The 121896-nt window shown below is 49.1% G+C and overlaps 1 protein-coding gene and 1 non-coding gene across 3 annotated transcripts; both read right to left on the bottom strand.

Moving 5' to 3' along the window:
* Window positions 1–6605: 6605 nt before the first annotated feature.
* Window positions 6606–104039, bottom strand: SH3PXD2B (SH3 and PX domains 2B). 2 transcript variants are annotated; one of them, XM_088023674.1, is made up of 14 exons: window positions 103965–104039; window positions 73308–73388; window positions 62490–62565; window positions 56215–56291; window positions 44036–44127; window positions 40090–40115; window positions 31910–32044; window positions 27266–27370; window positions 25620–25703; window positions 22817–22934; window positions 19866–20092; window positions 17835–17884; window positions 16945–17070; window positions 6606–9300 (listed from the first exon to the last, which is right to left on the bottom strand). In XM_088023674.1, exons 1-14 carry the CDS (start codon window positions 104037–104039, stop codon window positions 7756–7758), a joined length of 2817 nt encoding a protein of 938 aa, XP_087879800.1. In that variant the 3' UTR covers window positions 6606–7755. The 2 variants fall into 2 exon arrangements, with proteins under 2 accessions (XP_087879800.1, XP_027958559.1); XM_028102758.2 differs by lacking the exon at window positions 25620–25703.
* On the bottom strand, window positions 73057–73160 carry LOC148164384 (U6 spliceosomal RNA). The gene has a single exon (XR_015768270.1). It is a non-coding gene; the product is annotated as a U6 spliceosomal RNA (small nuclear RNA).
* Window positions 104040–121896: the final 17857 nt, after the last annotated feature.

Raw genomic sequence — 121896 nt, 5'->3', positions numbered from 1 at the left:
CCGATCACTAAAGGAGAACTTGTTCATGAGGTAGAAAACAAATTACATTCCTTCAGGCTATTTTCTGAAGTTTCCTGCATGGGGCAATTTCGCTATGCGGAAGCCCATTCAGATCGCTTCAGTAAGACCAACAGCCAGTAGGCACCCTTGCCATTCATGAGGAGCTCCCCATTCAAGGAAGTATTTTGTACTGGCGATGCTGTGAATGTTAGCTTTGGAGCCTGGGTTGCAGTGAGGGGCAGGGTCGCAGCTGGAGTCAAGGTGAGGAATCAGCTAAGGATGGTGGCTCAGACAGAATTCAAGGGAGAGTTGAATTGTAGACTTTGACATTTTCCAGAGTTGGTGACATGAAACACTGCTCCTGCTAGATGATCTGTGAATGGTTTCACCATCAAGTCTGTTTGAGGAACCCACTATAAAAACCCACCTCTCAGACGTTCACACTGCATGTTACTATGTGAAGCTTTGAGATGTCCGGTGTGTCCACAGAACACTTATTCTGGAAAAGCTGAATGGGGGTGGATTATAAATTTGGAAGCTGTGATCATCTATTAAGGTCACAGGCTTTGGAGTTAGAAATTCAAGTTCATTCTCTTATTAGCTGTGACTATAGATAAACTTAATCTCTCAGACTATTAATTTCCATCCATAAAACAGGCATAACAATTCCTACCTAGAAGAACTGTAGCAAAGGTTCAAGAGATAGTATCTATAAGGTACCCAGTCGATAGTTTATATTCAATGGAAGTTAGACCTTTTCCCTTTATAATTATAGAGTTAGGTGTTTGGAAGGGGATGAATTTTTTGAGTAAGAGTTTGAATCCAGGAACTAATTGTATCAGAATGAGATATGTACTTTGATTAGCATTTGGGCGGTGACATAGTATGGGATAAATGAGTCAGCTTTAGGACCAGACACTATGAGCTGGCTCTGTGACACTTTGGTGTGGTGCTTTCACCTTTCTGAAATGTATGTAGTGCCTTCATACATAAAATGCAGATATCTACCTTATAGATCATTTTGAGGATGAAATAGAAGTGTATGTAGCCTGGAACACAGTAAATGCTCAGAAAAATAACGGTGACATTGTTAATAATAGTATATGAGGCACCATATTTAAAAAAACAGACTTTATTTATTTGAGAGAGTGAGTGAGAGGAATAGAGAGCACAAGCGGGGGACAGCGGCAGGCAGGGGGAGAAGCAGACTCCCCCCTGAGCCGGGAGCCCAACGTGGGGCTCAATCCCATGACCTGGGGACCTAAGCCGAAGGCAGACACTTAACCGACTAAGCCACCCAGGCATCCCATATAAAGTGCCATTTTGAACACTTAGACATGCCAGGAAGTGTGCTGAGTCTGGCCATTTCTCAAAAGTGGAGTATGGAGACCACTTCTTCACAACGTAGTTTTAAAGGATGCAGGTTTTTGCCGATTCCGACTTTCAGGGGTTGCAGCCCAGGAGCGTGGACTTCGTCAAGCTCCCTGCTAAGTTGTATGGTCACTAAAATTTGAGAACCATTGATTGGGAGGCACAGGTTACAAGACAGTGAGGAACCACAGCTGGACCAGATGGATACTAACTAGAGAAGTGATGGACATTAAACATCTTTTTTTTTTAAAGATTTTTTTTATTTATTTATTGAGAGAGAGAGAGAGAATGGTAGAGAGAGAGCATGAGAAGGAGGAAGGTCAGAGGGAGAAGCAGACTCCCTGCTGAGCAGGGAGCCTGATGCGGGACTCGATCCCGGGACCCCAGGATCATGACCTGAGCCGAAGGCAGTCGCTTAACCAACTGAGTCACCCAGGCACCCGAGAAGTGATGGACATTAAACACCCTGGGTTTGGAGAAGAGTGGCCCCACGACCTGAGTCTCGGACACACACATTTACCGTGTCGCCTTAGAGGGTCATGGTAAGGAGAGTGGCAGGGAACGTGTGTGAAGGTGTGTGCGTGTGACAGTTGGATTGCATTTGGCCTGGCATTTCTGAAGCAGTATAAAGGGAATGGCGAATGTGCCAGTTCCAACTGAGACCTGAAGGCAATGGGTAAGCAGCCCCTGAGAGTAAGTCAGGTTTGGTTCCTGACCGTGGTCCAGTCCCCATCCCATCCCATCCCATCCCATCCATGAGGGGAGGGTCAGGGGCCCTGCATGCCTGCTCCAGGAATCCCAGGGCGAGACCTCCCAGGGAGCCATTCCCAGTTGCATTCTTATGAATGACCACAGTTAGTCTGGAAGATTTGGGGAGAAAATGCTCCCGGGGCGGGGGGCGATGGTTGAAGCACAATATGATTTTTCCTTCTTAGGGGAACAGAGATTAATACAGGAATGACCATTATTCTGATGCAAGGTCGGTCAGAAGGTCATTGCATTCTTTGAAAGGAAAGGGAGGAGGAATACTGAATGTAAATTTCCCCTTTTTGATGTTCTTCTGTCCGGGGCTCTGCTGGTTCTGTTCTCTCCCTAGGCAGGTGGGCGGTGGTATCATTTTGTTTAATGATTCACCTGAGGCCAAGGAGGCTCCACATTGGGTGTTGGTTTGGCCTTGCCTCTGCCCTTGGGAAAGTAGTAACACATGCCCTCTACCTCCCAGGAGCGGATGGCTCGAGCAGTCCCTGCAGCCCAAACGTGGCTGCCCCCCTTGGCTTCCACCACAGGCTCTTGGCCCAGCAGCAGGCAACCCCAGTGAGAGGTACAAGATATCTTACAGTTTTCCATCTTTAGGCACAGGGCTGAGAATATGTGGGAGATACCCAGTGAATACAGGGATGCTTTCCCTTAGTTTCTGGACACTGTCATTCAAAGAATCAAGATGCACTAGGACCCAGACAGAGGAGTCACCCTTACTGTCCAAACAGCTCACCCAGGTTTCTGTTCTTTGACCCCCAAACTCGAGTCCAAGATGCCCGGGCACAAAGCTATGAGCCTCTTCTTTAGCCAAATGAAATCCACAGACACTGCATCTTCACAATGAAGCTTGAAACCAGTCAAGCATTTTTATTAAAAAAAAAAAAAAAAGAAGAGAAAGTCTAACGGTATATAGTCTATACATGCTAGAGCTAATTGTTCGCCACCCCACCCCCCTCATATTATATAGCCTCATGTAGTTTTGTGTGTTAACAGGAAACAAAAAACACCGCCAGAATTTCAGTCTGCCAAGAGGGGATGGGGAGTGTTGTGATATTCAGGGATCTCCAGCATCACTCTATGAGCAGACATGAGGTGGCGGGGCTGGCAGAGCCCCACTGTTCCTGGAGGGATGCACGAAATGGCCCTAGTGACTTGGTGGTGCTCGGAAGCGGGAAATGTGGGGACAGCTAAGGTGACCATGGTTTATCATCTCCCCTGTACGAGCGAAAGGGGTACTATTAACAGTTAGATGGGCACAAAGGCATAGACAGGCACACACAGGGGAAAGCTACGGACGCCTTAGCTATGTCAGAATTGCTTATTGCTGTAACAAGCCTGGTGGGGGGGGGCACCTCCTTTTGGACATTTATAGCAGGCCTGAAAGTGAAGGCTACTCGGTGTGGCACTGGGTGTGGCCTCTTCAAGGACAACAGAAGTTGTTGTCACTTGTCCTGACTGGCGCTGAGAGCCTACTTTGGAGTAGAGGATGGAGACAGGAAGGAAAGGGAATGCTGACGCATGACAAGGGTAGCACCAGAAACCAGACATTACCCCACGGAGCTGGATGTTCGAGTCTGTGGGAAGGGTCCCCAGCAGGGGTTCCAGGAGCAGGTGAAGACCGAGGAGCCTCTGGGTTTTAGCTCTGCAACTCCGGGACCGTCACAGGCTGTGGTCTGTCTAAATGTCAGAACCTCAGCCAAGTTAGAAGCAATTCCTCCAGGCTGACGGAGGGCATCCGACACCCTCAGGCCTCAATGTGAGCCAGTTTTCCACTCCTCTAGGCCACAAGGTTTGACATTAGGTCTTCTTTGGTCTATCGTATGGTATGGTTGGTTTGCAGCAAAAGCTCTGATGGGCCCGGACAACCAAGGCGGAGGGACAAGACTGCCAGGCATGGCTCAGGCTGTTATGTGCCCACTGCCACAGCCCAAAGAGAAGGGCGAGACCTCCCAGGGAGCATCCCGACCCAACCCTTAGAGACTTGGGCACAATGAAAGGATGGCAGCCAAGCCACAAATGTTCCTGTTCTTGGTGACGTCGAGTTACCAGCTATCGGAGGACAGGAGCAACTTCTTTTTTATCCCACTCAGTGCTTTGTACTTGATGCAGGCTGTAGCAATACTAGACTGCCCATGCCTCAGCCTCAGGACCTTCCAAAACGTGGGGAGATTCGGCACCTGTCCTTTCCTGTGGCAAGGTTGTTTTCCTACACTCCACCTGGTAACGAGATCCCCAGTGGACTCAGAAATGTTTTAAGGCCAAGAACTTTGCCGAAGAAATTGGTGACGTGGGGAGGCCTTGTGGTGGAGGCTTAGTGACTACTGGAAACTCGCTAAGGGCTCTAGCAATTCCTCAGTGAGGTAGGGCATTAAAAGTGGTTTAAGTTGGAGCCCAGCTCCCCCGCCTCAGCCTGGGACAATGACATAAACCCACCAAATGGCAGAGATTTTGAGTGAAACATTTTGCGAAGGCCTCTTTTGCCAAGTGGTGATCCTAAAACTCAGATTTTCCAAAGATTTAGCCACACTATAAGCTATGATTTTTACATGCCCGCCTTTAGGGCTGGCATTTGGTCTGTGACCTACTGCCCTGGGTGATCATGGGGTGAAGGGAGTAGAAACCTAAATTATGAGGGAGGGTCCCCTGCTTCCCTGGAAATGCCATGCACATTTTGCTGCCGTTGGCAGAGGTACAGTCATGGGCACCGGGGAGAAGGCACCCCTGGATTCAAGTCTCAGCGTGGTCATGATTTGGATGAAACTGGACATGTGACTTCACCCTGTGAACCTCAACTTTCTCCCCACAGCTCAGCGCTGATCCTATGCACCTCATAGGGTTGTCGTGAGGGTTAAGTTAGAGGAGGGAGTTGAAGCACCAGGGACCTGCCTGGAGCTTGGCATGGGAGTTATAACTGTAGTCTGGGACATTTTTCTGTGGGCGTAACCTCAGGGGAGTTTTGCATAGCCTCCATCAGTTGCTCACAGGATGGCGGCCACAGGGCTAGATGCTGTAAAGCTAAGTCGTCAGGCAAGGACAGCCAGGGAGAGCCACTGGCCACCAGACACCCCCCACTTCCGGTTGCCCGTGCAAGTGCCCACCACTGTGGCACACGGAGCCCGAGAGGAGTCCTCAGGCCATGGATGTGTCCTGAGCAAAGAACGGTGAACAGAGAGGAATGTGGCTTCAGTATCTTCAGTTCACATCAGAATAACAATAATAATAATAAAAAAATAAAAACGCAAGTTCTTTCGTTTGCAGGAACACTTCTGCCCACAGAACGGTGGAACCAGTCTATTCCCACCCAGCTGACCTTCAGGAGGAGGGAACGAGGCCAAAGATAAACTCTTTGCGTGGAAGCAGCAAACAAAAACCATAGTTCACAGGCAGGCAGGGAGCCACATGGATCCTGGTCTACCCAGCGCCTAGCACGTGGTAGGCGCTCACAAAATACTTGAAAAGGTCACAGAAAGCAGAGAGTGAATCAGAAAAAAAAAAAAAAAAGGCTGAGTTCTGTCTTTTGAAGTGTAGTCAAATCCTGCATAACAGCTTCATAAAGGCTGTTTAAGCCAAAGTGGGTCAAAAACTCTGGAAAACGTTATGGGCTTCCTTCCAAGTGAGGGGACCTCGAAGACGTGGGTGGCCCTCTTCCAGCCTCCCTTCTTCCCCTGGCTGCCATCCTCCCCCACGGTTCTGGGCACAGGGCCAAGGGGCAAGTGGGCACTGCCAGAAGCACCTCAGGGCCCTGCACCCAAGATCCCCGGGGATGGGGTTCACAGACTGACTGAAGGAAGGAATAAAGGTGCTACTGTGAGTCAGAGAACACTCCTTCTCCTGTAGAAGCATCCAGAGTCCATGTGGCCATGGGGAGAGAGGAGAGCAGAAGAGGGCTGTTTGCACCGAAATCTTTGGCACTGCAGGTGGACAGTGGGCGTCCCCGGGAAAGCTGGTCCTGTGGTTCCCCAGAGCATCCCAGTAGATGGACACTGAATTGGAGATCTCTGAGCTGGATCCTCTTCTGCAGGGCAGGGTGGGATGAAGAGGGGTTGTGCCCTCTCACCCGCCAGGCAGCCTGGCCCACGGGCAAGAACTCTGGGCTGGGAGCCAGAAACCCTGGGTCCCGATTCTAATTCTGCAGTGTCGCTGTGCCTCTGCGTGCCTCGGTGAACCGTATCTGTCCAGACGGAAGGGAGAGGACAGACAGGGAGAGGGCACGCACAAAAAGGAAAGAGAGGAACGTACTCTATGAACACCAGAGAGGAGCAGAAGCAGCAGCAGTCTGCCTGTGGCCATCCAGCTGCTGGTCCTTGAGCCATCAGGGCCCCTCGAGGCTGGCATGGGAGACCACCTCAGCTCCACAGGCTTTATCCCCCAGAGGGGGCACTTACACAGCAGCAGGAAACGAGGCCCTGTGGCAACCGCCAGAGCTCTGGGCAAACTCCACCCCCCCGCCCCCGCCACCCTGCCCGGCCATGGAGGAGGAGCTGTGGAGGGTGCGGGGCACCCCTCAGTGTAGGCTGCAGTGGGTTGGAGGGATGGTGGCTACGGCAGCAGCCACTAACGCCCCTTCACCCACACCGCAAGCAAGCCACTTGGCCACCTGCTCCTGGCAGTCAGCGTCTTCCTTTCCCTGCCTGGTTAGCCTCCTACTGGGGGGAGGGCACAGGCATGGAAGTCAGGCCAGCTCAAGTCCTCTTTCCCCTTCTTCCTAGCTAGTGTGCCCTTGGGCACAGAGTCCGAGGTTCTCTGTCCATCAAACAGGTGCAATATCCCAAGAGAGGATTGATGTGAGGGTTAAAACAAGAGTGTCAAGTGCCCAGGAAAGTCTGGCACCTGTCAGCTACTCAGCAAAAGGGTGCTCACAAGGCGCGTGGATTGTGAATGGCTCCTTTCAAACAAACCTGGGAGATTCTTGTTCGACGGAGACAAAAGTGAAATGGCCCAAGGTGGGGTGGAGATTCCTATTTTAAAAAGCCCTGCGTGGGGAAAGTGAAGCATGCTGGGGCTGGAAGCACCCCTTTAGGATCTGTCAGGGTCCCAAGGCAGAAGATGGGAGGCAGAATGGCTCAGTGGACCTTCAGGCCCACTCCTGCGGCAGCTGCATCTGGTTGAACCTGAGAGGCTCATGGTCCCAGAGCCTCGAGGAGGACAGCTCTCTGGGACTGGCAATGGAGCCAACTGCCAGGGCATGGAGTTCTTTCTGGTACCAAGCATTTTGGACACGGAGTAAATAAAGTCCCTGGACTTTTAGAAACACGGAGAAGTTGGAGCCAGCTGTCACAGACTGGGTGGGGTACCAGCGAGGCTGTTTCTGCAGTTTCCAGACAATGGTTCTGGTCTTGGAGGCCTTGGAGAGTAAGTGTCTCGCGGCTAGGTGGCCTACAATGCCACCAGCCTGAAAGGCAGGGATGCTGGCTTGGAGAGGAAGCAGGGGGTGGGGCCTCTGAGCCTCCAGGGCATGCCGTGGTGGGAGGGACTCCTCTCCACCCAAGGGAGGGAAGAAACCACAGTACCCCAGAGTCTTCCTTCCTTTGAAGCTGCGTGAAGGATGATAAATTAAGAGGCATATTAAATACGTGGGTAAAGCCAGCAGGGATTCGCGGGACCGCCAGGCAGGGAAGGAGGCGGCTACGGCTTCTTTTTGAGATAGTTGGAAGGAATCCACCCTTCCCAGGAAGGGGCCCCGCTCAGGACCTGGCAGAACCACCAGCCACTGCTGTTCTTTTCCCGGACCTCGAACACCGTCCCCTCCTGGAAGCTGCTGGTATCCCCGTCTCCTTCAAAGTTGGCCACCGCCACGTATAAAGAATCCTTCGGGCCATCAGCGTTGGGGATGGGGCTTGCAGCTACTTTCTCCCTGTTTTCTCCAATCTTGCCCACCATCCGTGGTCCCAGACCACCTTTGCCTCGTGTGTCATCTTGGACGCCTGAGGAGTTGGAAAGAAAAGGTTTGGCCTTAGGAGGGACCAGCAGGGCCCGGCCTGGGGCAGGAGCTGCCTTGCCTTCACTGGCTTCCCGCTGTGGCCCTCTGACCTCTGGGAGGGGCCTGGAGGATGAGGAGGTTTTCTTGGGGGGGGGTGGTCTCCGGGGCAGGACCACAGGTCTCTGCGGAGGAGCCTCCTGGAGAGGGGCGGGCACACTCTTAGGCACAGGATCTGTGGTCTTGGCTGGCCTTGGAGGGGCTCTGCAGGACATCTCCTTTGGGCTGAGCCCATCCTGTTTGCCCGTCCTGTCGTGGGTGTGGCCAGGCCCATCACCTGGGAGGAAACTCCGGCTGAAGGCCACATCTTGGCCCCCGGCAGCCTGGTGGCTGCTCTCTCCATCCAGTAAGGGCTTCTCTTGGGACTTGGCAGGCCTCAGCTTGCTCCTGAGGTTGCAGATGTCCACTTGATCTTCACCCTGAGGTGGCTCTGTCCTGGGGGAAGGAGCCGGTTTGGGCCTAACCTGAGGTTTGGACTTCAAGAAGGGATTTTGGGGAATAACTTCTGTCTTCTCCTCTGATGGGTCAGCTTTGGATTTGGAGATGGGTCGGAGGTTGGGCTTCTTCACCTCCTTGGCCAATACCTTGTGGCCACACTCCAGCCCCATCTCATTTTTCAGCTGGAACAACTTGCTTTTGTCAGGTTTGGGCTCTGGTCTCCTGCTGTCCCGGGCTGGGGGGGTGTGTTTAGCTGGAATCATTGGCAAAATCATGCCCGGAGGTTTGGGTGAGGAGCCCCTGAGCTGCTCCATCCTCTGCCGCTCCCTCTCCTGCAGCTCCCCTTCTGACTTGATGATGGATTCTTTACGGGGAGGGAGGCTGGGCTTCTCCTCCAGGTCGGGGCTTGAGATCTCTTCGTAGCCGGCACATGAGGACATGTCGGAAGAGGCCTTCCTCAGGGCCTCCTTGCCACCCTTCCACTCTTTGGACCACGGCATCCCGGAGTCCATAACGCCGTGTGGTGCATCGGGCAGGGGCCGGGAGGGGCCGATGGCCTCGCTGCCCGTGTTGTTCTCCATGGCTGCTGCATCCCCCGGATGGAGCTGGGTCACCTCGTTGGGCAATGGAGCCAGAAAGTTGGGTCTTGAGGCATTGCTGGTCTTCTTATACTTGTCAATGAAGGTTGCTGGGGCCCATCCTTCCTTATCTTCAATCTGAATGTACCACCAGCCGCTCAAGTTCTTCTCGATCACCTGGAGCGGGGAGGACAGAGGAGAGCACTCAGTAGGTAAGGTCTCAGGGCCAGTCAACCAGAAGACTCTGGGAGAACCCACAGGGAACTGAAATCTAGAAGCAGGGATTTTTCACTCAGCAGGTTCCCAGACAATGGCTGGGATGGACCAACTATGGAGACTTTACTGTGCATCAGAAGCATCTTACACGCGGGTAGGTTTTTGTCTAATTTTGGATATCCCCCGAAGCAGTCCCGGAGACACGGACCTGGGTACAGGTCATTAATTTGAGAGGGGATTTTAAGAAGCGCAAGTAAGGAAATGGGAAAAGAGAGAGCCAATTATGAGGTCATTGTTCTGGGCCACTGGGACTTAATCAGCCAGGGACCCTTTGAGACCACGCAGACTCATCCCAACTGGGGGATGGGGCCGTTTACCTCCTGATTCCTAGTCCCCGGCCCCCCTGGGGCATTAATCCCCCTGGCCTTTCTGGGCAGGTGCCTTCAGGCAGGTGGAGGAGATGGGAGGCTCTCAGACACAGGGACCCGTGTGCAGCTGCAGGTCAACTCGGTTGGGTCGGGACACAGGGCAGGCCACCAGCAGTGTCTGCTATGTTTCTAAAGAAGTACAAGGCAAAGTCCACATAGCCAAAGCTAGCCTTGATCGCGGCTCTTTCCGTTGAGCACCAGATGACGCAGTTGGCTGGTGTTTAGAGGCCACACAGTACCAAAAATGCATACCCTTAAACACGGGAATCACATTCAGCTCGTGTTTAGATAGAGGGGAATCCCTGTTGATGAGGGCAAAAGGAACTTTCATCTTATCTCCTTCTCCCTCTGGGATATACACCCACTGAATGGAACAGTGGGCGGAGTCACCCACGAAATTTAAGGTCTCATGTTTCCCGTCTCCTCTTTGTTCAGTACTGTACAGCTGAGTTGCCTGAAAGGTGTGTCTGTCACATGTTACGGGCTGAACTATGTCCCCTTCAAATTCATATGTTGAAGCCCTAACTCCCGTATCTTAGAATGTGACTGTATGTGGAGAAAGAACCTTTCCAGAGGTAATTAAATCAAAATGAGGTCATCTGGGTGGGCCCTGAGCTAACATGACTGGTGTGCTCTTAAGAGGAGATTAGGACCCAGAGAACATTCAGAATGAGGGATGACCACGTGTGAACACAGCAAGAAGGCAGCTGCCTCTAAGCCAAGGCCAGAGGCCTCTCAAGAAAACAAACCTGCCGCCACTTTGACCTTGGACTTCCAGCCTCCAAAACTGTGAGGAAATAAATCTGTTGTTTAAACCGCCCAGCCAACGCCATTTTGTCACGGCAGCTGGAGCAAATACACCGCGATTCCCTGTGGGCCCCATGCCTACGAGGTCTGATGAAGGCTTGCAACCGCCTTATGAGATGGGGATTATCATCCCATTTTCCAGATGCAGAACTGAGCCTCAGGACAACTGAGGAACTGGTAGAGGGTCATGTGGAAGGTTAACGGTGGAGGTGGGGGTCAAAGGCCTTTACCACTCCTCGACCATGCCCGGGCAAGGGGACCTGCCGGGGGAGGAGCCGTGCTTGAGGTGGGGAAGTGCAGGGGGCGAAGGGGGCCTCGGGTGAGGTCCTGCCACTGCCCCCCTCCGCCCCGCCCAGCCCAGCCTGAGAGGAGTGGCAGCCACAGACCCGGTGCAGGAAGCAGAGGCTGAGCTCTGGGGCCTGCAACCTGGGTTCTAGTCCTGGCTCCACCTTTTGTTGCCTGCATGGCCCTGCATAAAACGCGTGCCTGAGATTCCACAGCCCGAGATGGGGAGGCTGGTGAGAACAGTAACACCCACTTGCTGGATTTTCACGATGACCACATAAGCTAATGCAGACAACAGCCCTTGATACATGCTGAAAGGTAAATGTTCCCTATTATTAAATTACAGGGCGGATCACTGACAAGGCAGGATGCATGTGACAGGTGTATGCTTAATGTGTCCCACTGGTTTCCCAGAAAGGGTACTGATAAATGCAAGCCCTTTATGTGACGTCACCCCACACTCGGTAGCTCTGGTAACAATGTGATTCTGGGCATGTAAGTTACTGTTGGCAGAGCCACAAGTTCAACTCTGGGTATGTGAGAAAATGAAAATAGGACAATAATCACAGGGAAATATATGAATGGGGATTTGCTAAACTTACACTGTATGCAAATACTACGGCAGAAGCTCTAAACAAACATTTGTGTTTTTTTTTTTTTTTAAGATTTTATTTATTTATTTGACAGAGAGAGACACAGCGAGAGAGGGAACACAAGCAGGGGGAGTGGGAGAGGGAGAAGCAGACTTCCCGCAGAGCAGGGAGCCCGATGCGGGGCTCGATCCCAGCACCCTGGGATCATGACCCAAGCCGAAGGCAGACACTTAATGACTAAGCCACCCAGGCGCCCCAACATTTGTGTTCTTGATCACGATTTATGGGCATTTTCATTTACTAGAGAGAAGCCAAGAACTATTATGAATAAAAGCAAATGCCCAATCATAAGAATGGAGGGGAAGGAAAAGAGCCTGGGCTTTAAAACCACAGAGACCTGGGTTCAAATTCCAGCTCCACAGCTTACTAGCTATAGAACCCTTGGCAATGGGCTTTGTCTCAGGTACATCTGTAAAATGGGCTAAAGATATCAACCTCTTGGGACTTCTGTGAATACTAGTTTCTCAAGTAGGTACGGTACCTGGCACACAGGGTATCTATACCAGCATCATCATCGTTATCATCAACACATGTCTTGACCATACATAGACCAGGTAGGGAACTAAGATGCTCCCAGTAGCTCCACTGCGAGACCACAGTGGCCCCATTAATGAACTCTGAAGGTTATGATGACACTGAAATGAACCAGGAATCAAAAGTGGAAAAAAGGAAAATTTAGCAAGTACAGAATTGCTCATGAGAGAATACTTGGTAAAGCCAAAATCTTTATTTTTATTATTTTTTAAAGATTTTATTTATTTTTATTTATCTGACACACAGACAGAGATAGTGAGAGAGAGAGCATAAGCAGGGGGGAGCGGCAGGCAGGCAGAGGGAGAGGGAGAAGCAAGCTCTCTGCTGAGCAAGAAAGACCGATGCAGGGCTCGATCCCAGGACCCTGGGATCAAGACCGATGCAGGGCTCGATCCCAGGACCCTGGGATCATGGCCTGAGCCGAAAGCAGCTGCTTAACCGACTGAGCCACCCAGGTGCCCTGGTAAAGCCAACAATTTTGGTGGCAACTACGTCCCACTTGGGTCCCTCAAGCTACCACCGGCAGAGCCATAGGCTGACATCATGGAACAATCAGCAAAGAAGTTTCAAGGTTCCAGTTAAAAGAACGCTGGGTATGTGAGCTTTTTTATTGGATTAGCTTTAGCAAAGAGAGATAAGATAAAGTCAGAAATAAAAAAGGGGGGGGCGCCTGGGTGGCTCAGTTGGTTAAGCGACTGCCTTCGGCTCAGATCATGATCCTGGAGTCCCGGGATCGAGTCCCACATCGGGCTCCCTGCTCAGCGCGGGGTCTGCTTCTCCCTCTGACCCTCTTCCCTCTCGTGCTCTCTGTCTCTCATTCTCTCTCTCTCAAATAAATAAATAAAATCTTTAAAAAAAAAAAAGAAAAAAGGGGATTGATTCTAGTTGAAATGGGGGTGGGGCCAGGAGGGAGACTCCCAACACCCCCAGAAAGCCCCAAGGACCCATGAACTCCCTGCTGCATGCAGACTCAGCCCTCCGCTTCAGCGCATTGTCCACGACATCCTGAGCTGCCCTTGGCTGATTTCAGAACATTCTGAGCCAGGGAGTGGTGGTGCCTATCGGCATATGTTCAAATTGCCAGCATGCTTGGAACAACAGTGTGTGTTTGTACAAAATGCTTAAAGGACAAGGTAGTTTTATCATGTTTTTCAGTGCTCTGAGGAAAAAAAAAAGTAAACCCTTATACTATGCAAGTTGGACTTCTGGTTTCAACGTGAGAGATGGAGTGAATAGCAGCTTCCCTTTTATCCAACAAATCCAGGGAAGTAAATGAATACAAAGCCCAGCTCAGAAGGAGGAGGTGGGGTGGGGTATGTTAGTGGACCAGGACTTGTGAGCACTCACAGATGGACGGAAGCAGCAGAGGGAGGCTATGTGGCCCAGGACCGCTGCAGGGGTACCTGCTACAAAAGGTGGAGGAGGGCTGAGGTCCCCCAGACTTCAAGGTGGTGGAACTTGGGTATAGGGAGGTGCAGGAGCAAGTGACAGGGAGTGAACTGACATACCATGGCAGAGGCAGCCAGGCTGGGTGACCTCTCATGTCCCTTATCCCATTCTTATAGGGCAGGCAGAAGAAAAATGGTGATTGCTCACAAGTGCATGCAGTGAATGTGGGAGCTTGGATCAGAGACGCCCAGCACCATTCAGTGGCTGGCTCAGAAGCCCCCCACCTGGCACTGAAACCCCTGGCAGGTGTCCAGCCCCTTGTGTACATGCCCCAGCTGGGCCGCCTGACTGCTGCCTCGTCTTGCGCAGCCCAAGGTGGGTACTAACGCCATGAGAAGAACTTAAATAAACACCCACGCTGCGGCAAAGGACGTACAACTGAGAAAAGAGGTAATGGACCATAATAATAGGACCTTAAATTCAACATACTTAGTACCCTTAGAGAGGTATGGAAGGGCGTCGCATTCATAAAAGAACAGGCTATGCTGAAACAAGAACAGGCGACCCGGAAGAGGAATTGGTAAGAGCTCTCGGACATGGAAACTACGATTGCTGAGGTAAAATCAGTGACGAACCGAACTGTTAAAGAGCCGATGAATGAGCTAGAAGGTGAGGCAGAATGCTCCAGGAATGCAGCACAAAGGCACGAAGATGGAGAATGCGAAAGAAAAGTTAAGAGACGTGGAGAGTAGGGCCAGGAGGTCGCACAGCTGTGTAATCATAACTGCCCCCGGGAGGAAAGAATAAAGAGAGCGACGGGACACAACTCTGGGAAGATCTCCTGAGGTCTAGATCAAAGAGGCCCACCACGTGCTGAGCGGGATAGAAAGAGACACACTTTACTGAAATTCCATCCTATTAAAGATAGTGAGGAACTCCTGAGAAAACAGGAGAAAGGACAGATACCGAACAAGACAACAAGCATTAGGTAGGTAGTAGCTTCTGACCAGTAGCACCAGACGTGAGAAGAGAACAGAGCACTCTGTTCAAAGTGCCAAGGGAAGAGGACTTTCAATTTGGAAGACAAAACCCAAAACATCACTGAAGAAGGAGGGGAAAACCACACTCACTTCTTATGATGTCAAGAAAGCACGTACAGGGGGCGCCTGGGGGGCTCAGTCATTAAGCGTCTGCCTTCGGCTCAGGTCATGATCCCGGGGTCCTGGGATCGAGCCCCACATGGGGCTCCTTGCTCCGCCCGGAGCCTGCTTCTCCCTCTCCCTCTGCCCCTCCCCTCTATTTGTGCTTTCTTCCTCTCTCTCTCTCAAATAAATAAAATCTTAAAAAAAAGAAAAAGAAAGAAAGAAAGAAAGAAAGAAAGAAAAAGCAAGCAAGCATGTACAGAAGTGAGGGACTGTCTTCAACTAAAGACTGAGATATATGGCCCCAGAGAAGCCATAACAGGGCAGGGCAGGGAAACCAATGTGAATCAGGGGAGGCTTCACAGAAGAAGCACGGATTTGAAGAATAAGTTGGATTTTGAGATGCCAAGTTCAATTCAAAAAATGACCTTGAGTGCCTTCTATGGGAAGGCAGGTGGAGCGCTAGGAGCTGGGTTAAAGCAAGGTCATTCCTGGTAGAGACAGTAAAAGAGCTGGGGAAGGGCCAGCTTGACCAGTGGGGATCGCAGAAAAGCAACGGGAACAGACTTTGTTTGGAGGAAGGTCTTAGAGGTGAAAAGATATTAAGGAGAAGTCACATGTTTCATGTGAGACTTGGACGTATAAGTTTTACGGCAGCAAAATGGGGGACCTGGGCATAGAATGATGTTGTAGCACAAGCAAGATGCCTTGTGAGTTCTCTGTGTAGATTTGAAGTTGGGAGGGTCAGGATGGAAAAAAGAAAGGGCAGGAGAAACACCCTTTTAGAACTTTGTGGGTATTTCTGCTTTCCCCTCAGTCTATCTACATAGATCGGGATTTACATTTTATAAAAATTAGTTTGAGAGACTTTAGCTCAAGCTCTTTAAATGTCCCTGCAGACAGCCCTCCTTCAATGGTTTGAAAGACACTTGGCTTGAGGACAAGCTTCTGGAGAGGCCAGGGCAGAATCAATGGTGCTGAGGCCCAGGATACACCTTTAGGAAACTACCTTCTGCTGAGCTGACTGGGCAGCCGGCCCAGGGCACGATGGGAAAGAGGGCATGATGGGCAAGAGAGAGAGGCAGGAGGTGTCAGGGCTGGAGGGAAAACAGTGGGTGCTTTGCAGATCTCTTAGAGAGTGATTAAAGACCCTCAGGGCATACCACACTTATGCGCTGATAACAGTCATCCATTTACTCCTTATTTCCTTCAATCACCCCAACATTCATTCCTACAGCAACGGTTTACTGAGCACCTACTGTGGACCAGCCCCGATGCTAGGGCTCTGGGCAAGAACGAAGAAGACACTTGCTCGCCTTCTGAGTGTTAAGCAGGAGGCTAGTGGGCAGACAAATTTTCATCAGTTCAACAATATTTCCTCCAAGCACCGTGCTAGCTGTAAGGACACAAGAGTAGAAAAACAGATATGGTCTCTACCCTCCTGGAGTTCCCAAATGTCCAGGAGATCAATAACAATAGGATGTTAACACTCCTGGTTCAAATCTGGAGACAGACATGGGTTCAAACGGCTCTGCCACGTTTTAGCTGTGTGATTCTGGACAGCACCTTTCTTCCTGAGCCAAAGCTTCCTCATCTGAAAAATGGGGATTGTTAATGGTCCTGCCTCGCAAGAGTAAAAGATTAAGAGAGAGGCTGTAGGTGAAGTGCTCAGTTCAGTGCCTGGCAGTTAGTGCTCCACCCTTACTTGCAGGCTCTCCAGGAAACACGGGCAGGAGCCTCTAACTCCATGAGGAAAGAAAAGAAATGGAAGGCGAGAAAGGATTTGTGCTGGCCTTTGTGCAGGAATGGAGCAGACTAGCAAAGGAGTGGGAAGAAAAGGAGAGAGAGAAGCAAGAAGGGAAGTAGGTGGTGATAAAAACAGAATACGAGGCAGTCACAAAAGATCCCACGGTGTATGATTCCACTTATATGAAATGTCCACAACAGGCAAAGCTATATAGAGAGAAGGCAGATTAGTGGTTGCCTAGGGCTAGGGGCAGGGGGCGGGGAGGGACTGAGGGGAAACAGGGAGTGACAGTAAATGTGTACAGGGTTTCTTTTTTGGGCGATGAAAATGTTCTAACACTGAATGTGGTGATGGCTGCACAACTCCGTAAATATGCCAGAAACCATTGGATTGTATAATTTAAACCCAGCAAATTGTATAGTGTGAATTATACCTCAGTAAAGCTGTCATAAAGAATGGAAGGAAAGAAGGAAGCAAAGAAGGAAGCAAGGAAGGAAGGAAGGAAGGAAGGAAGGAAGGAAGGAAGAAGTAGGAGGTGAGAAGAGAGAAACGAGAGAAGCAGGAGGTGGTGCCACAGCTGAAGAGTCACAAGTAGTCAAAGGGATACCAGGTCCACTCACCTCGACCTTCAGACCTGCCTGGAAGCTGATGCCATCAGGGATGGTTGTCTGGAATTCAGCAATGGTGTAATACTCTTCCTCCACCTGGGGTGGAATGGGAGGCTTGGGCAGGTTGAGACCACGAGGCTGGCACAATTAAACACAGTGCTAAGTCCAGGGTAAATCCGTTACCATTGGCTGAAGGGGGGAGGCACTAAGGGACTGGGGCACACAATCACCCTTGAAGGGTGCTGCTGGACCCATTTGGATTCTAAGGGACAAAACACAGAGGACCACTCAGATCATCATCTCCTAGATGGGTCACTGGCCCACCACCTACGGAGCGAGGAGAAACATGGGACATTTACTGACAATCATGAAAATCTGAGGCGGGACAATAGTCTCTGAACTCAAGAGGCAGCGAGGGTTGTGGAAAGAACACAGATTTGCAGGTCAGACCCATCCTGGTCCAACCCATTTCCAGGGTTGGAAATACTGCTTATGTGTGCTGTGCGCCTTTGGGCAAATCACTTTCCTTCTGGAACCTCAGTTTTGTCTTCTGTAGAATGGGGATTTACCTGGTGGGTCACTATAAGCATTCAATAAGTTAATGTCTTGAAGCACCCACCCAGTACATTGCAGGGCACCCAACTGATGCTTAATAAATGGTGAGCTCAGGAAGCAGAGAGCACGTCTGAGACCTAACTGTCCCAAAGCCATAGATAGGTAACTTGCTTCCCCCGCCCTGGGACCCTAGCCTTTCCCCTGGGGCTGGGACCAGTGCTTGTACAGCCTGCTTCATGAGGCAGCTGTGTGGAGAGGCAAGAGAGCATCTCTGGAAAGAGCATGGTGGTTGTGAGGGGCCCGTTTCAGGTCAAGGGCTGGCTTCCCGGCAGCAATGGTCCACTTACTATGGTCATATCCCGGCGAGGAGGTGGTCTCTGCCTCATCTTGGGTGATCCTGTAGAGAGATGAGATCTTATTGCACACAGGTGCAGAATTCTACAGATGCAGTCCTGAGGGAGACACCAGGAAAGACCCGTTCTGTCCTGCAGAGGATCAGGCATCACGCTCCGGGCTGGTATTAGTGAGCCCCTGAGACCCTTCTCGTGGGAAGGAACAGCCTGACCGGGAAGGGGCTGCTCAGACTTGGCTCAGGACCCTCGGGACTGCCCATGCGCCGAGCCATGAGAAGCTTTCCACGGAGGCCGAAAAGCGCAGGCTTCAGTATAACCCGGGGGCTGGCTTGCCACCAGTCATCTGACTCTGACCCACAGGCCCCATCTGTAGAAGGGGGATAATGCTGGCCCCCCAGGGGCAGCGCAGAGATGAAAGTCAACAGTACGTACCAGGCGCTTGGCACCTGGAGGGCGTGCAATATTAAACAGACTGAGGACACCGGGGCTTTTTGCTCTGGAATTGGGCTGCCTTCGCTCAGGGTCTCAGCGTCAAGAGGATGACAGCAGTGGTCCAGGCTCCTGGCTCAAGGCAGAGCATGTGTCACCCCATGAGCTGGCTCAGCACGAGTCCACACAGACGGCTAGTTTAGCAGCTGGGACGTGGAGAGGACTGCTAATCTCTCAAATACCCATCTCCTCTGTCTTCTGTTAGAATTCAATAGCAACAGAGTTTTAGCCAGACACTTAGCTGCTACAAAAAGGCTGCAGTTCTCAGACTCCCTTGCAGCTAGGTATTGCCCTGTGACTCAGTTCTGGCCAGTGGGATGTGACAGAGGGCAAAGTGTGTACCTCTCCTTCCCCCTGCCTTTTTCATTGGCTGGACGAGTGGGGCACCATCTTGGACTAGAAAGATGAGGGCAACACAAGATAGACAGCATGTAACAAGACTCTTGACTCATGGAGCTTCCATAGCAGCCCTGGACATGGAGCTGGACCACTTTGTGAGAAAGAAACAAACACCTAAATTATTTGAGCCCCTGTTATTGGGTGTGTGTGTGCGGAAGGGGGAGGGGGAGAATCTTTGCTTGAGCATCTGAACCTATATCCTCACGAAGATGTGGGGTTTCAGAGTCTCATTTGCTCTAGTGTTAATGGGAATCCCCCTGGGCTCTTGTCCATGAGAGAACCACAGAAAGCAGGGGCTGGCCAGAACTCCCCCCACCATGGCATGTCAGTGTTTTCTTCTGAGAAATCAGCTGAGCAGAGGACTAAGAAATTCTTGAGTTTCAAGAATTCACTGACTTCTAGCAGTTTTCTGAGCCACTGTAAATAGCTGGAGAAGCCTAGCAGAAGCCTAGCCAGGGGGAAGGCAGGGGACTTTCCCAGCAGTTGGCACCCCCCCCTGCCCCCAGCACAACCAACCAGGACAGGGCTACATGCCTGAGGCTGGGGTCCTGTGCAGGTCACAGACAATAATAAGGAGGCCTACTCTTAGGTGTGTTGGGAACATTAAACAGAAACATATACATGGGAGGCTATGGAAAGGAAGACGGGTGAAGAACTGTGGTTAGAGTAAATCAACACAAGGTCAACTTCTTCTGGCTCAGAAGTGAGGCCATGCAGAGAGGGCACAGGCACTGGAGTCACGAGGGCCTGGGTTCAAGTCCCAGCCCCACCGTTTACTAGCTGGGTGGCCCTGGGACAACCCACCTAATGTCTCTGGGTCCTAATCTGTAAAACAAAAGTAATTTAGTCCCTCAAAAGTCATTACAAGGAGCCAATGAGACGAATTATAAGATTCCCGACACACAGTAGGACTTGAGAAACAGTAGCTCTCTCGATCACCATGAGATGGTGGAAAAACCATGGTGTAGATTAAGCTACCTAGGATTTCCTGTCTACAGGATGTGGGGCAGCAGGGCTGTTGTGAGGATGAGGGACAACATGTGAGGAGCTCTGAGCATGGAGCCTGGCACGTAGTAGGCACGCAGCCCCCCAAGCACGAGCTTGGTGGGGTTGCAGGGGCAGGGGGTGATCACTCACTCTGCTTGATGTCGCTGTCAGGCACCGGGCGGCCTTCAAATCGGCCGTCCCTCTGGTTGTTGAGCAGCTCCCTATCCCGGCCCACCGAGCTCTGCTGCCGGGAAACTCCGTCCAGGTCGGGGACGCCGGTGTGGGCTGAGGAGCCAGGGCCCAGCTTCGGGGGTAAGGGCTCCCCACTGTTCTTCTTCAGGTAGGAGGCTGGGGCCCAGCCCTCTCGGCCCTGGTACCTGGGAGGAGAAAGGATGCTGGGGAGGCTGCTCGGTCAGGCCCCTGGGAAGAAGCTGGGCTTCACGTCCCAGATGGCAGAAGCGATGGGCCAGAAGCTGGCACACCCCTTGCTGCCCTCAGCTTGGCATTCAAGGCCTTTCCAACCTGGCCTCTGCCGGCCTCCCAGCCTCATCTCTCACAGCAACCTCCATGTCCTTCCCACCCTATAAGGCTTGTAGTCTCCCAAATGCACCACCATCTTTCACTTCCCCAGCCTCCGCTCTTGGAAACCCTGTGTCAGGAAAGCCCCTTCCCACTCTCCTCCCTGCTCTTCTTTCCCAGCTCTGCTTAATGTCATTTCCTTTCTCAAGCCTTTCCTGAACCTCACAGGAACGAAGCCCTCCCTCCACAGTGCTGCCCTGCCTCCCGCACACACCACCACCCCAGCACCTATGACACACGGCGACACTTGGCTACGTGGTTCTGTCTCCCCAGTATGAACACACACGCCTGGGGCAGAGATGGTACTTGATCGATCTCTGTGTGGCGAGAGCCTCGGGGCCAGTGAACGGAACGAAGAAATAAAAGGACAAATGGACAATCTGCCCACGGGCCTGGCAAAGGCGAGCAGCCATAAAGCACCTGCTACGCTCGCTGTTCTGTTACTGTCACTGCAGCAATGACAATGATGACAATGATAACTGGCACTTAGTGGGCACCTCCTGTGTGCCAGTCTGTTCCAACCACTTTATAGCTGTGGACATATTTCATCCATCCAACCCTGAGAGGCGGCAGAAATGGATTCAGACCTAGTCTCTGCTCCTAACCTCTGCGTGTGGCTACCTCTTCCCAGCAGCCCCAGCTTCTGGCACAAAGCCTGGCACGGGCAGGGCGGGCTCCGGTCACATGGGTTAACAAGTAGATTAAACGTGTTCCCTTCAGAGGGGAACGAAGCCAGTCAGGGTCTGGTTGCAGGGCTTGCTAAGAATCAGCTGGCGGTCCCTGAACTGCACAGAGACCGAAACCCTGACAGACAGCTCACTGAATTCCAAAGGAACTCAATGAGTGAGATGATCACTTAATTCTCTGCACAACGGAGCTCAGTTTAACAGCATGGCTGGAGGGGTCAATCTGGACCAGAGGAGTGCTGGAGTCCACTCGCACCAGCTCGGGACAGTCAACTGTGTCCATCTCTTCCAAACCCCACAGTTACAGACATTGCACGGATGGCCTGAAATCACCTGATGGGAGTATTTACACCTATAGAAATTGGCAAACACCACAACTCAAGGGCAGCATTCCCTTGGAGAACTGGATGTTAACTATTTACAAGCATGCCACTGGTCTGACCCACAAAACAGGTGCGTGCCCACGCCTTTGGGGACAGTTAAATAGACCTAAATGACTAGAGATGACATATGGCAAGGCCAAATCTCTTGTCAGGAATCACTTTAAGAACTAAATGGCACTGTGTTTCGATGACAAAAAGGTCCTTTATAACTGGAAGCCAATTTCTAGGAGAGAGAAATCTGCAGAATTTGATGTCTTTCAATCTTAAAATACCCTCTGAGAGGAAGTACATCTTGTCCTCGCTGAAAAACGTCACGCCACATCCGACCCAGGCCCCTGTCAGTACCAAACAGCTGACTGTCTGAGGTCGCAAAGCCGTAAGCACAGCAACACACACAGAAGTGAGTGGCTCTGGGTGAGAAAGGTTCTAGTTTAAATCCGTGCTCTGTCTCTTTCCAGCTTCAGCTGAACCTTCAGATGATGGCACGCCTCACTGACATCGTACCGCAACCTCACGAGGGACCCGGTGAAACCACTCCTGCTTCAAACCTCAGTTCCTCAGCAGCCCCTCTCAGGAAGCCTTCCTGACCCCTGGGCTGAGGAGCCCCTCTTCTGTGCTCCAGATCCCCACACATGACCACCCTGCCCCGTAACTGAGCCTGATTTCTGTGCCTCTGCTGTGAACGACTGTGTCTTTCTCATTGTCGACTCCCCAACTCCCAGAATAGGGCTTGGCCCGGAACACATTCTTGGTGTGTGTGTGTTGAGTGAATGAACGAAGTGCCACAGGCTTGGCCCCCTATGAGTGGCCCTAATGCCCTGCCTCACATCGCTGCACAGACAACCAGGTCCCAGGGACCTCAGACTTCTTTCCTTGCCCTAATTTCTTGTGGCCACAGCCGCCTACTAAGGTGACCAAGGAGGGGTGCCCAGGACTTTCATTACCAAAATTGGGAAAGTGCCAGGCAGGCCAGAATGAGTTGGTCACCCTACATAATCATGGGGTGCTGATTCTTCACGTGGGTAAAAGAGCTGTGACAGAGAGCTTGAAAGCCAGTCTCCTGCTTTTACTATTGGATTCTGAGATGAGGACACATGATCAGCTCGAGGATGAGTTACAGTCCCTGTGGTGTTATGCATCGTACTGGTCTCAGAGTAGGGCTGGGGTGGGAAATCGTCCACATAGGGCAGCACAGCTTCTCCTTATGAGAAACACGTGGAGGTAGAAACCAGTCTTGCTCAACGGGGTTACTGCCATCTATGTGTTTGGAGGTTTTGCTTATTATGGAATTTTAGAGAAGGATCTGGATAGGCAGCGAGGCCAAAGGGCACTGAGGAGAAGCATCCTTTTATGGCTCAGGTGAAAACCTTACCCCATCCATCTGCAATCACATACAGACCTCTGGGTACCCAGAGACCGTGTGACCTGAAACCCACCCAGCTGCAGCAGGTACCTGATCTTCCACCAGCCTTCCAGGTTTTTCTGGATGACCTCCACCACGGCCCCTCTCTCTAGATTCATTTCATCCTGGTCGCGAGCTGTATACGGGTAGATGACTGTGTACTTCTCCTCTGTGGGAACAAAGGGATGCTGGGTTAAGTCAAGGACCGTGAGAGTCCTGAGATGCTGATGGCCAAGGCTATGATCCAAGAGATGCCTTGCCCATCAGAGGGAAGGATTTCCTCCAGAAATTTCTGGGGACCCTCTAGACCCTCATTTGGGTCTGGATGACCCCGGGCAAGCATGAACAGGATGCAGGACAAAGGTCAGGTCCCAATCCTTCTGAAATCCCTCAGTGTCACGCATTCATCCTCACCTTCCTCAAAGCTGTGCTTCAAGGTCACCTTCCTGGACCTTGCTTTATGCAGTATTCAGACCCATGGCATCCTCAACCCCCTTACCTAGGTTTATTTCTCCCCCATACCAGGAATTGCCTTCTAACACAGCATATGATTTACTTATTTATTGCATTTTGTGTCTGTGTTCCTTGCTAGAATATAAATGCCATGAAGGTAGGGATTTTTGTCTGTCTCATTCATTCCTCTGTCTCTAGCACTGGGCATGGCACCAGGAATACTGTGTAACTGTTTAGTTAATTAGTCAATGTTTAGTAAAATGGAGGACCTGGTGAGAGCCACCTTGCTCATGCCAGAGGGGGTTAACTCTTCTGTGGCTCTTCCACAGCTCCTGCTGGTGGAGGGGTCAGGGATGAGCTGGATTTTTGGCAGCAGATAGTTTCAGGCTGAAATCACTATCAAGGGGGTGACAGCAAGTAACTTTCTTTCTTTTTAAAAATTTTTAAAAGATTTTATTAATTTATTTGAGAGAGAGTAAGAAAGAGAGAGAGAGAGAATGAGCAGGGGGAGGGAGAAGCAGACTCCCCGCTGAGCAGGGAGCCTGACATGGGGCTTCATCCCAGCACTCCAGGATCATGACCTGAGCCGAAGGCAGACTCTTAGCCGACTGAGCCACCCAGGCGCCCCATCTTTCCTTTTTTTTTTAATTTTTAAAGCAATTTTTGTTACCTAGCTGATAACTGATCTTGGTTTTTCGTTAATTATTTTCAAGCCCCTGGATCCAACCATGCCTGAAGCTTCAATTTTATTTTGAATGTTTCGGGTTTTTTTTTTATTGAGGTGTAATTGACATTTAACACTGTCTCAGTTCTAAGGGTGCACATCATGATTTTATATATAAACACACACACATATATACATATACACACATGGTAAAATCACTGCCTGCTTCAATTTTCATTAACGTAACTGGGGTGCCTTCCACCTCACTCTCTGTGGTTCCCCACTCTTTCCCCTCCAAGCCACGGGACTGCTGCTCAGGCTCTGCTGGGAGACTGCTCATTGTCACACTCCGGCAGGGTCCTCGCGAGAACGAGAGAAGAGCTTCTGTGCTCCACCCTGTCAGCAGTCACTGCTGAGACAGAACGGATGCGTGTCCCAGCAGACACGGGCAAGGAGAGGAAAGGGCTTTCCTGTTTTGGTTACATTCCAGCCCCCAGGGAGTGACTGAGCCAGCTGTGGGCTGTGGGTGTTGACGGCAGGTCTCTCTTTGGGAAAACACCACAGGCTGCCTGTGGCCTGTCCAACTGGTGTCGAGGGAGGCGGCAGACACACGGGGAGTTTATTTATTGATTGATCTAGCCCACTGACCTGCTCTGTGGGGGCTGAGCTGACTCGAGTTACACAGATCCCATGTACAGCAGAGCTGTGACCCTCACTCATGGTGGCTGCAGTGTGGGGTGTGGGAGCTGTGAGGGTGCAGGGGAGTCATTCAAGCCCGCAGATGCACAGCAGTTCTATTTGGTTGGGGGGGAAGGGGTGCTGCCTGGGTCCTAGACTAAATATAGGCAGTCCTGTGGGCCCTGGACTCCCGTGGGGCCCGATCCTTCAGCTGAATTACACAGGGAGAGGCTCTGGCATCCGGACAGTCTCCCTGGGCTCCATGAAACACTCAGCGATCCTTAACAAAGCTCAAGGTGGGAGACCATGCAGACTGCTGGCAGGTGCCTGCTGACCCAGCCTGCTTTGCATCTGTCTGCTCTTCCTCTGCTGGTGCTACCAGCCTCTGTCCACACAGTCTGGGTAAGGTCGACCTCACCACTGCCTGGGGGAGGGGGAGCACACATGACCCTGCCCTGGCCAAAGTGCTATATTCCCCTGGCCACTGTGATGGGTTCAGGGACAGCATGTGACCCAGGCAGGTCAGTCAGCCCCAGTCCTAGGCCTTGTGTTGAAGAAGCACTTCCTTGGGTGGGTATCCCTGAAACCCTGAAAGGTACCTGGAACTGTTGTCACAAGAAAACAGTATCAGCAAGGCAGACTGCAGAGCAGAGGTGGGGAGAGTGAGTCCCAGGTCCCGGCAACGTTTTGAAGCCCCCGGATCCAGCCATGCTTGTAGTTAGTCCTTCCCCAGACTTTTCAGGGATGAGTTAGTACACTTTCCTTTTTGCTTAGGACAGTCTGACATGGCTTTCTTTCCCTTATAATGTGTCTGATGACAGAAACAGGTCACTGGCTCAGCATTAGAGAGGCCCCAGGCATTATTTTTTAACCTGGGAAACTTTAGAGCCCCAGGCTGAGAAAGACTGCCCAGACCTACATGCCAACACGCACAGGGTACAGACAAGGTCAGTTTCTCACATGCAACAGGCAAGGGCAGTCCCCGAGCAGGAAGGTACATGCAGATGCAAGGACCCGGCTCCAAACACCGACCAGGGAAGAAAACCCCAAGGTAGGCACCTTGACGCCAGCTGATGGCATACAAGTCCCCCAGAGTCCGGCGGCGGCCCACGGGCCGGGGCAAAGACCAGTACCTCCACGAAACTGGACAGGCAGCATGTGGAGGTGAAGGGCAGAAGGCAGAGGTGAGGAGAAGGCACTTCCAGTGTCTGGAGGCAAAGGGGACACCAAGCACGTGGTCCCATTTAGGAGTAATTATTTCGGAGCCTATGCCAAGCCCCAGGTGTCTTAAAAGGACCAAGTTCTTGGGTATTAACCTTGGACTTGGGTGCAGAGGCCACAAGTGGACATAATTCTATTCCTAGCGTGACTTACAAAGAGGCACTAAGAGAAGCCCTTGTGTCGGGGGGAAGAAAAATGTACAGACTTAGGAAAATGTGGTCTCTCTCCTATCTTCTAGCTGTGTGACCCCAGGCAGGTGTCTCTACCTCTCTGGGCCTGTCTCCTTATCTGTAAAATGGGGTTAATCATCAATCCCTTACAGAGGGATGCCCGTAATGCTCATCATTAACTGTCAAAGGGAGCTACAGTTTCAATGCAGTATATCACAACCCCTGAATCTGAGTTGATTCTTTTAGTTGGCCCAGCCCCTAGTGCCTGGAGGGCCCCACAAAACTGAGCAAACCAACAGACGTTTTACTCTGACAGGTGTGGCCCTCATAACACTAAACGCAAAGCCATATATACATTTGTTTGTTAACCTTTGAGCACAGAAATATCCCCCTTCTTCTCACCCTCTTTCCTGATAAGCACAGAAAGTGGTTTTGTGCTTTCCCCCAAACAGTCAGCTAAAAGCCCCAAATGCTCAACCCTGGGTAAGGCATAGCTATATATTAACTGTTCCTGGTTATTTGTTGTTTCAGCTTCTTTGGCAAATGCTTTGCATATGGAATCTCATTTAACTAAGAAAAAAAAAAATCCCATGATATAGACATCATCATTTCCATTTTTAGAGGAGGGGGCTAAGTAGGGACAGGTTAAGCCGCTGGCCCTACTCAGCCCACAATGGTGCAGCTGATTCACATTCAGGTCTGTCTGGCTCTCAAAACCTTCTGTTCATTAGCTAAGATGAACTCGTCCTCTGGTTTCAGGAATGCTCCTAGTGGGGAAATCGGGAGTCAGTTGGGTGGTAGTATTTCTGGCTTTGCAGGAACCACCCTTCGGGACACCTGGCGGGTACGTTCTCCTAGAAACGGAAGTGTGTGTGGGTAAGTGGATAGGGCTGGCCCTAATCCTGATGCCCGGTTCGAGTCATTGAGAAAGCACAGATGTTTATAGAAAGCTTCAGTTGTCTTGCAAATGAGCTGGTAGGAGCCCCAGCATCCTGGCCATCAGAATAGTTCAGGGGAAGAATAGTGAGGTGCTGACGGTGATCAGGCTGGGGCCCTCCTGGGGTCCCATGGAGGTGTTAGGGCCCCAGCTCTGGCCAGGCTCACCTGAGTTGGCTCCCAAAAGCCCCTAAGAAAGGGCAGGCTTGCCGTCAGCCCCAACCCCACGGCCTGGCTTCATGTCCTAAGCCAGCGAGCCACTGAAACTTGGGGGCAGAGGCTGAAGAGCAGGGACGGGCTGGGTAAGGAGGTCCCTACATGGGTGATGGGACCAGCACAGGTCTCTCCAGCAAGCGCAAGGCTCCAGCTCCTTCCTACCTTCTTCGGGCTGTAGGGAAAACTCATCCTGCATACCGTCCTGCCCTTCCAGGCAGGTTGCGGGGACCCAGCCTTGCTCTTCGGCAGTGCTGACGAACCACCAACCTGGGAAAAAGAGAGCAGACTGAGGTTAGTTGGGTTAGGTGTGAAGTCTGGGGGGTCGGAACACAGTAACATGTTCAGCCACTACATAAGTCAACGCTCAGGGTAGGGCGAGAAAGTCGCCATTTTATTGTGGAACACAGCTCCCCGTGTTAACTGCTCAGGGCTGCCTAACAAGAAACCCACTCCTGAGTCTGGGACAGGGGACAGAAAGGTCGTCCTGAATGACCAGAGTAAAGAACGTAGCTATCTGCACTAAGGTATGCAAGGCACTAACCATTTTACTTGCACTATTTTGTCTAATTTTCACATTATCATCCCCATGGCACAGATGAGGAAACCTAGGCTCTAAGAAGTGAGTAGACTTGTCCAAGTTCACACGGCTTAGGCAAGAGCTGCTAGGTACACCCAGGGCTGTCTGATGCTGAAGCCACTGTTCTAATGACTTGGCCGAGACACTGATTGTGCATTTGCTCACGTCAGGGTCAATCTGGCTGCAGTATAACTGCCTGAGAGGCCTCTCACCCAGACCCACAGGTCCTCCTTCTTTAGAGAAAGAGCTTGTACCCTGTGGTGGGCAGAATCATGACTCGCCAAAGATGTCCATGTCCTAACTCTCAGAACCTGTGAATATGGTAAATTACATGGCACAGAGGAATTCAGGCTGCAGGCGGTAGGATTAAGGTCGCAAAGCAGCCAAACTAAAATAGGGGCCTATCTGGGATGATCTGGGTGGGCCCCATGTAATTACAGGGAGGGCAGAATAAGAGTCGGGGGAGACGCGGCTGCAGAGGAGACAAGAAAGGGGCAGCACGGCTCTGAAGATGGAGGCAGGGACTGTGAGCCAAGGGATGGGGTGGCCTCTAGACACTGGAAAAGGCAAAGAAGCAGATCCTCTCCACAAGCTGCAGATGGGAACTCAGCCTTGCCAACCCCTTGATTTTAGCCTAGTGGGCCCCATTTTGGACTTCTGACCTACGGAACTGTAGGATAATTATGTTGTTGAAGCCACCAAGTTTGTGGTAATTGGGCACAACGGCAAAGGTAAATTAACACATGGCCCAAATGGCTCTGCACAACATAAATGGAAAAACAGGATCTGGGGGCACCTGGGTGGCTCAGTTGGTTGAGCATCCGACTCTTGGTTTTGGCTTGGGTTATGATCTCAGGGTCCTGGGATGGAGCCCCACACTGGGCTCCACACTCAGTGGGGAGTCTGCTTGGGATTCTCTCTTTCTTTCTCCCTCTGCCACTCCCCCTGCTCACATGCATGCTCTCTCTAAAATAAATAAATCTTAAAAAAAAAAAAAAGGAAAAAGAAAAACAGGATTTGTTCCCCAAGGTCACACAGCTCCAAGCCCTGGACACCCCAAAAAAGAAGAGAAGGAAGGGGCAGACTACTGAGCAGCCTTCCTGGTCTTACAGGGAGGCCTTTGCTTTTGAACTCCCTGAGGTGGAAGTCAGCTGCTTTAATCAACTGGACACTCCTTTTAAAATATAAGTTTTGGGAGGGCACCTGGGTGGCTCAGTCCGTTAAGCATCTGATTCTTGGTTTTGGCTTAGGACATGATCTCAGGGTCGTGGGATCGAGCCCTGCATTGGGCTCCATGCTTGGAAGGGAGTCTGCTTGGGATTTTCTCTCTCCCTCTCCCTCTGCTCCCCCCCCCCAACTCTCTCTCTCAATAAATAAACAGATCTTAAAAAAAAATAAAAAACAAAATACAAGTTTTGGTGCCTGGGAACTGTGTGTGTGTGTGTGTGTGTGTGTGTGTGTGTGTGAATGGGGTGGACAAATCCAGAAACTAGAAGGTATGTCATATGTCTTCCTAAGAACTCTTATTTGTAGGTATTTGTGTGGGGGTTAAGCAAACTGTCACAATAGAACAACAATGACAGCAAGGTGCGCCAGATTGGGTCAGCGCTTCACATCTGCTACTGATGGGCTGGATCCTCACACTAGCCCTGGAGCGGCATGTGACTGCCCCAGTCTCCAGATGAGGAAGCCGAGGCTCAGAGAGAGGTCACAAGGAAAGCGCCAGAGCCAGGATTCAGTCCTAGGCAGTCCTAGCCTCAAAGTCTCAGCTCTCAACCATCTGCCCTAATCCCTCCTTGTTGCTAGGGGGAGAGTAAATTGCCATGGCCAGTCTGGAGGCAGGTCATTTGGCAGTATCTTAAAATTCAAAATATGTGTACCTGTTGTTCTGCACTATGTCTCATATCTAACCTAAAGAAACACTCACCAGTGTGCATGCATATACTGTTCACGGGAGAGAAAAACATGGTTTATTCAGATCAAATAGTATGCAGATGTTGAAGGAATAAGAAGAGCTAAATGTTGACTAAAAAGCAGGTTGCAGATCAAAATATAACAGAATGATACCACTGGGGTTAAAAAAAACTACAAAATTATATCAACACAGGCAAAATATGGTGTGTGCATAGGGTTCTGTATCTACACATGTGCACACGTGTAGACACACAGACCACATACAAACACGTGTATACATGCATATGCATGAAGACACACACATACATATATGTGTATGTGTTTATTCAATTATCAAGAAGGATTCATAGTAAACTGATAGAAGGTCTATCTGGGGTTTGGAAAGCGGGCTAAGGTTGAATGAAGCCAGGGGACAGAACGGATTTTAACTTCATCATTAATGTTTTAAGAAGAATGTGTCCACATATTACTTGGGTCAGTAAAATATAATTAAAAATAAATGTTGCCAGTTTGTTGGCCACTGGAAGATGGGACCTTCTGCGGGCCCCATTTCCTCCATTGCCTCTGGACATACCAGGCTTCTCCTCAGCAAGCCCATCCTAGCTCCTACTCTTCTCCCGGCAATGTGTTCTTCCTGACTTCAGGCACACAGGCTGCTGGGGGGCAGGTAGGGGCTGCCTTCCTTAGTCCCTGCGGGGCATGCTAGCCACACCCATGATCTGCATATACTCATTCCCAATAATTAGATCATCTGCATATACTCATTCCCAGGAATTAGAGAGTCACATGGCCTTGGAGCCAGCTGGAACCGTTTGGAATTCTAGCTCTGTAACTTGTCGTGAGATCTTGGGTGAGTAAGCACGGTACTTGGAGTCTTGTTTCTTCAGCTGTGATGCGGGGATGGCAGTTCCTATATTAATTAAAGAATTTGGTTGGGTAATGCTGATCTCATGACTAATGGTAACATGATCCAGATGCTGCTGCAAACATAGTCTTTCCTATTTGTTGGCCCATAACTAGCCACTGGGGTGTCACAGAGATTGGCCTGCTAATGATATTATTAGGCAATGTCACATTTTAGGCACAACGAAGCCAGTGGGTTTATGTCACTTTTTCCTGGAGAGAATCTGCTTATCCCCCTACTCCTTGCTCTTTGCCTTCAGTGGTGCCAATGGTTGCTTTGTGGCTAAGGAAGGCAAGAGGAAAGGAAACCCACATTCTTGAGTGCCTACGGTGTGCCGGGCCTAGGTGTCGGCACACTCTAGGTAGCATCTCATTTGATTCTTGTAACAGTTCTTTGAAGTAAAAGCTTTCTCTATTTTCTATTTTTTTAAAGATTTTATTTATTTATTTGACAGAGAGAGAGAGAGACAGCAAGAGCAGGAAAACAAGCAGGAGGAGTGGGAGAGGGAGAAGCAGGCTTCCCGCCGAGCAGGGAGCCCAGTGCAAGTCCCGATGCGGGGCCCGATCCCAGGACCCTGGGATCATGACCTGAGCCGAAGGCAGATGCTTAATGACTGAGCCACCCAGGCGCCCCCCCCTCCCGTTTTTTTTCTTTGGAAGATTTATTTATTTATTTTTGAGGGAGGGGGGTGGAGGGGTGGAGGGAGAGGGAGAAACAGTCCCAAGCAGACTCAGGGCTGATTGCGGAGCCTGACACAGGGCTTGATCCTATGACCCCCCCCCGAGATCGTTATCTGAGCCAAAACCAAGAGTCGGACACTCAACCGACTGCACAACCAGGTGCCTTGAAGCTTTTTCTATTTTGCATATAAGAGAATGGATGGCCAGAGAGAAGCAGCAAGCTGGACTGTGTGAAATGCAGAGTTCAGATGGAAACTCAGGCTAAGTGTCTGATCATACCACCTTCTGTCCCAGACCTGGCCAGTGTACATGACCAGGGGTCCTTGTGATGACAGGTGGGCTGAGGAGACAGGTGATGTGTCCATCCCACCATAGCCTACAACTGATGGAGCCTTCACGAAGACTCCCATGGTAACCAAAAGCAAATTTCCAGTGGAATGCTGGACTCCATGTCTCCAAGTGCTTTGAAACCAGAAGACACGTTCATGAAAAGCGACCCTCAGAATAACTCAGTAACAACTGATCCAACAGGATGCTGGTGAGTTGTGACCAAGTGCGGTATTTGAGCCCTGTGATCAAACAGAGGTAGTTTTCTAAGAGGGTATCAGCTGGATCAGGGGAAACTGCCCAGCTCAGGTCAGCCACTGCAGTTTCTGTGTTTCCAAATATCTCCCGTCCTAGGGGCTTGGTGACAGTGTAGGGCAGGGAGGGAGGTGGCTTGGTTCCTCTACCTGACTCGTTCTTCTCGATGATGTCCACCACCTGCCCCACGCTGAGGCTGATCTCTGAGCTCTCCTGCTTCTGGTAGTCTGCCACCACCACATACTGCTCCAGGACCATGGGGTCCACCGAGGTCAGGTCACCCCCTGTGGATATAAAACCTTATCAGATGTCACCTCTAGCCACCACCCCACACGTGAAGGAGCAGGAGCCCGGGGAGTACGGTGGGTCAGGAGAACACTTCAAAGACAGAAAGAAGCTATTATAGGACTTATCTCACCTCATCTATTCATTATTTTCTTAATTTGCTCATCCAACCACCAAAATCTATCAAGTGCCTCTTCAATGCAGACACTGTGTGAGCCACTGGGGATTCAGAGTTGGTCAAGATTATGGTACCTGCCCTGAAGAAGCTGACGGCCTAGTGGGAAAGTGCATTCACTTTGTCCATCTTCCCTTCCATCCATTCATCCCTCTGCCATTCTTCATCCACCCACCGTCCACCCATCCATCCATCCAAAAATCACTCATCTGTGAATTCATGAAGTCACCAGTGATATTCCAGACACTCTATTAGGTGCTGGGGGGGACTAAAGTGAATGAAACAGATATGATTCCCAGTCTCAAGTAACTTCATCTAGTTGGGGAGACAGACACATGAACAGATCTATATAATCATAAGAATACAGGATAATATAAGTATTGGTTTTTGACAGCTGCATTGCTGGAGACAACCTAGGATGCTGGACCAAGAATGATAGGGAAAGGGGATGTCACATTCCATGGGGTGGTCAGCAAGACCTCCCTAAGGAGGGGACCTGAGTAGGAGACATGAGAGAATGGGGAAAGAATGATGCAGGCAGACTCTCAGACCGGAAGGGGCCTGGAAGGAGGCCAGGGGGCTGAGCCCAGTGAGCGAGGAGAGCAGTCCTATATGAGGACACACAGCTGGGCATGGGTCAGAACAGACAGGTAAGAAGTCTGGATTTTTTTTTTAACCCTCAAGGAGAAAGCCACTAAAGGCCTTTAAGAGGGAATGACAAGTGCAGATTTACATCCTTAGAAAGATAATTCTGGCTGCCACATGGAGCGTGGATTAGAGGCTGGCAAGAAAGAAAGCAGGCGACCAGATGGGAGGGCACGGGTTCGTCAGGCAGGAGACGATGGTGGCTTTGGACCAGGGTAGTGGCAGCGGGAAGAGAAAGGCGTGGGCAGGTGCTCCAGGAGAGGCTGTTTCCACGGGATGCGGTGTGGACGTTGCCCTCTGGAGTTCTGTGGTCCCGGCTGAGTAGTAAGACATACCTGATTAATAAAGGAAGATATCCTACAATATGGGTGATGTGAAGGGACATCTGAGTTCAGAGACTCCGAAGAGAAGGGAACAGCCCTTTGAGGACAGCAGACGGAATGGGACGGGAGGGCGGCCTGACATTTGTGGCCACAGGGCCCTGGTTTTGTGAAAGTCCCGATTCACAGTATTTCTTCCTACTGTTTCCATAAACAACTGAAATATCCAGGAAATCCCACATTTCTGTGTCCAAACACACCCAGTAATGGAGTGGCGTGCAAGGGCCAGCTTCACCCTGAGGCAATTTTGCGCACCCCTTCCCAGCTCTATTGGGTGACGCCTTGCCGGTAGCTTGAAACTGGCCACAGCGGGAGTATTGACACCACGGATACTGGCAAATGCTACAAAGCAGGGCTCTTGATCAGAAAGCTGGTTGTGAAGTTATTCGCCAGCATGCCAGTGCACCCCAGCCTCTGGCGTCCAGAAGCAGAACAAAAGCCCTTTGTTAGAACCATGTGCTCTGAATCTCCGATGTGGAAAACCAGAATAGGCCACTGTAGCAGGATGAAGTGTCACCGAGTCTTGGCTCTTCGCAGCTGAGGATAACAGAGGGAAACAGGAGCCAGGGCAGGGCCCAGGGCTACCCTGGGTGCAGAAAGCATAGGAAGAGAGAAAGAGAGCAAAGAAGAGAGACGGAGACGTAGACCGAAGGTTTGGGAGCAGGTCGGGAGGGAAGGAGCCTCGCATGAACGCCCATCACAGGCTACACATCATACATAAACTATGTCAACACAACCACCCTGGAAGGCGGGTACAGCCACCCTTTAAAAGACAAGAAAAGAGAGGCTCCAAGACATCAAGTGACCTGCCTCGGGTCCCACAGCTGGATGGTGACAAAGTGGGACTTGAACCAGGTCCCCCTGACTCAGAGGCTTTCCAGTGTGGTGGGGGCACAGTGCAGGTAGGTAAGGAAAGAAAAGACGCTAGGGGAGGAAGGGTGGTCTGAGGCCTGTTTGCTTTCCTTCCCTGTGGGTCCCCACGAGAACCCCCCGGGACCAGTCAGGCTGGGTCTGATTTCCTTGCGTCTCTCTGGGCTATCTTCTCTCCTCCTCCAGCACCTCCCCCAAGGTCAGGCTGCAGGGCTAACTTCCTCCTGGTCTCCAGCACGACAGTGCACCCCAGCCAGCCCAGCCACTCGAGCCGTTCGGGAGTAGCCTTTGAGCAGGCTGGTTACTGCCCCTCCTGCTGCCCCCATGAGATCGGAAGCTCCTGACAGCGGAAGTGTCCACGGTGTCCTGAACCGACGGGCACTGTGCCCACAGAGGTCCCATCACGTGAGGGAGCGTAGGCAGACGCTGGCTTGCTGGAGGCTCCTGGCCCCTGCGAGCTGGGGACAATCTCCCCAGGGGATGCAATAGGTAGAGACCAGAGTCTATAGCTTTCATCCCAGGATACAGCCTGCCTTAGGGATCACAACGCCAGGAATGCAGCTACCCGTCTAATCTGGCGCTCAGGTGGGTTGTCTCCAGGCAACTGTGCTTCCCTGTCTCTCAACCTGACAGAAAGAACTGGAGAGACAGGAGAAAAGCAGCCACTACACAGTCAGGTGAATTCGCAGAGATGTGCCCAGGTCTTCCCCGCAGGAGGTCAGGGGGCTGGGAGGGTCAGGGAGAGGCTGTGCTCCTGCTTGGGGGTTCTCTGCTGCCACCTGGAGGCAGGTCACCCAGCCACGGGTCTGATGCGGGTGGACCTTCTTTATAGCACCCCGTCACCTGACTTCTCTCCCCTCCTCACGGAGCCCCATGCTCTGCACCAGGGTCTGAGTGAGGATTCTTTGGGATGGTGGTGGCGGGGAAACGACATGTGTAACTGGTCTCTGTCCTGCCCCTCTGGTCTGTCCTCCATACTGCAGAGTGCTCCCTCCAAAAATGCTACTCTGACCCTGCCGCTCACTGCTCAGCACCTGGTATGGCTCCCCACTGCCCTAAGGTTCTCTACAGCTTGGACTCTGCTGGCCTTTATGGTCTTGTCTTTCGGCTACCTTACCCCCGGTGTACCTATAAAACCGGAAAGCGTGAAGGTGCCTTTGCATAGGCTGTTCACTCTGCTCGGGATGCCTTCTCCTCTCCCCTGCATTCACATGGGGACCACCTAATCTTAGCCTCCTAACTGGTCTCCTGCCCCAGCCCTGACTGCCACAATCTGTTCTTGACACAGCAGCTACAGTGATCCTTTCCAAAGATGTGTAAGATCGTGTTCCTCAAAGGTCACGACCCTGCAATGGCCTCTACCTCAATCAGGAAAAGCCCAGTGGCCTACGGGGCCCTGCCCAATCCCTCTGGTCATTTCTTCTGCACGCTCCCCAATATGGCACAGGTAATTGCATGGTTTAGGTTCCTGCTCCAGGGGCATCTCATCAACGAGAACTTCTCTGACCACCTTGCACTGCCTCACCTGGTTTTTTTTTTTAAGATTCACATATGTTTAATATATATAAAGGCAAGAAAAGGACAGTCCCGAATTCAAGAGCAACTTTGTGTATAATTTATATGGCGGGGTTGAGTGCCTCATCTAGTTTTATTTCACCACAGTGTTTGAAAAAAATCACAGATTCTGTGTATTTACTTGTTTCCTTGTTGTCTGTCTTTCCACTCTAGAACATAAGCCCCATGAGTGCAGGGACTCAGGCTCCTGTTTACTGTTGGATTCCCTATCCAAAGGCTCACGGGCCCATGGTCTGTTTTGGTATAAGGGGAGTTCGGAAAGATTTTTTTTTTTAAGGTGGGCGCCACGCTGGGCGTGGAGCCCAGTGTGGGGCTTGAACTCAGGACCCTGAGATTAAGAGTTGGATGCCTAACTGACTGAGCCACCCAGGCACTCCAGGAAAGCTTTTGTATTTTTAAAGGGTTGTAAAGGAGAATGAGAGGAAGAGGAAAAATTATTATTGACAGGGCCTGTATGTGGCCTGCAAACACTGAAATTTTACTATCCAGCCCACTAGAGAAAAAGTTTGCCAACCCCTGGCCTAGAATGTGGATGGCACCTACTAGGCTCAATAAATATCTGAAGGAAAAAAATGAATATTCTAAAACTCACCTTTAAAGGACTTCTTACCCCAGAAATAAATTTAAATGCTTTCCTTTAGAGCACTTGCAATATTTTATTTTGTTTACCATCTATTTTTTCTACCAGACTGTAAGAATACTTCTCACATCTTATTTACCTTTGCATTCCCTAGAGGCTTAGAGCACTGTCAGGCATACAGTAGGTACTTAATAAACATTTAATCAATAACTGTGTCTGTCTTGTTCTCTCAGCACTTAGCACAGACACTCAATGGATATTTGTGGAGTGAATCAACAAAGGGAAAATTCTAGAAACTCTTCTGCTTTGCATGGCTCCAGGCCTCCTCCTAAGAGCACACAATGCTAACAGTTAAAGCAGGTACCTGTCCATCTCATGGGCAACCAAAGATGACTCCTTCTTGCCTCTAGGCAGGGACAGAGCTTTGATGGAGTCAGGGTCAAGTCTGGTTACTCGGTCCAGAAAGCTCATCGTTGCCACTCAGTCTGAACAACTGATGGTGGTACATTTGTACCACATCCAGTTTTCAGGATTCTGATCAATGGACTGATCTACTCATTTCTGCACCAACTCTCCCAACCAGGCTGCCAAGGGGGTTTGGGAGAATGAAGAGCAGTGACAGAATCAGAAAATCACGGGACTCACTGCAAATGAGACACCAATGCAGGCAATGCGGAGGTCAGGGAGCAAGGTTTAGGACTCTGGGCTAGTTCGAGCAGATCTGCTATTGAGCACAGGGCTCGGGGCCGCACTTCCTCAAAGACTCGCTAGGGGCCACGTCTGTGTCCGACCTCTCCATGTTCTTCTAAGACAACAGCTTTTTACAGAAAAGTTCCTGCCCTTAAGTGGTTTGGAAGAGAGTGCTTGGGGCTGCTTTCCCAGCACCAGTTCTTCTGCCTTCATTTTACCCAGAGCACGCAGTTTATGAAAACATCATTCGTTTGACCAGGATTCTCAAACTAGGCTTCAGGCCAGTTAGGCGCTAGGTGGAGACACCTACTGGTGGACAGTGATATTGCGCCCAAGCTCTATCATGCATAGTAATAGCAATACCTGGAAGTTGACGCAGGTAGCTAAGCACTAGGAGCTGCAAGCTTGATATCTAAGTATTCCTATGTAAGGAACGTCATCCTTGTGGTCCAGCAGGAATAAGAGAACAAACCGGTCAGCAGAGAGATTTGACAGTGGAAGGGTGATTTTAATACTGAGGAAGCGCTATAAAATATTCTCAAGAGGTACAGTGCCTGAGGTACCATAGAACCTTCTAACTGGCATGTTTTTATTCATGATGACATGTCTTGAATTTTAAAGATAACTGCATGGACTGCATTTTGTCCCTCCAAAATTCATATGCTGAAGCCTTAACTCTCACAGGATGGCATTTGGAGGTGGGCCTCTGAGAGGTAATTAGGTTCAGATGAGGTCATGAGGGTGAGGCCCCCATGATGGGGACAGTGCCCTTACTAGAAGAGACACCAGAGAGCTTGTTCTTGCTCTTTCTCTGCCATAGGAGGACACAGTGAGAAGGCAGCAGTCTAGAAGCCAGGAAGAGGGCTCTTGGCAGAACCTGATGGTGCTGGCACCTTGATCTCTGACTTCCAGGCTCTGTACTTGTGAGGAAGTAAGTTTCTGTTGTTTAAGCCACTCATTCAATAGTATTTTCGTTATGGCAGCTCAAGCCAGACTAATATAGTGAGTAATGATAAAGTGGGATTTTCTTTCCAGAAATTCACTATACTGCCAGTCTTGCTGAAAGCCAGTAAATTAGAGAATACTGAAATAAGTAAAGGGTAGAAAAATCAAGAAGAAAGGTGCTCTTTAAATAATCAGATGACCTCTTAAATTTGGTGGGAGGACTTTTTCCTGCTGGGTGAGCAAAAGTTGAGCCCCCATTAGCCCAAGTCTGCAGGAGCCAGCCAGCTGGCCATGACTGGCAAATTCTGGAGACCAATGAGCTTTCTCCAATTCAGAGTTCTGGCACAGAAATCTCAGGGTTTGGGCTGTCAACCTTAAATCCCTTTTACAGTCAATCAAGAAGGCCAGTTCTCACATAAAGGAAGTGTTCAAAGGTCAGATAAGAAAATAAGGCTAATTCCAGCATGGGCCTTTAGCCTGAATGAAGAAAGATGCTATTTTCCATCCAGCTGAACTATAAATAAATCCATCCCCCATCATTGCAGGTGAATGATGTAATAGTCGTCACCACAAATTAGAACCTCTTCTCTTTTCCAGACCAGTCCCCTCATCAAGCCTGTTCTGACTGGACACTTTGGTTTTTGCAAACCAGAGCTGTCTCTTTCCTCTTCTCCTTTAGCCGTTCCCTCCAGGAATGTCTCTGCACACTCAAAGCCAGAAACTCTGTGACCTGCCCAAGAGTGGCTGTGCCTCTTTTCCTCTCTGTTCTTTTCTAAGAAACATATCATTATGCTCAGAGCTCAAGGACCATTTGCAGCTTTAACAGGATGCCATAGCCCCGGCCAGTACCTATAAAACCCGAAAGTGGAGCTGTAAACAGACTGGTTGGGAAAAGGAGGGCGTTCATTCCAGACGCCAGACCTTGAGGGAAAGAGACCCAGCTCCTCCCCACTCTTCCTTGCTAGAATGGCTGGGGCCCTATAAAGCTGACCAGAGGCCTTGTACCCAGGGGGCCGTAAAGGGACCAGAGGCATTGAATTTGGACAGGGATGCCCATGTGCTTTGAATTAATGGTAGCAGTATAGAGACAGCAGGAAACATGTAGCACTTAAAATATGCCAGGCATTGTTCTAAGTGCTTTGTACATATTACTATAAATCCTATAATAATCCTCCAAGACAGATTACTATTATTATCCCCATTTTACAGATGAGAGAACTGAGGGCCATGAGAGGAGGCATGCTTTTTCACATCCAGGATCTCTGCTTGGCCCCTCTTTCCCTACATCATTATCAATGCCCTCAATCTTCCCGGAGTCCTAGATGCATATAAGAACTTAGAGTTCTGGAAGCTCTGAAGACCACGCTGGCTCCAGGTGTGGGGGTTGCGGGCAGGGGACTTTGCAGATGTGGGGTGGGGGCGGATAATCCTGGGGTGCTGGAAGGAAAGGTCAGACTGTTGTGAATCTAAAGTTGTCAACCCCAGGCCTGCAAAGACTGAGTCATTCCTTTGTGCATACCCGAATCCCCACCTTCTCTTTCTCCATCATTGCTCTAGAGAGAAGAGCTGTGCGTTCCAGGGTGGACAGGGAGGCTGGGAAGGGAGGGCACTGATGCTCGGGAGAAGGGAGCGAGCGCCAGAGGTGCTGGAAAGAGTGGCCGTTACTGCCCAGAACAGTGGCTGACTAAGGGAAGCACAGAGGCTGGGCCTCCCACTTGTACACCTCTCCTCAAACCCAACCGCCCTTCGCTCTGTGGAAAGCTCCTGCTCACTCTTCAAGACCCAGTGTCTCTTCTTTTTTGACCCCTTCCAACACCTGGGAAGAATGCTCTCAGCTGTGAGGCACCACATTCCTCTGTCCACAGCAGAGCAGAGGTACCTAACCCTCTACGTCTGGTCAGGGGGTGTCAGGCTCCCCCACTCCTCTGAGGCATTCTCAGGGAAAGACAGCAGGTCTTATCCAGGCTGTACCTTTTTGGTATAGGATGCAACAACCTCCAATTCTTTTTCTGGGAAACAGGCTGGAATATCAACCAATCAACCAAGCATCCGTCCATCCATCCATCCATCCATCCACCCAGTCACATGCTGTATCCCTCAGGCAGTGCCCAGGGCCTGGCGATCAGAGGTGCTCAGCAGGGGTATGTTGAACATTGAAAGAATGAAAATGCAAAATATTCTTACCAGATTTCTTTTTCCCAACATGCTCCCTGCACAGGAAAGAAGGGGATGGGAGAGAGTAACGAGTCAGTAGTGTTACACAGTGACATGAGTTATTCCATTAGGAAACAGATTCTCCATCCCACAACATCTCCAGTGAACGAATACAATCAGAGGCAGCCCCAGGGACCCAGATTCTTTGAAAAAGAAAGAATTCCTCTTAATTTTCTCCCTTTGCCCTGTAAGTGCTCTGGCCCCCTGGGGACCAACATGTCTACTCTATTTGCAGAGTAGGGGGCCCTAGGGAGGGGTTGATGTGGGGGCATGCAGTATGAAAACATTAGGCCCCCATGTTGCACAGAGCCTGATGCCCACCTCGGCAGGCACAGCAGAGACCCTGCCCCACTTCTTAGGGCTGCCCTGAGCTGTACTCATGGAGCAGAAAGCTCTCGGGGGTAAGTGTAAGTGGAACGCATGAAAACTGGGTAGAAGTCTAGATATCAGTAAATAAAACACACCTCTCTCGCCGTGACATAGAGAACACTACTGTGGGCTAGGATTCATACAGAATAATGAGTACCGACTCCCTTGTTATTTGTCAACCACATTGGAATTTATACACACAACTGCATTACCAGTACAATATTACAAATCAGGAATTACAAAATACTTATAAGTAAAGTATCCCATTAGTAAAAAGGTTTCCTATATTATAAAGGGAAAAGGGAGGTGACCGGATGGTTGGGTTGAGACAAATGTTGTGGCAGTAGTAACATTAGCTAATAATTACTAAATGTTATTACCCTGTGCCAGTACCCTGGCTGGGTACTTTTAGTTCACTCATTTAATGCTCATAATAACCCTTGGAAATAAGTGCTCTTTTAATGCCCATTTTCTGGGTGAGGAAAACGAGGCCCAGAGAGGTTAGGTAACTTGCCTAAGGCTACACAGCTAGCAAGGTGCAAGCTGAACCCAGATCTACCTAACTTTTAAAAATTGAGCTATAAATCACGCACTATAAAATTCATTCTGCTGAAGTGTAGAGTTCACTGGTTTTTAGCATATTCACAAGGTTGTGTAATCATCACCACTGTCTAATTCCAGAAAATATTCATCATTCCAAAGAGAAACCCGGTACCTAGAAACAGTCACTTGCTGTTCACACTCCCCCCAACTGCTGGCAGATGCTAATTTGCTATTGATACTAACATTTGTCTATTCTGGACGTTTTATATGAATGGGATCATATAGTACGAGGCTCTTTGAGGCTGGCTTCTTTCGGGTGGCATGTTTTCAAGGGCCGAGCACCTTGTACCACAGATGAGTATTTTATTCCTTCTTATGGCTGAATAAAACCCCGTTGTGTGGGTAAACCACACTTGGCTGACGTGTTCATCAGCTGAGAGGCACTGGGTTGTTTCCACATTTTTGGCTCTTACGAATCCTGCTTCTGTGAATGTGTACACAGGTTTTTGTGTGGACGTATATTTTTATTTCTCTTGGTTCTATGCTGGAATGGAATGCCAGGTCACATGGTAACTCTCGGTTTCACTTTTTGAGGAACTGCCAGGCTGTCTTCCATAGCAGCTGTACCATCTTACGAGCCAGTCCGCAGCGCACGCCGATGCCAGTTTCTTCACATCTTCGACAACACTCGCTGCTCTCTGCTTTTTGGTTCTAGCCAATCCAGCGGGTGTGGTTTGGATTCACATTTCCTGATGGCTAACGATGCTGAGCAGCTTCTTCTCTTCTCTGCTTATTGGCCATTTGTGTATCTTCTTTGGAGAAATGTCAAGTTCAGTCTAATTTTCAAGTCTGGCTTTTTCACCACCATGTAATGACCCTGTCCCTGTCATTGTGGGCTTCGTGGGAGAGGGTGAGGGGGCTAAGCCAATCCCCTGAGCCTGGGGCTGCACTGCTGTGCACTTGGGAGGAGCAGCAGGGCCTGGCCCCAGTGCTGGGCCGCGCTGGTCGGTCGTGCTGTCCCCTGGCCACGCATTACCTCAGTGGGGCTAAACTTCATTGCCCCTGTGCGGCTCACGTTTACTGGCACTTACTGGGTACAGAGTGCTGGTCAGAGTGCTGTATCTGGACCCACCCGATGAATGTTCATAATAATCCTTGAGGGTTCCTCCATTTCACAGGTGGAGACACGGAGACCCAGAGAAATGAAGCACCTCACCCAACATCAGAACCCAAGGATCCCAGCTGGGGCCCACTCTCCTGACCAAATCCTGGCCTGGCCTGTAGGTGAAGTCTCCTTCTTAGCGGCCAGCTCCAAGACACCCCCACAGAGGTCCCTCAGGGCTGCCTCTGTGTAAAGCACCATCTGCCTGAGTTGCCCTCAATGTCTGGACCTGAGCCACGGTCTGGGCTCCTTGAAGTCCTAGGCTCCTGCCTGCCATATATTCCTGCTGGTTGTCTTGCTGTCCTGGCCGGAGCCGGCAGTTAGGGGCAGCGGGGGGCTCTTGGGATCAAGCAGCAGCATGTGTGGGCTCACCAGGCACATCATCTTCTCTGTGTGACATGCTTGGGACGGTCCCAAGTTTTCCTATGCATGGCAGCAAAAAAAACCTTCCTTTAACAGCACCATTTGGAATCCATCTTCTGTCTCCCTAAAGACTGCCGGGAACGACCCCCAGTTTCCATCTTTAGCCCTAACTCAGGTATGAGCTTCAGGATCCTGACCAAGGGACCAGCTGTTTCGTTGCTATTTCATTACTCCCTCAACCAACAACCAAGGCCCACCTGAGACTGACTGCCTGCTGTGGCCCCAGAGCCACCCCCTGGGCCCTCAGCAACCTTCCCACCTTCCTTCCACATCAAAGCCTGGCTTAAAGACAGGAAGGCCTCACCAGGTAAGTAAGTACCTGCCATGCACCAGGCTCTCCTTTATAGGCAGGATGGTGTTTAATCCTCACAACCAAGATGAGATCGAGGTTAGCCAAGACCACTTTACTGATGAGGAAACAGAAGCCCAGAGAAGTCAAGACACTTGTTCAAGGTCATATAGCAGGGAAGGGACAGAGAGATTGGAACCTTTTCCTTCTTTACAGGAAGCCTCTTGGAACTAGATACATATACTCCAGCACGATGCTGTTAGCTTATCACGGCTGATACTTCGTGCTTTCTTTGGTATAGTCTAGGCTACGTTTTGTATTTTTGGTGGCTTCTAGTTGTGTGTACATGTGTGCGCGTGCACCTGCACCTGCTCTCTCTCTCTGGCCAAAGAGGCTGTCTGGCACTTCTCAGCCCTTCCCAATAGGTGCTGGCTCTGGCCCCTATGACCCCAGACTGCCCCGCACCTGTGGGCTGGTCCCCACCCCCCGCCCCCCAGCCCTGCGACTGCTCCATTGTAGAGAACTCTTCTCTCTGCAGACACGCATGGTGGTTTCCCCCACAATTAAACTTTCTAAAAAAGCGCTATGAGTAGGTCAGTGTTTCGGGCTGGCAGGGCCATTGGTGCCATCAACTCCTGATGTGTAAAGCCAGCAGGCAGTAGGGAGAGTCTCTGCAGCATGCCTGGGCTGCCAGGACCACTGGCTATGCACAGACAGGCACCTGGAAGTGTTTTCTGCCTGCTGCAGGGGCTGGGGTGAACATTTTGGGACAGTGTTAGACCCTGGATGACCAGGATCAAATTCTGGCCCTGGCCCTGTCACTCACGAGCGCTGAGACCTCGAGCAGGTCTTGTCACTCATTCATTCATATCCCTCAGGTCACGAGCACATTCACCCTTGTGGGCAAGGCCCCACCGCAAGGGCATCCAGGCTCCCGCTTCCACCACTCTCCATGCGTGAGCCAGCTTCCTTCCCCTGTGCGGGCCACATGGAGCAAGGTCCCACAAGGGCTCAATCAGGGTGGTCAAGCTGAATTTTTCACTTGTTCTATTCCAATTCCTCTTGGGGCCGGCCTGGGAGCAGGGACAGCCGTGAGGGTACACTTTGGGGAAGTCCGCACACCAACTTACTCTTTCGGGGGATTCAGGTCCTCGGGTCTTGTCTCAAAGAACTGCAGCACCTCATCACACTGAGAGATATAGGGGGGCAGCTGGATCAGGGCCTGGAGAAGAGACACAAATGAGTCCAAAGGAAGGAAAGCGGTGTCAGGAATGCCATGAGTCAGGGCTTCTCAAACTTGGGTATGATAAGAATCACCTGGGGGGCTTGTGAAACCAGACGGCTGGGTCCCAGATCTTTTGATTCAGTAGGTCTGGGGTGGGGCCTGAGAATGTGCATATCTGACAAGCTCCCTGGTGTTGCTGCTGGTTTGGGGACCACATGCACACATGCATGCGTGCACACACACTGTGTATACACGCACACACACACAGGCGTGCCCATACATGTTATGGGCATATCTGAGCAAAGAATATGTATACATTTATCTGAAACACTAAACTGGTGACTTCATGCCATGTCATTATTCTTCTATGACTTCATGTCTACTGGATGTTGAGGGTGTCTATTGCACAAATGTATCGTACTTTATTGACCCAGCTGCCTACTGGTGAACACTAAGCTGGTTTCCAACATGCCTGCATGCATGTCTTAACTCACAGATCTGCAGTGTTACAGCAAGGGCACTGCTTTATGATTTGGGTAGAGGTTAGAAGTTCCCAGGTTATTGAGGGGTTGAAACATCTGGTATCTGTCACTGCCCCAGTCCATATTAATTTGCCATGCTAGCTCATCAGTTAAAGGAGCCTCAGATGTCTGCCAGCGGGTTGGATAAGGAGTGGGTGGAGGGTACAACGGGGACGAGGCATTCTTTGGGCCTGTTCATCTCCCAACAGGTATCCATTCAATGATTCTAAAGACATGATTTCTGGGCCCAGCACTGCACTGGTGTCTGTGTCCAATACGAGAGAAGGATGGATGCATCCTGATCCTGAAAGAATATGAAACTAAGATGAAGCACCATCATGAATAAACAGCTTAGTGTAACAGATCTTTATTTAAGCCCCTTCTGGCCTGGGTCCTGAGGATGCAGATCGCAGTGCAGGAAAGCTGCGTCATGCACACATTCTCTTACAAACTTCCGTGCAGGGAGCGCGCCTGCGCACACGCACAGATGTAAATGGCATGGGCAATGTTGCCCGTCATTTCAGCCCGCCAGTGCCTGCTCTAGAGGGAGGCAGGACTCTGCTCCTCTCCACAGAAGGCCTCAGTTCCTGGGTGCCTCTCATGTGCCTCCTGCAAGTGCTGAGTGAATTGGGAGTGGAGAAAAACATGTCCTATATTTTCTATATAACAAGCCTCTAAAAGCTCACCTTCCATTCATCCCCTGCAAAGTGATGCTCCAACCCTGCTCCTGGCATACGATGGACTAATGGAGAGACGGATGGGGGTCTCCAGTGGTCCCTTCCTCAAGGTTTCAGGGGTATTTTGACTTATTTTTCTGATCTTTAAAAAGTTTTAGGGGCGCCTGTGTGGCTCAGTCGGTTAAGTGTCTGCCTTTGGCTCAGGTTGTGACCCCAGGTTCCTGGGATCGAGCCCTGCGTGGGGCTCCCTGCTCTGCTGGGAGCCTCTTCTCCCTCTCCCATTCCCTCTGCCCCTCCCCCCTGCTCATGCTCTCTCTGTCAAAATAAAATCTAAAAAAAATATAAAAAGTTTTAATTGTGGTAAAATAACACATAAAATTTGCCACCTTAATCATTTTTTTAAGTAGGCTCCATGCCCCATGTGGGGCTCAAACTCATGACCACGAGACCAAGAGTCACACTACACTCACTCTACAGACTGAGCCATCCAGGCACCCTATCATCTTTAGCATTTTTAAGCATACGGTTCAGTGGCATTAAGTACGTTCACCTTGTTATGCAACCATCCCCACCTTCCAGCCCCAGAACGCTTTCTATTTCGCAAAACTGAAGCCCTGTACCTATTAAATAATTCCCCCTTCCTTCAGTTCCTGGCAACTGTTCTACCTTCTGTCTGTATGAATTTGATTGTTCCAATACCTCATATAAGTGGAATCATACAATATTTGTCCTTTTATGCCGGGCTGCTTATATTTAGCTAACAGCCTCAAGGTTCATCTATGCTGTAGCAGGTGCTGGAATTTCCTTCCTTTTCAAGGCTGAATAATATTCCACTGTACGGCTATGCCACATTCTGTTTATTCATTCACCCACTGATGGTCACCTGGGTAGCTGACCCTATATGGCCTTTGAGTCCGGCTCTGACTTTAAGCCAGACCCCCAGGTTCGAGCTGTCTCATACCTAAAGTTGAAGAAGACGTGAGGTCGGTGGACGTGTTTTAGCAGGGTGATTTCCCTAGTCACTGTCCAAGCTCTTCACCCCAGAAGGGCCTGTTATTTGTGGCTCATTGATTTTACTGAAGTAGCTCCTGCTCTGTAGCAGATCCCCAGGGACTGATCTTTTCCAGGCCAGAGGCAGAGAGGCCAAGAGGGAGAGAGCAGGCGCTTCCCTCCCCTGCCTCTGGCTTCTGACCTCCTTCTCTTTCTGGTTTGGAGGATTCATTCTGCTTGGGACAAGCTGCCGTCTTGGGGGCCCCCGCGGGTCTTTCTTTCCTCTGAAATCCTGCAGTTCGTACAGTTAGAACCACATAGTGAAGGAGCTGATTATATGCTGGACCGTGGTGTGTCCTGGCTGCTTTGTGTGCAGAAATCTTGCCGTTGCCCCCAGACTGCAATAACACCATTCCCTTATGTTGGCTCAGCACTCGACGGCTCCCGGAACACGTTCGTCTGTGTCATTCCATGCAGTCCTGGGACGGCTGGCCCATTTCGGAGATGGAGAAATGGAAGCTCTGGTGTAGTAGGCAGGACTGGATAGCCCAGGGCTGGCTGACTCCAGCTCCTCTACCCCGAACCCACAGAAGGCAGGGGTATGCGGCTGTTCCTCCCGCACCTTCCCTACAGGTCTAGATAGTCCTGGGGAGCCCCTGATACCTGGTTGAAAGTATTCACTGGACCAATGCCATGAGGGAGAGCAAGGTGGGCCCTGAGGTGGCCATGGCCTGCACCTACGGGGGCCTCCCGGGGTGCTCCCTGCTGAAATGAGCAGAGGCTCCAAAAGGACCAGTGAGGGAAGGGACAATGGGGCCCACGGAAACCTCCTGACAGTGCCAAGTTCCCTTTTGGTTTTGAGCAATTCCTAGGAAGTAAAAGCCAAATCCCTAAACCATAAAATATAGCCAAGTTACTAATAAAAGGCGGCACTGAGTGCTTTGATGTTTACCCCTTTCATTTTGGAAGGACAGGCTAACACAAAAACATGACCCGGGGCAGAGAAATAATTCTGCTTCTGAAATACTCCAGAACTGTCTTGTGTTCAGTCAGTAAAAACAAAGAACCACAGTTCCAGGAAAACTCCGTTCTGTCCCGGAGGGAATCCTGGCCCTTTGGAGAGATGTGGCTGGTCGATGCAGGGATGAGAGGAGAGGTGAGCAGAACGAGTCCCGTTTGCTGAGAGTCATGATAAAAGGTCAGATAGCCCCAGCTGCTGATTCTGGCTCTGGCCATGTCCCATCACCTCTCTGAGCTTCAGTTTGCTCATCTGTAAAACGGAAATCACAAACACCCACCTTGGAAGGTCGTGCTACAGAATAAGTGAGGAAGTGGCTTTGAGATTTCCATCATACGCTATAGCTGCTTGACATGAACTCTTTGTCTCTCGGTGCCGTGTTAATGGGTACTGTATAATGCAGTGGTTCTGGGAGGTGACTCCAGAGCCAGCAAGATGGCTCAGTTAAATAACAATGCCTCGCCTAGTGAGAGAGTTGGGTTTTCTCAGTTCTTTCAACCCTCTTGAACTTCAGAATGAATGCCTTAGCGAATTACCACTTTTCTCTCATTATATTTTTAAAATTTTCTTTCAGTGTGATAGTAACGCTCACCACGAGATCTATCCTCATGACAAATTTTAAGTGCACAATACAGTATTACTGGGTGTTGTACCGTGGATCTCTAGAGCTTACTCCTCTTGTTTGGCCGCAACTTTATACCTGTCGGTTAGTAACGCCCCGTTTTTCTGTCCCTCCAGCTCCCGGCAACCACCATTTTGCTCTGTGATTCTGAGTTTGACTATTTCAGATCATGTAAGTGGAATCATGTAGGATTTTATCTTTCTGTGACTGGCTTATTTCACTTCGTAAAGCGGCCTTAAGGTTCATCCACATTGTGACATATTGTCGAATATCCTTTTGAAAGGCGAAATAGTATTCTGTTGTCTGTATATACCACGTTCAGGTTGTTTCCACATCTTGGCTATTAGGAATAGTGCTGCTACCAGCATGGGAGTGCTAATCTCTCTTCCAGATCCTGATTTCAATTTCTTTGGACGTATACCCAGCAGTGGGATCGCTGGATCATATGGTAGCACTATTTTTAATTTTTTGAAGAACCTCCATACTGTTTTTCATAGGGGCTGCATTTCGCATTCCCACCAACAGTGTGCAAGCGTTCCAATTTCTCCATATCCTTACCAACACTTGTTTTTGTTTTTTTTTATAGTAGCTATCCTGACAAATGTGAAATGATATCACATTGTGATTTTGATTTGCATTTCCCTGATGATGAGTGACATTAAGCAGTTTTCCATATACCAGTTGGTTATTTGTGTATCTTCTTTGGAGAACTGTCTATTCAAGGTCTTAGCCCATTTTTAAATCAGGTTATTAGCTTTTTCATTATTGAGATATATGGGTTCTTTATATATTTGAGATTGACCCCTTGACAGATATATGATTGCAAATATTTTCTCCCATTTTGTATGTTGCTTTTTTTACTCTGTTATTTCCTTTGTTGTGCAGCTTTTTAGATTGATGTAGTCCCACTAGTTTATTTTTATTTTTGTTGCCTCTGCTTTTGGTATCATATCCATGAAATCACTGCCAAGAGCCTCAAATAAATCCACACATATAGGCAACTGGTCTTTGACAAAGGCACCGAGAACATACAACGGGAAAGGGACAGTCCCTTCAACAAATGGTGCTGGGAGAACACCACCCACCTGCAGAAGAATGACACTGGACCCTTATCTTACACCACATGCAAAAATCCACTCCAAATGGATTAAAGACTTAAACATAAGACCTAAAACTGGGAAATTCCTGGAAGAAAAAGCTTTTCTAACTTGTCTCTTAAGAGCAGGACCAGGTTGGGGCGCCTGGATGGCTCAGTCAGTTGAGCATCCAACTCTTGGTTTTGGCTCAGGTCATGACCTTATGGGTCACAGGATCAAGCCCTGAGTGGTGCTCCGTGCTCAGCGGGGGATCAGGATCGAGCCCTGAGTGGTGCTCCGTGCTCAGCGGGGGATCAGCTTGAAGATTCTCCTCCTCTGCCCCTCCCCCAGCCCTCACTGGCACACACTCCGTCTCAAACAAATAAATAAACCTTAAAAAAGAAAAAAGAAAAAGAGCAGGACCAGGTAGTGTGGGGCCTCGGGTAGGCAGGCAGCAGCTGGCTAGACTGAAAGACATATCCTTTGTTGCTATTGTTTCATTGCTCTTTTATTTTTGGCAAGTTTTAGCAGTTTTATATTATAGTATATTATAAAATTTCCTCTAAAATGTATATTTTTAAGAAGTTAAAAAAGCGAGTTAATTTTAATAATAATAATACAGGTGGTAGTATACAGTCAACGTCTTGACAGGAGGTCTCAAATGGCTGGAGTCTGGTAAACACTGCTATTAGACTGCCTATCATTTAGTTCAAAATACCACAGTATGGGCGAACACACTTATGTGTGCGTCTGTCTGTGTGTGTATGTGTGTGTGTTAGATTTAAACTACACGCCAATGATGGTTAGTAAAAATGTGAATCTTCATCAGAAATGAACACTCTGGCAAGTAAAGAACTCTAATCACAAGTCCTCACTCTAGAAAAGGCTATTTCATGGCTTCAGTTATCTTGACCTCTGACCCAACACTGTAGCCTTTATTCACCAGCACAACAGTTGTTAGAAATGCTATTCTTTACTGGTGAAATGAGCGATATTCTAGAAATATTCTCAGATACTCTGGCCCTTGCATGAAAAGAATGTGCCAAGTCCATCCTCCAAAATGGTACCCTGGGTCTAGGATTCTGAATCCTCTGTGTTCTGTTTCTTCTAGGGGATTTAACTGTCAGACCAGGGTGGGATGAGCCGATCCTGGCACTGGGATATCATTCCATTTGTCTCGAGGAAATGTCCATGCAAAGTGGTGTCAGACTGACAGCTGGTGTTTCAATAAGCTTACAGAACAACTTGAGAGGCTGTGTAGGGAGCTGCTTGATGATAAATGCTTGTATATGTGACAGCACTTGGCCAAGTTTTGTTTTCACTGTGTTCTTCAATGAACAGAGGTTCTTAAATTTAATGTAGTCAAATAAATCAATCTTTTAATGGTTGGTACTTTGTGTCTTTAAAAATCCCTCTATACGTAGAGATTATAAAGTTTTTCCCCCCTATTTTCATCTTTTAAAACCTTTTATACTATTGCCTCTTACATTTAGGTCTTTAATTTCCTTGGAAATGATTACATGTGTGGTGTGAGGCAGGGGTTAGTTACCATTTTTTTCCCCCCATAAAGATCCCCACTTACTGAGGAAGCCAACCTTTCCTCAATGACCGGCGAGGCTGCTTTTGTCAGTATTAAAGTGTTCAAATACACACAGGTCTGTTTCTGGCTTCTCTATTTTGTTCCAATGGTCTGCCTATCCTTGTGCCAACACCACACTATGTTAATTACTGTAACTTTATAATAGGTCTAGTAGAGCAGAAAGTTTCTTCCTCGTTGGAATTAGGTTTGGGATACCTACAGCCTTTGTCTATCTTTATCTATTGGAGACTACCAATTTCTACTAAAATAAAGCTAATAGTTATAGATTAAATTGGCTTAAGTCAGCTCACAACAATGCCAATAACGGATACTCAAATGTTAAGTAAAAGTCTGTGTAGTCTGTAAAAGATTTTGCAAACCTTGGAATAGATAGTTTCATCTCCTTCCAGGAGGGCAGTTCCCTTGAAGCCAAGCCGGGGAATTTGGCCAAACCAAACCCCAAAATATCTGCTCTGCTCTGCTTCTTATGATGCATTAATTGCAGGGAGTGGTAACTTCCATGTGGCTCATCCAACATAAGCCGTTTCTTCCCTATGGTGAAACCAGGTGAATTCATGATCTCTATACCATTCCAAGCATCAGCCAGATGCAGGCAGCTGCTGCTATCTCTTTTTATTTCAGGATTTTTAAAAAAGATTTATTTATTTATTTTGGGGGCAGAGGGGCAGAGGGAGAGGGAGAGATAGAGAACCTCAAGCAGACTCCCTGCTGAGCACGGAGTCTCGGGGCTTGATCCCACAACCCCCAAGATCACAACCTGAGCCGAAATCAAGAGCTGGACGCCCAACTGAGCCACACAGGTGCCCCTCATTTCACGATTTTAAATCTCCTTTTCCAAATCAAATATCTGGAGGTTCATGAAGCCCTGGGTATGAGGAAAGTGTCACTCTGGGGAGAAGCTGGCTGGGCTGGGGTAAGAAGCAGGATAGCACACTTTGGGCTGAGAGACAATAGTTGCTAGGGAAGATACCAGCTGGAAATCCCCAGCTGGCCAAGATAACCCCAGAGATCTGAAGGTCTTGCCAGCCAGGCCTGGACAAAGGACTTTTAGGCTCTAGAGGTTTGAAAAGACACAAAGAGGAGAAGATCCGAACTTTCCTCTGAGAGCTGGGAGGCAGCAGTAGTACCTTTGTGCCTGGGTGACCTTCCCTGCCCTTCACTCCCCAATCCCTTTTTAAGGATATCCTTAGGAGAGAAAGAGAGGCCGTAAGTGGTATGGGAGGGCCAAGTCCTAAAAGGCTAGCATTCAACCATCAAATCCTCCAATACTACTGTTGTAGGTAACTTTGTTGGACCTCTGTTTCTTCGCCTACACAATGGGAATAATAAAACCTATTTCTTAAGGTTGTTGGCGGGATGAAAGGAGGTCATGTCTGGCAAAGAGAAGACAGGAGTGATCAGGAGTGATTTTCTGCCCTTCCATGAGGTCTCTTGCCAAGACAAGGGCCATATATCCCCGCACTGCCCCCCTTTACATTTTTTTAAAGATGTATTGAAGTATAATTTATGTATTATAAAATCCACCCATTATAAGTACACAATTCAATGATATTTAGTAAATTATAGAGTTGTGCAACCAACACCACAATCTAGTTTTAGAACTTTTCCATCACCTCAAAAATTTCCCCCGCCTAACGTGTGGTCCATCTCTGCCTGCACTATCCTCAGGCCTCGGAAACCACTGATCTGCTCTCCGTCTCCATCTGCACATTTCATGTAGATGGAATCATGCAACGTGTAGTCTTTTGCATCTGGCTTCTCTTAGCATCATGTGCTTGAGATTCACCCAAGTTGCAGCATTTATCAGGATTTCACTGCATTTTATTGTCGAAAATATTCTATTGTATGGGTATTCCACATTTTCTTTATCTATGCACCTGGTGATGGACATCTGGATTGCTTCCAGTTTTTGGCTATTATGAATTAGTACTGCTACAAACATGTACATTCAAGTCTTTGTGTGGATGTAAGTTTTCAATTCTCTGGAGTAGATATCTAAGAGTGGTCATATCTCACTCGTGGAAGAAAGTGCCAAACTATTTTCCAGAGTGGCTTCTCATCGTGTGTCCCCACCAGAGTGAGGGCTCCAGTTTCTCCATATCCTCACCAGCTCTTGGTTTTGTCTATCTTGTGGATTACAGCCATTCCAGTGGCTGTGTAGGTTTCTCATTACCTAATGATTGCCTAATGAGTAATAAAGCTGAACACCTTTTCATGTGCTTATTAACCATCATGCATCTTCTTGGGTGAAATTTCTATTCAAATCTTTTGTCTATTTTTAAACTGGGACATCTTCATGGTTAAGTTTTAAGAGTTCTTTGTATAGATTCAATACAAGTCCCTTGTCAGAGATGATTTACAAATATTTTCTCCTAATCTGTGACATGTCTTTTTACTTACTTCACTGGATTTTTTTGAAGTACAGAGTTTGGAAGTTTAAAGATTTTATTTATTTATTTGAGAGAGAATGAGATAGAGAGAGAGAGAGCATGAGAGGGGGGAGGGTCAGAGGGAGAAGCAGACTCCCTGCTGAGCAGGGAGCCCACTGCGGGACTCGATCCCAGGGCTCCAGGATCATGACCTGAGCCGAAGGCAGATGCTCAACCGACTGAGCCACCCAGGCACCCCAGAGTCTGGAAGTTTAATGAAGTCCAATTTATCAATTTTTCTCTTTTGGTGTCATATCTAGGAACTCTCTGCCTAAATCATGGTCATAAAGATTTTCTCCTATGTTTTCTTCTAGAAGTTTTACAATTTTAGCTCTTGTGTTTAGGTCTGTGATCATTTTGAGTTGATTTTTGTGCATGGTGTGAAGTAGGGATCCAACTTAATTTTTTTTCCTTTTTTTTTTTGTTGTATGGATATCCTATTATCCCACACTGTTAAAAAGATTATCCTTTCCCTATTGAATTTTTTGGCACCACTGCTGAAAATCAATTGACCATAAATTTCACAAAAGTTTATTTCTAGGCCCTCACTTCTGTTCCACTGATCTACGTGCCTATCCTTATGCCAGTCTTGATTACTGTAGCTTTTGTAGGAAGTTTTGAAATGGGTACTATAAGCCTCTAATTTTGTTCTTTTTTTCATAATTGTTTTGCCTATTTTGGGATCCTTACATTTCTCCATATAATTTAGGATCAGCTTGTTAATTTCTACAAAAAAGCTTACTAGGAGTTTGACAGAGATTATACTGAATGTATAGATCAATTGGGGAAGAACTGCCAGCTTCCTTTTATTTAGTGTTTTTTTGTTATTATTTGTTTGTCATTGGGATTTGTCTTTTTTATTGTATTTCCAATCCTGTCCTTTGCCCATTTTCCCTGTATGGTTGTTTGTCTTTTTCATATCAATTTCTACAGATTCCACATATAACACACACACACACACACACACACACACACACACACACACACGTTGTTCTCATTAAGAAATTCATCCTGACCCCCAAATTCTAATTTATTCTCCTAGATTTTTTTTAAGTTTGTATTTAAATTCCAGTTAGTTAGTATTCAGTTTAATATTAGTTTTAGTGCACGATACAGTGATTTAGTACTTCCATACTTCACCTGGTGCTCAGCACAGCAAGTGCACTCTTCAATCCCCACCACTATTTCACCCATCTCCCCGCTCCCCCGCCCCACCCCGCCTTTGCCTCTGGAAACCGTCAGTTTGTTCTCTATAGTTAAGAGTCTGTTTCTTGGTTTGCCTCTCTTTTTTTTTTTCCCCTTTGCTCGTTTGTTTTGTTTCTTAAATTCCACATATGAGTGAAATCATATGGTATTTGTCTTTCTTTGACTGACTTGTTTCACCTAGCATAATACTCTCTAGTTCTATCCGTGTCATTGCAAATGGCAAGATATCATTCTTTTTTATGCCTGAGTAGTAAGAAGTGCCATTTTAACACTACTGAGTCTTCTAATCCACGAGTAAGTAATGTCTCTCCATTAATTTAGAGCTGGTTTAGTTTCTCTCAACAGTGTTTTGTAGTTTCAATGTATAAACCTTGTACTTCTTTTATTCAATTTATTCCTAAGTATTTTATTCTTTTTTTTTTAAGATTTTATTTATTAATTTGAGACACAGAGATACAGAGAGGGGGAGAGAGCATGAGCAGGGGCAGAGGCAAAGGCAGAGGGAGAGGGCGAAGCAGGCTCCCCACTGAGCCAGGAGCCCGATGGAGGAGGGCTCGATCCCAGGACCCTGGGATCATGACCTGAGCCAAAGGCAGACGCTTAACCATCTGAGCCACCCAGGCGCCCCCAAGTATTTTATTCTTTTTGATGTTATTGTGAGTGGAATTATTTTCTTAATTTCATTTTTGGATTGTTCATGCTTAGTATTTAGAGGTACAACTGATTTTTTTTTAAATAAAGATTTTTTTATTTTATTTTTTTTTCTCAATGAGCCTCCATGCCCAATGTCAGGCTTGAACTCACAACCCTAAGATCAAGAGTCTCACATTTCACCGACTGAGCCAGCCAGGTGCCTCTACAGTTGATTTTTTTTTTCTTTTAAAGATTTTATTTATTCATTTGAGACACAGAGAGAGAGAGTATGAGCAGGGGGAGAGGCAGAGGCAGAGGGAGAAGCAGGCTCCCCGCCGAGCCAGGAGCCCAGTGCGGGGCTCAATCCCAGAACCCTGGGATCATGACCTGAGCCGAAGGCAGATGCCTAACCATCTGAGCCACCCAGGCGCCCCAACACTTAATTTTTTATATTGATCTTGTATCCTGTGATCTTACTAAACTTATTAGTTCTGGAATTTTTTTTTTTCTTGTGGCTCCCTTATGATTTTCTCCAACAGAATCATGTCATCTGTGAATCAAGGCAGTTTTATTTCTTCCTTTCCGAACTGTATGCCTTTTATTTTCTTTTTTCCCTGTGTACACTGGCTAGAACCTCCAGGAAAATGTAGGACAGATGTGAGAAGAACAAATACATATGCTTTGTTTCCGATCTTTGCTGCTCCATTGTTAAGGCATTTCTTGTTATTCCCAACCTTCTCCAATCAGAGCTGCTAGTGATTTTAAGTTAGAGAAATAATACTAAAGGTAAGGGAACCTAGACAAAGGAAAAGCATGCTTCTTTCCCAACCACAGCTGCAAATCAAAGGAAATGTAGCCAAAAGGTAGGCCCCTTGTGATTTAGAACATTCAAGGGATTGGCAGCCAGCTGCACTGTCCAAGGACAGGGACTGAATAACTTCTGGAACATTCACACTCAGTGGAATACTATGCATCCATTGAAAGTAGGTTCAAGAAGATGTTTTTATAGCATGGGGAAATTCTTATATCAAAATATCAGAGAAAAAAGAGAGAGCAACAAAAATAACACATATGGGATGGTGTCAACACCATAAAGAAATGCATATAGAGACAAAAACTAGAAAGGAAACATGTAGAAACCTTAATAATTGTTGTCTCTGAGGACTCATGGGTGGTTGATGTTCTGGTTTTTACATTTCTTTCAACTGCAGATTGCTCGCAATGACTATTTTGTAGCCAGAAAGGGAAAAGAAGAAATGACCTAAAGGGAAGACATGAGACACAGGGAAGTGTTAGCATCTCTTAGACTTACCTTACAGTACTCATCGATCGGTATGAGGCGTTTGACAGCCACGTCGCGGATGTGGCTCCGTCGGAAGAGAATTTTGCCTGCAGGAGTGAAGAGCACACGTGGCATTGTAAGGGGGCAATGACAAGTTCTCAGCAAACCGGGAGGGTGTGGATGTGGCTGCCTCTGGTAGGTCTGAGTGGTACCCAAATTCTGGCTTCCATTAACCTCCCCTGCTGGATGTCCACAGGGCCTGGATGACCCCAGGCATGGTCCTCCAAAGCCTTGTTCACAGCTCAAATGCAAGGGCTTGAGGGAGTGGGGCCCAGGAGACAAGTTTTGGTGAGATAAGGGAGGCTGGATCAATCCTGAGAAGGAAGGGGCTCCTACCAGATGAAGAAGAAAGGCCAGATCTGATAATTGAACTCTCCGGTTCTCAGAGGGGGTGAGCAGTAGAGTGGACAACCTAACAGCTCAGCCTCCTTTCCTCTTCTGTCCTCCTATGCCTAGTCTAGTCTTCCATTCCGCAGATAATCCATATTCTTTCATTATTCTGTGCCTTTCCCTCTGTCTGGAATACTTTCCTCATCCAACCTCACCCACCATCCCAGTTGAGAAACTTTTATCTACTTCAAATGGATTAAGAGTTCCTGTCTCTTTCTGATTGTACGCACTATCGATTTGTATCTTCTTCTTTCCTCACGGGGAAAGTCATGGGGCTCAGAGTCATGGGGCTCTGCACACATAGGATTTGACTGGACCTTAATCAATTTTGTACCCTCACCACATGGCACTCATACTTGATGAATGTATAAAGGTGGATTTCACTTGCCAAGATGAAAATCCTTCCAATTGCTTCCCCAATCAGCTGTGTGTAACAGAAGGGTTCCAAGCCTTCCTGCCTCACCAAAAACTAGCTGAGAATCAGTCTACTACTTGTTTGGTGATATCCTGAACACTGGTTGTGGTACTAGATCTTCCAGTGTGATGTGTGGGCAGGTAACAGGCAAAGACAAGTATATAAACGATGAGGGTGTCTGGAAACATCCAAGATGCTAAAATGCTATCGGTGAGGTTTGTTTAAAGCAAATTGGTGAGTTTCTGTGAGTCTAATAGGGGAGTGGGGAGATGGTGGCCAAGTGCATGCACTGACCATTAAGACGGGTGGCCTCACCGTTCTGGACCTGTCACACAGGCAGGGGGCAGGAAAATCAGAAATAAGACACCAAAGGGGGGGCCCAGCTTATGCAGAGTGCCAGGAGTCTCCAGGGGAAGGTCAAAGAGGAGGGCACAGGGAGCCCACAGCTTTTCCAACAGCAAAGTATGGAGAGCTTCTGGTCAGAGGAGGCAGGTCAAGGAGAGCAATTCGGGTCACAAGGCCGGCAGGGCAAGGAGAGATCAACCAGTGCTCCAACATGGCTCTGGCGAGGCCGCAATCTCCAAAGATCAAGCTTGGGTGAGCAGGAACAGGACAGTAGGAAGGTCCAAAGGAGGGGCACCTGAGTGGCTCAGTCATCAAGCATCTGCCTTCGGCTCAGCTCATGGTCCCAGAGTCCTGGGATGGAGCCCCGCATCGGGCTCCCTGCTCAGCAGGAAGCCTGCTTCTCCCTCTCCCACTCCCCCTGCTTGTGTTTTCTCCCTGTCTCTCTGTCAAATAAATTAAAAAAATGAAAAAACAAACAAAAAAAAGGTCCAAAGGAGTCTTCATAAGATAGAATTGAAAGGGATGATGGGAAACAGCCTACTGACTCCAAGATTTGCAATGCAGGCTGGTTAGGGAGATTTGCACTCAAAAAGCCAATGTGGTTAATCTAACACTTAACATAATCTGAGCCCTGGCTCTTGGGCAAACGAGCACAATTAGGAAATTATGTAGATATGGTCAACCTAATGGTGAAGTTTTTTTTTTTTCTGTTTAATTTCTATCATTTAAAAAGAAAACAATAACCCAGAGTGAGATAAAATACATGTTCCTCATATTCTTTAATAACAGGGAATCTCCTTTGTTTATTATGGTGATTGTTTTAATTCTGCTTATGAGCCAGTCAAACTTCTGACATACCATGTTTATTAGAAAAGAAAAATCTAGAACAAAACGCATCACAGGATTCAAAGTGCTTGTCTCCAAGGGGTGGAAGACAGAGGCTTTTTGTTTTCTTCTTTGACTTTCCCCAAATTTCCTACCATAAACATGTATTGCTTCTGAAACCAGAAAGTTTTCATGTCATTTACCACAAAAAAGCAAAATATGCAGCCAAGTGGGGATGGTTTACAACCTGGTGCACCTGCTTTTATTCAGTTACCGTGAGCCCTCGATGGGCCAGCACAGGGGGCCTGCCCTCTTGACACTGTCAAGTGTTTCCCAACCGGGAGGGACGCTGTTGACATTCCGGGTGGGGCAGTGCTTCCCTATGTGGGAGTCCCCCACCCTGCAGGATGTTTAGCATCCCTGGCCCATCCCCATTTCCACCCCCAGTCATTGTAATAATCAAATTACCACCCTCGTGGGTGGGACTGTTTGCAGTGTAGAACCTCTAGGAGAATCCCGAGCCTTTAGGAAAAACAAGGAACGCCTGCCTGAAGAGAAATCTCCCACAGTAAATGCTTCCTGCCTCTAATCTGTTTCTCAGAATTGGAGAGGAGTCCCTACCAAAAACATTTGGGTCCCATTTTGATATAATGTCCCCTTCTATAAATCAGAGGAAGGGTGGGGGAGTGGGGTATTCAGGCCTCTTACTGGGAAGCCTGTGACCCAACTCAAACAATTCACAATAGGCACGTTGCACGCACGGGCCCATGGGAACAGCACAGGCTGGTCCTGGAGTCACCACCGACGAAGAGAATTCACTCAAGGCCCAGCCTGCAGGGGCTGAGAGAGAAGGATAGAGAACTCCGGCACCTTCAAGGTCTCCTAGGGGTGTGACATGACAACAAAAGGACCACTCCTCTCCCTGAATGGCCTAGGAGTCTCCGGGCATATGGCAGACGCCCTGCCAACAAGGGGGACAGGAAGCCCTGTGGTGGCACCTGCTGGGGAGGCCATAGGCGCTGTAATCAGCCAATCCAGGGTGACTGTGCTGCCTTGAGAAATGTATTTCCTTCCCAGAGCCTCAGTCTCCTCATCTGTAAAATGGGAGAGCAGCCCTTATTTCTTAGTAGTAACCTCCATGACTCACCCAGCACAGGGCTTGGCCCTTCCTAGGTGCTCACAAAAGAGTAATCACATTTTTTTGTTGTTTTGTTTAAACAGGTTAGATGATACTGACTCATACTCTGTAATTGAGAGCACATGTTCTTTCCTCAACCTGCAGCTTGGTTTCTTAAGACCTGCCTCTGATAGGCTAATTCATCATCCATCTGCAGCAGACCTCGAGCCCGGCTCAGACCCTGGGCTGTGGGGCAGAACCATGTGGCCAGTACCTCCTTGGCTGGGGGCTCTGAGTGAAATGCCAGTTGGGACAATGGCCCTTTATCTGTGCCTCATGGGTTTCTGTGTGAGTTGTGGGGAAGGAGGGTGAGGCTTCCCCGGCAGGCCAGCCTTCCTGGAGTGGAAAGGGTGCTAGGCAGAGAGCATAGCCTTTGGTGGGAACGGGCAGGCTTTTGTTTTCCAGTGGTGGAAGGCCAAACTGTAAGTCTTATTTTTCAAGCCACATCCTCTGCCAAGTTGGCTTCCCCAGCTCTTGCTGGGATGGAAAATTGTACAGGGCTGCTTCACCCTCCCCCTGCCTTTGTGCTAACAAGAGACTTGCTTTTGTTCTGCTGACGCGGCAGTCTTGGCAGAAAATGGACCCCTAGGGGAGGGGATGTTCCTCCTGTGTATCCCTGCCCTTGGCCTTGGCCTCAAGGAAGAGTTAAGAGGTGGGCCATGAAGGGATGCTCGAGGGGTCCTGGGGCCCAGCCACACCTCTCCGAGCAGCAAGTGCGTGCCCCAAGCAGGAAAAATGGGGCTGAGTCTCTGAGAACAGCATTTTCATAAATTCGTGGGTGGAAAAGGATTCCGTAACCATGAAAGCTTTCAGGGGCTTGGGAGAGGGTCAGCTCAAGTTCTTCCCTGTGCTGGGAAGTTTTTTCATAGCTGGCTTTTGCCTTTCATCCAGTAAAGAGTTATAACTCCCTGCTTTCCTTTCCTTCCTTGAAGAAAAAAACCTACGATTGGGGTCCAGTTCAACTTGAATATTCAGATTGATCATTTAAGTATGACCCTAAAACATGAATATGAAGAAATTCCCAAGGAATGTCCCAGGATCCTGTTTCTGACTTTTGCAGAGAACCCACTATGTGCCAGGGAGAGAAGCTTTGTAAAGCGGGAGGCATTGTCCCATTTTACAGATGGAGAAACTGAGGCTTGGGGGCAGGGGGTTTTCATCAGCGTGAGGTCACGGAATTGGGTCTGTTTGACTCCAAAGCACAAGCTCTGGAGCACTGCTAGTTGGCTGTTGCATTGGTACACTGGGTTTTCTCCAATAGGGAACAAAAATTCTAGTGTGACTGCACACTTTCTCCGTGGAAGAACTAAAAACGTTAGCTTTTTTAGGCAAATGATTCTCCCAGTAGATGAGGCCTGGCAAATACATCTACCCTGTTTCTAAATCCACTCTGTGATGCCATTATCTGGAAGAACCACTCGATGTGCTGATGGCAGAACCCTGGAGTAGGGAGGAGAGAGTGGGCTTCTGAGGGACTCAGGGAGTCCCCCTCCTCTCAGGGCCTGCTCCCTCGTCTGCAAAATGAAAAAGATCTAAAGGCCCTTCCAGCTCTGAATATCTGTGATTTAGGGCGACTATCAATTTGCTGATTATCTGTACATAAAAATAATAGTAAGTGCTTGACTGCTGTTAGTTATGTGCCACTTAGCACCTAGCTAATCCTCACAACAACTCTATTATTTAAGTATCACTATTATCTACAATTTGCAAATGAAGAATGAAACTCCGCGTGCTTAAATAATTTCCCGAAGGTAACAGTGTTTGAGTGGGGGGCATTGGGATTTGAACCTGGGCTGTCTGACTTCAGGCATGAATTTTGGAGCCAGCCAAAGCTGTGTTTGAAGCACAGCTCTGTTATCTGTGCAAATGATTATAAATTTCTCTGAGCCTCAATTTCCTCATCTGTAAAATGGGCACAGGGTTGTTCTGAAGACTAAACAAGGTAATGAATGTAAAGCACTTATCCCCGTGACGGCCTACAGTAGACATCCAATATTATTACTTGAGGTAATAACTCTGGTTTGGGTAGCCCATTTTTTTGAGCTGAAGCCTTAATACTATTCCTTTGGTAAGGAATTTTTTTGGCGGGGGGAAGAAACACTTAATGTCTTAAGGGCAGGGATCAGCCATGAGTGTATTAACTCCTCCATAGTGCCTGGAGGAGTGCCTGGCACTCAGAAGGTGCTTGGCAGCTGTGGCAGATAGGCAGGCAGATTTCTAAAATGGACCCCCAAAGATGTCCCATTGTCATCCCCAGAGCCCCAGAGCCCCAGAGCCTATACATATGATGAGATCTCACTCCTGGGATCATGTTACAACATATGCCACAGTTCTATTTAAGAGAGGGAAGTTATCCTGGATTAGCTAAGTAGGTATAATGTAATCACATGAGCCCTTAAAAGCAAACAGCTTTCTCCAACAGGTGGCAGAAAGGGAAGTCAGAGAGATTCAAGGCACGGGAAAGATTCAATGCTCCACCGCCAGCTTGAAGATGGATAAGGAACGCAGTCAGCCTCTGGAAGCTGAGGGGTCCCTGGCTGAGAGCCAGCAAGGAAACATGTATTCTACTTCCATAGCTGCAAGGAATTGAATTCTGCCAACAACCTGAATGAGGCTGGAAGTGGATTCTTCCCTAATCCTCCAGATAAGAGCCCAGCCTGGCCAAGATGATGACCTCTGCCTTGGGAGACTCTAACCAAAGAACCCAGCAGCACCTGCCTGGACTTCCTACCAACTGAACTTGAGATAATAAATGAGGGTGGTTTTAAGCTGCTAAATTGGTGTGAATTCATGACACGGCAATGGCAAAGTAATACTGCAGCCATAACAAAGATGCCACTCACTACAAAAGCTTTATGAGCTCTAATTATTCCCATTGTAGAGACAGAAAAAACTGAGGATCCTGGAGGTGAAGTATCTTGCCTAAGAGGATGGTACAGCATCCAACCCCAAAGCCCATATTCTTAGGCACTAATTTCTACAAATGGCTGGGACTCTGGTCATTAGGACAATGCCCCAGGAAGCTGAGCTGAGAAATGCGGGGGCTGTCCTGGATCCCCCCAGAGCCCCTCTAACAGCATGTGTCTCACCCACCTGGCAGAAAGGGAATGATCCGCTGTTTGGGATCCTTCTGTCCTCCTTCCATGGGAAATTTGTCCAACATCTGCATCTAAACAGGGGGAGAATAGCAAAAACGGAAGCCTTTAATATGATAAATGCATTTCTGACATTTTAAGGGAATTACGTGAAATATGTGATTTAATATATAAAGGCTCACTGTGTTCAGCTTTTCAGAAACCCAGACTAATGGGAAGGCAATATCAACTGGACCTAGGATTTCCATAAAAACAATTCTCTCTGTTCATAGCCGCCATATCAGTGAAGGCTCAGAGCTGGGGGAGACCACTGTCAGTTTTCCTGGGGGTCTCCAGCCAAAGGACCTGAAATGTGAACAATACCCCCAGAGCCACCAGAATTCCACTGACAGCAGGTCAATCTGTTTCCTAAGAATTGCAGGTTTTGTCAGGTAACAAACCACTGGGACTCAATTAATCTGGTTAGGTCTATGCCTGTGAGATCATTACACTCCCCTGCCACACTAAGATTCCCCAGGTTGGCCCAACAGATAGATCTGTGCCCCGCTCTGTGCTAGGTACATGGGGTTCAGAGATGAAAAGACTTTAAGTCTAGAGAGCCAGAAGAGGAAATAAATCCTTACAGGGCGGTGTAGGAAGCACCTTCAGAGGTATGTGTAGGCTGCTGTAGAGGGGAGAAGGAACAGGGGCCGAGTTGCCAAACTGGAAACCTTTACTAGTGTGATAAACGCCTCTCTGATTTGATATACAAAATCCCAAGGACCTGTGGCTTGTGGTCTTGGGGAAGTGACAGACCCTGGGTCTCATCTCTAAGTTGGCCATAATGATACCAACGTGCAGTGTTACTTTATGGATTAAAGCGGGGCCGTGGTAGTGACTGAGGCTGCCATCAGATTTCTGGTTCTTCTCCTGAGCACACGGTAGATTTGTACTCCCCACCCCCTTGCGGTGGGATGTGGCCGGTTAAATGTGAGCAGAAGAGACATGTGTCACTTTGGGGTGGGAGAGTTATGAGTGGTGCGTGATTTACTACCCTCACTTCTTTCTGCCATGTGACTGGCCACACTGCAGAAAGTAGCTTCTCTGCCACTGAGGGTCCGGAGTCCCCAACAACCACGGAGGGAGATGGACCCTAGTTGTATAGAGAGGCTCTCTGTCATAGCATCATAGCCACCCTACTGGTACCTGGGCCCGGGATTCAAACAGGAAGGGACTCTTGAGCCTCCCACGTGACGGCTGGAATGTGAAAAGCCTGCCGCTCATCGTTTCTTCTCCAGCAGAAAGTCACCCTGGCATTCAAGATGCCCCTCTGTAGAAGGAAAGAAGCCCTGCATAGCCCTGGAGAAATAAGCACAGCTAGTGCATAGGGGGAGGGAGGAGAGGTCGCAAGGGCAAGAGAAACAGGTTATCCGTGCCAGGCACAGACTAGATTCTTTAGACACATGCTCTCACTAAATCTTCCGAACACTCCTTCAAGGTGGACATGATTAGCCAGGAAACTGGAGCCCAAAGAGGGAAGAAATCTGCCACGGGCCTGCAGCCAGCAAGCGGCGTGGCCAGAGATGGAAGCCCGTGGCTTCTCTGCCGTCACACTACCCGCCTCGATGAAAACGGATTGCTCTGTGGGCCTGGGAGGCAGGCGGGGGCTCCCTGCCCCGTTGGTGCTGTCTTCTGTGATGCCCTTGGGGAGGCCGGTCCGCCTCGGCTTGGCCGGCACCCTGATGGGCTGCCCAGAGGTCACGGTCTGATTTGTGGTTTCCTGTTGGCCCTACTCTGTGCTGCGTGCCAATGGGACATGCTTGGTCCACCGTCATTCAGCAACTGGAGAGCCCACAGCAGGCCTGCTGCAAAGGCGGGCTGCTTTCTTTGAATCCAGGAGCTTTCCGACTCTGGGACAAAGTAGGTACTCAACACCAACCGACCAAAGCAATGAAGGCAACTGAGTGGAACACTCTAGGAGACAGCTTCACGTGTTCACTAAGTGCCCTAGTTAATACTCTTCATATCACTAATATTAAATAAGAATTAGTCACCACTCTAACAGTTGTTTGGCAGTTTACGGTTAGCAAGCCTTCGCATGCATGATTTGATCTGACCTTCACAGTAACTCTGTGATATAAATGTACGCTGCCCATGTCCCAGATAGGAGAAACTGGGGAGCAGAGAGGGACAGCTGCTTGAGGTCACCCAGCTGAGTGGTGGTCCAGCCAGTTCAAGGACCTTAATCGAAATCCCACTCTCTTTCCCTAAGGTCACTCTCAAAGGTGGCTTTGGAGTGTCATGCAAGCGTGAAAAATCAGCCTGAGATGAAGTAAGTTTAATATTCTGTGCACAGGTGAACAGCATGCTTTCTTTTGAAAAGCGGGGTGATCGATCAGTCTCAGCCACAGAGTCTTTTAGAGATGATAGGTTTTGCCTAATGCCATCTTTTTTGGTCCTTCTCAATTTTATTTGTTAGGACAATGCTGGAACACCGATAAAGGGAACTCAGGAGAAAAAAAAACAAGGTATGCACCAGTAATCCATCCACCTGACCATGCCCGTTCTCCCTTCTCCCAGCATCCTTCTGAGCCTCTGTCTGAAGGAGGCCAGAGAAAAAGGCCTCCCCCAGTGCTGCCTGCGGTCTCTGACAGTGTGTCTTAGGAAGTTACTCTCTCATCCTTTTTCCTGACTTGCTTTTACCCAGACAAGCATGGCCCAAAGAGCTGAAGTGTCCTCTCAAGTGTTGCCAATTGAGGCAGCAGACCTGGGTTTCATGATGCAATATCTAACCACAGATGGTACCCCTGGGGACCAGACAGTCCTGGGGTTACATCTTGATGCTTCCTCAGGCCAGCTGTGTGTCAGGGGTCAGCCTCCTCACCCAGGGAGCCTGAGTCACCATCTGGGGAACGAGGACCACAGTCTGCCTGGCAGAGTCTCGCTATGTCCGTGAACGCCGAACGTGAGCCCTTTGGGGACATCCAGGTGCTCAACAACGGATCCCCTCTCTCCTGGCACTCTGCCCCTAAAGAAGACATTATTCTAAAAGTTATTTGGGAATGATTTTTAGTAGTTTGTGAGGCTGTGTGTTTTAGAAATTGTGTTAAATATACTTAACATAAACTTTACCATTTTGAACATACAAGGAGTGGCATTAAGCACATTCACATTGCTGTGGAACCATCACCACCATCCATCTCCAGAACCTCTTCATCATCCTAAACTGAAAGTCTGTCCCCATTAAACACTAACTCCCTATTCTCCTCCCCCAGCCCCTGGCAACCACCATTCCACTTTCTATCTATACAAATCTACCTGTTCTAGGTGCTACATGTCACGGAATCGTGCAGTATTTGTCCTTCGGTATCTGGCTTATTTCGCTCTGCATCATGTCTTTGAGGTTCATCCATGTTGTAGCAGGTGTCAGAATGTCCTTTCTTTTTAAGGCTGAATAACATTCCAGCACGAGGCTGTGTTTTAAGGTTAGCAAAACTCCTCAGACTATCCAAGTCCCCTCAGGAGCCAGAGCTTGGTTGTCCAACAGAACCTTCTGCAATAATGGCAATGTTCTATATCTGCACAGTTCCTTACCGTAGCCACTAGCCCTAGATGGAGCTCCAAGGCTGAGCCCTTGAAACATGGCTCCGGAGATGGAAGAATCGAACTTTTAATTTTATTTAACTCTTATTAATTTAAATAGCCTCACATGACTAGTGCCATGATCACAGACAGTGCAGGGCTGAACTATAACACCCATCCTCCTCATTTAGCTTTATCCAGTTTTATTTCACTTTCTTTATCACTCTGTCAATGGTCATGACAATCTAAGAGGACTATTTGCAAGGACAGGAGATCAGAGGCCTGTGAGGTATTTTGCTTTTGGTCTTAGTGTGTCCAGATTCATAGGCCACAGGCTGCTTCTATCCAGAGGGCTGTCATACTTGGCACCCACAGGCCACATTCCAGACACTCTGTGGGGACCCCTGGACCCAGGCTGTCTGCAGCAGCAGGACCAGAGGCATGCCGGGCTAAGGCCAACTGTAGACTGCTCTCCTTGGAAACTAGAAAATCCATCCCTTCCCTCCAGTTAATAAAAGGAAGTGGTGCTCGGGGTGAGGAGGACTGGAAACCGAGGAGGAAAGTGAGTCAGTCTGGGGGACGGGAAGGGAGAGGGAGCCACGTCAAGTGGCCACATCGCAGGCCTCCAAGGGGGATGAGGGAACACTCCATCAGCAGTTTTCAAGATCAGCTTGTGGTAGAGAGAAAGGAGACATGCTGTCCAAGGAAAACAGTGTGGAAGCTGGCGTGGAGGGCCACACGTGGTTTGTGTTAGTGGCAGACTGGACTTGAAGGGGTTTACTCCCTCAGTATCACAAAGCCTCCCGTCCCAGAAGAGCCAGAGCAGACTGTGGAGACTGTCACGCACAGCTGCCGACAGGGTCGCTGGGAAGCCACGTGGTCCTTGGAGCGGGACACGACATACCCGGAGCCGCCTGACATGGCTCGCTGTCTTTGGAGATTCTGTCCCCTTGAGGGGTGGTCTGGGGAAATGTTAACATGCTCAGGTGTCCTGGTGGACATGCCACGTGGGCCCTGCCTCCCCTCCCGTCTCTCCACCTCACTCTTCTCCCTGAGGCCCTTTGGTCCAAGTCAGCAGGTCCTCAGTCTGACTTCCTTACTGGTCTGCCTGCCCTTGGGCCTTCCCCAGCACCACTTCACTGGTATGAGCTGGGTACCTGGCATACAACTGTGCAAAGAATGAATGAGTAAAAAAAAAAAAAAAAAGTGGTTATCTGGTTTGGTCAGCCATGGAAAGCCCTCCCCTATTCTGCTGTCTAGGACAGGAGAAATTAGGTTCCAGGGGGCAGCAACAGGACCTGGCCTGGGATTCAGAGGCAACTGACCAACACAATCTTGCTCCTTTCTCTTTCAGAAAACAAGAATTGCTGACTGTGTGGGAAAGGGCAGCTACGGTACTGTCTCAGCTACCCACCACCGAGATGGCCACAGCTTTTCAGATGGAAGGGAAGAAAGACTCCATCAGGCGTGTACAACATGTGGGAGGCACTGCAATTTCAGAAGACAGTGCCTGTGTGTGAGGACCCAGCCAAGACAGTACTTGGATAAATATGGCTGGCAGACTCTGAGGCCAGCTGCTGGCTAGGATCTTGCTGGGCAGCCTTCCCGGCTGGGCCAGGCCTGCCTGGGGAGAGGGAACCCTTCGGCTCTGCCACCCCTGTACCTGCCCCCAGAAAAGATGAGAAGACACTCCCTTCCCTTTGGCCTCTGGGGTGGAGCACAGGGGCTTCCAGGCAGACACGCTCCAAAGCTCAGAAGTGCACTTGGGGCTGTCAAACTCCCAGAGAAGGGACAGGTCAGTCTTGTCTCAGTCCCACTTGGAAACAGTGACTTCTGCTGTGTGCACTGGGATAGCCGCTCCCATTTCTGGATCTCGGTTCCCTTCTCTGGGGAGAAACAGAGGTGCAGATCCAGATGCTGCCTCCGCTTTGCCTTCAGCTCTGGGATGTGGTATGTCTAGAAACAGCTCCCCCTGCAAGCCCCCGTCCCTAGGAACAGCCCTTTCTGGGTCCCCACAGATGGAGTGTCCCTGTGTACAGGACACGTGTGATGGCACTTCTCCCCCGAGGTCCCTGCTGGGCAGAGTGACCCAGCTGGCCGTGTCCCCCGCCACCAGAATTCTGCCAGATGCCCAGCTAGAAATCCTGCCTCTACACTTTGCACACGTGGTTTCCTCTTCATGAAAAGCCCTCCCCTATCCTGCCGGCAGGTCAGCTCCTTACTTCGGGTCAAGGCCCTGCTCAGATATCAGCTCCTCCAGGAAGCAAGCTCTGCCTGAGGCTCCCTGGCTGGGACAGAGGTCCCTCTCTGCACACCTGGGGTCTGGCTCAGCACATATTTAACCGTGCCTTCCGCAGGGAGAGCCCTGGTTCCGTTGAAGACCATGACGCTGGCCTGGCGGGACACACTGAGCCAGTGGGAAACTCAGAGGGCAAAGGTCGCGTGGCACGGTGTAGAGTGGACCCCTCCCACATCTGAGGCCTGTTTGTGAAGGGCCTGTGTTGTGCTCGGAGCAGCCCTCCGCAGGATAGGCTCTGCCCGCTTCTTAGTGGGAGTGCCAAATGGGCCTCCGAAGGCCAGCTCTAGGCAGAGCTCTGCGGCAAATCTATCTTCGAACAGACAGATGTAACGCCAGTGCTGGGCCTCAAGGAGGCTAGGGGGCTAAGTGGTTAGGAGCACGGGTTTCAGACTCAGCCATACCTGGGCCTGAATCCTAGCCATGCTGCTTCTGGGCACATGACTCTGCATCTCCGAGCTTCTGCTTCCCTGTCTATGACTTCGGGCTTGTAAGTGAGGACTGAATGAGACGGCACAGAAAGTGGGCACCTGGAGCATTTCAGTAAATGCTCGCTGACCCTGTCACTGCATCACTCAAACCCCATTTCCTCTAGGCACTGCCCTCGACGCTCTGCGTGTTCTGGCTGTCCCCATGCCCTGCTCGGATGCCAACTCCCTCTGGCACCCTGGGATGGACTCTCCAGCGTGGGCCCCAGCAGGGCAGAAAGGGAGATTCAGAGAGGCCTGCCCAAGGCCACATCGCTGGTAACACAGAGCTGACACCAGGTCTTCCCATCCCAAGACCAGGGCTCTATCACCTGCACCCTTGTGTGAATGAGACACGAGCTCAGATGACCACTAGAAAGTGGCAGGTATGACGACCAGAGTCTGGCTGTTCTAAGCGTAAGAGGGTTAGGAAATCATACCAGAAGGTGAACTGTCATAAAGGGGGCCTTCTCGCTGGTGACTGTGAGTCTCTTTTCCCACAAAGGAGCCTGAGGCATGTTCCTCCTTTCTACCCCAGGCAGCCTCCCTGCAGACTATTTCCTCTGCCTGAATGTCCTGCCCCGACCGGGAGGAGCATTTGCTGTTTCATCTACAGGCTATTTCTTTTACTCCCTTCCCTAGGCTGGCCCTGACTGGCCCAGCCATTGACCCAAGATGAACCAATGAGACTTTTACTTAAATTGTTGGGGGTGTTCTTCTTTTTCCTGAAGCCACTGAGCTGACCTGTTGGATACAGCTTAGAGCTGTGGCCACCACTACCACATATCACCCTGCTTGGGCACAGAGAATGCTAAGAAGTGGAGAAAGGCAGGTCCTCATTGACATTTTTGCCCCTGGATCCAGCCATACCTGAAGCCAAGAATGCTTAGATGTCTCAGTTACATTTAGCTAATCAATGTTCTTTTTGAGTAATCCATTTTGACTGGCTTTCTGTCATCTGCAACTAAAACAAGTTCTGACTAAAACAAGATCTCACAGCCAGTAAGTGGCAGCGTTTAGATCAAAGCCCAGGATCTTAACCACTCTATTAAACTGGCATCGTCTCTTCCTCTAATCTTTACGCCAGTTCCTAGCAACAACCCGTGCCCATCAATAAATCCCAACAGCTGACATTTGCTCAGGGCTGGACAGCCCAGAAACTGCTCACACGTGTCATCACTTTTTAAAAAAGGCAATTGAGATATACTTCCTATACCATAAAATTCACCCTTTTAAAGTGTACAATTCAGTGGTTTTTAGTATATTCACAAGGCTGTGCAACCATGACCATCACCCAATTCCAGAACATTTTCATCACCCCCAAAAGACACCCAGTACCCACAAACAGCCTCTTCCCCTTTTCCCCTCCCCCCAGCTCCTGGCAACCACGGATCTGCCGAATCTACCTCTTCTGGACACACATCACCATTTTTAGGTCCATATAAGCCTTGTGAAGTAGCCACTAGAGAGAGGGACACTAGAAGCAAAGTGGCTAAGAGTGCGGCTTCTGGAGTCACCCACCCAGTTTCAAACCCAAGTTCTGATGTTCACTAGCTGTGTGACCTTGTGCAAATGACTTAACCTCTCTGAGCCTAAGATTCTCCATCTATGTAATTGAATAAGCTTAACGCGAGGATTCCATGAGTCATTATCATCTAGATGCTTAGCAGTCAGTGATCCAGAAATACCAGCTGGTTCTGCTGTCATGACCACACATTACGGATGAGGCCAGAAAGGCAACACAGGGGTTAAGGGGCATGCCGAAGGCCACACAGCACAGGCGGCTGGGCCCCAAGTCTCCTGACTGAGTCCTCTGCATTTTCCATTACAGCGCACTGGCCTAGCTGTTCCTCCACGAAAGCCTGGCCCTCCCCATACTCTCTTGTGCCAAGTCACTTTTGGAAAAAGCCAAGGCTACTCGGCAGACAAGAGGAAGGGGAGGGTGGCATCACGAGATCATCTTACTTCGAGGGGTCCCAGCCCCATGTGGGCTGGCCTCCTTGCCTGGTCCTGGAGAACAGCTGACTTTGGCTGGTGGGGTCCTGCCCTCCTCTCGTCCAGATCCCCCCTCTGGGATGTGGGGGGTGGGGGGCAGGCCACTTCTAGGACAGCGGGACCCTCTGGAATTCCGTGATGTTCCCACTCCAGCCACCCATCTGGGACTCTTTAAAGCTGGCTGAAGCACTGCCTTTAGACTATCAGGGAGGGGCGTCTGAGGCAGCTGTTTGTGTTATAGTAAACCCCCAATTATTGCCAATTATGCCGAGTGGGGGAGAAAACCTCACTTTTAAGCTCTGGAAGAAATAAGAAAGTTGAGTCAGAACAGGAGAGTCAGGGAGGACAGGCTTTGGGCCAGGGAGACTCGTGATCATACTCTGGCTCAAGCATTCCCAAATGATGTCACCTTGGGCAAGTCTCATCTGAACAGAGGGACAGCTAATGACAGCTAATGTGCTTACTGAGCGAGGCACATCTTGAGTAACGGTCACAATGAATGCACAAAGAAAGCGTTTTCACTCTTAGTATGCAGATGGGGAGACTGAGTCTCAGAAACACACAGCGGTGACACCAAGCTGAGATCTGAAAGGCAGAGCTGAGATTCGAAACGTCTGTCTAATCCCAGAAGTCAAGGTCTAAAGCCCTGGGTATGCTGCCTCACTGGCTGCAGAACAACAGCTATTAACATTTCCAGAGCTTCTCTCCACCCCGTCCTCATTCAACCTCTCCTCCTCCAGATGATGCTGTACCAAACGCCCAGACCCCTCTGGCCACAGCCGACAGTCTCAGGGGTGGACCCAGCACCCTTGGGACCATCAGATTCTCTCTCTCCTGGAGACTGGACCCAGCACCTAGAAACGCCAGAGTGTTGGCAACAGGGAAGGACATTTCAACTGGGGGACTGCAGTGCTGTCTGGGGATGTGGGCCAATGGTCCGGGGAGGAAGCTGGTCCAAAGAGGCTAGCAGGAAAACAGAGCAGGCTCGATGGGAGACCCTGTGGCCATAGCGATAGACGGCTGGGGAGCCGCTAGGCCTCCGAGGGCCGTTCAGTTGCTGGCTCTGGGGCCCTGTGAGGCCAGCTGCATTTCCTGCTCTGGGATCTGTGGGGGCACACCTGCCTCTTCCTGTAAATCTACCCTACTTCTTCCTCTCTTCCTGCCTAAGCTGCTCAGGGGGTGTTGGCTCTGTGGATGTCCATAATCCCCAGGATAGCAATTCTGATTGTAGCAGTTCTATTGTTTCGTTGTTCTCTGCCCCCTGTTATCCTTTTGGAGGTACCAGGCAGGCAAGAGGCTTCTGGAAGCAAAATACAGGTAGTCCTCCCTACACAGACCCGCTGTGCAGGAAAAGTCTGTCGAGCAACTTGCAAAAGTGTTTACCCAACATTCAGTGTCTGAACTGAAGACGTGCTGTAATAGATCCGCATAGATCACCCCTGCATCTGCGTAAGAGGGTATGGATCTTGGTCATTCTCAGACAGGACTATTCCTCCTGCTCATGGCATTTAAAGGTGTTGGGCATCATCTTCTCTGCCTTTCCCCCAGGGTTCAGCCCCTTCCTTGCCCCCATGCTGCTCCTGCCAAGTCTGTTTTAGATAGTACCTTAGCATCTTTAACATATAGTCTCTTTATGTATTTACATGTTTGCTGTAGACCAGAAGGAAATATAATTTACATATGGTACTGTTTGATTTGGTTGCATTTTATGAACACAAAATGCCACTAATAAGTTCAGTGCATTTTAATAATTAGGTAACTGGTGTCTCAGTTGGTTTACATTACGCAATGACTCTTGGCAGTTTGTTATGTAGGCGTTTGAGATTGTTTTAGTGATATTGGGGAAACTGGTTAGGAGCACATTATTATCTCTCCTCCCCCTCTAAAATAATGAAATACAGATTCTGAAAACTCTTTATTCAACATTTTTAGGAATGGATTAGGTCCATACGACCAAGGCTGCCTGTGGTTAATATCACCCAAGCTTCCGAGAGAACATGTGAGGTCAAGACACGGGATGGTATGCAGAGGACACTGTGTTCACTGGGACTTCTGGGAAGTGACCTTTCACTCCTTCCTGCTGAGTATGAGCCCAGGGCATTTTGTAACCCTGTGGGATCTGAGGATAAAGCCAACACCATGAAAGTAGGAATGCAGGATGAGAGGAAGGAGCTGGGTGAGGTGGTACTGTGAAAACCCTGGATCAAGCTATGCCTGAAGCCGAGAAGGTTTTTTTCCTCCTGGGATAGTCAGACGAGTGCTCCACAGATTTGTGTGTCGTTCTTGCACAGGGACCGTGTTAATTTCTGTATCATTCTGATTTCAGTACCTGTGCTGCTGAAGTGAGCACATGGACATCGTTTTTAAATCTAGGAAATAAAAAGGAACACTATGTGTCCGCCACGGGTGAGGGTCTAGGCTCTGACGTCAACATGGAAAGTTAGTCCGATTAAACTTCTTCCTACACCGCAGCTCACTGGACACTCCAAATCCTTACCTGGAGGTCAAAGAACTTGCTGTAGCGCCGGTAAATGGCCTCCGTGGAGCCGCTGGACCATGTAACCCGGATGATATAGACCTACGAGAGGGACAGAGGAGACAGGCATTAACACCAGGGGAGCCCTGCCATCTCCAGGGCTCTGGAGCAAAGCACAGAGTTGAGTCAGAAAGACCTGGGTTTGAATCTCAGCTCTGCCGCCGACCAGCAGTATGGCTTGGACAAGTCACCTGCTCTCTCTGGGCCTCAGCTTCCTCCACAATAATATGGGTATAACCCCCACCTCTGAGAGCTATACAAAGGATTAAATGAAATCAAGAATGAGAAAGCATTAGCACCCAGCTCATCTCAGGAGATGGTGTTCTTTTCAGCACTGTAGGGATTTCTTGCTTTCCACTCAATCCACAGAGCCCCGGGGCTGGCTATTTTTCCAGTCATTCTTAAAAAGAATCAGCTCTGGGGCTTTTGCTCCAAACTTTGAGAAAGTCAAGCTCTCTTTTCTTTGAAGTTGGTGGGCTATTAGGATGGGGACCTGGAGCTGCTGGGGGCCATCTTCTCACCGCTTGGAAGGAGCCTGCCTGAGTATGAAGCCAGCATCAGTAGATTCCTATACCACAGTCTGACCCTGAGATCCAGCTCTGCTTGAAGCTCAGTCTACTCCTGTTCTGTCAAGTTTCCTGAGCCAATACATCTTGGGCCAAACCTGCCTTCTCAAGTTATTTTTGAAGCCAGTTTAAGTTGGGTTTCTGACACATGTAATCTAGTCCTGACTGATGCAGGATGGGAGGTAGGAGAGAGCTCTCTGAAGCCTGGAGACATCATGGTGCACTTTGAAGGACTTGGAAATGTTACTAGGAAACTTTCATTCAAAATGCGACAAGGTGGAGCAACTATGTGGGGGCTGGGGCCAGAGACCAGTGTGAATGCCAGGGACTTGCAGGAGAAGGGTCTCCAGGTGAGAAGAGATGAATAATGGAAAGATAAATCAGGACAAGATGGGAAGTGCCCTTGAGTGCCAAGCTAAGTCCACCAGGCATGACCTCTCCAAATCCAACACGCATTTCATTTCAAAGAAGCATGACAGAGAGGAAGAAACGTGAGCTCTAGAGTCAAGAAGCTCTAGACTCACACAATTTCCTAACCCTCAGAGCCACAGCTTCCTTAACTGTAAAGCGGGGTCAGCAAGTCCATCTCACACAGAGTTGTGATGATTATTAGAGGCCAAGCTCCAAGCTCTTTGCCTGGCAGAAAGGAAAAGGTCAAGAACTTTTAGTACCCTGCACTCTGATTCTCCAAAGCCTGCCCCACCCCTGTTCATAAAAAACAGGCTAATTCAACGTCAGGGATTTGGGCATCCCGGCCCAAACCCCTCCCTTGTTTGTACTCCCTGGTGCTGGGGCCTTCACGGAGCCAAAGAACAGGTCAAGGCATCCTTTAGGAATCCCCTTGGAAAGGTGATTTTCTGACAAAAAAGGACTCTGTCTCTGAAGCCACCTGAGTAGTTGTCAGTTTTATTTAAAAAAACTTCAATTCTGCCTCATCAAGACACCAGCACAGAGATTTTGAATGGCTCCCATTTGTCATTCATTCATTCACTGTACAACATTTAGTAAGTACCTCTTGTGTGCCAGGTACTCTGCTGGATGCTGGGACACAATGAGGAACAAGAGACACCTAGACCTTGCTCTTGGAGAGTGGGAAGATGGACAACAGACCAGCAGATAAGCAAGTAGGTACGTAATTGTAAGTTGCATTCAATGCTTAGGAAGGCCCCCAGAGCCTGCTGTGAGTGCACGAGAGGGGAAGGTGGGGCAGCTGGGTGTCCTTGGAAGGGAAGGCCTATCTGAGGAAGCAAGCATTGAACGGAGACCTGAAGGACAAGATGCTGGCCAGGAGAAGAGCTGAGAACAGAGTATTCCGGGCAGAGAGAAGACGAGTAAGGATACGGAGGCCAGGAAAGGCCAGACATGTCTGAGGTGGAGGAAGACCATCATGGCAAGCAGAGCCGGGGGAGGAGGGAGGCAGGGGTGGGGAGGCAGGCAGCGGTGGCATTACGAGAGGCTTGCAGGCCACAGGGAGGAGATGGGATTTTGTTCTATTAAAGAGTTTCAAGGGGTGGGGTTGTGTGACACGATTTAATGTATGTTTAAAAACGTTTCCTATATATCCTTCTGGCCACTGTGCGAAAAATGGTATGACGAGGAGCAGGGACACCACTAAGGAGGCCTTTCCATCATTGAAAGGGACTCAGCCAATCCAATGGCCCCAACTTCCAGATGGGTAAATTGAGGCCCAGAGAAGACCATACCAACAGTCCTGTCACCGGGGGATGCTTAAGCAAAGTTTGGATGACTATTTGTTAAGAACAATGCTAATGTGGATTAAAAAACAAAGAAAAAAAAAGACTGATCATCAAAGTCATTGTTTTCCTAAAACCAAAAAAAAGCATTCCCATAAATGGAAAAAAAAAATTCTGCTTACACAATTCATTCTCGATCTCTTGTTTACAGTTTTTTAAAGTTCTGTACATATGGTACAAGGACTCTGCAGCAGTCCTAATTGGTTTATTGGAATCAACCTCTGAAGACAATTTGATGCCTGCATTTTTAGGCACAGATCTAACTTTTTAATGAGAATTGTCCCAATGCAGGGCTTTGGCCTTGCCCAGGGTTTAGGGGTGGGTGAAAGGGCACACCCACTGGGTTCTGACGCCAGCCCTGCTACTGGGGGAGACTCACAGGCACCAACCTCTTTGGCCACAGTGTCCTTCTCTCTTAAACAGGGTGAGTAATTTCCCTTGAGGATTCACAGCAATCACTAACGCATGTGGGGCCTTGCCCAATGCCTGGCACACAGGAGGCGTGCAAAGCTAGTTTTTCCCGCATAGCAGTTGATCAGTATGCCTGCTTATCTGGTATTCCCTCTCGTCTTGGTAATAGCGCCTAATTTCCTTTGGAATGTCACCCCTCTCCCTTTCCTAGTCTTTGTGATAGGGAGGGGGCGTGCGTCCCAGGCCTGGCCAACCAGACTGCTGCCTGTCCCTGGCCACAACAGTGGTTCAGGGACAGGCACGTGACCCAAGCCAGGCCAACGAGACTCAATTCTGGGACTTTTGATGGTATGGTCAGGGAAGAGTCCCCTCTCCCCATCGTGATGGCTAATTGGGAAGAGAACTATGTGGAAAGCATCTGTCACACAGAAGCAAGCAGCCAAGAGGGAGAGAAAGGGCCTGAGTCCTGTGATATCATTTGAACCCCCAGATCCAGCATCCTGGACATTTCACGGCCACAAGCCAAAACCTTCCCTTTCTTGTTTAAGCCAGATTTAGTGTCTGTTACTTGCCACCAAAGCAGTCTACTTGACTTTTATTTTTTTATAATTTTTAAAGAGATTTTATTTATTTATTTATTTATTTATTTATTTATTTATTTATTTATTTACCGGAGAGAGAGAGAGAGAGAGAGGGAGAGAAAGAGAGAGAGAGCACACAAGCAGGGTGAGCAACAGGCAGAGGGAGAAGCAGATTCCCTGCTGAGCAGGGAGCCCGATGCGGAACTTGATCCCAGGACCCCGGGATCATGACCTGAGCCGAAGTCAGACGCTTAACTGACTGAGCCACCCAGGTGTTCCCTGACCTTGGCTTTTAGATTCTATCCCAAACCCATTTAACACGCAGTGTCCTTTTAAGGAATTAAAAGCAGATTTTTTCATGGCAGCATTATTCACAATAGCCAAATGATGAACAAATGTATTGTACACATACAATATTACATACATATTACTCAGCCTTAAAAAGGAAGGGCATTCTGACTCATGCTATAATGTGGATGAATCCTGAGGACATGATGCTCAGTGAAATAAGCCAGTCACAAAGAACAAATACTGCATGATTCCACTTATATGAGGTACCTAAAATAGTCAAACTCATAGAAACAGAAAGTCGAGTGGTGGTTACCAGGGGATGGTGAGGGGGATGGGGAGTTAAGTGTTTAATGGCCATGGAGTTTCAGTTTGAAAAGATAATGCAAGTTCTGGAGATGGATGGTGGTGACTGCCCAACAGTGTGAATGTACTGTTTTTTTCTTTAAAGATTATATTTATTTGTCAGAGAGAGAGAGTGAGAGAGAGAGCGCACACAAGCAGGGGGAGCAGCAGGCAGAGGGAGAAGCAGGCTCCCCACTGAGGAAGGAGCCCGATGCGGGACCCGATCCCAGGACCCTGAGATCATGACCTGAGCTGAAGGCAGATGCTTAACCAACTGAGCCACCCAGGCGCCCCAGTGTGAATGTACTTAATGCCACTGAGCTATACACTTAAAAATGGTTGCAATGGTAACATTTATGTTATATATATTTTTATCACACTTAAAGAAAATAACTGTTAACAAAAGTAGATTTCCTGCAGGGGTTTATGTAGTCCATGTCATGTTCCCCTGGAAACGACACTGGAACTTTCTCCACAGAATAGCCCTCAAACCGTGTGCTGCACATCTGAGAGAAGTTTGTGTCCAGAATGTATTTTTTTATAAAAAAACTCTCAAAACTCAACAGTAAGGAAACAACCAACATGATCACAAGATGGACAAGAGATCTGAACAGATCCTTCATCAAAGAGGATATACGGATGGCAAATAAGTACACAAGAAGATGTTTGACATCATTAGCCATTAGAGAAAGACCAACTGAAACCAGGAGATTATCACCATGTATCTATTAGAATGGTTAGAAGAAAAAATACTGACAAACCAACAAAAACAAATGCTGACAAAAATGTGGGATCACCAGAACTCTCATCCATTGATGGGAAAGCAAGATGGCACCACCAGTCTGATGGATGCGGACCTACCAGGTGAAAGGTCATCGATAAGGGTTGCCACACAGTGTGAGAGTACCACCCCACAGATTACTTTCCCAGCAAAGGGGAAAATGCACCTTTTCAATGCAGATCTGGTGGTTAGACTGTGATGGGGCAATCAAACCTAGCATCACCAATAGAGAGACAAGCAGACACGCCGAGGTGATGCAATAAGAAATATACAAAATCTTCTGTCGAGTATTGTTGCCAAAATATGAAACCTGAATCTCAAAGCCTCTTGACCTAAGTTCCAATTTACAGAAAGTAAAGGAGAAAGAGGAACAAGCTAAATGACACCACAAGGAAACAATCAGACAAATTCAGAATGTGGGATATTCTAGAAGACTACCAACAGGGCATAGTTCAAATGCTACTTCTTCCAGAAAGTCCTCTCTGACTGCTCCCTTCCTACCAATGTTAGGTTGGTCTCCTGCTGCAGATCTCCTTGGCACCCACTTCCTCATCACCAAGTCAATTATACTTGACTGCAATTGCTGTCTGCTTTCCCACTATGTTCTAAGTTTCATGAGAGGAGGGACAGTGCCCATCCTGTTCACTGAGTGCTCTATGTCCAGTGCAGAGCACGATGGAAAATCTATGCTTCGTGAAAAAACTGGAAAGAAACTGAGATGCCAGGAGGTCAAGCTCTCACAGATGGCAATGTCTATCCGAGGCAGGCCTGAGGTCTGTGGGAAGGGTGGCTAGCTCAGCCGTGTCTCTCAGAGGGTCCCACAGACTTGCCTCTCCACTCTGCTCCGTGCCCTGCTTTGCAACCCCTCCCACTGGCACGTCTGCTGAGAGTCTCAGGGAGCAGCCGGGGCTCCTTCCCTCTGGAAATGAGGAAACTGGTCTCTGAAGGCCCCGGAGGGTTTCCTCCTGCTCCCTCACAGGAGGCCTTGAATCGGAATTGGCCACCATGGAAATCCCTTCTTACTCAACCTCAGCAGCCAGACCTGCATGATTTACAAAGCCCAGACTCCCCAGGCCTGGCTTCCCCTCAGGCTGTGTCATCAGGGCCAGGAGTACTGGGTTTCCTCACTTCCTCTAAGTCAGTACAGAGAGGAATGGGTGGACGGAAGGGCTGTGGGGTGGGGTCTACTGCGACCAGGGTGCTTGGGGCAGAGGTGGGCAGATGGCTGGGCTGTGGTGTCTCCCAAATTTCCAGGAGCCTGCAGGCGAGGCTAACACATCTCACATTCTCCTAGCCAGGAATGTTGGCACAGAAGTGCAGTGACCCACCTGAGGTCACAAGTTTTGACGTTCAGAAGGAGGACTGATGCCGGCTCCCTCTAACCCCGACAGCCTTGCTGTAGCAGGGAATCATGACTCCACCCCAGCAGCTGCTGCACTACAGCTGGACTGTGGGTCTGTAGGCAGATGCAAGCTTGTTCTTCTGTTTTTGAGAGCCCACCAGGAAGCTGTGGAGTTTGGGGTTAAGATGGCCTAGATTCACCTCTGCTTTCATCTTGACTAGTTGTGTGGTCTTGGAAAAGTGGTTTAAACTCTGTGACTCAGCTTCCTCCCTGTGAAAAACAGGGATCATAACAGTATCAACCTCAGAATTGGGGTGACAATTAGGTGAGGATGTGCATGCAGAGTGCCTCACACAGGGCCTGCGTGGGGTAAAAGCGATCATGATCATCATCACTACGAGCCAAACACAGGGGCATAAAGCTGAGGGAGACCTGGTCTCTGCTCACTGCCTCTATAGAAGCTCCTCCCACAGCCCACTCACCTGCCCCCAGTTGCCCATTCCCAGGGCCCTGCCTCTTTCCTGGTCTTCTCCAGGCCCCAAGGGAGTCAGAGGCCTAGAACACAGGCCCAGCTCACCTGAGCCTGGGGCAAGCATTTCCTAGCTGTCCGGAGTCAGGGCCCTGTCCCCTCCACATGAGTGTGGGGAAGGCCCTGCCACCTCCCACCCCCATCCCCATCCCCGGACCTCAGCCTCAGCGGAGGGGAACTCTGTGTCCAGCCCAAATGCAGCGTCCCCAGGTAGCTGTGAGCCTGCTTGGTGCCAGGGCTTCACCTACCCTGGCCTTTCCTCCTCTTCCAAGGGTTGATGACTGTTTGAGTCCTAGGTCAGTGTGACCTTGCCAGGAAGTGCCCCACAAAGGACAAAGAACCAATCTACTCACGGATGTTGTGAGGTGTGGCCTGGGCCACAGCGACCCGTCTTCTGATGACTACCCTGTCCTGAGGCCTCCAGAAGCTACTTTTCCTCGACTTAGACTGCTTTCAGAAGACAGAAAAGGGGGAAAAAAAAAAAGCCCTCTGGCAGATGCTGAGAGTCCTTTTTGGACCCCCCACTTGAGAAGTGCCACCTGTCCTGCCCATCTCACAGCCACAACTGACTGTGCAGGGCGGACCAATCAGCTTCTCTCAGGAATCCGGAATCAGACCAGATGTCAGCACCAGCCAGAGCCACCTCCACACTTGGTGACAGACATCTGGTATGCAGAAAGGGACAAATGAAGGGGAGGCACAGGAGAGAAGCGGCAAGAGCCTGGCCTGGCTCCTGCCCGTGCTCCGGTTCTTGCTTCTACGACACACGACAGGGACCTGGGCCTTCTAGTCAACTCCCCTTTTGGCATGAAGAGGGTTTTTATGCAACTAAAAGAATTCTATGACATAGAGAAGAAAGTTCAGGTACTATATTAGGTAAAAAGAGTAGGCTAAAAAAAATGAATCTCAATCTCAAAAAAGTTATATATACTGTATATAAGTGTATGCGTGTGCATGTACATACATCATTTCTGGTAGTTATGCTCTATAAAGTCTTTGTGAACACTGATTTAGCAAGTACTGAACCACTGCTCCTGGGGGAAATACAAGGTTAGGGTCCTGCAAGCCTCTGGTCACATTTTCATGAACGGACCCATATATAGCTTGGTTGTTTCTGTTTAAAGACACCTCATTCGATGTGTACTGTAAATGCATTAACATTGAACTCCGGGCCAGCGACACTGTACCTCACACCTAAACGAAGGTTATCTAACCTACATGTTTTCCCCGTGGAGACACATCACAGCCTTCCCAAGCTTAGGAACGCCAGACAGCACTTCAGCATGATGTGTGGGGTCATTTCAAACAGTGAAATAACCAACAGGAAATACAAAAATGTAACAAAAAAAAGAAAAAGAGAAAAGTGGCACTGAAGGGATCATGAAAAAGACACTTGTTTTAAGGATCAGAGCTGAAAGCAGAAGGCAGAGTGTCACCTTGCTTAGCCTTAGCTGGGCGCACAGCGGGTGACACACACGTTTTGCTGCTCTGCACACGCCCGTGTCTACGAGGGACCACGTAAGTGCTACGAGTATTGAAGTTGGATCACAAATAAATTTTAGCCAGCAGGCGAATCCCCGAATACGGAATTTACAAATATGGCAGATTCACTGTACAGTATATAAATGTGTGTGTGTTGCGTATATAAACCAGTGAGATATACAGAATATATATCATATATAGGGTGTGCTTTGGGTTGGCAGGAATATGTAGGATTTTTTAAATTGTTTTTGAAGCTTTGTTTTTCAGATTTTCTTTTATAATCAGAAAAAAAGATGCCATTATCCCAGAAGGACAAAAGGAAGGGTCTGTGGCCCTCTTTCTTGTCTTGCGCCCCAGGACAGCATCTTCTCTGGGTCTAGGTAGAGCGGATGGCCCAGGTGGGGGTGTGGAGCGGGAGGAAACTGAGAGTTGGCAGATGGGGCCTTAGCTCTGTGAGTTAGGGTAAGTCCTCTGCCTCTTTGAGCCTTTGTTCTCTGAAAAATGGGGATAAAAATGCTTGTCTTTTCAACCTTATGGGCACTGTAAGATCGAATGAGATTTTTTTTTTTTTAAAGCTCCAGAAATGGAATCCATGTTGACTAGAATCTCAGCTGAGACAGAGATCTGTGATCCATTAGCTGTGGCCGGCGCTTGAGGGAGGGTGTTTGACGTGTGCTTCCTAAGCCCTCTGTCCTCACCTCCCCTGGTACCTGCGGCCCATGAGGGTGGAGGCTCCCTGTGCCTGGGGGGCCCCCATTAAGCATGCAGAAATTTAGGTCTCATTTCCAAGTGACAACAGCTAACGGGTCAGTTTGTCCATGAATAAAGATTTAAATCAGAACAAAGCTTAGAGGCCCTCGAGACAGGCCAGGAGCTGGGTCTGAGCAAAACTAAGTGGTGGGCCTCAAACAGGCCAAGCGCCTCCGTAGGCCCCAGCAGCCCCAGTAAACTGACATCCCTATCCCTGCAGACGCACTGGCCAGATCTCTGCCCAGGCTGCCGCTCCTGGAAGGGCCCCGGCGCTCCATCCGTAAGCCCTATGCCGTCCCCTCGCAGCAGGAAATGAGGATATGAGACAGCTGCCTCCCCGCCTCACGGGTGCTCTGATCTCATATGTTCTCATCATATGAACTCGAAAACATGAGAAGGCGTTTCTGCCCTGTGAATAAAATCTCTGAGGCACGGGAGAACATCCTCCAATATCACTTCACTTTGCAAATCTATTTAGTGGGGTTTTCGAGGGTTGGCAAAGAACCCATCTGAGAGTCCCAGCTGAGACTATTTAGAAGGGGTGGGGCCGCTGCACTCAAGACAAAGTGATTACGTTTTGGTCTGGGTTGCAATGGCCAGAGCTTTTACTTTTGGGGCAACGATTGCGGGTGCAGGTGGGGAAGGTTCTTGTCCAAGGGCTTTTCAAAGTGACAATCTTTCCTAAGATTACTGCGTCTCAAGGTACGCAGGAACTCGGAGTACACGAGCTGGTGTGAGCTGACACACGATCTAAGCACTAAACTGCAGGGAATCTCAGAGAGACAAAGTTAGTCTCTGCCATTCCCTTCCCTTTGGAAGTTTGGCAAAAATGGTTTTTGAACACTCTCTCCACTTGGCTGGTCTCTCTTCTTAAAGAGGAGACAGAAGACCCCAGGGCAGGCAACACTAGCCAGGAAGAACTTGAGCACATTGATTTTCCTTTTCCTTTCTATTTAGTTTCCTTCTGTTTCTAGCAAGTGCTACTGGTTTTCCATTTATGGGAGACAGCGAAAGCAGTACCTTTAAAAATAATTTAAGTTAAAAAATGGAGTCAATCTGAAGAAGAACACTGAATTAAGAATATGGAGCACAGGGGTTTGTGGACATGTTGGACACTGTGACGGTGCCCAGAGGCGGACGGAGAATGAGGGCAGTACTGTTGCAGGGACTCCCTTGCCATTCTCACTCTATCTGGACTTCTGTTGTTTGCCAGCCAATGAACCTACAGCACTTCTCAAGTGGGAGGTCCTCTCGCGGCTCCACAATGCTGGTGGGCTGTCTGGAATGACCTGGGAGATGGAAGAAAATATCTAAAGAGAGGGCACCAGTGGGGCAGAGGGGGCTGAAGCTGTTTTCCTGCAGAGGCTGTGAGAAAGGCGCATTATCAAGACAGAGATCTGTGATCCATTAGCAATCTCTGCCATGGGCGCAGGGATTGTAGGATGTGTGCGGCTGAATCCTCAGCATCCCTAATCTGGATCAACCCCTCCATTTACAAATGGGGATACGGATGGGCCAAGAGGTGCAGCAACCTGCCAAGAGTTACACTCTCAGCCATGGACTCTTTCCACTTCCACGGCAGTGTCCAAATTTCTATGCAAGATCCTCTGGCCCCTCTGGCCTCCTACCCAATGACTTGTCCAGAGCACTTTAGAACTGATGAAGCCAGTGGTTAGATTGGCCTGTAAGAAGTCCCTCATCCTGGTGAGGTGGCTGGGTCTCTGGGCTCTCCACCCTGGTTTCCATTAGGCAGCACCACTTTAGGCTCTTCTATATATGGAGCAGGGTGTAACCCAGCAGCCAGCCGGCCCAGCTGCCAGACCCTGGGGGTCCATGCTGCCACCAGGCAACCATGGTGCAGGTTCCAACAGGGCCTGGACTCTTCCACTGTCCACAGCCCTCCTTTGCCTGCTTCAGGCTGACGGCAGGGGGCTCTAAGACTTGCAAATATTTGAAAACCCTGCTCCAGACCATCCCTTATTTTATAGTTGGGGTTACGAGGTCAGAGAGGGGAAGGGACTTGTCCAGGCCATGCAGAGAGCGGACTGGAAGGTTGGAACCAGACCCAGGGGTCCTCCTGGGAGGTGCTGAGGATGCAGGAGCTCTGTTCCAAAATGCTATTTCTCAGATCTGAGGAGCAGCAGAGCCCCTTTTAGACGGAGGGAGGAAAACCTGTCTCTTACGCAGCACGCTGAGGGGCCCGGGCTTCTGCTCACGGGCCACATAATTTCTGCAGGGAGGCCTTGGCCCGGGATAACAGAAGCGGTCCTGTGCCGCAACCTTAAATACAAAAGCACGTGCTGCCCTGAAATCAGGCAGTGGTGTTAAGTTTCAAGAGCCAGAGGAACCCACTTCCTGTAGAGAAGGCTCCCGGGAATATGTCTAAGGGCACCCAGGAGACAGCAGACCCTGGTTTAAGAAACTGACTTTAAAAGATGGGTGCAACCGCCTCCCCCCTTAAGCTCCCACACTAACTGGGTTTTCTGGGTTGGCAGACCCTGGGACAGCCTGGTAATGACCGGCTGGGCTCCAGATCCACCTCTCTGGCAATATGCCGCCCTGGCCTGAGGTGGAGGAGCCCGGTGTGAGGGGGTGGGAGGCAGGGAGGGAGAGAAAGAAAGAAGGGTGGAGGAGAGAGGGAGGGAGCAGAGGCAGTTGGATGCGCTCCAAGGGCTTAACTAATGGGAAACATGATTCTGCTGCTCCCCATGGAGACCACGAGTTCCCTCTGGTTCCGATCTGTCGGCTCTCCCCAGCTGTCTACCCAACATCTGGCCTATGTAGGTCAGCACTCCCAACCTCCTTTTGCAATTGCAACATCCTGCAGTTTGTCTGATTGCCCAACACCCCCAGAGCAGAATCACCACCCGAACGGGCTGAAGATTGTGTATTTATCTTTTCAGAGAAAGTACATTAAGTTTATTCCTGGAGAAATGCTGCCAAGTGTCACGATGCCCCGGAGACCCAGGAGTTGATGGCAGGGTGTCCCGGTGGGGCGGGACCAGGGTGAGTGGGGGCCCAAGACAAGAGCACTGACCATGTTGGGGATGGTGCTGCTGTGTTCTGGCCCTGTGCTGAGCGCTTTATGAACACAGTGTGCAATCCTCAGCGGCTGCCCGCCAGGAGGGTGGGGCTGCCCTCAGGGCAGAGGAGGAAACCCAGGCCTGAGTGGAGTGGAGTGGTGACGTGGCCTGCTTGAGGTCACACAGCTGGGAAGAGCAGGTGACATCAGGGATTGAATCCCAGCCCCTTCAGCCTCTGAGGTCCCCTGTCCTCCTAGCTTCCCAAGGCCAGGCCTCAGGTGCCCTGGGCCCAGGCCAGACCTTTCCCGTCCTCCCATCAGCGTCAGGAAGCACCACGCTCAGGCTTCACAGCTAAGTGACACACTGGGGGTGGCCGGCTGCCAATTTTTCTTTTTTTTCCCCTCCATCTTTTCAATTAAGTGAATGCTTGGAAAGGGGCCCAAATACAAGTGCTGGAAGCGCAGGTTGCAGGTAAGATGCTCCGGTTTAGGACTGTGTTCCCGCCGCTCCTTGTCCATAGTGTACGCGGTGACTGCGCAGGTGGGGCCGAGGGTCTCTGACTCCCCGTGGGCAGAGGGGTGCCAGGCTGGGATGAAAATCTAATTGTGTCTCTCTCCTCTGCTTCAAACACTTCATTCAGTTCATTCACCCACTCACGCGTTCAGCAAATAAGACAGAGTGCCTACTGTGTACCATGCTCCCTTCCAAGGGCTGGGGCTCTAGCCATGGAGACAGAAGCCCCTGCCCTTCTGGAGCTTTCCGCCTTGTCAGGGAAGGCAACAACAGCATGCTGTGGGGCTTAGGGGACCTCCTCCCGCTCTGACCCAGCCAGGCTCTCCCTTGCCTCCTGGCCCTGCACGTGCCATGGCCTCCGGCAGGAATATCTCTCCCTTTGCTTGGCTAGCACCTCTTTACTTCTCAGATGCCAACTTAGGAAGCCTTTGGAGACCTCGGATCTGGCTCTTCCCATTCTATGGGTTCCCACAATGACGGGGGCTGCCCTCTCTCAGTACACATGTCTCTGAGTGTGCTGTTCCGTCACCCCCTCTCCCACATCTGTCTGGGGCACCATGCGTCTGCCAGTGCCTGGTGACATTAGGCTCTTGGGAATTGTCTGGTGAAAGACAAAAAGGCAGACGGACAGACAGACAGGCAGGCAGGCAAAGAGACAAAAAGCCAAGACAGGGCCATACAGTCATAAATCAAGGTGACCTCACTCAAGGCTCTCTTGTGTCTGGAGAGTAACAATGCTCTTGAAATGGCTGAATGGACAGCTTAACTGCCAAGGGTACTAGAAACAGAACCAGCTTTGTGACAGAGGAGAATGCAGGCATGGGGCCCGACCCTGGAAGAGAAGTCCACATCTCACCCCTAGGCTTCTCACAACAGGCGACAGAGAGAAAGAGAACATCACAGGAGCAAGTTCAACTACAAGTGGAGGCATCATCCCACTGCATTCAAGAGTTAGGCCAGCCTGAGGGAATTCTCTGGAGGGGGAGGGGGAGAATGAGGAAACTGTTCTGTAACCCGTCTGTGGTGGTGGTCACAAGAACCCACACACGCATAAAAACTCAGAATGCTATATCAAAAAAGGGAATTTTACTGCACACAACTAAAATTTAAAAATAATAAATATACACACACCAATCACTCCTTAATGTTATTAAAAAACAGACAGGCACTGGCTTTAGAGTACCGGGGTATGAATCTTGGCCCTATAGCTTGAAGCTGCTGTGTGACTTTGTGAGTCAACAATGCATGGCTCCGAGCCTCCACTTTCTCATCTGTAAAATGGAGAGAATAGCATCTACTTTTTAAGGTTGGCTAAGGATTATAGGAACTAATGCACAACAGGTGCTTGGCACACTGCCTGACTGTAGGCAGCTTCCAGCACTATCACTGATAACCCCATTGCAGAGATGAGGCACTGGAGGCTCAGACAGTCTGTCTCTCCTGGGCCAACTCAAATCTTTCGAGGTAAGCTATGTTGAAAGGAAAAGTCAGGAATGTCATGCTGTGAAACCCAATCAACTGTCCCCTCCTCGTGTGCCCACACACAGAGCTGCCCACCCTTGGAGCCTGTCCTTCCGTCACTGCCAGAGTCTCATCCAGATGGTGGGCAGCAGGAACCACTTCCAAGCTGGCCGGGCTACCTCAATTCTTCTAGACTGAGACACAGAATTGGTGGAAACACTCGCTGGTCCGGGTGCGCAGCTCCAGCCTGGGCCTTGGCTGCCAACACACGTCCTCGCACACATCTGGCCCGAAGCAGCATGGGGAACTTTCCAATGGCAAGCAGAGGTGCTGGCAGCTGGAGTCCCGGCTTGCTGAAACCAACCTGAAGGCTGGCTTTCTAGGAAAGCCTCCAGGGCAGGCACTTAGGGCTTGTGGGATCTCCACGGCTGCCAGGCCTCAGAGGAGCCCTGGGCCATGCAGGAAACAGCTGAGAGATTTCACGTTGGGGCCTCTCCTGTGTGAACAGGGCTGCCTAGAGAGAAGTGGGCAGCCAACATGAGCACCCACTATGTGCGAGGCATACAGACAGTAGGGATAAAGCTGCCCAGGTAATGAAAAATGATCAAAATGGGCCACACTTATTGGGCTGATCAGGGACTATGCCAAGTACTTCATTTATGTTATGTCGTGAGATCTGGAGACTCGGAAAGGGTAACTGGCTTACCCAAGGTCACAGAGCCACCGTGTGACAGAGCCAAGGTCTAAACCCCAGCTGTGTGACATGGTGGGGAAAAGCTCAGTATGTGTGGTCGGAGGGGTCTCAGCGCTTACCTAAAGGGTCCAGCACAGTGCCTAGCACATAGGGGGTCTCAATAGAGAAGACATTAGTAGAATCCTCTCAGGGCCACAGACCCCCTAAGAAGCACTCTCTAGCCACTGTGGGGGCACAGAGGGGATGAGGGTTCATTCTGTAGGGGGCGCGTAGAGAGACTCTCCAGATGAAAAAAAAAACAACTGCTCTGGATCTTGAGGGATGAGTAGGAGTTTTCTGAATGAGGACCAACACCTAATGACCACTTACTAAATCCCCAGCACTCTGCTCTCAGGAAACCCTACAGAGTGGACCCTACTATCCACCCCATTTCATAGCGACATTAGACAGGTTAGGTCACTGGCCCAAAGCCATGCAGCTGGTTAAGGAGGATGCCAGAATTTGAACCAGATGTGTTTTACTTCAGAATGCCCAATCCTAACCAAGAAGACCAGGTGAAAAGTGAGTCATGTGGATCATAAGCAACTGTGTTCACTTCCCCTGCTCCCAATAACAGCAGAGCTGAGAATCCTGCCTCTACCACTTACCAGCCAGGTGACTTCGGGCAACAACTCTGTTTTGAAAAGTAAATAAGGTCCCACGTGGGAAGTCGAGGACAGTGCTGCGAGCGGCAGGTGCTCTCTAATGTATAGAGGAAATGAGCTCATAAACCCGTGTTCAGCCCCAACCACACGTGCTATCCCTGACAGGTGCCCAAACCTGGTTGCACAGTACATTTGGGGCAGAGTCTGACCCCAGCCAGCCCCTCCCACTCCCTGGGTTCAAACCTTGGCCCTGTTATTTCCTAGCTGCATGGCCCTGGGCAAGTCCTTTCTCAGCCCAAGACCTATCTCAGCCTACTTCTCCATCTATTAAAATGGGGGTACTAGTGGTGCCTTTCTCATGGGGTGATGGTAAGGATCAGGTGATTCTATGCACGCAAAGCTCTAAGTACAGCACCAGGTACACAGCAGCTACTCAATAAAGAACGGTTGTTGTTACTTCTCCCCCAACCTAGAGTCAGTGGGTGCAAAGATAATGAAATGTATGTAGAAGCCTGGCTATTCTTGATCCTACCAGGCAGAGATCAGAAGACCCCAAAAGTCTGGGACCTTCTAAAACAAGGTCAAATGGACTTGGGACCTCCAAGACGGGAGGGAGCTCAGTGGAGAAGGAGGTGGGAGCCAGGGGGGGCCGGAAAGGTTTAGGAGAGAGGCCAGAGCAAGGGGTCCAGCAGCCAGCTCTCGTCCTGGGCCCTCCCTTCCCCGCTGGTCATGCTGCCTCCTTACTGGCTATCTCTTCCACCACGCAGCCTCAGCTCAGGCCTGGGCCATCTCATCTTGGATGCCAGCGGCTGTTCCCACAAGGTCCTCCGGCCCCTCTGCTCACCCTAACAGGGATATTTCTAGAACACAGCATCTGACTGGATTCCCTTCCTCCTTAGTCTCTCTAGTGGTTCCCTCTTAATGAAAAACAGCAAAAACAAAAATACCGATTCACATTTAATGAGCACTTCCTTACTCCTGGCCATGCTACTGGTCCTTATTCCCTTATGGGGCAGGACTTATTGTTGCCCCCATTTTACGGATGGGGTAACCGAGTCTGGAGGAGCTGATGGCCTTATTTAGTTCAGGCCAACACAGTCACCGGCCTGGGTTTCTGCAACGGCTCCCTGTCTGGCCTCCTGCCTCTAGGGGCCATTTTGGCTCTGCCTCGGTGGGGCTGTGGACAAGGGCTGGACCAGGAGATGCTGGGCCTGGATCAAGAGTCTAGATGCCAGGACCTGGATTCAACAAGTGAACAGGAGGGCTCAGGAAGAACACTCCAAAGTTTGGAAAGGTAACTGACACAAATCCTTCCTGTCACCCTCCAGGTCCCCAACCAAAGCCAAAGACACCGTAGCAGAAAACTGTAGAAGCTGAGACTATCTAAACGAGGGTCAGAAATGTGGGATTCCAAAGAGGCTCTCAGGGAGTCTCAGTCTACAGCTGCTATTTGCTGGGCCAGGGGGCCCCAGGGAATGCTGGGAGCTCTCCCAGCCACGAGGCGAGGCCACGCTACACAGAACAGGCAGCCCAGCCTCAAAACAGCAATAATGCCAACCGCACATACTCCGAGTTTGACGGACGTGGGTTCCAATCCTGGCCATGCCATGTCCTTGAGCAAGCTCCCTGGGAGCCTCAGTTTCCCCATCCGTAAAACAAGGATGCTAATAATAGTATTTCCTGTCTCTCAGGGCTGTTGTAATGTATAAATGGGATAATGTCTGTAAGATGCCTGGTCTAGTGGTGGACATTAACCTCCTTCCATGCAGGCAGACTGGGTTCCTTAGGCCAAAATCAAATCCAGATCATTGGGGTGAACCAAGTGAAACTGTTATTTGTATGGGTAAAAAACTGACAATTTCATATGGTTCAACCCAATAGCATCCCAGAGGGCCGGAGGATCCCTTCCACTTTCAGTGGACAAGACTAAGAATTACAGTTGTTTTTCTCGTGAGTGTTTACTACGTGTCATGTACTGGGGTGAGTCCTCCATTTATAGACGAAGAAGATACGGAGGGTCTGAGAGGTTAAGTAACCCCCCCAAAACTGCATACCTAGAAAGGGACACATCTAGGATTCGCATCCAGGTCTGGCTGCCTCCAAAGCGTGTGCCTTAACAACTATGACACAATGCTCGGTCTGGTGCCAACAGGAGGTCATCACGAGGAATCTGACTGTCTCAGCTGAACGATGGCAGTATCCATCACCCTAGAATCATGGGACCGTGGAATTGAGGGGGCCTAGGCAGTCATGGCTTCATTCAAGGAACATACTTGGCACCTGTTCTGAGTCAGGCCCTGGACTATGTGGGGTTCAGGCTGGGTGGCCTGAGAAAAGAAGACAAGTCAACAGATGACCAGCCCCAGTGTGTGGGCACCACAATGGGTTGCCCCTGGGAGGCTCCACATCAAAGCTGGGTGCCCTGGTTGGGTGACAGGCAGAAGGAGGCGAACTAACCTAGAATACTCCCCAAACAACCACCCCCTACCCCAAAGTCCAGCCTCATCTCGTCCTATTGGGCTTGGGGACATGGAGGAGAAAAGAACTTGATGAGAATCTGGAAGGACTAAGCTCTCAGACCCTGGGGGGATGGCCACCTATGAGAGGTCTCATAAGGGGAGAGGGATTCCTGCACCAGATAAAGTAGGGCGGCTGCAGAAGAGGGTTCTAAGCTTTATACAGCCAAAGAGCCCCTTTTCCTGCAAAAACCGTATGTGATCCCTAACGGCCAGGTTCTGAGACTATGCTTGGCCAGCCCTGTGCCCACGCCCTGCTGGGCTCCTCATCTGGCAGAGATTATTCTGCCCAGCCTCAATTTGAGCTCCTTTGTGGACTTTTCTGCTGGCTTCTCGTGCTTCACATACAAGGAAAATAGACAGCCAGGCAAGCAGGCTCCCCTCCTTCTCGCTCCCTCCTGGAAGCTTTCCTGCCTCTACCATACTACACTGTCCTTTCCCCTCTAGAGAAACTCGGGGTGATACACAAAAATGTAATGCTATATAAAACAGAATATGATTCCTCACAGCCCCTGAGTCTTGATGTACCTCCTACGAGGCCGCACCGCATCGCTGTTTCCATTCTGCAGTGGGGCAAGGAAGGCAGAGGGAGGTCAAGGGGCTAGTTCAGTCCAGCCAGCACTAAGCCGTCCAGCAGCAAAGTCCAAGCTCTTAAAACTGCCCACGTTTCCACCACCAGGAACGATGTTTTGGGCTCTTCCCTAGACCCTTTTCCATACATTGAAGTACTTTCCAAAATCAAGATCACACTGTATACATAATTTGTATTTTTCACTTGCATTCTACAGTGAGCATTTCCTATTCATTAAAAATTCTTTGAGGGGCGCCTAGGTGGCTCAGCTGGTTAAGCGACTGCCTTCAGCTCAGGTCATGATCCTGGAGTCCCGGGATCGAGTCCCGCATCGGGCTCCCTGCTCAGCGGGGAGTGTGCTTCTCCCTCTGACCCTCATGATCTCTCTCTCAAATAAATAAAATCTTTAAAAAAATAAAAATTCTTTGAAAAAACTATTTTTAGAGGACCCTTAATAGTCCACTGAAGGCCATGTATCATCTAATCATACCTCCAGTGAGAAACATCAAGTTTACTTTCAAGGTTGTTTTAATTACTGCACTGCTAAATATCCAAATATATAAATCTTCTGGGAAAAGTGCTTTAAATCACGGGGGGGGGGTGCATCCTAGGCTTGTCCATTTAGAGGATGTTTCTCGATGTGCAGTCATGCCAGACCACCTGAGTTGCTTATCCTGGCAAGTAATGGTGATAGGGATGATGGTAAAGATAATACTAATGGGTAACCATCCAGCATTTTCACATGCTAGGCTCTGCTCTAAACCCTTTAATGTGAAACAACCCACCGTAGGTACTATGCTTCTTCTCATTTTTATAGATGAAGAAACTGAGGCACAGAGAACTTAAGACGCTTACTCCAGGTCACACAGCTGGTAACCAGCAGAGCCGGTCAAACCCATGCCACCTGCCTTCCAAGCCCAAAGTTGGAAACTTCTACCCACAAGTCTTTTTCTCGCTCTCTTTTTTGGTGCCACAGACCCCTTTGACAATCTCACGAAACCTATGGGCCACTTCTCAGAATGATTTAAAATAAAATAAGGCACTCAGGATTCCAAATGAAACATTATACTGATTACAATAAAAATGTTTCAAAAGACAAAATGGTGAATATATTAATGCAATAATGAAATCCAGTGGCAGGTTGAGTAACACCACAATTCTGAACTAGTAAATCATCTACTTACTACCAGCAGACGATAAATGATCTTTGGGATCCATGCAACAGCTGTAAGGTGATATGAAAATAGAAGGGAATTTCTTTAAAAAAATTTTTTTTTATTTAAATTCAATTTAGGTAACACAGAGTGTATTATTAGTTTCAGGGATAGAATTTAGTGATTGATCAGCTGCATACAACACCCAGTGCTCATTCCATCAAGTGCCTTCCTTGATGCCTATCACCCACCCCCCTCCCCTCCAGCAACAGAGGGGAATTTCTACTGGTGAGAGAGTCCCAGGTATTACTAACATCACTGAGCGTTGTTGCCTTCATTCACTATGGAAGGTATTGCTAACTTAGGGTCGGAGGTTGATGAAAATAAAGATGATTTTTTCCCCTTCGAAGTTCAGGACTCTCTGAATTCTACCTGCGTTGAGAACTCCTCTGCTAGTCGGCCTTCCCCGTCCAGAGCACACTTCTCTGTCCCAGTGAGGAAGGGGCCACCCAGGCCTCAGACCCCCTCCTGGCCCCACGCCAGGCCCCATCACGGCCCGAAGGCTGTGATGATGTGTTCCAAACAGATGGTGACCTCCATGGGGACAAAGGCTGCCTGGCTATCTTAGCCTCTCTCCGGCTCGGGGCTAGGCTTGGCCCAGGGCAGACAACAAACCCACATCTGTCCAACGGACTGCCAGCCAAGGTGGCCTGAAGCCAAAGGCGGCTGATTCACACCTTGGCTGGGTAGGAGGAAATGGTGACGGCACTGCGTGGGTTTCCAGCTTTCTCTGCCAATGCAGTGGGCAGGGGGTCCGTGCAATTCTGCTTAATTAAGCAGAACGAGAAAATATTACCCTTATGTGCTTTAAGGCAATGTTTCCCTTCATCTCTGGGGAGAGAACTGACTGTACCCTATAGTCCATAATAGGCACAGAGCTGAGGGCGATCCTGGGCAAATTACTCCACCTTGCCAAGCCTCAGTTTCCACACTTGTGAAATGGGCTGATAACAGTACCCACGTGGCAGACATCAACTGCTTCCACCTGCCCCTTCTTCCAGCAACCGTACCCTGAGTCTCCAATGACTCTCTCTCCGGGGGCTATTTGCAACTCAGGGGGGACTCTCTCTCCCAATATCCGGCCCTTGCCTGGCCAAAGGATGGTCAAGTGATCTGGCTGGGCCACTTGGACTCTCTCTTCCTAGAACTGGACACTTGAGTGGCCCAAGGCCTGAGGGATGGTGCAGCTGCCTGCCGCTGGTGATGCTCTGACTCCCCCCAGCAGCTCCTCCTCCCAGGGTGGCTCCGGCTGGCTGGGTCCCTTCCCCACCCCTATTCTGCCAGAGCCATCTTTCCACACATTCCCTACAGCCTAAGTTAGCCAGGTGCATTTCTGTCACTTACATCTCATGGAGGTGCTGACTGGATTCAGGGATATAAAGCATGAAAAGGCTTGAGCACTTAAGAAGCACTCAGATAAATGATACCCATTCTATAATAAGAATAAAAAATTACTATTAAGGCTTGAGAACAAAACAAGTCTGGAGTTATTTAATCCTCCCCAAACTTCAGAATTCCTACTGGCTCTCACAGCCCCCTCTAATATTTCCCTCCCAGCCCTCCCGCCCGACTTTATCTTCACGGTCTGCACACAGCCCTCCTGTGGACAGGTGCTCTCTCTCCCTGCAGCCTCCCACGTTTTGTCTGTGCTCTGCCCCCTCCATCCTCCTGTGGAAGGCCTTTCTACCCACCCAGCCAGCGGGAGGGCCCCTGAGTACCAGCCCCCCACCTACTCCAGGGACTTCCTCTTGGACACCTCTGGGCCCAAGCCCTGGCCCCCGGCCCGTGCGGCCTGGGGCTGTGCCCTTCTTGAGGGTGAGGCTCGTGCCTTCTATTCTTTTGTGGTTGTTGGCCCACTCAGGAGCCCCTGCGTCCTGCTGGCTCCCCCCCCACCTGTCAGGCTTCATCTCCATCACTCGAATCTCTCCTGCTTCTTTCAAACGCACCACATACCGGGGTTTCCACTTCTTTGCCTTCTTGGTCTCAGCCCGAAATCCCCTCCCCTTCCTCCACTTGCAGCATCCCTCCCCGGCTTTGGCTTTGTGATCAGCCTTGGGTCACCTCCGCCATGCTGCCTTGTCCAAGTCTTCCCCAGAACCCAAGTGCACAGGCCTCTGCTCATTCCCCAAGTTCCAGACTAGCTCTGAAACATCCTGTCTGCCTGTCTCTCTCAGGACACTGACCTCCTTCAAGTCCGAATTCCTGGTTTGTGTATCTGTAGATCATCCCTGCACTTCAAAGTGCCTGGCCCCTGGAGGGATTTATATTTCTTCAGTGAATTCTCAAGAAACATTGTCACTATTACAAAGTCCAAAGGTTTCTTAGTTGTTGTGTTTTTTTGTTTTTTGTTTTGAAAGGGGTAGTTTTTTAGAATTGCCAAAGTACAGGATGCCCGGTAAAATCTAAATTTCAAATAAACAATGAATAATTTCGTAGTCTAAGTATGTCCCAAATAGCACACGTGTATCTGAAATTCAAATTTAACTGGGCATCCTGTTAAATTTGGTAGATCTGACAACCCTAAGCCCTGGGACGGCCTGAAATAGGCCTGCAGAAGCAGGCGGTGGGGCTCTGCCCACCTGCACACAATAGATGCATCACTAGTCCCTTTGCCCTTCACCTCCTGAAGAAGACCCTGGGCTTGGGCTCAAGGCCCACCTGCAGGTTTGCATCTAAACCAGCAAGTATGGGAGGAAAACACGCTGCAGTTTGGAGAAGGGGGCAGAGGAACAATGGACATGTGACAAAGGCTGGACCTGTGGGCTCCCGGGAGAGTCCCAGAGGAGTGAGGTACACTAGCCCCTGCCTACCGGCCCACTGTGAGACACTGAGCTTCCGGAGTCTATTACAGCAGCCAGTCCCCACGTCACGGCAGGGGGCAGCGAGGCCGGCTCCACCCAGCGTCAGGCTAACCCTGCTGACAAGGGCTCTGGGGAAGGGACCACAGGGCCCCAGTTTCTGGGCATTACCCCAGCCCAGGAAGCTCCAAGGACAACTGTCCCAGCAGCACTGTCCTCAGGCATTCTGCACAAAAGCCCATTTAATTTCCAAAGCCACCCACTTCCCAGAGGAGAAGGCTCAGGGCCAACAGTGAGTGAATGACAGAATCAGACCAGAACCCGGTCTCTGAGTGCAGAAGCCACACTCACAACCCTCCAGCCACATGGCCTTCTTAATAAGCCTCAACCTCTCTCCTTCGGCCAGGGACGGGTGCCCATGACTCACTGCTTGCACCCACCAGGCTGACAGGATACTCGGCCAGTGGCTGTCCTTCTCGCAGCAGCACAGCTGGCCTTCATCTCCAAGGGGAAGGAAAAAACCGAGTCACTCAAAGCAAGACCGTTCCCCCTACCACAGCCCTTTCTCCCAGGGAGAAAGCACGCACCATTTGCAATCAGGATAGGAGTGTCCTAGATATTCAAAAGTACCATGAATGGTGCGGTCCCCTAGTACTTTGCTGGCAGTGTGTTAGCCAACTGGACTTCATTGCTGACCCCCGTGCACCTCCGGGTGGGCTAACAGTGAATGTATGAAAACCCAGGGAGTGGGTTGTGGGGCATACCTCTCACCTGGATGACCCTTCTTGTGCCCTGTGACCTCAGCGCAGACCACAGAACCCCGGCCTGCAATTCTTTCCAACCCTCCTCAGCTGCAGGCATTAGGGAAGGAGGACCTGGACCCGCTGAGCAAGCAGCATTTTAACTCGAAAAGCATCTGCTCAGGCCTTCCCTCGAGGTATTTTAAACTCATTTCTTTCCACTTCTTGGGCTCTCGCACTGGAAAGCCACATTCAGAGACCTCCCTCTGCAGCGGGAGTGGGGGAAGAGTCTCGGAGGCCAATGCCTCCCTCGGGAGGACAGGCTCTCTGAGGAGCTGGAGAATCCCACTGCTTCGGGACAGGACGGGGCAGCAGGATGTGGGAATCTGGCTGGAGCCACCCACAGCTTGGCATGGCTTCTTTTTGAAAATGAGCATTTGCCGTGTTTTGTTTTGTTTTTTTTCACTAAAAACAGGAATATGTGTTCACTGCAGAACATTTGGAAAACAGAAAAGCACAGATGAGCAAAAAAAAAAAAAAGTGACATATTTTATCAGCTATATTTCTGTGCTTATACAGACACATATTTTCATCCTTCATTTGTAATCAGGTGGGAATCAGCCCGAGCATGTTGTTTTGCAACCAGCTTTTACGATGTAATATTCCCATGACAGAAGACAGAATACATTTTTACCATCTTGATGGTATCCTAGCATGTGGATAGAGTACATTTCATTTATCTTGTTCTCCACTGATGGGCGTTTAAGTGTAAGTAAGTAAGTCTTTTTACTATCATAAACCATACTATGTTTGTATGTTCCTAATATAGCTCCTAAGGATGGAGCCCTGACTATATGCTGGGCCCATTTAATCCTCCCATCAGTCCTATGAAATTGGAACTGTTACTATTCCCATTTTACGGAGATGCAGAGAGGATGCATCATTATTGTGAAGTCACACTGCTAGTAGGTGGCAGAGCAGGGATTTGAACCCAGACTGTCTGGTGTCCTTTCTCTGCTCACCAGAAGCATGGAATGACACAGATTCAAAGTCTGAACCAAAGTGACACGTAAGTAATCTGAAGACATGATCGCTCCATCCACCTTGATATTGAGCCAGCTGCAGGAGCCTGGAGTGTAAGGAGCAGGCGGGGATCTCCTTGCATCCAAGGGCCAGAGGGGTCAGGATGGCGCAATGCACCTGATAAGGTTCACTCTTTTTCAATCAGAAGAAAGCAACAGCCATTAAAAAAAACCCAGCCTACCTGAGGGGCCTTAATGCCTACCTACTACGCTACTTCTCTGTGACACAGACAGGGCGCATGACAAGAACGCCCCTGCAGAGTAGATAGGCAGGCTCAGTCTTGCTCCAGGGCCTACGCCTGCGGCTGCAGGGTGTCCAGCCTGGGGCCAGCACCCCATACATGCCTCTTGAATGAAAGAGCATGGAGAACACTGTAGCGTGGCCTCACAGCAGCAGGTAGGAAAGAGGCACAGATTTGGATCGCAGCTGTTATTATTGTCCATATTATTTTTCATGACTACTGCCACTGATTAAGTGCCTTTTCTACATGATGCATCAGGCTGAAAATCGTGTGACACGAGTTAATCTTCACAATCGCCCCATACTTGTAGATAAATACTATTACACGCTCCTGCCCCCATTTTATAGACCCTCGGGTAGCTCATCTACAAGGTCACCAGCTCAGAAGTGCTTGTGGAGGACTCAAAGCCAGGTCTTCTCATCATGAAAGAACTGTGCTAGTAGCTGGCATTTATCCCTCCGGCAGAAGGCACTGAGTATATATATACCCATAAAGCCCACAACAACTTCCTCTCAGGAGGAAGACGCTGTACTCATTCTACAGATGCAGAAACTAAGGCTGGTGGTTGCGTCAGCCAAGGCCATGTTTATCTCCGACACCCAAGTGTGCTGCTCTGCCCTGCGTGTTTCTGCAAAAGAACGGGTGCCAGGTAACCAATCGGTGGCTGGACACAGAATGCAGCTAATTTGGGCAGCAGGGGCACACTTTGTTCCAGACCACCGAGCTCGCCAGCCAGAGGCCTCCCATAGACTGAGACGAGAATGCTGGTAACACCTAATAAGGGTGTGATGTACCCTGCAAAACCCAACAGCTCAGAACAGTGACCCCCGGGCTCCTAGAGCCTGGCAAATGGAGAAGGGAGGTTTCAAGGCTGGTGGCACGGGATCTGCCACCCCATCACTCCAGAGGCGCAATCAACTCAGAGCTTCCTGGGGCGAGAATGATGATGGCGGCTGCCTGTGCTGCACTCATCCAGGAAGAGGAGGCAGTAAGATGAGGGAAGGGCCAGGAGGGGGAAACCGGGGTCTAGAAGGTAGGTGACACACCCGAGGCTGCCTGGCACAGGGGAGGGATCACGGGGCTGCCACCTGTCCCATACCACATATGCCTCTGGCTCAGTCCCCATGCCTCCACTCCTTGCTGTGTGACCTCAGGTATAAGCCTTCCCCTCTCTGAGCCTCCAGTCGCAAGGGGAGAGTGGGAACGCTAAGGTAACTACCTGAAGGATTAGGATCTTGCCTGTATAAAATCATACCAATTTCCAGAAGACAAATAGCTCAATATACCGAGAAAGGGGCCAAAGACAAAACAGGCGAGTCACAGGAGGAAATGTAAATGGCCGGTGGAGGTAGGAAAAGGCGCTTAACCTGCCAGCGAGCTGGGAGATGCGAAGGCCACGTGAGATCCTATTCTGAGCCCAGCGGATTGGCTAAAACTAAAAAGTCCAACCATTCGGGGTGGTAGCAAGGACACACAGCAAAGGGGTGTACAGACACTGCTCTGGGGGATATAAATGTCCCGGCAACCCCACCTCAGGGACATGTGCATGTAGTAGCCGTGTGGACCTGGACTGCTAGGGCACCCTAGAAGTCCCCACCACGAGCTAGAAAAAACAGTGGTCTATTCAAACCGAATATTAAATAGCAGTTAAAATGAACTGGGGCCACATGTATCAGCATAGATCTCAAAAGGACAGTATTTTTATATAGTTTTAAAACATTCAATACAAGATTTGGGGCAGTGTTCAAAAGGTAAGAACATTAAAAGGTGCATAGGGCTGGGGCAGGAAGGGGATTGACTGCAGACAAGTCCCAGGGATCTTCTTGGGGGTGATGCAAATGTTATAAACCTGGATTGCCGTGGTGGTCGCACAGCTCTATAAATTCACTAAAATAATCAGCAATCCATACGCTTAAAATGAGTGAATTTTATGGCTTGCAAATTATACCTCAATAAAGCTGTGAGAGAAAAAAAATCCTATCTAATAGATCTAATAGTCTATTTTTTTAAAAGATTTTATTTATTTATTTGAGAGAGAGAGAATGAGCAGGGGGGAGGAGCAGAGGGAGAGGGAGAAGCAGACTCTCTGAAGAACAGGGAGCCCAATGCAGGACTTGATCCCAGGACCCTGGGATCGTAACCCGAGCCGAAGGCAGACACTTAACCGACTGAGCCACCCAGGTGCCCCTCTAATACTCTATTTTTAATAAAAAGTGCATGGGGATGATAAACACCAAATGCAGGGCACCGGTTCATTTGGGGGAGGGGAAGAGTTAGGGAGGGTACATAGGGGTTTTGCATCTGCTGTGCTTTATTTCGTAAAAACCAAAAATAACGATCTGAAACATAGCCAAATATGAAGATCTGACAGAGCTGCATGGTAGAGTTAATTCATTTCATGTATTTGTATGTTTGAAATAGTGTATTAAAAAGTACCTATTTTAAAGGACTGTGGCAATTTTCTAATTATGCAGAGAGGTTCATCCAGTGCCTGGCCCACAACAACTGATCAAATTTCAGCTATTATGATGACTGCTGCTGTAACTACTACTACCATCTTGCTCCTCTTAACATCTAAAGATCTCAAGACAGAGGAGCAAGCCAGCATCTCTTGGCTCCTGCAGACAGGGACTCTCTTCTGAAGCCAAGGCTTCTGTATATTCCACTCCAGCGCAGGAAATGGGGTGATCCTGCAAAGCCTCTAGGGAGCACTTCCTCCTCCCCTCAAGCCAGATAACCCAGCCAGGGAGGGTCTCCCCAGGGCATCACCCTTGAAAGCCCCCTTTCCATGCATTCCAAAAGCCCTGGGCTCTGGGGAAGGAAAGTGCTAGCACAGAAGGGGAGCAGTTCCCTACGCCTTCACTCTCCCTGCCTCTCACAGAGGCAGGCCACTCCAGGGGAGCCTCTCCAAATCATGGTGTCGTTGATATTATCATCCACAATAATCCCTACCCAACTGTTGGGGTCTCAGAGGTCCTGGGAGTTTCTGTCCTTGCATTCTCCAGACCTGGCCTGTGGCTCTGCCCCTGGGCCCACTGATTGTCTGTGCCCAGAAGCGAAGGCGGGCTGGGCATGGAGAGGGTGCAGCCCTGATAACAGAGAACATGTCATTTCAGGTGGAACAGGTGACCCAGCCCTGAGCTCAGGTGCGGTTCTCCACATCTATAGGACCTGTGACCTGTTCCTTCCAAGGCAACTGAGTGATGAACAGGGGGTGGCCAAGGTAGCTGCAAATGGGGAGAGGGGTGGTCTGGAAAATTAGGGGGCGTGCCCAACAGAATTCTCCGTAACTGATTTGTACATTCTAACACAGTGGTTGGGGCTGGGGGGCCGGGGGCGGTCAGCAGGGTGTGGTTTTAAACTCCTGGGGGCCATGTCTGGAGATACTGTTGGTTGTCACAATTTGGGAGGGGGACGCTACTGGCACCTAGTGGATAGAAGCCAGAGATGTTGCTAAACATCCTATAATGCTCAGGACAGCCTCCCCACAACAAAGAAGGATATGGCTCAAAATGTCAACAGTGTGGATGTTGAGAAATTCTGCCCCAGAGGAAAGGAACAGTATTTACAACTTGCAGATTATAGAAGATGTTGTTCAGAGAGATAAGTCAACCAGCCTAAGGTCACACAGAGGGAAATGGCAGGGCTCAGGACTGTCCAACTCTCCTTCCCATGCTTTCTCTACAGGGTGGCTGGGTCAGGTTCGAAGAGAAGGGTACCAAATGGGATGAAAGTCTAGGCCCACACTGATAGCAGCCTCCGGGTGCATTTCCTCCAGAGTGGTGGGGCAGACATGTCTTGAGAACAGGAGTGGGAGGCACCGGCACTTTCTGGTGGGTTCAGGTCCCCTGCCATCATGGCACTACATCTGCCCTGTTCCTGTGGATGCCTCAGGCTTCAGTTCAACCCATCGCCCCTCTTCATCTGATGATGATGAACCCAAAAGCCTGGATACCAGGGAGGGGGCCCCCTTGAGTCACAAGAGTGACTAAACCCACATGCAGAAAAACAAGTTTTTGGTGAAATCCCTGCACACATGACTTTGGCACCTTCCCATTCAGAGTGACATGGACACCATGGAGCAGGGAGGCAGGCCCTCACAGCTATGGCATGCCAGTCTGGGTGTCACATGGTCCCTCCGCCTAGGAAGTGGGCACCATCACCCCCCAGGTACAGATGAGAAAACTGAGTTTCAGAGAGGCTACACGGCTACCAAGTGGAGGCCAAGATTTGAACCCAAATCCGTATTTTAACTTGTTTCAAGGGGCCCCTAAAAAGTGATGGAAAGCTAAGCAAGATTCCCCTTAAAGCCTCAGAACCTTCAAAAAGCCGGCGGGGATGGATCTGATTAAGCAGAGGATGAAAAGCCACAGGGCAATCACAAATGATGGCAGACTTCCTGGTTCTTAAGGGGACTCTGCTTTAGGAAACTATGAAGGTATGGGATCTAGGAAGTCGTGGGCTCTGGTGGAATGCCACTTTTTGGGGTCCAACAGACTTGGACTGACATCCTTGCTCTGCCTGTGACTGTGACCTCAGGCATAGGACCTCACTTTTCTGAGCCTTAGTCTCCTCATCTGTCAAATGGGCTCAAGAATCTCGGCCTCATATGCATGTGCTAAGAGCAGACAGGAGAGAATGACTGGATGATGATGCCCAGTTTGTGGTGGCTGTATCTATTCTGGTTCTGCCAGCTCACAGACTGGGTGGGAGGCAGCATGGAGAACTTTAGACTTCCTCTTGTTGCCATGTTGGTGAAAACTGTCTTCCTACCAAAAAGGCAACTCAGTTACACACTCAACAAGCTCAAACAAGAAACCAAGATTTGGCAGCATTTGAAACAGTTAACAAAAAAAAAAAAAAAAAAAAGGATGAAAAAAAAGACAATTCAGCTCTGCTCTGGAATCAAGGGAAACTTCACTCTATTTAAAGATGCCACAGGTCCAGGAAATAGCTTCCCACCGCCTGGCTAAGGGATGAATAACTGGCTTCCCAGCCAATAACAATACGGACTCACACAGCACACCCTTTCTCGTGGAGAGTGCTGAGTGGATTCCGGCTATCTCCTTTCAGGATTTTATAGACTATTCGCGGAGGGCACACAGATCTGCTTTATAAGAACGAGCCTCTTAAGAAAATAGATCCAGAGAAGACTTGCAGGGAGGCCAAGGAGCTGAATTTAGCCAGCCAACGCCCTTTGCTATTCATTGTTCTACACTTCTTTGTTAGGATTTTTTCCCTCCCTCTTGCTCTTTTTTCCTTCCTCGTTAACTTCTCTGCAGCTAGGCGCTGCCACTGCCCCCTTCTCACCACCAGAGACACCATAGCCCCCTTCCCTCCAGTAAGAAGGCCTCCCCAAGACCTCACCTGGTCCCAACATCCCACAGACCCATTACCCCTCCACCCAAAACCTCTGAGGTGATCCCAGGGCCCCTTGAGCCCAGATTTAGGTCCTAGACTGCTGCAGAATCCATTTCCCATCTGGGGGTCACCGCTTGCCCTGGCACACCTTTCAAAGGCAGGGAAGGCCTGAATGCAGCTCCATGTTCTAGAACCTGCAGCTTCTCTGAGCCTCAGCCTTCCCATCTGCAAAATGAGGCTACTGGCCCATTTTCTCAAGTCCTTACCAGCTCTAAACAAGACTCTCATTTTATAGAGGGAGGTACCAGGAGAAAACTTTCCTGCATTTTTAAACAGAAGTTATTGGAGAAAGAGGGCAGGGACTTTTTTTTAAACCTTTTCACGGTGCAGGCACTCAAAGGATCCATTCTCAGAGATGGCTCGGGCTGGATCCTTCAAAAGGACGGAGCCAAACTTGGCGATCCCTAGAGGAGCTACCTGTGGCTAGGCACTGCGGGTCTGGGTGCCTCTGGACAAGGAGGCACAGGGCGGACGGCCTGAGAACAGGAGCTTCTCTATCTCTTTTCCCCCCTCCCCCTCTTTCTGTCTCTCTGTCCCCTACACTGGCTGGGGCCCGACTTTTCCACAGATGGGCCGGAGGAGTGGTGGTGGGGGACAAGGAGGAGACGGAAAGGAGGAGAGGAGCTGCAGAGGGGCGAGCAGGGGGCGAGGCGGGAGGACGGAAAAGAGGGGAGGAGAACCGGGCAAAAGAGAGGAGGGGGAGGGGGAGGAGCTGGGAGAGACCCAGGCACGCAGCAGCAGGGCCGAGGGGGAGAGAAGGGGAGGGTGGCGAGAGAGCAGACGGTTCGGAAGTTTTCAGAACCCGGGGGCTCTCGGTCGCCCCCGGCGGGGCACGGACTTGAGGGGGCGTGGGGGCCGCGCGGCACTCACATAATGCTTGTTGGGCACCCGCCGCTTCTGCACGTCCAGCACCTTCACCTCCACGATGCTGCGCCGCGGCGGCATGGCCGTCCTCCGCGGGGCCGAACGCGGGTGCGGGGAGCGCGGGTGCGGGGGGCGCACTGCCGCGGGCGGAAAGCTGGGGGCCGAGCGCTATCCGGAGCCCCTGCAGATCACCGGCCGAGCTCGAGCCGCCGCCGCCGCCACCGCCCTTCGCTCCGCGCGCCCTGGGGCCCGGCCCGCCGCCGTCGCCCGCCCCCGGCCCGCCCCCGGCCCGCCCCCGGCCCGCCCCCGGCCCGCCCCCCGCGCCGCCGCCCCGCCCCCCTTAAAGGGCCCGGCCCAGTTCCCGCCCCCGGCGCGCGGACCGGGCTGGCTCACGTCCGGCCTCCGCCGCGCCTTTGTCCCGGCGCCCTCCCCCGGCCTCCGGGGGAGGGGACGGGCGCGCATCCGCAGGCCAGTCACTGACTGACCGGTCGATTCATTCCCGCACTCGCTCAGCTCAGGAGCCACGGCCCAGCGCCGGATCTGTGGGCCGGGCTCCCGGGTTCAAACTCGGGCTCTGCCGCTATCTATTCCGTGGCCTTGGGCGAGTTGCTTAACCTTTCCGGGCTCAGTTCCTTCATCTGTAAAATGGGCCTAGTACGACTGCCTGCCAACCAGGGCTGTCCTCCCCGCCATGTGAAGATGCATGTGAAGCCATTGGCATTGTCTAGCCACGGTATAAGATGTTGGCAGTTTTAAACCCAGACCCAAGCCTTGGGGATTCAGGGAGTAGCGAGAGGCCAGCAGCTTCTTTTCCTAAGTGTACACTCTGAGAGATGGGGAGAGAGGGAGATAAAAATCACAACAAATGCAAGTACAATATAATTGCAATAATAGCGTAATAAGGTGGTGGATAAAAACGTGGGGCAGATGCGAGCTTGGAAGAGAGGCCATTGATTCCCAAATGTGGAGCACTTCCTCCATGCCAGGGGCAGTGCCTTCTGCTTTTCTGAAATGTTCCTTTTGAATGCTCAAGACAACTCTGGGAGGAAAAGGTGTTTGGCCTATACTACAGAGGGGGTGACTGAGAGCAGCATCCAGACTCACAGAATTGGTGGAAAGAACCCATCACTGTCTGGCTCTAGGCATATTTCACAAGCTAAGGTGGGTGCGGCTGTTTCACATTTCTTCGAGTGCCTCCTCGCCCTGGCTTGGCTCAGAGTCATTTTCAGGTGGTGGCTGAACAAATGTCTGAATGAATGTACACATCAATGCAGGGATAGGAGACTGGCCAATGCTGTTACACTAGGAAGCAGGGGCTCTTTCCAACAAACTGCATCACTCCCCTCTAGGCCCGAAAGAACCCAGGGCTCCTTCCCACCCTGGATCCAAGGTCAGCCTTTGAAAGACAGTATGGGTCATCCAAGGGAGAATGCTTCTTTGCAGCCCTGGCCAGGTTCCTGGATAGTTGGGTGCTGATTCGCTTTGGATCCACCCCCCCCACTTGCCCCTCCAACTTCCTTGCCAGGTTTTACCAGCCTGCTCTGGCCCCAGAGAATGGCCTGTATGGATTTCATGGATGGGCTCCCTGTACTCAGCTTCCTGTTGGGCTTGGCCAATAGGAGGCCCTGGCAGGAGACTGAGGGCAGAAGAAGAGAGAGGTCTAGGTATAATTTTCCTGAGTTCTCTTCCTGCAGGGTTGTGCTTACCAAAGGTGGCCTTCCACATACCTTCTCCCTCAGGGTTCCTGGAACCACTTTTTTCCACTAAGGGTGTTAAGAGTCCTGCTCTTGCAAGCCCTGGATACTGCACCATCCCCTCTGGGTTCCCCAAGCCCTGACCATACCTCTGTGAGTGTACTCCCCAGTAAACTTCCCTGGTGACCCTGCTTGAGGGAGGCATCTGTTTCATGCTGGGACCCTCGCTGATAGCATTTCTGTAAGGCACATTCTTCTGAAGCACAACTGCAAGTCAAGTTACTTAAAAATGCCCAGTATGTGGAAGGCCTGGCTTTTCTGTTCCTTTTACCTCATCCTCTGAATGAGCCAAGCCTTCCTAATAAGGCAGAACTACAGAAGGCAGACGCTAGAGGAAATCTGTGAATCAGCCAGCTTCCTCGGTTTTCCCAGAAAGGCGATGCGACCTGGCCGAGTTGCACACGGAGAGGCCAAGTTGGGTCTTCAGCCCTCCTGGGCTCCCCTGCTCTGCTGTGGCCTGCCTGGCCTGGGAAGACAGATTTTCCTCTCACCTGCCTGTAGCAGAAGATGCAATAAGTTGCATCTTTCCATGCCCTTCCTTTGTCTCTCTTTGTCTTTCTTTTTACTGTAGTAAAACATACATGACGTAAAATTTCCCATTTTAACCATTTGTAAGTATATAGTTCTGTGGCATTAAGTACTTCACCTTGTTTTGCGGTCATCACCAACATCCGTCTCTAGAACTTTTTTTTGTCTTCCCAAATTGAAACTCTGTACCCTTTAAGCAATAACTCCCCATTCCTCTTTCCTCAGCGGCTGGCAACCACCATTTACTAAGTGTTTGACCTTGCGCAAGTCACTTGACCTCTCTGTACTCTATCTCCTGATGTGTAAGATGGGAAAGGAATAGCCACTGACCTCATTGGCTTGTTCTGGAGTCTAAATGAGATAATACACATAAAGTACATGGATTTTTGTTATTTTGCTATTAGCTGATCAGAGACAGCTAAACGTCTCCCGTTAAGTGCATCCAAATCTCAAACCTAATTTTAATACTAACTCTGCCATGAACTACATCTACTCTTTCCCAGTCCTGATCCTCTTTTTAGTCCCTGATTTTGTGTCCAATCTCAGCTCCCACCAGTTGCCTCTGTTCTCCCCACATCCCCAAAATAGAAATGACTTGTGATCTCCAGGAGGAAATATATTCTGTTTTTTCCTATGCGTATATCTTAGGGTAAGCAATTCATTTCCCCACCCTGTCTGCCACTAACCTCTTATTCAGCCTTCAAAGCCCAGCTTGGATGTCACTTCCTCCAGGAAGCCCTCCATCCCAGATATATAATTGCTTTCCCACCCCTCCTCCAGCTATCACTGTTCCTTGTCATAGCTATTATTACCTTTTTATAGATCTGATTCTTTTGCCAGACTCTGAGACCCCAAGGAGCTGGAACGGGTCTAATTTGTTTCAAGTCCCCCAGCATCTGGCACAGACTAGCATTGAGAGGCCTCGAGGAAATGCCTGTGGGATAAATGAATCCATCTCCATCTCCTTAACTCTAACCTAAATTCTCTCCAGGGCTGGGCTTGCTTTTGTCCCTACCCATTCCCCAGAGACCTCTTCACACCAAGCTTCACTGTGTCCACACTCCTGGGAACCCTGGCATTTCCCTTGATCGGGGTGTAAAGAGAACAGGGCAGAGAAAAAGGTAATTTTGCTGCCTTAGCTGATTTTATTCTTCTGAATTTCTGTTCTAGAAGTGCATTTTGCAAGCTCGAGAGCTGCAGATCATAGAAAATCAATGCTGAAGCTGACGGACCGCAGAATTCCATATGGCAGGTTTATTTGGGAGGAGGGCTACACATCCAAGGGGCATCGAGTCCATTAGCCTGAATTAGGCTCTGATCTTTTTGTGATTTTTGATGTCTGCCTGACTGTCAGGCCGTACTTCTCCCAAATCCCAAGTCTCCAGGATGGACAGCCAGGCCCAGGGAGCTGAGGCCCTGCTCCTTTTTTACCTCTCCTCATCAACCATCTGAGATGGAATCAGGCCTCTTTCCAGAACAAAGGCAGGGGACATTGAAAAGAGATTCGTCCCTCTGAGACTGTTGTCTGATTGACTGGCACAGCAAGATGCTCACAATGAACACAGCCGAACCTACAAATGCTCAGCGGCCAGGCACATGTGGTCCTCTGAACTAGATCATGGGCTGGACGGAGGTGGGCCTTAGAGCAAAGTTCCAGATGCCCAGGCTGCAGGGCAGAGCTTTGGGGGTGGGGAGGAGCTTGAGCGAAGGTACATTTCGGGGGCTGGAAGAAGGAAAGCACAGCTTCCTTCCATCTTCCCCCTTTTCCTGGCTGTCATAATTATCTTCCTCCTAAAAGGATGCTCTGTCCATAATACTCCCCTGCTCAGAAACCTTCACTGGCTCCCACTGCTCATCAATGTCCATGTGCTAGAGATTGGCATTCAAGGCCTCCATGACCTGGATCCTTTAGTGCTGCTTTCAGCCCTACCTACTTTGTGTTTATAAATTGTGCCTATATCTGTCCTTCCCCACTTTGTGGGTAAAGGGATGTGTGTGTGTGTGTGTGTGTGTGTGTCTGATCACCTCCCGGGTGTTATGTATAGCACCAGACATTCCACATCCATTTCTCTATCTAATTTATCCAAGAAACCCACCGTGTGTGTTATTTTCCCCATTTTAAGTGAGACAAACAAAGCTCAGAGAAGTTGCCTTGCGCCATAGCACAGAAAAATGAAGAAGCTGGGATCTGAACTCAGACCTATTGGGTGCCTGACCCATGTTCTTTCCAGAAGCAAGACCCCACTTGAGGACCGGACTGATGTTTTCTTCATGTCTGTGTCCACTTCTCTTCATTAAATAGATGTCTTTCTGCTACAGACGGAATGTTTGTGTCCCCAAATCCGTGTTGAAATCTAATTCCCAATGTGAGGTTATTTGGAGGTGGGAATCTCCAGAACAGGATTAGGTCATAAGGGTGGAGTTTCATGAATGAGATGAGTGCCCTTATCAAAGAGATTCCAGAGAACTCCCTCTCCCCTTCTACCATGTGGGGACATAGTGAGAAGGCAGCTGTCTGGGAACTAGGATGTGGGCTCTTACCAGACTCCAAATCAGCACCTTGGTCTTGGAATTCCTAGCTCCCAGAACTGTGAGAAATAATGTTTCTGTTGTTTTTTTAAGCCAGCCAGTCTATAATATTGTTATTGTAGCCCAAATGGACTGACAGCTTGAAAGCCATTCTCTGTCTCCAGCTGGATGGGTCTTTTGAAAAGGCAAGTTAGATAATACCTATAAAAGCCAAGGCCTCACGATAGCCAAGCCCCACAGGGTCTGGCTTCTGCTGTCCTCTGGGCCTCATTTCATCCCCTCCCCCTGGCACACTCCCCTCCAGCCACTCTGACCTTCTCTCCATTCCTAGAATACCCACCATTTTGCACATGCTGTTCCCTCCTCCTGCAAGGCTTTCCCCTCAACTGACCCATTCCTGTCTTTTAGGCCTTCATTTAAATGTCATCTCTTCTGAGAACTTCCCTAAAGTAGCCCCCCTCATCTCTCTCCCATGTGCATTTCCTTCATAGCACTTATGACCGCTGCATGCTTTTACTGATCTGTCAATAGAGCATCAGCTTCATGAGGTCAGTTCTGTCTGTCTCATTAATTCTCTGCAACGCCAGCACAGTGCTCGTGGGCTCGTAGTAAGTGAGTAGCTGTTGAATAAATTGATGGCTTTCCTCTCCATGATAAAGGCAGGGCCTCCTCTTCCCCACAGTGTCTGGACCCCTGGCAACTGCTCAGCAGATGCTTGTCGAAGGAATGAACGGATGAACAAATGGACGTGTGAGTGTGCGAAAGATCAGGTCGATCGCAAAAAGGGTTTGGGCTACATTTCAGGTTAACGGGCACATATGCCAGAGACCTCTGAGGGGACCAAGCCTGGTGACTCTCATCTTGTTCACAGAGCCTAGAGAAACTTGCAGAAAGATATTAAAACACAGAGGTCACCTGTCCTTGAACCGCTTCTCCCAATCAGACTGGGTGCATTTCCTCATTCAGCCACAGGGTGGCAGCCAGCTTGTCACTGCTGCCAGGGCACCCCCACAGTCCTGCCCCAGGGGCAAAAATTACTGTTTGATCATCCCCAGTGCTTCCCACAGCCCACGTTGCCAGCTGAGTCTAACTGCTTGGTTACCCTATAAGTTTGTTGCATTGAATATGAAGGTTATGGTTCAACCTTGCCTGTTCAGATAAAGTGTGCCAGAGCATGATCCCAAAGTGCAGGTAGCCCAGGGAGCCTAGTTATGTATTCACTAGTATTTATTGATTGCTTGTATACAAGTATTTATCACTTGCATATACAGTACTTATTGGGCTCCTAATATGTGCCAGGCATTGCCTGAGGTGCTTGGGATACATCATTGAACTAAAGGTAAAGATCCTTTTTCTTGTGACACTCACATTCTAGCAATAAACATGAGAAATAGGGAAATTGTATAGCACATTAGAAGGTAAAAAGTGTTAGGAGCAAAATAGAAATAGTGCAGGCTAATGGGGACTAGGAGGCTGGGGGTCAGGAGAGCAGGAAGCAATTTTCAATAGGGTGGAACAGGTAGGCTTCATTGAGGAGCTGACTTTGAGTATAGACCTGAAGGTAATGAGTGAGCCATGACTGTGCCTGGGGGAAGAACCTTCCAGAAGGAGGAAACAGCCAGTGCAAAGGAGGGAGCATGGCTGGCATGTCTAAGAACAGAATGGAAGTCAGTGTGGTTGGAGGGGAGCAGGGAAAGGGAGGAGAAGCAGGACACATGGGGTCAGAGAGGTAATGGGGTACTGACTTCCAGAAGGCCTTATAGGGACCATGGAGAGCTGGCTTTCACCCTGAGGGGTAGCGTGATCTGATGTATGTATCTGATTGCTCTGTCTGCTAGCATGAGAATAGATCCTAGCTCTCCTGGACACGTGCTTGGATTGTGGTCTTCCACCCCCTTCCATTCAGAGTGGGTTATGTGACTTGCCTGGCCATTCAAATGTGACTTGCTTGGACATTGAAATGTGAACAGAAGCAAAGTGTATCACTTCCAGGCAGGAGGGCCAATAGGCAAGTTCACCCCTACTCCGTGCCTGGCAATGCTCCAGATGGTGACTGCTCTGCCAGCTTGGAACCTGGAAAGACGATGATGGCGCTATGGTCTGAATGCGACCCCCACTGCCCACAAGGTGATGATATTAGGAAGGGGGGGCCTCTGAGAGGCAGAGCTTTCATGAGTGGGATTAGTGCCCTTATAAAAAAGGCCTGAGAGAGCTTCCCTGTCCCTTCCACCATGTGAAGACAAAACGAGAAGACTCCAACCATGCTGGCACCCTGATCTCAGACTTCTCAGCCTCCAGAACTGTGAGAAATAAATTTCTGTTGTTTATAAGCCACCCTATCTATTGTATTTTGTTATAGTAGCCCAAATGGGCCAAGACAGATGAGCAGAGCCCTTCTCCAGATCTGGGCTGAATGTGAGTGTGGAGCAAAATGATTGCTGGTGAAGTGGCTGGGCTTTTTGGTGTTATTTGTTACTGCAGCATAACCTGGTCTATCCTGACTGCTGCTAGAAGCAAGGGGTGATGGGGAAGACCTGCTAGGAGGTTACTTTAATCCTTCAGATGAGAGATGATAGTGGCCCAGACCAGAGAATTGACAGTGGAGATGCTGAGGATGGTGGGTTCTGGATATGGTTGATTTTATCCTGTTGGGTGCTGGATATTTTTATATTCATATAAACATTGTTGAGCTTTGTTCTGGGATGCAGTTAAGTTATTTGGAAATAAGTTGACCCTTTCAGATCTTTATGAGGAAATAGCAGAGCTGCATTTAATCTAGGGTTAATTTTTCCCCACTACTGAGGCAAGATCCTTCTTAGATAGCTAAATGATGCCTTGAGGTCATTTAGAAATGGATGGGAACCTCACTGTGAGGTTTTCTGCTTTTGCTGTTGCAGAAAGGCACTATTCCTGCCCCTGTGTGGGCTCTGTGCACCTTTCTCTCTAATCTTTGAAGGTAGTGCTTTGCCTGGCCTTGGGTAGTTTCCTCACATGCATGTACTGATAAACTATCAACTGAATACTCAAAGGGGACCCTCTAGATGTCTGGAGTTCTCTCTGAGAATCTTTCTTCTCTCCAATACTTTGCTGGGCACATTCCAGCTGCCCTGGCTTCCCTACACTCCCAGCTTCTCTGCAACTCAGGGAGGCTGCCAAGGTTTCTCCTCCCTGAGCTGTGGTTGGGGCATCATAGGGCTCCCCTCAATTGTTTCTTTCCTCCCTGGAGTCACTGTCCTTTGTTGTTGATGTCAAATATCTCGACTGCCATTGTTTCATACATCTTATCTCACTTTTTAGTTATCGCAGATGGGAGGGTAAATCTGGTCTCTGTTAGTTCATCTTGACCAGAAGCCCTGTATTGCCTTTTGATACTGAAACCATGCAAAGGATTGCCCATCATTCATGAAACAATGCTACTGAAGGCAGGAGAAATTGCCTGATCTCTTCACATGGTTGAAATCAATTTCAAAGCAATAAGAGGCTCATGTGACCTATTGGCAGCCTAATTTTCTTCTTTTGGTAGGACATCAAATAATGCTGTCTATAGTAATTAATGGCATTTTGGAGTTGATAAAACATAACATTTCACGGTCTGTGTCTGAGGATTCCAATACCTGGAATCCTATGGGTCTATTTCTGTGGTCTGTTGTTTCTGCTGTTTCTGGTTTATTTTTGTCTTGTCTCCTCATATCTTCAATTTTTTTGCCTAGACATTTTATTTGAGAAAGTATTTGTAGAAATAGTTTGAGGCCTAACATGATATTAGCTTCCTTCATAAAGGATTTTGGGGTTCCAGGCTTACTCCTGCCAAGTCAGGCTGCAGTCTTTTCCATGGCTGGCTTCCTTCTGATTCATGCTTATTCCTAGAAGGGAGCCCATGGAGTCCCAGCCCAAAGGTGCTTTACAAAGATTCCTACCTTTGGCCGGGATTCTAAGTTATGCCTACCTAGCACCTTGAACCTGACAAAAGGGCAATTTAACCTCTCGATTGGTCACATTGGCAAATACCTCCAGCATAAAACTGGTCCCGAGTTCTTTGGTCACCACTTTGGATTCCTGGCCTAGGACACATATATTATTACATCTTTGATGTTTTTTGGGAGATTTAAAAATATTTCCAGCTTAAAAAAACTTCTATTACTATTAACTTGCCATTAATATCACACTTGTATTTTGTTAATTTGCTTATTTATACAAACATTATATTGCATTTACCTTGGGCCAGGCACTTCTAGGCAGTCTCTATATAACAAGTCAATCCTCACAGCAGGACTACCGGGTAGATACTATTTTTGTTCCCATTTTGCAGACAAAGAAATTGAAGTACAGAGAGATTCAATGACTTGTTCAAGGTCTCACAGCTGATGAGTGGCAGACCCAGAATTGGAACTGAAGCCGTCTTTCTGCAGGGTTCACGTGATTATGTCCATGGCTGCTTGCGAATTTGTGGCCACATCGGTGACTAGTGTATGAAGGGACCAATTGTCTGCTGGCTGCCCTGAGAAGGTCATGTTTAAGTGGAGAACTGATGGGTAAGTAGGACTCACATAATCACAGGATTGGGTGGCAGACCACAGGTCCAGAGATGGAACATTCAGGGAATGGTGGGAAGGCATTTGAGATGCTTTCCCTCCCTTCTCCCAGAAGGACGACTCCCCGGCTGGCCTGTGGGATCGAGCAACCCATCACTGGAAGCTCTGGCCACTTGGTGACACATCTCTGAATGGCTCCCCTCCTGCCCTTCCCTCCTGCTCCCTGACTTCCAGTGTCCAGCAAAGTGCCCCCCTTAGCCTCCAGCTCTGCTTTCCCAGGACTCTAGGCTGGCCAAAGGGGTCCATTCAGGAGCTGTGAGGTGGCATCTCCTTCTGGAGCAATGAATGGCAGAAAAGGATCAGACAGACCTGTGGAAAGAAGCAGGGATGGGAGGTGAACACAGAGTCCGGGCTTCCTTTCAGGCCTGGGTTCAGAGTCTTCTGGAGGCCTGACTTATCTCTGCCCTGTAGTTAATCAAGACACCCTGTGTTCCTTTAGTCCCCCTTTGTACTTAATCAGTGTAGTATGTATGAAACTCAGGCCACAGGTGGAGGCCAAGAGACACCTAATTTCTTAATTTTCTTAAATCAACTAATTGTTAACGGTCTCTAACCTGGTGGGTTGTTGGGTAAATTAATCTCAGCCACTCTGGAGGCAACCCCTCCCCTAGGCTCTAATGGGGCAGCTTCTTTCCAGCTGTCTTATCCAGCCATTTTTGTGAAGCTGCCCATGGCTCTAGCCCACAAGGTCCTCTCATGTCCCCTGCTCAACACATCCACACTCTGCTAGGGGTACAGGATCTCTGGTAATCCCCAGGGTCTCTGCAGAACACCCATCCCTCCTCAAGGTGCAGCTCGAGAGGGGACACAGATCCTCTCTACAGACCCTCTTGCTGCCCGCAAGCCTGGGGGAGGAGGGCTCTTTTTGTCCTGGGGGAAATCCCTTGGTGATGCCCATCAGCCAGAGAGCCCAGGCACATACCAGTGTGCAAACAGAGTTGGGTGTATTACCTGCCGGATCGAGCGGGACACACACATTGGGGAGCTGTGGCATGTGGGTAAGAGAGGTTAGGGAGCTTATTAGAGAGTTGGGGTCTGTGTTAGGGGACGTAGGGATTTGTTTTGGATTGAGTGCTGTCAGAAAGTGGGGTAATTAGGTGATTGGGTAGTACTTTTTGCCTAGGAGGCAATAGTCACTCAGGTGAGTTGGGAGGGGATGTTTGCTCATTTAGGGGATTGCTTGAGAGTCTCTGTTTTTATCTCTGCTTGGGTGTGACTAAGAAGTGGCCTTTTTGGTTCTGTTCCACCACCATCACAGAACATCCTCATCTGACATTGGTGTTCATCCTGAACATACACAGCCTGGCTGGGAGCAAGGGACCATCCAAACTGTTTCTTTCTTATTTTTGCTCTTCTTCAAGCCTGTTCTCATTAGGGGAACTCTGTTCTTCCTCAGGTTTGGGAAGGAAAAAAGCCTTGCTTCAAATCTCCTAAGAGGCAAGTAAGCCTGGAGCCTACTACCTGCTTGAACTGGAGAGAGGAAGCATGTCTACAGAGAGGAAGTAGGAATTCATTTGTAGATATGTGTTTCTGGTCTCATGGGCTTGAGGTTTCTGCTGAGTCTAAACTCAGGGACCTAATGGCAGGAGGGGGTTTGTGCTTTAGAGAACCAAAGTTCAGAGAAGGAAAATGTGGGGTCTAAGGTATATAGCTAGTAAGGGTTAGTAAACTTAGATTCTAAAAAGTAGTTATTTAGTTGTAGACAGTCATTTTATGTTGAGAAAGAGGTACAATTTGCCTTGATGATATGAATCCTAGGCCTTGATGTGCTGGAGAAAACATTGCAGTAAAATAGATACAGCAGAAAAGAAAGAAACAGAAAGAAACCCAGGAGAGGTGGGGTATGTTATGACACCCATCTCCATCTTTGATAGATCAAATAGACAGTACACACAGATACAGAACAGTGATTCTTGATCTTTTTTGGAGAATCTAATGAGCTCAAAGAACCCTTGCTTCAGAAAAATGCACTTCTGCAGGTACACTGGTATTTTTCACATAACTGGAGGGTTCTTTACATGCCCTAGGAGTTCCATGAGTCCCTGATAGGGAAGACTTCAATCATAAACTAGCCTGAGTTGAGCAATCAGACTTAAATTTGAATCTCAGCTCCACGCCTCTTATTGTGCGACCTTAAAAAAGTTATTGAACACCTCCGAGCCCTAGTTTTCCGATCAGTACGTGAGGATCACAATAGACATTTCTTGCAGGGGGGTTTACGTGAGCAAACAGGTAAGGGCATGGCACAGAGCCTGGCGCATGGCAAGCCCTCCATGGAGGGTGGCTCTTACTACTGGTATCATGGACATACATGGAACTTTCTACTTTGCAAGTAAAGAATATACCTTCTTTATGTTGCCCATGCACCAACTACAAAAATAGATCCTATCTGAAGCCACTAAGAAGAGTTAAACACAAAAGGCAGAAAGCATATTGTCCATAACATTTGCCCACAAGGCGATAAAACAAAGACAAAAAGAACACTAATTTAAACTAAAAGAAAAAAAAAAACCCTCAGATACTACTTAGAAATAGGAAAAACAATAACAAAAGCCATTCTCCTGAATAGATCTTGGACCCAGGAGAACATGAACGAAATGTGTCCTTATTGTGATTGAGAAGCTGTCAGCATTTCTGCCGGGAGTACCTCAGTTTCCTGGTGTCTGGCGGCCCCCAGGGCCATGTCCTTTTCTCAGCAGAGCTAGGGACAGCCAGTGGAGGTTCCTGTAGGCACTGAGCAGTGTGGGAGGAAGTGGGGACCAAAGCCAGGGTAGATGAGCTGCCTGGGAGTGGAGCCAGGAGCCACCATGACTTTGACTGTGGCAATGGCCCTGGGTGTGAAGTTAATCACAAGGGAAATGGATTCAGGATGATAGAAGCTTTACAAATGGATGCATTAAACGGCACTGGGGACAATTGGGAAGTACCGCACGGAATGGAGATCAATATTTGTTGCTTTGAACTAAACAGGCAAGGAAGCTAGAGTGTAGAATATCAAGATTCTGAATGGAAGGCAAGTAAAATATAGAAATATATTTTATATATTTCTATAGAAATAAAATATATAGAAATAAAATAATAGAAAATGGAAGAAAAAGAATTCATGTGTTATGGAGTAAGAAAGGAAAAAGGAATAGTTCAATGAGAGAAAGATTAATAACTGAGCTGTATTTAAGAGCCAACTAGCGCAGGGAGGGGCTGGAATGAATGGAAGGAAGAGCACCAAGGTGGATGGCTGGCTCTCGGCTGGAAGATTGTAAAGCAGGAGGCGGATCTGCCCAGCACTCCTGAGGCTTCTGCTCTGACAGAAGACAGACAACAGAAGACCTTTTTTTGTAAGTATCCCTCGTGAATTAGTAGTCTGAATGTGAGAAGGAAATGAGGTAATGAAGGCAAAGGTGACAGGTGATTGAGGTGCATTTGTTACTGGTCCAGGGAGGGGTCCTGAGCCTTGGAGAGTGTGCTGGGGGAAAAGGTAAGGAACGATCACGGACAAAGATGAATGGAGCTTTGCAAGAAGGCAGAATGGTCCGAGTGAGAAACATTTCATCCTCGCGAAAGAACTGTGAGATTAGGGGCGCCTGGGTGGTTCAGTGGGTTAACCGTCTGCCTTCAGCTCAGGTCATGATCCTGAGGTCCTGGGATGGAGTCCCTGCTCAGTGGGGAGCCTGCTTCTCCCTCTCCCTCTGCCCACCGCCAACCCCCCCGTGCTCTCTCTTGTTCTCTTTCTCTCAAATAAATAAATAAAATCTTAAAAAAAAAAAAGAACTATGAGATTATATTTACAACAAATCATTGCAGGGCAAAAGAGCACCACCAAGCCCATTACATATTCCAGATGATTATGGAAAAATCCTGCTTGATATGAAGATGGTAAGAGGTGTCAAATTAAATGCCAAGCATGCAGTGACCATTGTAGTATTCATTTAATAGCCAGTATTAACTGCGTGCTCCCCACGTCCCAGGCACTATGGTCATAAGGACAGCTAATACTCACCTTACACCTTCTGAGCTCTGGTCTAATCCCTGTACATATATTAGTTTATTTAATCCTTGCAGCAACACCGCGAGGGAGGTGCTATTGTTCTTCCCATTTTAGAGAAATGTTTCAGTTTTCAGAGAAAACTGAGGCACAAAGGAATGAAATAATTTCACAAGGCAAGGTCAGGACTACGGTGAGCTGAGCGAAGCGCTCACCTCAGATGCAAAATTGAAAGGGGGTGCCCCGAACCTTCAGTAATAAAAGTAAATAATATGTTCATGAACTATTTATTAAAAAATAAAATTAATGCAAAAAATATGATGAGGGAAGTACCAGAATCTTAAATAAAGGCAGGATCTGCAAGGTCACACAGCTCCTGAGAAGCAGAGCCAGGATCTGAACCCAGACAGCTGGCTGCCGCATTCATGCTATTGACTACCCCTTACTGCATTCAGAATTGACCAGCGGGCCACATCTGCCTTTTCCTCCACTCTATGCTCAGTGTCTCCAAGGCTGGCATAGGAGGTCCGTAGTAGGTCTACAGTTAATGTTTGTTGGAAGAACGTGAAATGAAGACATGGGCCCTGTTCTTAGAAGCACCCATACTCACCCAGCATGTGCCTGTTTAGGCAGCAGGAGTGCAGGATTGGGAAGGATGACTTCAGTCCTGTAATGCCCATGGCAGCTTGAAGAGGGGGTGACATTTGAGCTGGGCCTTCAGGAGGTGAAGGATTTCTTCAGATAGGGAAGGGGGGATGCTATCTGGAGACATGGCTGAATTCTCATGCATTGTTCAGTCAAAAAAGCTGGTCGGCAGAGTCATGTTTATAATGTGATACCATCAATGTAAAGAAATGTTTCCCCAGTGTGTGTATGCTGCATGCATGCACGGGGAAGAGTCTCGGGGGGATGAACAGCAAACTCTGGGCATGGCTGCATGAGGGTGTAGGAGACTGGGGAAATGTCGAGAGAGTCTTCAGCCTTACAGGCTCTGCTTTTTACTTTTTAAGATTTTATTTATTTATTTGAGAGAGAGGGAGAAAGAGAGACAGCATGAGCAGGGGTGGGAGGTGGGGGGGTGGGGTGGGGTGGGAGGCAGAGGGAGAAGCAGACTCCCCACTGAGCAGGGAGCCCGATGCGGGACTCAATCCCAGCACCCTGGGATCATGACCTGAGCTGAAGGCAGACGGCTTTAACCAACTGAGCCACCCAGGCGCCCCCAGGCTTTGCTTTTAAAGAACAAGAAGAGAGCTATTATTGCTTGTGTAATTAAAAATTAATTTTTCAAATAGATTGAGAGGGTCTCTAGGAACTCATATGGAATAGTTTCTAAGATGTATTTTTAAGTGAATAAAAAAACAAAGTGCAGAAAAGTACTTACAGTATGTGATCTTTTTGTAAGAAAGAGAAATAAGAACGTGCATACATATCTATATGTACTTGTCCTTATTTGTTTTGTAAAAATGGAACATGGGAAGAGTAAGGCAGAAATAACGAAAATGAAAAAAAAAAAAAGAAAAAAACCCCCAGATAATGAAATTGATCACCTATGGGAGTAAGTGTGAATAGGGCAGGAAAGATAGGGATGGGAGAGTCATTATTTTTTTTAGCTTTTTACTTTTCAGCCATGTAAGTAGTTTACCTGATCCCACCCCCCCCCGCCCCCGCCAAAAAAGAAAAAAAAAAGAAAAAAAAAGGAAATTAAATAACAATGATGGGGAAAGCAAACTTAAAACTGAATGCAGAGAGAAGCAAATGAACCTGTCTGTCAAACTGGTCATAACCGGACAGACAATGAAAGCAATTCCAGGGGTGTGGCTCCATACTCTTAGTCGGATAGAGTGAAAGGATTAAAAGAAACTGAAATAGATCAGGAACTTTACTCAGTAGGGTTTCTGTGGTTGGTGTTGCGTGTGCCATTGGTGTGGTAATTTGTGTGTACTGTGGAATGCAGTTAATATACTGAGGTTATTGCGAGCCAACGTTCTCCCTCTAGAAGAAGGACGATGCGGATATGGTATGGGGGTGGGGGGCAGTGGAAACCTACAGTGTTGAACTTGAATCAGAGTGCAGAGGAAACCTACAGTGTTGAACTTGAATCAGAGCAATCATAAACTAGTAACTAATACTAAACTAAAGCAGCAGTGAACACCATGATCCCCCAGACCTTGGTTTCTAAATACACCACAAGGAGCTCCCGGATGGAATGGCTGATCCCAGGGTTGGGGCAGGGAGAGTATGAGGCGAGTCTGGGGCACAGGGGAGTGCTCAAGGACTGATGGGGACAAGAATAAAGGACAAGGAGGGCCTGTGAGTCTGCTCAAAGGGGCTCCCACTGGCCCAATTTGGGGATGGTTTAGACATCAAAAGAAGAGCAATGGGAATGGATTATAACATATTGAATTTTTAAAATTCATGAGTTTATAATGATACTGAAGAAGAAGAAAGAGAGTTCTCTTTTACAGTAGAGTGTCTCATAATAAATTCAGAAGGGATGAAAGAAGTAGAAAACTACCATTTGTAACCGATAATTGATTCAGGCAAAGATCATGAGTGAATACTAAAACCGTTAGGTCGTTCAGCAGAATATTCACACATGGTCTTGAAGGACTGCTCCACATGTTACTTACCAATTACAGGAATGGGGTACAATGGAGGAATCTGGTGGACATCCTCTTCACTGAGTATGACAGCCATTGAGTTTGCCCTGTTCAGACCTCCCTTCAAGAGGACACCCTGTGGGGAACATATCTGGCTGACAGCCTCAGATGCCGCACCTTCAGACCCACCACTGGTCCACTCAGGCCACACTTGCCCTGGACTGCCGCCAGCCAGGACAGAACACAGGGGGGGTCTGAGAAACAGACCTTTCTTGCCTTCTGTGGGATGCCCCCACTGGGCAACTTTGGCTTGGGGACTCTCCTTAGGTCTAGCCAAGAATTTTTATTTAAAGAAACAGTAAAAACAATCCTAAAATTTATATGGAACCACAAAAGACCCCAAATAACCAAAGCAATTAAAAAAATATTTTATTTATTTATTTGATAGAGAGAGACACAGAGAGAGCAGGAACACAAGCAGGGGGCGTGGGAGAGGGAGAAGCAGGCTTCCCGCCGAGCAGGGAGCCTGACGTGAGGCTTGATCCCAGGACCCTGGGATCATGACCTGAGCCGAAGGCAGACGCTTAACGACTGAGCTGCCCAGGCACCCCAGGCAAAGCAATCTTGAGAAAGAAGAACAAAACTGGAGGCAGCACACTCCCTGATTTCAAACTATATGACAAAGCTGCAGTAATTGAAACAGTATGGTACTGGCATAAAAACAGACACATAGATCAATGGGACAGAATTGAGAGCCTAGAAATAAATCCATGCATATACGGTCAGCTAATGTTTGACAAGGGAGCCAAGAATACTCAATGGAGAAAAGATAGTCTTGTCAGTAAATGGTTTTGGGAAAACTGGATATTCACATGCAAAAGAATGAAACTGGATGCCTGTCTTATCACTCACCAAAATTAACTACTCAACATGAATTAAAAACTTACATGTAAGACCTGAAATTGTAAGACTCTTAGAAGAAAACATAGGGAGAAATCTCTTTGACATTGGTCTTGGCAATAAGCTTTTGGATACTACACTAAAAACATATGTAAGAAAACCAAAAATAAACAAGTGGGGCTACATCAAACTAAAAAGCTTCTGCACAACAGAAAAAATAATCAGCAGAATGAAAAAGCAACCAGAATGGGAGAAAATATTTGCAAACCATCTGCCTGATAAGGGGTTAATACCCAAAATATATAAGGAACTCATACAGTTCAATAGCCGAAAACAAATAATCCAATTTCAAAATGGGCAAAGGACCTGAATAGACGATTTCCCACAGAAGACATACAAATGGCCAACAGGTACATGAAAAGGTGCTTAACATCACTGATTACCAGGGAAATACAAATCAAAACCACAATGAGGTTATCATCTCACACTTGTTTTAATGTCCATTATCCAAAAGACAAGACCTAACAAGTGTTGGTGAGGATGTGGAGAAAAGAAAACCCTTGTGCACTATTGGTGGGAATGCATGTTGGTGCAGCCACTATGGGACAGAGTATAGAGCTTCCTCAAAAAATTAAAAATAGAACTACCATATGACAGACCCAGCAATTCCACTTCTGTACATAGAGCCAAAGGAAGTGCAACTGCTATCTCGAGATCTCTGTACCCCCATGTTTACTGCAGCATTATTCACAGTAGCCAAGACATGGAAACAACCTGCTTATTAAGATGGATGAATGGATAAAGAAAATGTGATATATATATTTCTCTCTATATACATACATATATATGGTATAGATATGAGGTATACAGACACAAACAGGAATATTATCCAGCCATAAAAAAGAAGGAAATCTTGCCCTTTGTGATAGTGTGAATGGAACTTGAGGGCATTATGTTAGGTGAAATAAGTCAGACAGAGAAAGACAAATACTGTATGATCTCACTTGTGCATGGGATCTTAAAACCTGAACTCATAGAATCAGAGACTAGATT

This window comes from Eumetopias jubatus, unplaced genomic scaffold (assembly GCF_037043125.1).
Source record: "Eumetopias jubatus isolate StellerSeaLion01/CBP00866 unplaced genomic scaffold, mEumJub1_p1.0 scaffold_5, whole genome shotgun sequence".
Taxonomy (NCBI): domain Eukaryota; kingdom Metazoa; phylum Chordata; class Mammalia; order Carnivora; family Otariidae; genus Eumetopias; species Eumetopias jubatus.
The sequence above is the reverse complement of the archived record's forward strand: the minus strand, read 5'-3'. Positions and strand labels throughout refer to the sequence as shown.

What these genes read in the sequence shown, in the direction of transcription:
- SH3PXD2B (XM_088023674.1), bottom strand. Translation starts at nt 104,039, where the DNA reads ATGCCGCCGCGGCGCAGCATCGTGGAGGTGAAGGTGCTGGACGTGCAG. An exon ending in CATCGAGAAGAACGAGTCAG is followed by an intron (nt 27,371 to 31,909) that starts GTAGAGGAACCA and finishes TCTTTTTCCCAG; the next exon opens with GTTGGTGGTTCGTCAGCACT. An exon ending in TGACAGCGACATCAAGCAGA is followed by an intron (nt 17,885 to 19,865) that starts GTGAGTGATCAC and finishes ATCTCTCTACAG; the next exon opens with GATCACCCAAGATGAGGCAG.